The 144,179-nt window shown below is 33.4% G+C and overlaps 1 protein-coding gene across 7 annotated transcripts; it reads left to right on the top strand.

The window, feature by feature from the left end:
* The first annotated feature begins 35,320 nt into the window (after positions 1-35,320).
* LOC143232826 (zinc finger protein ZIC 1-like) lies at positions 35,321-136,343 on the top strand. 7 transcript variants are annotated; one of them, XR_013017801.1, is made up of 4 exons: positions 35,321-35,578; positions 67,511-68,468; positions 88,127-91,855; positions 94,072-94,473. XR_013017801.1 is itself a non-coding variant. In XM_076468742.1 (2 exons), exons 1-2 carry the CDS (start codon positions 67,580-67,582, stop codon positions 88,633-88,635), a joined length of 1,398 nt encoding a protein of 465 aa, XP_076324857.1. In that variant the 5' UTR covers positions 67,279-67,579; the 3' UTR covers positions 88,636-94,473. The 7 variants fall into 7 exon arrangements, 1 of the variants encoding a protein (XP_076324857.1); XR_013017802.1 differs by lacking the exons at positions 35,321-35,578; positions 94,072-94,473 and adding an exon at positions 135,972-136,343 and having other exon boundaries at positions 67,279-68,468; positions 88,127-91,451; positions 91,761-91,855; XR_013017800.1 differs by lacking the exon at positions 35,321-35,578 and having other exon boundaries at positions 67,279-68,468; positions 88,127-88,746; positions 90,957-91,855.
* The last annotated feature ends 7,836 nt before the right edge of the window (positions 136,344-144,179 follow it).

Genomic DNA, 144,179 nt, shown 5'->3' with positions numbered 1-144,179 from the left:
GTTAACCACCTTGGGTGGGGCAACAAGTTTACCCCCATCCAAATCATTTCCAAACAATAATGATACTCCCCGAATTGCTAAAGCAACGAGATCTGATGTTAAACAAACGTTTATCAAGAAGAATAAAAATAAAACCATTCTCAATATCTTGAGCTATAATGGACTCGTATTTAAATGCAATACACCTTCCAACAACTATAATTGAACCACCTCAGTATGTCGTGAAATACGTATTGATTGGGAGTTTTATTCTCGAAAACACAGAACCAACGTTCTTAAAAATCTAAATTCTTCCCTCATTACACCAGTCTTTCCATCAGTGGCCAAGTAAACATTTTACGAGCTGTTGAAACTAATTCACATGGGTGTTGCCTCTTTTACTTTTTCAAACTCAAACAATCGGACATAACATGACCAGGTTTCTTACAAAAATAACAAACAGTTTTTTTAATGGTTTTAATAGAAGTTTTATTATGATTGTCTGAATATTTCGAAACATAGGAAATGGAATATTTAGAAAAATCCTCATTTTCAATAGATTGGACAGATACTGGTTTTTATTGAAATGGAAAGAATTTCTTTTTAAAAAAATTAATTTTATGTGTTACAGTGTAATCATCGGAAAGATCGGCTTCTTTCTTTTCGTCCAAATAAGTTTTGAGGTTATCACATGTGCAGTGTTTAAATACTTCTGTTACACATAACTGTCTTAATTTTTCGAAACTGTTGCCAATATGCATAGAATTACATCATGTCTTAGAATAAACCTCTTTTTTTCTCGAATTCCATATAGGTTTGGCTATATATTTTAGTATAAAAACATAAAACAATACAATTTATAATAATGGTTATTGCTAATAGTAAGTAGCAATTATGGTTTATATATAAGAATTTACACACTTTCAAACAATACGTAGTTTTATATCCGTTATAGAACTGAATATTTTATCGACGACCCAAGTCTACGACGAGTGAATTAATTTTGAGTTTTTATTGTCACGCACCACGCCTATACTAACTAAATGTTGTTTCTTGATCGGCGTCATACTGCTTATAACATTACTTCCTATCGAAGGACCTATTTACTGCCCTCGTAGAAACAATAATGTCCGAAGTAATTCATTGAAGTTGAATGGTTTGTAATATTTGAATGGTCAAATTCTGTGGTTTTCCGATTAACAGATGTTAGTCAGAATTATAGCTTCCTACTATAACTATCGAATAATACTTTCCTCCGTCTCTCTTCGCTAGCCTCTTTTTATAGGAATCACGCGATTTTCGCGACTCTTCAACAATATTCTAGCTCGCTTTCATAAAGAAATGTTGTTGATTCTCACTTTGAAGAATGTCTATTATAGTTGGGGGACAAGTGTTACTTGCCCACTACACAGTCAAGAATAAATAAACGTCACCTCCAAGAAAGAAAACTATATATAAAAAAGCTGATGTACCAAAACAAATAAACGACAATAAATTCGTTACATTTTATATGTCTACAAGAGGTGTAGGAAAATTAAAATTATGTGTGTCTTTGTGAAACTAATTCATAGCACACATTAACATTGCATTAAAAGTGTATGTTGTTTTTTGTTTGCCTTTGGCTAATAATAAAATCAGTAATTAATGTTTATTAATAAATGTTATATATTATATATTGAATACATATATATGTTTACGAGAGGTATTTTTCATAACAAATATTATTTATTGAGAATATATGTGCTGCATACGCGGACAATTTCAGTTTGTATGTTTCTGTTCTCGACAAAATAGAAATTAATAATTACGATATTACAAATTTCTTTTCCTTTTCAAACATAAAATTAAAAATATAATATGTGGTGTAGAGTGAACTTTAAAATATATATCATCGTATAAAATGTTTTCGTTGATGTAAAAGTTTTAGACCTGAAATAGGAAAGTGCTTTTACAGTTTCGGAAAATATAAGTACAGTTTAAGTAAAGATAGATATTGTAACATATTTATGAAAAGCCACATTTATCCTAAGGCTATTGTGACTGGAAATAAAATAAAGGTGTTTCTTACTGTTTTTATATCACTTAATTTGCAGAAGATATATGACACAGAAAAATGTAAAGTTAAATTTTCCGAGGCAAAGTAAGTTTTGATGTCTATTCGCTAGAGCTCGGCACATTTCACAAATACTTACTTTTGTTGTGGTTGCTTAATACTGGGAAATAAAAGCCAGAAATACTGTTCCATAGCCTCTTGTGAAAACAGACTGCTCATCATGCCGATAGGTTTTCATGGGAATTATGACGAAGATGGTGTCGCTGTCATTTAGTTTGTCTCAATATCGCTGATCATCGATTTATTGGTTTTGAAGTTTGTGTGATCAAGGGGACTTCTGTGGCCCATTATGATCTATGGTTTTAATTTTTCGTTCATTTCATTGCTAACTGCTAACTTGAAACCCTTCACTACCACCCGACTTTCAACTTTCAAGGCGAATAACGTTCAAAATTGTCCATAAAGTCTCATATCGTAACGCATGGTAAGATAAAGCGAAAGTTATAATTTGCGCAATACAGGATGTAGAATAACTGATGCTGCATCGAGTGTATGACAAAAAAGAAATAAACAAAAACAGCAAAAAAGAAATAGAAATAAACGAGTACATGAAAGCAAAGGAAAATTATAAATAACAAAAAATTGTAAAATTTAACGAGGGCTGTCTGACTAGCTCTTCCTAATTTAGCAGTGTAAAACTAAAGGGAAATGCAGCTAGTCATCAACACCCACTGCCACCACTTGGGCTACTCTCTTACCAACGAATAGTGGGATTGATCATAACATTTTAATTCCTCCACGACTGAAAGGGCGAGCGTGTTTGGTGCGACGGGTATTCGAACCCGCGACCCTCAGATTACGAGTCGAGCGCCATAACCATCTGGTCATGCCAGGCTAATGTCTCAGATAAGTCTTCAAACTTTCCAAGTACTGTTCTGTGCAATGTGAGCTAATTGGGACATCCTTGGATATTTTAAATGCCTAAGATAAATTGTATGTAATACGGAGAAGTGCAATATAGTGATACAAAATGATGATTATATAACGATGATGGCTCACGAAAAACATGCTAAGAAACTCCGCTGTATGTTTAGACTGTAATACGGAGAAGTGCAATACAGTGATTCAGTAAGGTATAGATACAGAAATATAGAAAAAAAAGGATGTTATATAACGACAATGACTCAAGAGAAACATGTTAAGAAACTCCACTGTATGTTTAAATTGTAACGAGCTGACGCTATAAAGGGTTATGCAAGCTATGGACGCTGCTTTAATGAAGCTGAACCAGAAAGAATCTTTGACAGCATGAAGATCCCGCAAGTAAGGCCTGAAGCTACAAATGGTTAATGATTTTTAAACTTAAAGCTACCTGAAAAGGAAGCAAGCTGGCACTTTGATCAAATATCGATTACAAGAATGTGAGTATTGATACCAAAGAAGAGGCTAGCGATTCACTGTCTCTAGTTGTGACCAGTGGATAATCAGAGTTGTTTTATTGTTAGTTGTTTCCCACGATCAGAACTCCTTGTGGTTAGTTGTGTACAGCTAGAAAGATAGCTGGAAGGCTTCCAGATTCTACTGAAGAAAAGTTGCCTCCGACTCCATGCAAGCTCTCTAAACTGCTTCAACATGTCCAATGAGACAACCATCTGTTTCTCGCCTAAATTATTTGTAAGTATTCTAATGCCATTATTTGGTTATCACATCAAGTAATGTAGAGTTAAATGAATATTTAGTAAAAGTGATAATTAAAGTAAAAAAGTTAATATATTTGTAAATATTTATGTTGGATATAACCATTAAATATATGAAAAAGTTAGTAAAGAAGTATTCTTGAAATCTTAATCTCAGACTTCATTGCTTTAATTGTAAAGCCTCGAGTTTGTGCCTGTGTGCCCCATTCGATCACTGCATCATCACTTAAAATGAATACATTGTATAACAAGTGATGTTATTCGAAGCTTCAACGGCTAAGCCGAACCAACCGCTCGGCCTGCCTAACGTTACCTGATATCGTGATAATTACTCTTCGCGTTGGTACAAGAAAGTTGAACTCCTTCACTATCGTGAAAACATTGCTACAAACTCATTAATAATAGCTACGCTAATTTGCACGTGCTTGCACATAGCTCATACTGCACAATCTCCTGCGCAACTTTAGAAAACCATTTCAGAAGTTCTCGATTAACATGGTTCGGAGTGTACAAACTTCATCAACCCAAGCGTGTAATTAGTAAGATTTTCAGCCTAATAACTCGTGCACTATTACAGGCACAAAAAACAAATAGACAGCAAAAGTAATCATATATATGTAAAGCACTGTAAATAAACATTTTTCTAAAATTTTCATGTGTTAGTGTTAACAGCAATTTTGAAGAGGTTAATAAGATTGACTTGCGTATAACTCTCTAACTAATGAGGAAATTGAAGCTGCATGGCCATGTGGTTAGGGCCATCGAATTGTAATCTGACGATCGTGGGTTCAACTCCCTGTTATCCCAAACATGCTCGCCCTTTCAGCCGTGGGGGCGTTATAATGTTTTAGTCAATCCTACTATTAGTTTTTAAAAGAGTAGTCCAAGAGTTGGCAGTGGGTGGTGATGACTAGTTGCCTTCCCTCTAGTCTTACACTGCTAAATTAGGGACGGCTAGCGCAGATAGCCCTCGTGTAGCTTTGCGCGAAATTCTAAAAACAAACAAACGAATTGAAGCTGGATTTTGAAACATCGACAACTTTGTGCTTAACTACAAACAGTCTCAGTTCGTAACTAGATAACTAGCAAATAAAAATAATCAAAGAAGTGTTAAAAATTATGAGCAATGCATTTTTTTTGGACGGTTTACGTTACACTTAAAATTTATCGATATATCACAAGACCTTATTTCGTACAAAAATTTGCCCAACATGTATTTAGCGCATTTTTGCAGCTACGCGTTATTTTACAAAATAATCATTCCATAAAAATTCGATAAGAATTATGACATAACTATTGATATGTAATGATGGAGAAGTAAACATTACTTCGCGAAGCAGTGTGTCTAATATTCGTGACACATGACATAACTATTGATATGTAATGATGGAGAAGTAAACATTACTTCGCGAAGCAGTGTGTCTAATATTCGTGACACATGACATAACTATTGATATGTAATGATGGAGAAGTAAACATTACTTCGCGAAGCAGTGTGTCTAATATTCGTGACACATGACATAAACTGCTCTATGTTGCCGGTGTTTCATTCCACATATTTCTAAATTTAGTCCATCTCAAATTCAAAATCAAAGACGCGTGTGAATAGCAATTCAAGTTTGCTGTCTTCAACAAGGAATGTTATTTTTACAGTTTTCTAAATTCTGTAGGCAGTTACAAATAAATTAAGTGACAAGATTATGGCAGTTGAACTCATAACATGGATGGTAACTCCTGTATTACCTTGAGTTCTAAATAGTCTGTGATTTTCTACCTTTTAACACAAGTGTAAGAAGATATTTTCTATATGCCTCATTTAATAAAGGTGTAATTTCCACAAAATTAATGGTAATATTTAGTATGAAAACTTTATAGGCGAGTATTTGCAATAACAGTTTCAGTATAGGTTAGGTTTTTTCATTACAATTTTGAGGATAGCTGCAAAAAAATGTAGGTTATATTATACAGTTCTGTATGCAGTACTAACTGGCATATGATAGTCACTCTTGTTATAACTTTCTAATAAACGTGTACACTAGATGGCGCTAAAATTAAACATTTGTTAGTTCCTTGTTGTTAAGTGCAATATAGTATTCATTGCGTGAATTGAACACAATATAATATTTAAAATTTTCAGTACGCAGGCTTAACGCTGAACCAGAAATGTTTGAATCTTGGTCTTCAACTTTATTATCATGCATCATTACTCCAACATATAAATTGTCACGAATTTGGAAGCATGGTTTAGATTTTATTTCTTGGTATTTCAAACTTTATACTTAATATAAACAAACATGCTTAATTATACTGTTAACATTTAAATTTGAATAGTACTTCTTTCAAAATTATCAATCTTTTATTACAAGTTCTCTATTACGTATTATAAAGACATCTCATTTCCATTACTCTCTGCTATTTGCATCTATATTCTATGTAAAGTCACAGGAGTATTTTCTCTCTTAGATATCCAATAGTTTTGCTCATTCCTATCTATCATCTTACGATAGGTGGTGCTTTCTTTGTTAAACTCATACTCCTCCACGTCACACCAAACCTTTAAGCCGTGGGGGTGTTATAATATTACGGTCAATTCCACTATTCGTTGGTAAAAGAGTAGCCCAAGAGTTGGCGGTGGGTGGTGATGACTAGCTGTCCTCCCTCTAGTTTTACATTAGGGACAAACCAAACTTGATACTTCAGTTTAATGTTGATGGACATCATACATTTTGTTCATTCTTACAATGTGTAACTCACCTTAATATTTCTTCATGAACATACAATGTGTAACTCACCTTAATATTTCTTCATGAACACTTCCTTACTATTCCCTTGTTGACAATGTATAATTTATTTTTGTCGTTAAAAATGTTTTTCATTCTCGCTTAAGAACAACAAACGTTCTGTTTTACCGTTTTTGACATGTTGCTGGTTCTGTGGCACAGCGGTATGTCTGAGGACTTACAGCGCTAGAGTCGCGCTTCAATACCCATGGTAGGCAGAACACAGAAAACTCATTGTGTAATTTTGTGCTTAACTTCAAAACAAACAGTAACATAAATTGTCCGTGACAGCACAACAAGGATTGTCTGCTCGCATGGTCATTTGAGGTAAATTGTATTTCCTTTATATTTTTCAATAAACTTGTCCATTTTTATCTGAAGAAACTAAATTTTGTTGTTCTTTTCTGAAGATTCTAGATTTGAATTATTCTCCCGCTAATAAAACCGTTAAAGAGACCTTTTTACTATGTCCCATGTTTTACCAAGGAAACACCTTTAATTTCCTGAGAAAAGCATTATTTCGTGTGTTATTCATTTATTCTTCACATCTCTCTCACATAATATGTTTTTATTTGTTTTAAGTTTTGTTTTTGCTTTTTATTTTTATACAGTGCAGCTAATTTTTGTTACACTTCATCAGAATTTGACATTTCTGGTATGCTGCTCCATCCTTGGTGTTTAACCTTCGTATAGTGAAGAGGCTATTGTAGACATGAGGCGGTCTTTGGAGGAACCATTTGTTTTGTTCGATAGTTTCAATTTCACTGTTCTAAGGTAGAACAAGATGTGTGTCTCCCTGTCTTTGAAGATGAGATAAGCTTAAGAAAGTAACCTTACGGCCACAAACCCACACTGAGCAATGGAATAAACGACGAGGTTGTAGCAGCAGGCGGCCTCGGTCCGGATCGGGCACGGCTTAGATCATGAATCTCGGCCTGACATTGTTCGTTCCGCGGTAGGGTGTAAGCTCAAGTCCGACAAGTGGTCTTCTAAACCCCGGGCGATAACATCGCTGCTATTGAATAGAGATTTTCAGACGTAGCTTGTAAATGTAAGCTTCAGCTCTTCAGTTGAAAGTTACAGAAAGAGCTGAAATATGTGACTCGACTTACGTGACTAGTCCTTTGTTAAAAGCAATATAGTCAAGTTCTTTATACCCCCAGTACATATCAGCATATTGATCTCTGATGGCTTACATAATCTCCTGAACTAAAATCACTCAATGTCGGATTGAATCCAAAAATCGCAAACTATCGCATTGTTTTTCTATATTCTTCTCTCTCTGCGAGATACACATACGTGTGTTTGTGTAATACACTGGTTTCAAAACTAGGGTTTCGAATCTTTCGTATAAGTTTAACTGTTCTAAATTAACTTATTACCAGCAACTAGATACACTCCAGGATAGACTTAAAACTGACATATCATGACGTTACTTTAAAACCTGATAATATACATCAGCACATATAAGCTGCATGCACAATATTAAACTCATTCAGATGAATGTGCTTATAAGAACAAGCCTTTGTAGCTAAATCATACTGTTATTATCACACCCATAAATGTAAGATAACAATGAAACTTTCAAAACCTAAACCAATACAGGTTTTCTATTGTCAACCTGAGGGAAGATATAAGAAGCTCTAGAAAATAACCGTTCATTGCTATAAAGTATTCGTCATGGCAATGGTTAAAAAATATGAAGTCGAAGATTCACATGTACACGTGAGTTTAAATATGAACGAAAAAAAGAAAAACCGTTAAATGGTAACAAATAAAACGGATTTTAGTTTACGTCATATAACATTAATATAAGTAATGCAAAATAATTAGTTTTCGCAACGGTTTCTCTGACCATTAACATCGACGCTTAGCATAACATATAAGCTGAATTCTTATATATTCAACATTGGAAAAACAGGACTGATATGGACTAGAGCAATTCAACAAAAATGGATTCAAAGTTAACATGTGATAAAAATAAATATGTCGAAAATTTTGTAAAATGAGTTGTTTTAAGCATAGAAATGCATCTTTGCCAATAACGATGTGAAGAATGAAGTATTTAGCAAGAAACGGTATTTGCTAAGAGAAGCTTAACAGTCACTAAAATACGTGCTGTTCCGTACCCTGCATTTCCGCTAGAACAATACTTTTTACAGGTAAAAGTACGAAAACATAAGAAAATTGCATTAATTTGTTTATGCATCTGTACGTTTAAGTTGAGACGGTTTGAAGTCTACGTCGTTAAAATGTATCCAAGGTTCATGTAAGTGTATATTTTTAATTTATTGGTGATGACACATTTGTATCACTTTATTGAAAATGAAATGTTTCTTCCAGTTTATCAGAGATAACGTATTTATACCTGTTCACCAATAATGAAACGTTTCTTCTAGTTTATCTGTGATTAAACACTTTTATCAGTTTACTGGTAATGAAGCATTTTTACCAGTTAATTGGTGATGAAAATTTTCTCTCAGTTTATTGATGATGAAATGTTTTTACCAATTCATAAATGTTGAAGAATTTCTATCAGTTTATCAATGATGAAGCATTTCTACTAATTTCTCAGTGATAAAACATTTCAACCGGTTTGATAGTGATGAAAAATTCTTACCAGTTTATCGGTAATGAAGAATCACAAATAAATTATCAGTCATGAAGCATTTCTACGAGCTTATTGGACACACAAAATTTCTACAAGCTTATCAGCGATGAACGATTTTTATAATTTTATAGAAGATGAATTTCTAACAATTTATTAATGATGGAGCATTTCTAGTCATTTATTAGTGGTGTAATATTTCTAACAGTTTATGAATGATGAAGAATTTTTACCAGTTTATCAGTCTAATATTCATTTCTCTCACTGTTTTTCCAATGTCAAACTGCTTACAATAATAACATTTAATTTTGTCGATGACTACGTTGTTCTCATTATTGATAGAATAATTGTTAATAATATGTTTGTCGATTTTAATTCTTGGCTTTTGTACTGTAAATAAAGAAGGCATTGTAATATTTGATTCTCACAAAGTCAGTGTCTTAAAATATTAAGATTATGACTAAGTAAACCTACGAGTATGTCATACAATCAAAAGCAGTATCTTCACAGGGGATGGAGAAAGAAAAGTTCCCCCTGTTGATATTGTTGTTTATTTGTTATATATTTTAATAGATAACAGCAAAATGCGCAAAACTATATGTTTTTAGAACGCACTCAACAAGATCTGTTCAAAATGATCTCAAATCCTAATTTTAACACTGGATTTCACAAATACCTGAACTTTTCATGATTTTAGTTACGTTCTTCTCATAAAAACTGTTGTGCATCTGCTTTAGTTTCTTAGATCTTCTTATTCCAATTAGCCTACAAAATTATTCCATTTTAGTACATTGACTCCACTTCTTCTCTGGCTTCATCTAATATAGATAGATATTGTGAAGTTTGTATCATTTTATACTCAGTAATTTTATCTCTTACAGTTACGACAGAAAGTGTTCGTACCCCCGCGTCGTGATGCGTTTTTTCCTCATAACTTAAAAGTATCACGATTAGGATAATGAAAGTACAGTATATTATAAATATTATACTAACACACATCTACATAAATTTTTATGTAAATTAAACGACAAACAAATTGTTTATAAACAAATAACCAAACATAGGATGAGCAGAAAGTGTTCGTGCGTCTACTTTAATGGTCAGTTGTGTAGCCTTTCAGGTGAATTACTTGCTACAATCTCTCCTCATATCCCTCCATAGTCGTTTGACAGTACTCGACTGGTATTTTCTTGCATTCTTCTTTACAAGGCCTCTAAATCTTGCAAGTTTTTCGGATGACGCTGATGAACCCTGGTCTTCAACTCATGCTAAACGTTTTCTTTTGGGTTGAGATCGGATGACTGCGATGGCCAATCCAGAACGCAACCAGGATTGCACATATTTCGATGTGTGCTTAGGGTCATTGTCGTGCTGCAAGATCCAACGACGCCCAAGCCGCAAGTTCCGAGCATCATTCTTGATATAAGTGCCTAATATATCAACGTACTCTTCTTTTTTTCATGATTCCGTTGACGCGGTGAAGGCTGCCTACACCAGAAGAGCTGAGGGAACCCTATAGCATGATCGAGCCACCTCCGTGTTTAGCTGTAGGGACGGTGGTCTTTGGAAGATTTCGTTCCCCCTTCTTACGGAAAATATTGCGAACATCATTGTGGCCGAAAAGCTCGATTTTAGGCTCGTCTGACCAAAGAATACTCTTTCAATAGGTAAAGGGTTTATCTACATACTTTCTTGCATACCTAAATCGTGCTTCTAAATGAACAGGCTTTAAATATGGAGTTATACGAGAACGGCATGCTTTGAACTCAGAAGAGCGTAACATGTGCGTAACTGTAGAAGTGCTTACTTCAACTCCAGTTCCCTTACCAGTTTATGAATCTCATCTTGTTAAACGAGGGTTTCTACTAACTTCTCTGAAAACCTTCCTCTTGGTTCTCTCTGGAATTTTGGTGGGGCGTCCGGAACGAGGGAGGTTAGCAGTTGATCCTGTAAGCTTAAACTTGGCAATTATGCTTTAAACAGTAGATTTCGACACATTAAGTTGTGTAGCAATACCTGAAAGAGACACACGAAACTTGTATTTTACAATAATTCAGTTTTTTAAATCACTGGACAGTTGTTTCCTGTTCGCCATGATGACCAAGCAGATAATGACGGAGACGGCGCTAAATTGCCGGAAGTAAGTGTTTTGCTGGCTAAATTCAAATAATTATAAACCCAGTGTCTAGTTCTGAAATGATATAATGTAGTTTATTTGCCAAACTAAACAAAATTTTTACGGGAATATCAGTTTTTTCACACGTTCTGAACTGTACGAACACTTTCTGCTCCTCCTATTTTTGGTTATTTGTTTATAAACAGTTTATTTGTCGTTTAATTTACATAAAAATTTATGTACATGTGTGTTAGTTTAATATTTATAATATAATATACTTCTATTAGCCTAATCATGATACTCGGGACGCAGGAGTACATACACTTTCTGTCGTAACTGTATATCTTTTTTGTTTCTTCAACGTATTGAGCCTGGGAATGACCCAGTGATCAGGGACACTCGACTTACAGTACATATATTGTGAGTTCGAAACCCTTCACCGAACATACTTGTACTTCCAGCCGTGTGTCGTTATAACGTAATGATTAGTCTCACTATTCTTTAGTAAATAATACTTCAAGCGTTAGTAGTATGGGGCATTGACTTGTTTTCTGTCTTATAGCCTATCACTACTAAATTACGAAAGGCTAACGCAGAGAGCCCTTGAGTCCACAATCATAAGGAATGTTATAAATGTTATTTACTGTATGTACAGGTGTTTTGATATATTAATTGTAATCGTATTGTGTTGTGGCTTTTGAATACTGTTTTAACTTTATGCTATTAACGTATCCTTTGCATGTTTCCAAAGAGATGTATCCAACTTATTAACATACCACCCTTAAAACAGTACAAATGCTCCCCTAACAGCTTCAAAATAAAAGATCTCTCAAGGAAAGAATTTAACTGAGTATCACTATTCGGCATTAATACAATATGAAGATGAATACTACTATATACCGCAAGACGTAATTACGGACTCGCACCTATCACCAGAAGCCTCTATTTGGGTAATTTCGAAGATAAGGCTGTCATAACTGCTACTCTAAGTCACAGATACGTTGTCAATGCATCCATAATAAGGTCACACATTAAAGCCAATACTCAGGAATTCGTGAAACAAACATCAAGTTTCGGACGTGACGATTGCCAAGACACATGAGGTATATATTAAAGACATTTTCAGCAAACACAGATATGGGTAAATATCTCCATTATCAATCAAACCAACTCAAATTATAAAGACATGCTTCCTTAACTGCTTATAGTCTCCAGAATTAACAAAATGTGTAATGTTGAAAATACGATAATAAAGAAAGCAAAGCATATCACAACAGCTGCTCTCAAATGAAGACTTATATATAAGAGTTTTACAAATTTAGAAACAGTACTAAATATTATATTCGATATATAACAATATTTTATCGACGATCCAAGTTCACGACGAGCAAATTAATTCTGAGTTGATACTGTCACACATCTCAGTGATGACGAGAAACCCACTTGTTGAGAAATTTATATGCAAAAAACGGCTCGTTTGGGCTGAGAAAACACTTTTACATAGAAGAGCGAACAACGTTTCGACCTTCTTCGGTTTCTTTGTGAACCTGACGATGACCGAAGAAGGTCGAAACGTTGTTCGCTCTTCTATGTAAAAGTGTTTTCTCAGCCCAAACGAGCCGTTTTTGCATATAAATGTCACACATCTCACTTAAGCTAGCTAGTTCTGTTGGCCTCACACCGGTTAAAAGTTCACTTTACCGAAGAAGATATTTAATGTCCTCGTAGAAATAATAATGTCCGAAGTAATTCACTATAGTTGAACAGTTTGTGATGTTCGAAATCTATAAATGTTCTTGGTCAACTTCTGTAGTATTCCGATTAAAAAAGGCGTTAATCAGAATTATAGCTTCCTAAGGCATATAGCACACTGACTGTAGCTGACCAATACCATCAATAATTTCTTGTCTTGGCACGTTGCTTTTAAAGAAATCACGCGAGTTTTTCAGAATTCCACTTGGCAACATTGATCTAGTGCGTTTATATATTGTTGCTTCTCACTTTCAAAAATTCTCTACAAGTTCAGAATACACATCATATACAAAAAAACAAACTATACAGAAACAAGCGTAGACACTAAAATAAATGTACAACAGTAAATCTGTTACACATTTATATTCTTATAATTTAATATTTTCTTTACCTTGTTTTTTTCTTTCAGCTAGTAAAAATAAACTGGTTACAGCAATAAATTAAAGATCCAACGTGTTTTTTAGAGGTTGAATATGGATTTAGTAAAAACGTTTTGCGTAAGGTCGTTTCTATTTTATAAAGTAAATTAAAAAATACATTGCAGTCCCTTTTAGTGTCGAGAGGTTTAAATAAATTTTAACTTCACATGTCTCTGCTTGATTTTCAGTTTTCTGAATAAACCAACGAAATGCCGTGCTGGTTTAGGTTGTGTATTTATAACTAGCGAAGGAATTTTATTGAGCAAGAAGGTATATAAAATAGCATGTATGTAAAACATTTTGCTCTTTGTTTAAGTACGTTATTATTGTTTGTTATAAACCAACGTTTTGAATATGAAATGATATAAACGCAAATAGTTTCGCACAATATTTTAATTTTCTTTGATTAATTATTTGTTAAAGTATTTATTTTATCCTAGCATATAGATAATCTACAAAAAGGGGTTATCGTTGGTTATTCAAAAATTGTAAAATTGAATAGAAAAAATAACATAATTTCTGAAAAATAGTTAAAAGTGTATCATATTTGCAAAATATAAAGTTGCAAAAATTCCTTTTTCAATGCATTTCAAATGTTTGATATTATACGAGAATATTAACATATTGCAACTGAAACCTAATAAACATAAAGGTTATGTATGTAATAGTAAGATCTTAATTTCTCCTTTTGTTGAATCCTTTGTTGAAACATGCCATTCAGTACAATGACATGAAATAATAATTTCAAGTGAACCTAATACTCAAAGTGAATTGAATATTAAAGAATCGATAGAAATTTTATACTGTAAAATAAATAATTTTTCGTTAAGTAGAGATGAAAGGTTAGCTGGTGATACTCATACAACTCTCATAGATTACAGTCTTTTTGTTATAAAACAACTCGCTTATCATGTGGGTTTACACTCCTGATAATAGTAGTGTAATACTACCGAAAAACTTAAGAGTTTTTTAAATGTTGGTCGTCGACAAAATAAAATATTTAATTGTGCATTTTTTACGTCGATCTTGTTTTTAATTTTAAGACATCGTTTTCAGATTTGATTTCTGCCTGTATAACAGACTACAAATTAAGACACTTGTTTTGGTAAAATACAAGACCTATAAGATTACAGCATCATTTTAAAACAAACCTAAATAAAATCTGTATTAAACGTTTTGGCACAGGAAATTTGTACGCAAAATCATATTTTACAGTTCGATAATTTCATTATGAAAGCAAATAATTCTTCTACTATCAAAAGTAAAGATGACGCCATATGATGTACGTTCAATTCAAATATTTTGTGAATTCATAAACTTTCCTTAGATCTCCGTCACACCAAACATGTTCGCCCTTTCAGCCGTGGGGAAGTTATAATATGACGATCAATCCATTATTCGTTAGTAATATATTTTATATTTTGCACATCTGTAGGAAATCCAAAAAAGAACAACTAGTTATATTATAAGCTTGATGTATTTATTAAATGTATTTTTAAATTCAAAAGATAAAACTTATAAGGATAAAAATATTTGCTAGTAAATTTTGATTTTCGATAACAATTTGTCTATGGTTTTCTATGGTTATGTTGTGTTTATACCTGCATTAATATATTGATAAATACATCCAACATCTAAGCACGCCCTTTACATTCCTACACTCAATTACACAACCGCCTTCGAACATGTGGTCAGCTACCGGTCAGTAACCTTTTCTTTCTTTGTGAACCTGACGATGACTGAAGAAGCTTGAAACGTTGTTCGCTCCTCTATTAATGCTTTCTCTATCCATACCACCCGTTTTTAAATATATAGTTTTCTCTATAAGTGGGTTTTCTCGTCATCACGGATTATGAATCAATTTTATTATAAGCAGTTTCATATATTAACATTAAGAGATAATTTTATAAAATATTTCTTTTGTTAACTGTGGATCAACTTGCAATTTCTTAAAGTTAATATTATTCTTTAAAATAATTAAAACTTTTTCTTAACAATTTTTTGTATTCAAAATTATTATATCATCACTTTATTTATATGCAACAACCTCAAATATGCCAGTAAACCAGAAGGTAGTCGACCAAGAGCAGAGATAAGTCCTTAAAACTACAAGTTAGTTAACCTAAACAGATTTCAGATGTTTATTATTGGTTTCTTATCAGTTTCTATAGTTGTTTTATTTTACACTGTCCTCAAATACAACAATATAACATACATATTTCTTTAAATACATAATTTGGTCAAATGCGTGCAAAGATGTAGGCAGTAAGATTAGAATCATTTTTGGGATTCAAAGTAGAGCATAGTTATTAAAATTGTTTAAACTAAACTAAGCTCTCATATGAAATTCGGAAAAAAAATGAGAGACAGCCGCATTTGTATTCATTTTGTTTCCATCACTGTTATTTTAGAAAACGTTACCTGTATCCATAACAATATGTTCTGTTAATAAATACCTGCATAGATACGAAAATTGTCGTGTCTTGTTAAAAATACATTTGAATTCAAATACGTACTGAAAATTTGCGTAATGGACTGAAAGATGAAATAAAATTAAAAGACAACCTGAATAATATTTTCAAACGTGAAATTTGGTTTGTTTAGCTTAAAACAAACATGACAAACATAATACAATAAATGGTTGTCTATCTTCTGTCTTTCTGGCATTCTGGTACTAAGGTTGTTGCATATGAATAATAACATTTGATTAAATTAACCGTCATTTGTTTGTAAGTAAGCATAAAGCTAGATTAAACAATGAGTAAACATTTAAATACATAAATGTTCATAGGAATATCTTTACAAACACAAATTCATATAACCTGTATAGCTTTATCAGAAAATTTTGATATATAGAAAAGAAGACCTGTGAATAAGCAGCGAAAAAAATACTAAACATATCTTAATTTTGGAGTAAAATTACTTTTATTGGTTTATTTCACCACAAATTGATAATGTTATGATAGACTGATAGATCTGATCGTAATCCTTTATTTGATACCTTATAATAGCCATGTACGTACTAAGAAATAACTCGTATGAGGATTAAATCATTTTTATTTTTTACTCTTAGTTGTGAAGCCCATCATCCAATAGTTCATTGGTCACAATGCTCTAGTCCATCACTGAACCTTAAGAGTGACCTTAATAGTTTATCACACACTTTGTGTGATATTTCAAGCATAATTACTTCTAGCTCCACTTATAATGCAACATATATCCTATATCGACTTGTTTTTATATAACCAATTTCTCAACTTTTTTCAGTTCAAATAACAGTTTGATAAGTCAATCTTTTTCAAAGTACATTTGATATACATATCACTGTTAGTGATTTTTTCACTCAATTTCTTTGTCTGTGGACCAATAATAGCACGTATTTTAATATCTTTTGTCACCGTATACACAGTATTCTGATAATTTTTTTGTTTTGTTTTGACGTTATTAAGCAAAAAATATAAAATGGGCAAACTATGTTGCGTCGCCTGCGGGTATCGAAACCTTATTTTTAGTGTTATAAGCCTTCACATTTACGTCTGAGCCATTAGAGAGCAATTTTAGCTTAGAAAACTAATTTTGTACAGATATGGTAAAAAACAAATACACACACACACACTTAACCCAGAGTTCCTTGGCTGTGGTTTCGCTAGATAGTAGATAGGGACAGTGGGAATTCTCGTTAATCCTTTCATGCGCGTCACTAATTAGATGACGAGGCATTTGGCTATCGATATTTGAAATTACCCAATTTTACGTCAGAGTCGACGATATCGGCAGTTAAACCTGAATGAGCATGTGGTACGGATAGACTTCTGACGGAGTCGACAATTCCTACCAAGCAAGATGTTCTTTATTATTCGCTTTCCATAGGATGTCCAGCGTGTAGAGGATTGTTCGCGTACATAAAAATACCTCGACAAATTTGGACTTGACGTCCAGGTCTGCTAGGACTTCCGTGTTCTCAGACAGCCAGACACCACAGGCACCAATTGGGAGACCGTGAAATACAACCAAAAATGCACCTGTTAGATCTTTTATTTTAGGTACTAGATTTTCATATTTAGGGACCTTTAACTCGTATGCTTTTTTCAACGAGTCATATGTAAGTTCGTAGCGAACCGTCACGTCAACGACCACCGCTTTATTATCACGGTGGTAGATCAGATCAGGACGCCGACGTTCATCGTTTTCTGTCTCAAATTTGGACTCTTGAAGAACCTTCCACGCTTTATAGGAGGTATCTTTTACCAACTGTTCACAAATCTTATTGTGATGACGTATTATCATCGACTTCAGTTTAGGACATTGACCGCTAAGATGACATAGGGTCTATCACGTGGCTGTACAGCCCCAACATTTGGCAGATTCCTTGTTCTTAGTGAGGTTGCTTCTGTTGGTAGGCTTTCATACCAATTGGTTTAGGTAACCTGTGGTTGACAGATCTTGAGGCATTGAAAAGCTCTGCACCATGTCTTTGCAGGGCTAGTCTTTCCCACGTTTTCCTTTCTATATCTCTCCAATTAGAATGATATGTTCCGGATTTCTGTTCAGGCTTAGGGATCGAAAATCTGGCTTTCATGGCAATACTCTTGATGGCTCCCAACAAACCATCTTGTTCTGAAAAGTGAGATATTACTTTGTCGAATGAGGAAATGAGTCTCAAATATGTCTTGATCTTTAAGGTTGGAACAAGAGACTCCAGCTTGATAATTGCTAGGCCTCCATCACTATCTAGTTCTTTTAGTATTTTCGGATTTATTTTGCCCAATTCAAGCTAGTATAAAAGCCTGGACATGGCAAATTTACATAATATTTCGACCCTCTTATGTGGTTTGAGGGAAATGTTGAGAATATTGTTTATCCACTTCTCAAGGGTTGGTTTTACAGGTTCACTGGAAACCCCTGTCCATGGACAAACATTTGCTCCAAGATATTTGTATGACTGTTCGGGTCCAATCATTGGGAGTGTTTCACCGTTGACTGACTATGAAAGGCAGTCATTAATAGTGAAGGTCTTATTAGACCCTGCATCCCGGCCACCCAGTATCTCATCGACTAGGCCTTTACGTTCGAAATCGAACATTTTCTAAAACTTTTTAAAACGTTCCATTCGGTGGGGACGTCTCTGCCAGGTTTTGGGGTTTTAACCGCCTACTTCGAAGTTCTTTCATTGTTCCAAGAAGCTTGTGAATTGGAAAGCTCGTCAACCCATTGTTTAGTAACAATTTCAACCTCCTGCCATGTTGCTTTATCGAGCCCCTTCTGATCTCTCATTCGATTGAAGTACGAACAGAATCTAGAACTTGGTTCAGGAAAAAATATCTCTTCCCAGTTTAGTTTCTCAAACTGTACGATATCAACAGGATCTCCACGATTCATGGTATTATTTGAATCAACCTGGACAGGTGGTTGTACCTTATTGAGGTCGCGGCGCTTATCCGAGACTTGCTTAGGAGTCTTTCGAGGTAGATGTGCTGCACAGAGAACATTGATGTTCTTGCGTCCCGAGAATAGTACTTCCACATCCCGGAGGGTTCGTATTTCTTCCTCGGACCATACTACCTGGCGGGGGCGTTCCAGCGGCGCCCTGACTCCTTGAGATAATATTCGTACAGCATTTCTAATGGTAGGATGCCGATGTCTCTTATGTTGAGATAAGCCCGACCTAGTCTTAAATTTCATTTCGCAGATATCGCACCCAAAGCTGTTAGAATCTGCTATGAACGTGAAAGTTCGCCAATAGGGACATTTTGGAACATGACAAGCGATAGCGTGATGGTTGCTATCATCTTTTCCACAGAATTTACATCGTGCTTGTGCCAACAAATTGTGTTTGTTTGCAAGGTGGGCTGCAAACTTGGGAAAAGCCGTAAACTCGTGTGGACACAAGTCACATGCCATTTTTCTCACGGGTAGGTCAACAAACACTGTTGTGCCTACACTATCTGTAGTAATGTCTGTTCCTTCTCTCGATTTATAATTGCCACCCACCATAGTGATATGGCTGTCATATTTCTCGCTAGGCGGGATTATATAACTTGAGCCGTCCACCTGTGTGGTTCGGCTGGTATCTCCAGTGGTAGCAAGGTCAGTTGCACCGATTTCACTTTGGGTATGTGAATCGGTGTCGGAATATGTATATATCAATGCCTCTCTTCCTGATGTTAGGCTATCCTTTCCATCCTTCGTCTGTGGGTGACTTTCCCTGCCTTTGGACACGTTGTGGGCAGCGAATTCACCACGTGAGTTGTTAGTGTTCTCCTTCACGTGAGGAGGTTTAGTTATTAAGAGAGTCAGAGTTACCCCCACCGTTTAGCCGCGCTTGGTTGAAATTCTTCACTTTGACATTCAGATTTATAACGCTAAAATCAGGGTTTCGATTCCCCTCTGTAAACTCAGGAGATAGCCCGATATGACTTTGCTATAAGAAAACGCACACGCACAATGCTTTAAAACATCATTAATAATACAGATTTAAATAAAGATAAGTTAAAAGAATAGTAGGATTATTTAGCAACTACACCATCCGTAACCAGAACACACTTTGGACATTGAAGTTAGATCTTTCTTTAACTACTAGAAATTAAGAAGTTTGTGAGAAATTTTATATGCAGCTAAAAAGCCAAGTGTTAGCGTTGCTTTTTAAAAGTCCCTTGGTGCGTCAGCGGTAAGTTTCAGGACTTACAATAATAAACACCATGGTTTACTTCCCCAAGAGTGTAGATAACCAATTGTGTAGCTTAGTGATAAAAACCAGCAATAACTTTAAAAACTGATATTAAACATCCTTTACTGTACATAGCTATCACATTCATTCGTTTACAAGAGGATGAGTCCGTATATTCTATTCAAATGACATTTTGGATTATTCTTGAGTTCTAAATACTTCTGTGGCTTAATGTCGTTTTATAGAATTTTTATATTAAACTCAACCCAAATTCGTTTGTTTTTCAAAAGGTTAGTTTTAGAATACGAGAAGCATCAGTAAAGTACAAGATCACATCCATGAACACAGTTAACTTTTGAAAAGTTACCAACTACATTAACTTAATCTTGTTGATAAGTCTAACACATTGGTCTTTCTTCCCTCTGCATTATTTATTTTCCACACAATGAACCATTCATATTTAATCTTTACATGTAAATATTTCTGCTTACTCTTTTTTAATAACAGTGCACTATTACACATTGTAATATAAATATCTTACTTACTCTGTAATTAATGCACGAACCTATATATGTTGTTTTTAAAATACAAGCATTTTCATAGATTGACTTCTCAAAAATTGTTTGTTTGGTTGGTTTATTTTGAATTTCGCGAAAAGCTATTCGAGGGCCATCTGCGCTAGCAGTCCCTAATTTAGCAGACTAGAGGGAAGGCAGCTAGTCACGACCACCCACCGCCAGCTCTTGGGCTACTCTTTTACCAGCGAATAGTGAGATTGTCCGTCACATTATAACACTCCACGGCTGAAAGGAGAGAACAAGTTTGGTGTGACAGGGATCCGTACCTGCGACCCTCGGATTAGGAGTCGAGTGCTTTAACTACCTGTCCATGCTAAGCCCTCAAAAATTATAAAAAGATATAAGTAAAGTCTCTTTCACAATGACAACAAATGTAGTATAACAAAAGAATTATTACTAATATTTTAGTCGAAGGCGGTAAAGACGTTCAATGTCATATATTATTTTGTTTGTTATACTACCAAACCTTTGATTTGTGACGCAATGAAAGCACTTGCTATATACAATTTGATCGACTGGTCAAATTTGTCCTATAATTCTGTAATCAAACTATTGGAAAATACCAACGTCTACTCTAAAGCTCTTTGAGACATTAAAGTTTTTTTTGGTGGGGTGGATCTTGTTCGAACAGTTTAAAATACAAACATGAAGTTAGTCTGTCAGTTTTCTTTGCTATTTCATGAAAATTTCATTTTGTAATGAAAAAGTAACTACAAGAACTGTAATTTTTGTGATTATTGTTTCTCGGGTGTTAAAAAGTATTCACTGATTTGAAAAGCTTTCTTTTATTTGTGAATTGTTTTTAACCAGTTGACTTCTTCTCCAGAAATGAGTTCAAAGCTTGTGATAAATCTACAACAGTCAATTAAATGCAACTCTTATTATTGTAAGAAAATAGCATTTGTTCCATGTTCTGTAATGCAGAGTTGACTCCATACAATATTCGACACAGAGTTGTACAAATTCCTAAGAAATAAACGTAGACTTAACTTTCGAAGGTCAGCTAGTGGTGGCGTCCACAAAGACACACAATGGAGTCCATATACTCTTAACGTTTAAAGCTTGGTTACAAAGAGCGTCAAAAAATCAGAGATACCTAGTCCAATAACTTTTATCTTCAAAGGCATTTAAGAAAGAACATGATTTCATCTTGCATTTACTTCTCATTCTGGAACAATAAGTTATAACGGTTAAAATATCGGTATTGTCATGCCTTATCAGAAACTATATAACTTAAAGCTGTTGAAACGTAAAACGATATCAATAGCAGATTTGCTCCCCTCCCCTTCCTGTCTATATTTCAACAAATAATGTATTTTCAAAACTAATGCATTTAGTAACTGGATGGATCACTTATTGTACCTTTTTCATATAATGTTTAAATCAGATATTTTAACATGATGATGAACTGACAACCGTGATTGTTCAAACATTTTAACTTACAATTTTCACTATCCAAGAAGAAGCCAAGCCTTGCTTTACGTCGCAAAAGTTGGGACTGATATTATATTTTTATGTCATTTTGCTTTAAGGCAGTTTCAAGGCTTACAAACAGAAGTAAGATGAACCTGAAGGACGATTTATAAAAAAAATAAAAAAGTGGTTGAAATAAAAACACAGAAGCATAACCAAATCTATCATTAAAATAGAAGCTCTTTGAAATTCTATTCCTTAATGATCAATATAAGGGCAAATCAACTATTAATTTTTGTTATACCTCAGTCAAGAATTATTCTCACAAATTTTGTGTATTTCATTAATTCTCAGTTTATCGAACTCAGTATATTTCATTTTATTTGTAAGAATGAAAAGGTTAAGAATTTTTGATAAACTTTACGTATTTCGTATTTAAGATACATTTTTACTGATTATTAGAAATTACTTTTACCAAAAATCTACTTACTAAGTAAAATAGCTGAAAGCTGAAAAGTGAAATTATCAGTGTACAATACTGTATAACTAAGAAAGCACTTGTGATGCTTCTGAATACCCTACGTACTTTTTTGCTATAGATATGTTATTAGAGTGACATCAGATTCTGTTAATTCATTTTAAGGAGATCTTGTGATTGCGGGTATTGCTTGTTGACTGACTTCCATTGGTCAGTAGTTCGAAATTAGGAACTATTATAGTGGACTCCTAAAGTTTTTTGCTCTAATTGTTTAACCATTACACTTGGACATAAGGTGTCCTTCATGTTGAAGATATTAATTCTACAATTAAAAAATAAAACCCATCAAGAAAATTCCAGTTTATTTGATTTAGAATGTTTAAAAAGGATTTGGTCAAAATAATGCTTAAGACTATTTTCGTTTTCAATATCATCAGTTTCAACAGCAGTTGGGTTTCCTCTGAATTCGCCGGTATTGTAAAATGAAGTTCAGTCAGTGAACAATGCTGTTACAGTTTCGTATTAAATATGGCCTTATTCAAAAAGTTGGTTTAGTTGTGACAATTTCATGTTGATGGTTATGTACAGATAACGTGGATGTTAGTAAAATAATCCTTGTTTCATAAGTCATTAACATTGTATTTTTGAATGAGAAATGCATAACAAAAAGAATGTACATCTCAAGTCGAAGCATTAGTTTTATCTTTCGGAAACGTGAAAGGGAATATCTGGGCAGTGCTAATTCCTACCTAGGACCTGCTACAACACGAACCGTTTTCCTAACGTTCGACTCCGGCTTATGTTATGACTGTGAATGTTTCTGTTATTTGGTTTGAATTTCATACGTTTATACAACTATCACGAATAACAAATAAGTAAGAAATACAATTTGCACTCCTCTGCCACGTTGTTAATTTATGGAATCATCCATTTCTATAAATTAAAATGTTTACCGGGAAGTCCTGGATCAAACCTTCGAGAACAAGAATCACTTAACGGTTTATTGATCCATAGTTTTACAAGATAAGTAAAAAATTTGGAATTCACAAACCTGCAATTAGGGATCGTAAAAGAAGAAAGTACTTAAGGCTGGTGACATTGTACACAATATTTACTACAAACATCTATTTTAGCTCTATGCTATTACTTAGAATTATATTTAGTGGAGTGAAGAGTGGAATTTATAGTTTGTATAAACGTCTAAAGTGTCTCCAGCTTTGTTTCTTACTTTTAATAATTCCAAATTTTTTATTTATGTCGTTTGCTGGCTTTTTGTATGCTTAACAATGGATAAAAGATTACTTGATATGGTAGTTAACTTTAAACATTGTAGTTTTGTTTATTTTTGAATTTCGCGCATAGCTACTCGAGGGCTATCTGCGTGAGTCGTCCCTAATTTAGGAGTGTAAGACTAGAGGAAAGGTAGGTAGTCATCACCACCTACCGCCAACTCTTTGGCTACTCTTTTGCCAACGAATAGTGGGATTAACTAATTATTATAAAGCCCCCACGACTGAAAAGGGGAGCATGTTTGATAGAAGGGGATGCGAACTCGCGACCCTCAGATTACGAGTCGCACGCCCTAACCCATCTAGCCATTCCGGGCCAAAACATTGTAATAATAAAAAACATATATAGTAGCCAGCTGATATGGTTCATGATAATTTAGTGTAACTGCTGACTATCTGATTATATTAGTTCAATATGTATAATGTTAAGCTACACCCGGAGGTTGTCATGGTGATTTATTTGATAATATAGTGAACATTCATATTTTCTGTGTATCTAAATTCTCTATATATAATGCATAGCAATTGACAAATATATGCCTAGATTGAGACGCATCCCTCATTAAGCACATATAAACTTTTATTAGTAGAAAGGTAATTTGTTTATTTGAAGTTAAATACATAGCTACATAATGAGCTATCTTAATATCGTTTAGCAACAGCTTACACGACAGGTTGACATCGTAAATGCGTCTGCAATGCAGAAATTAACAGGCTTAAACAATTGTTGAACTTTTTTTTCGTATTATTGTCTGTTTCTAGCAATATATTTTATAAGGAGAAAATCACATATTGGTTGTTAAGATAAACAATTGAAGGCCGCCCTTGTCTGCCATATGATGATTTTCATCTTCTAGTGTTCTTTACGTACAATGGGTGACTTATTAGCGTTAAAAGTACGACGGCGTTTTCTTAATCTCTAGTGAAAATTAGGCCTAGCGAATTACTGAAAAAATGTGGTGGAATCATGAAATGATGCTGATAGCTACATGGTTACCCGGAACGACTTGCGTATCTTCCATCGGGGAGGCCAACTGAACAGTCAACGCGTGATCGAGCTATTTGCCACTGGCAGCAGGGGAATGAGTGATGACTGTAAAAACCAGAGAAAATGTATCCCCACCTTTGTCTCCGATGTATTAGCTCGAGAGAATAAACGTCCCTTCTTCTTATTCCTTGCATCCTTTTCTTCAACTATTCATTTCCCTTCTACAAGCATCGACTAGTATCAAAAATGTCGCAGAATGAAGGTTTATGTCATTAGAACATACAATGAAGGGAAATGATGTTCGAAACGACTTTCTGTAAGTAATAAATACACATTAACGTCAAGGCTATACTTAAAATATACAGTGCCTTAAACAGTTTTCAGCTATATAATGAACACCTACATGTTCCAAGACTGAATATTTTTAGTCCTCACAAGGGGTATTATAAGATAGGAGAATCTCGAAAGTTTGTAATTTGTCCTTGCTAGTAATCGTCTCAAAGAAAACGTGAAATTTCTGATTTTTTAAAATGCGAATTACAATTGCAGAAGGAAAATAATTCCTAAGATCTAACTATAATGATTGGAAATAGAATAGAAGATCTATGATAATATTATTGACGGATATTCCGAACACTAATTAAACTTTCTTTCAATAAACTTGGGAAATTTCACTGCTCATTAATCTAACACTCACATACTTGTTAGAAGAAGACGTAATTAATAGAAATCACAAAGTAGGAATGTAGGATAATTCTTCAGAGGATTTACTAACTTCACGTATCATTCAGGATCTCAGTATCGCCTCTACTTATTGCCAGTTTTTCATCTGACTTCGTGACTAATGAGGTCTCCTTTACAATTTATTTACAGCCAGTTGTATAAGTTTGAAGATATTAAGGATTACTATGTTATGGTGCTAATAATATGAGCCATTAAGGTACTAAGGAATAAAACATTACATTACACAGAAGGAAGCACTACAAACCTACAGGACAGGACCGTTAGATTGGAAGAAAGCACTACAAACCTACAAGACCGGACCGTTAGATTGGAAGAAAGCACTAGAGTATTAAATATAATAGAACCACACTATAAGGAAATACAAATATTTGTAGATAACATAACCATAGTAATAAAAGAATTATAGTACCATAAATTAAAACACACACTAAATAAAATACATTATGGCAGTTCTAGAGAACGCAATTCGTTAATACAGTGTTAGAGGAAACAATAAACTTCACCACTACAGTACTAGAGAATACAATAAACGTCGTTACTACATCGCTAGAGGGCACGTTAACACACATCATTACAGTATCAGAGAAATTGTAGAAAACACCATTAGAGTGATAGAGGATGTAATAAAATAAACACTTACAGTGCTAATGGTCGAAACAGCATTCTAACTAAAAGGTTTGTTTGAAGCTAAGCACAAAGCTACACAATGGGCTATCCGTGCTCTGCCTACCACGGGTATTGAAACCTGATTTCTACTGTTGTAAGTCCAAAGACAAAGCTCTGTGTCACTGTGGAACTAACTGAAAGGAAATATTGGAATGCGTGTTGTGGCAAATTTCTCGCATGCAGTTTCCGGGGTAGCAGTTTCGTTATCTGTCTCCACAAATTTCATGGTATTAGTTTGTTAGACAGTAAATTTCCTACTTCTTATGCGAGATAGTATATCTCTCTACCGAATGTATATATGATGTATATATGTTAATCTTGAACCTTTTACACAATCTTTAGAGTATTGGTTCATTCCATAATAAATAATAAACTCCTTACATAATTTCTAATTTATAGTTTATTCCGTGGTGAATATTGAACTGCTTGCACAGTGTTGAGAATACCATTTTATTCATGGTGAATCTTGCACTGTTACACGTTTTCCCGAGCACCTTTTTATCCATAGTGGTTCTTGCACTACCTATATAATGCTGAGAGTGCCATTCATTCATAGATAATTTTGCACTATCTACGCACGCAGTCTCTAACGTATTATTTATTTCATTTTATTGATGATGCATCTTTTACTGTCTGCACGATATTGAAAGCGTTTTGGTAGTAACTATCGGTATCCTACAACTTCAATAATCCAGTTGAAGCTAAATTTGAACACCGTCATTGACTAATCTAACATCAATACACATCTACTGTCATATCATAATTAAAAAGTTCTTGAATTTATTATTTTATTAGAAGTTACAGTTTTTACAGTAAGGAAAACTAGTTTTTAGAATAGTTATAACGTTTCGATCATTGTTAAGTACATAAATTTTAATGATAAAGAATATTTATAGTATTTAAATCAACATTCAACAATCTTATAATTGATAATGGTTACTTATCGCTAAACAAAAAAAAAAAAAGACGAATAAAAATGAAAGTGTAGAAATGTTGAGCGAAATATTTGCATAAGAATGTATAGAGAAATAATGATCAGAAACATATAGATATATGTCTGGGTTATACATCGCAGGACAAAGAAGGATCACCGAATCTTTTCAACATTCCAAAATATAAGAACAACTTAAAGTGCAATTTTCTTTATGTACATTAGAAAACTTCTTAGATTAATTCAGTGAAGAAACATGGTAAACACTAAACAATAAGAAGTCTATAAAACAAAATGTCATACTCAGCACAAGTAAAAGGCGTAAAACTTCTTAGAAACGAACAAAGACGTTGTCATACAAAGAACTAATAAAGGATAATCGATTACGATTTTATCATAGTATGATTCCTTAATGGTTACTATATTGAATGATTCGGCTAAGTTTACTCAGTCAAACAAAAATTGAACAAACTATAAAATATTTTATTAAAAGAAAAATTATTACGCTTAACCCTTTTCAATTTTTTTGCAAATAACCAAATATGAACCCTAAAATCTACGGTCTAATATCTAAAGTCCACAAAAACCCAATAACCTAACGCCTAATTATGTCTTCTTATAACTCTTTAAACTACAACCTTGGTAAATTGTTTAGTTGATTGAAGTTAAGCACAAAATTACACAATGGATAATCTGTGCTCTGCCCACCACAGGTATCTAAACCCAGTTTCTAGCGTTGTAAGTCCGCAGAAATATCGCTGTGCCACTTATGGACCCTTGGCAAATACTTCGACTGGATTTTAAACCTTATCTTTCCAAAATAAGCACCCAATTCAAATACACTTCAAATCTCCTACAACACTTACATCGTTTAAACGGTAACGTCATTATGTTGTAAACTTATTCCCTCAAACCGCTTGTCATGAGGCCGTTATACAACTTACTGTAGGAATTACTCCATAAGGCCGAAAAAACAGGAGAATCAACATAAAACACGAACTATTACAACTAGCCATTAGCACATTTATTTGCTTTCAGAACAGAGATTCGTACTTCCTGTAGATATACAGACTTGCCATGGGAAATCCCTTATTGAGTACTTTGGCCACTGTTTTCATTTCTTACATCGTGTATAGCAACATGCCATAGTCACTTCTATATATAAGCCTACATTTTGACTTAGATATATAGATTGTTGTTTTTTTACAACATTTCTTGCCAGGATGTAAACATAATTCCTTCAACACATAATCATCCCACACAAAGACATACGATTTGGAATTGAAAGTGCGATAATTATCCAGCCTTTTTACATAGATGAAACAGAACGTGACTTAAACATCAGGTTGAAAAACAACAACAACAAAATTACTTTTCCGGAGTCCATAAACAAAAACAATTGCAGTGCGTCTGAACAGAATGTAACCGTACTAACACATAATCCTCATATTAACAGAAAAAAGTCAGAGAAGACTTATTAATAAAATATAACAAACGATACTATTAATTCTTGAATTCAAATTGTTGAAAGAAATCGAACCGACTATGCTACATAAATAACGTGTAAATCATCAGGCAAACAAAATAACAGAATACGTTACGTGTATAAAATACATCTTCATATTCATATCTATAAGTATTATGCCATACTATTATATCAATACATACAGAAAACAATGTCGAGAGTATATTTTAACCTTTATATACACAATCAGTGATGTCGAGAAAACCCACTTGTAGAGAAATTTATATGCAAAAACGGCTCGTTTGGGTCGAGAAAATATTTTACATAGAAGAGCGAACAACGTTTACACCTTCTTCGGTCATCGTCAGGTTCACAGGTTTTGTTTTTTTTCAGTCCGCAATGTCCACTTTTTCCAAGCACCTGCCTTAAAAAAATTAATTACTCTTCGCTGCTACAAGACAAGTTTCGTGATGGCGATCCTTTCAACCGTTTGAGATAATTAGTCACTTCGGCCTTTAGGTTCTGCCACTACAAGAGTAAGTTTTCCACACCTTTGTGACAACATACTTAAAACATGAGGTTACACAAAAACATTTCCTTGTAGGAAGACTGAAATTATTAAAGACAACTTGAGATGTGAAGATATACTGAAGGTACTGGATTCTAGGATTTAAAGTGATTAGAAATTATAATTTATTCCGTTATTACGACACACTTGACATTTTTAACGTTTAAATAAGATAACAGTCAAATTTCTTTGTATCCATACAATTTAGTTTTTATAATAAAATTACGTGGTTAATAAAATATCCATGTCAAAGCAATTTATGCAACACAGTTCTGTCACACTTTAATGTTTCGTACACTCAAGCCTTTTTTATTCATACTAAAATAATTTAGTATCTACTAAAATTTTATACTCTAATATTGCTAAAGTACGAATAGTATTTAAAAACAAATTACACGATTTGTGTAGCCTAGTTTTTTTTTGCACTATTTTATAAAACATACTTTTTAACTTTTATATGCAAAAACGGCTCGTTTGGGTTGAGAAAAACGGTTTGGGTTTTCTCAACCCAAACGAGCCGTTTTTGCATATAAATTTCTCAACAAGTGGGTTTCTCGACATCACTGATACTTTTTAACTGTAACGTACTTCTTTTTAGATAATATTTTCACTAATCTTGCATCTGATAAGAGATTTGTCAATATGTTTTCAATTTACATAGAGACCCTGACAGAGCCTGTTGGTTAGAGTTCTCGATTGCTGTGCTCGCCCTTTCAACAGTGGAGACATTGTTATGTGACAATCAGTCCCACTATTCAATGATAAAAGAGTAACCCAAGAATTGGCTGTAGGTGCTATTTACTTGCTGCCTTCCCTTTTGTCTGTAACTTCTAAATTATGGACAGCTATCGCAAATAATCCTCGATTAGCATTGCGCAAGTTTCAACAAAGCAAAACCATTGATATAAGTGCATGGGCTAACTGATGGCAAACATAACACGGTATTGCAGTTGTCATTTGATTATGGTAATGGTTTTCTTTCAGTTCCAGGCGAATAATCTACTGCTAATTTGTAAAATATTTGAAAATTTCTGAAGTTGGAAACACGTAAATGTTTCAGTCCTAAGAGACACTCTAGTACACTCGAAGCCTAGATTTCAGTACGATAAAGTAAGTACTAAACTGAGTATAGGTTTCATTATGAGATATTAAGTGCCAGCTGACTGCTTATAAGTTTTTGCATGAGGTAAGATAAGTTTAGCTAATAGTTTCCTGGTTTCAGTAGAATATCGTAAGTCTGTGGTAGCTGACAGTTTTTTGATTCCCGTTTGGTGGTATAAATGCTATAATCGACAACTTGTTGGTTTTTGTATGAGACAGTAAATTAATCTTAGTTGGTGTATTTGATATGAGTTTTAATATGTGACAATAGGTACGCATACGCTAGAAAAAATCTTTTAATTAGATAAATATTATGATATGAATATATAGACAATAATAAAAAAACATACTATTTATTTATCTGTCTTCGTTTACATCAGAATTTGGGTACTTGATGATTATTAGCGTAGATTGAAACCTCAAGCATAATCTAAAAATATTATGATGATGCTGAATATCACAAAATTGGACTATTTTTTTAAAAAATTCTTAAATATAAAAAATGCCTTAATTTCGTTTTTGATAGGTTTTAAAATTTTAATTTATTTTTTAAAATATTTAAGTTTGTACCATTTGATTCCTTGTACTAAATGAGAACATAACTCAAGTCAATTAAACATTGTTTTCAAACAAGAAGAATAATAACTTTTCACTTTAAAGCTCCGAAATGAAACGTAAATAACACTCATATGTATTTTTTTTTAATGAAAACATTCTCAAAAATTCCATTTAGTCACATTCTGTCCCAAGTTATCAATCGTTTGGCAATTAGAAAATTGATAAGAAAAGCCGTAAATAAATGAATCTATTTGAAATTATATGTCTATTTCGATCGTTAATAATGCGGCACAAATATTGCGTATATATGTATTATCATTTCTTGTTCTGTAAAACATATTAAACAGTTGAGAACTCCATTTGATTAAGAGATGACACAACTTATAATCCTTAGTCTCGGCTCTTGTAATTTACTTATTGTACTTTTTTGTATTCTTGAAAACATTCCTGCTACTGTTATGAAGATAAGTTTGAAAAAAAATAATGTGCAGAGTATATAATTCAACAAACCAATATCTAAAAACACTAACTTACAGCCTGAAATCGAATCTGTGTAAAGAAGTTTATTTTAAAAAACACGCTAAATGGTTAGCTAGGCTCTTAACGTTCATAAGGTTAAGTTTTGGTCTATCTTCAAACGTCAATATAAAGGAGTAAATATGGCATAAGTCATGAGCATAAAGGCTAATACTGTTATCTTCGTAACCTACGCAGTGTTTTGTGGCTAAATTTGCAATCTGCGACACTTCATACGTGTCCTATATGTGGATTAAATTAAACTTTCCATCCTGTTTCATGCAAAAATAAAATATACTCTCCCTCACATATGTACATATCTCCTCCCATTTTAGTTACTCGAAAAAATCCAAAACAGACAAAACATATTGACTAATAAACCAATATATTGCAATTTTTAAGTAATACGTAAGATTACTAATTGTAAATCTTTACTTATAATAATTTTAATTCCTAATACTCCTGACAAAGTACAATGATAGCCATTCACGGATTAAAAGCCCTTTGGCGGACCCGTTCGAATCCTCGTCACACCAAACCTTTCAGCCATGAGGACATTATAATGTGACAGTCAATCCCATTATTTGTTGGTGAAAGAGTAGCTCAAGAGTTGGCAGTGGGTGGTGATGACTAGCTGTCTTCTCTCTAGTCTTACACTGCTAAATTGGGGACGGCTAGTGTAGATAGCCCTCGTGTAGCTTCGCGTGAAATTAAAAAACAAACAAACAAAAAAAACCCTTTAAGCTCTTTCAAAAGTCCAATTTTGTGAGTCTTGTTAGACTTCACACATTTTATTTAGTTTGAGACCCTCTGTCATTATTACATTAGTTCAACTAAGCTATGCCATTTTTTATATTCTTAGTTCTTATCATTAAGCATTTACATGTTTGTCAGAAGAAACTTGTGTATTCCGTGTTGTATTTTATTGTCATTCATCTCTTCTATGTGATATCTACATGCATCTCTAAGTTTAAATACGAAATAGTCTCCTGCTGGAACAACTTTAAGTCTTCGGATTTACAGATAGCCTGATGTGGCTTCAATGTGAAAAAAACACTCATACATACAATACGAAGTATGAAGTAAATACAAAAAAATGACTGAAATCTGTGTAAGGAAAAACTAACTTAAAGTTCAACACTTCAGGAACAAACTTCATCGTTCCATCAAAGCATTTTCTTTGACATCGATATTAACCAGTTCACTGTATTTTAAAATGTTATAACGTTGCAGCGGGTTTTTCTTCGTTGTTGTTATTATCCTAAGTAAATAGTAAATTAGCCTTTGCTGAAGACAAACAATTTCTGCTACAGATAAGACCACAAAACCTGGTCATGGCAGTTTTGAGTTCAGCCAGAGACTTTTTAAAATCCGACTTCCAATACTCTAGTTTTCAGAAGTCATACATCAAGGCTTTTTGTCTGAGGTATTACAACTATACCTACAAACTCAATGAAAAAGAGGAATGCGTTAGCTTTTTGTTGCTTGGGTAATGTAAGTAACTTTGTCTTAACCACGTAAACCGGTCACATTCAAATTATCTCTTTCTTAACCTGAAGATGACTTAGGAAAGTTGAAACATTGTTCTCTCCTTGTCAATAAAAGTGTTAATACTCATACCAGCCGTTCTGAGATATATTTTTATTTCAAGTGGGTTTCTCGTCATCAAGAATTAACTGGTTTGTTTCATCTTTGTACCATTCTATTTTGTAGAGGCTGGAAACTAATTAGAAAACACAGCTCTTTCTTGATTGGTTTGACAATTTCTTACTTATTCCCCATTTTAAAGTTCTTTTGAGTTTTTAGATATCTTTTAATATTTTATATTAAATGTTTAGTTTTTTAGCGAATAATGACTAAATTACTTCATTTTATGTTATTTCATAACATTTGTATCCCGTTGTAATGAGTAAATACTGAATTAGTACTAAGAGCGTGCACTTAAATAACAGAATATTACAGATTGAATAGTTAACCGATCTCTATTATAGACTCAAAGTTTATTACTGCTTTTGAAACACAGTATATACTGGAAAAACGTCAGCAAAGTGAATCTCATTTGCGACATAATTATGCCGAAAATGTCATTGTTTGAATTTAGCTCAAGCATCGCCGAGCTCTTGGTTACTACCCTCGTAGAGAAAGGCCAATGTACACCTCTTCTACTATTAGATAATGTAGCTTTAATGTTATTGATATTTCACTTGTTCTTACTATGGATTTTATTTCGGCGACAATATTCACGCAAGTTCAAATTGGTTTTATTAGCTATTAATTATTGATTTATTAAGGCTTGACATGTCAGTATCTAATGATGTATACTTTGTAGATGTAATCTTCATAATGATATCTTGTAAAAGAAAACCATATTTTTGATGATGTGGTGAGAATGCTCGTCCTCCAATTATTTTGTTATCATGCGGGATTTAGAATAATACTGTGGAGTTGTTTGCCAACATATATTTTGTTTGTGTAATGCAATTTTAACAACGATGGGATGCAATTATTTATCTTCCAAGTATTTATTGTCATTCTATGTTTAAAATGACGTAATGTAACTATTTATACTCCGAGATTGTTTTGATATTCAGTGTTTAGAAGGATGTAATGAAGCTGTATTCCTCCAAATATTTTATTATCATTCACTGTTAAAATGATATTATGAAACTGCTTGTCAAGAAGATATTTTAAAATGAAATTGTTCATAAATTATTCAGAAATGCATCATTAATTATCTGTAATGATAGAAACCCATGTACGTTTAGGATCGTTTCTTTAAACATGAATAATTGCTTTATGGTGACCAATGATACCAGATAATATAGAATATAGCTTAAGAAAATAATTAAAAACAAAACAAAGGTTTTAATAAATTTTTATGTAATATATTTGTTTGTTTCTATAGGATACATATGTTTGTATTTGGAGAATTTTTTACCTTTTCAACATCAATTGTTATATATTCTCTCAATAGCTTCCCGTTGAAATTTCCAAGTTTTATTCCACTCCATCTATAGCAATCACTTTAATTATTATAACTTTATCTCATTCATTATTGTTTCGAGAAGAACACGACAACAAATTTAAACCCAGTAGAAATGAATGTTCATGTTAAATAAAACACTAGCATTTTATTATAAATATATATATGTGTGTGTGTGTGTGTGTATGTATTAAATATCGTGTTTATTAGTTACTTATGAGTATGTACTACTGTCTGTATGTAGTAGAGAAAGATGCTGTGATAATAAATCTATCAATTTAAAATAACAAGTAATTATATCGTGGGTAAAAAAAAATCTCTTCACACTTACAATATAACGTGATAAAACGTTTCTAACCAACTCTCCTAAATCATGTAATATTCATACATGACAATAAATATATATATAAAATTATTAATAAGGCTCACACTTGGCAAAATATCTAAACACAAACAATAAATGCATGTTTTACTATGTGGAACCTTTACAGATTTTGAATAACGAAATTAGAAATATTCATAAAAATTATCTACCACTATCCATCCAGATATTTTTCATTGCGCATGACACAAAGTTTTAGCGTCTTACATTCAAATTTTATTTATTATGTGGAATATTGTAGGTAGGAGCATCAATTGATGATGACCGCCGTTTAACGATTAAACTACTTTTTGTTCATGTTATTCCAATTATAATAGCATGAACTCTTACCTAGTAATCTATATGTTAATAGTATATAAGTTTTAAGTTCTGAAATCTAAAAACAATATTTGAAGAAATCTAGAATTTTCCCTGTTTTAACACGTTACACATTTTCTTTCAGCATGTCATCATCCCTATTTTGTCGACCACCCCTTGAGAAAGTACGAACTTAAACGCAAATTACTCTATAAAATCGTCATTGGTCAGGTAAACCATATTTATTGTTGTATTCAACTTCGCTTGGTTACAGAGTTATCGAATAGAAAATAAGACTTCTCCTGCTTCACCCACCTGTCACATGCCCTCTTTCGTAATTCGTTAATAGTTCAGACTTACGTTTAATTATATATTATCTATAACCAATAGAAACGCAAATCACGTGCTGTATAACATTGTGTTCTGAACAGTTAAATGCCAATTTCACTCAAAGTACGAACAATTTTACCGTGAGAAAGTTAACAGCTATCTTTGACCAATTTGTAAAGACTATTGTCGGACAGTTAGAAAGCCAGAGTATTATTGAGAGGTAAGTGAATTTGTCAATTTTTTGGATATTGTTAATATATATTGTTTAGAGCATTATTTAATTAAATAAAAATTATTAATTGCGATAGTTTTACGTTGTATAAAAGTATTAGGGGTTAACTCTATTTGACAAGTCCCGGCATGGCCAGGAGGGTTGCGGGTTCGAATCCCCATCACACCATATATGCTCGCCCTTTCAACCGTTGAGGCGTTACAAAGTAATGGTTAATCCCACTATTCGTTGGTAAAAGAGAAGCTCAAGAGTGGACGGTGGGTGGTGATGATTAGCTACCTTCCTTTTAGTCTTACGCTGCTAAATTACAGATAGCTAGCGCAGATAGTCATCGAGTAACTTTGCACGAAATTCAAAACAAACCAAACTCTTCAACAACCGAGAGCGAGAAAAAATATTTTTGAAAAGAATTATATTTCTTGTTTTTCATGTTTATTCTATGTGTGTAAATATAAAAGCAAGTAAAGTGTAAAAATAAGAATATTTTAGGTTAGTTAAGATTAAATTAAGTAAAATAGATAACAATAAAATAAAAATGTTTCACGAGGCACATACGCGAGCTGCTTGTACTAGTTGTAGTGGATAATGTAATTCGATTGCGTAATGTGAGTTGCACACAACCCGAGTGATTTACAACTTATAAGCACGCGGACAGTAGTCGCGGTTCAAAGGGCAATATATTTTAAATATAAATAGATGCATACTGTTACGAACTTCTAGGCTAAACGAATGTGGTTTTATATTATAATATGAAGTAATTATAGAAAAAAAATAGGGTAATTTGGATTTATTTCATTTTTTTTCTGTGTGAAATATTAAATGAAATATAGTAAGACGGGACCAGAAGAGAGGTCAGGTGAGGCCTTTTCTGCTGACAATCTACGATTGCATTTATTTTCTGGCTGTAATTTTATATATTAAGTATAGTTTTTACATACTTATTTTCTGATTATGCTTTTTACGATATCGGTTACATTATACTACACATTTTACAGATACATTTCAATATTCTAGTTATTTATTAAGTTAAAGTTTTGCTCTATCAAATAATTCTTATTTACAAATTGTACATTTAGGTCTAACAAACTGATTTGTTTCAGGTTCTATAGCAAGTTTTATTCAAATTTAATTTAAGTTACAGACTTTTTTTTCCTCAGTGTGGATTCCTGTACGTGGTGAGGGCACCTGCCAGGGAAGGTTCTGTTCTTTCAGTTTACCTCCTCTGGGATCTAAACATCCACCCACGTGTTTGCCGTGTGTGGCGACGCTTAAAGTGGAGGAGAGGATCCTGGTGGTTGATGGGTACAACCCTAATACACCACTTTGGCCTTGAATTCCTGCACACGGGCGGCCTTAGGGTGCCACCCCTTGGATCAATAGGCTAGTCAACCAAGTACCAGTGTTGGATGTTTTCAACAGGTGGACATTGTATCTAATGCTGGTGTTTGGGTATAGTGCTCACGAAACCCTGGCTTTGCTGCGGTGTCCTTGTTTGACATGGTAGTGCGTCCCTTCGTAGGGCTCCATGGTGTGTGGGGTTAATGGGCACTGAAATTTCCCTTTCTTTATTATGGATAATCCAATTAAAACTTAATAAAATAGTGAAAACCAGTCTATAGGAAAACGACCACGTCTTAGAGATTCTGAGCAGCAATCCTCACCATCTGTACCACCTGTTGTACCTCACTTTCTTATATTGCATTCATTTTCAGACAACCCTTTAGGGCAAATGTCTCTCTTTTTCATTCAGAATGGACTAGAGGGACTTGCTGGCTCTCCAAAGTCAGTAAAGAAGCTTCAATCTGGTGACATATTGGTGAAAACATACACATCTCAACACAGTGAATTCCTCTTGCATTCAAAGGCAATTGGGGATATACCTATTGAGGTTACACCTCATGCTACTTTCAATTCGTCACGAGGAGTTATTGTTCACAGGGATTTGAAAAACATCCCAGAGTCAGAGATTCTCGCTGATTTCTCCACCCAAGGTGTTTTTACAGTGAGGCGTATCTCCACTCGCAAAAACGGAATTATGATGCCGACCAATATCCTCTTTCCGACATTCACATCACCACGTCCACCTGCCACCATCAAGATAAGTTATCTTAATTGCAGAGTACAGCCGTACATTCCAAACTCTCTCCGATGTTTCCCGTGTCAGTGGTTTGGTCACTCAGAGACGTGATGTCATGGTTTCTTGACGTGTGCTCTTTGCGGTCGCAAGGACCGTGATACCTACGAGTGTGAAACAATGGCTCTCACCTGTCCTACTTTCGTTCTTGCCCTAAATGGTTGGAAGAAAAAGAGGTGCAATGTTTAGAAAGGACTCGCAACATTACTTATCCTGAGGCTCGCAACTTGCTGTCCACCACTTCTTCTCGGACACATGCTGCTGCACTTCGTTCCATTACTACAATGGGAGTGCAGACAGATCTCTCTATGCCTTCAAAAGAATCGTTTTCAAAACAGTCTTTTGACCTCCATGGTTAAAAAGGTTGAATCAACTACAACACCCACATCTGTCCCATCCATACATTCCAACAAATACCAAGATACCCTTCCTTTGGTTTTTGATACAGGCATTTCCTTGGATACATCTTCTTCTTCTCCCACCCCATGATGCAAAACGATCATTCGTTCACGTCCTCAGTCGCTGGAATCCTCTTCTAACAGCAAAGACCTGCCCAATTTACCTAGGGCATTTATATCGTGCTTTTATTCGATCGAAACTCTACTATGGATCATTGGTCTATGGCTCTGCCATGACTTTGGCCTTAAAGATGCTGGACCCCATTCTTCATCATCGGGGATTTTGGCTCTGCACTGGGGATTTCTGCACTTCCCCAGTTCAGAGCTTATACGTAGTCTCACGAACCCTCTTTGTACCTCCGCCGTTTGCAACCATCTTTACTATATGCTTCGAAACATCATTCATTACCAAAGCACTCTACCTGGGGTTGTGTGTTCCTTCCTTGGTGGGTCATACTTTTTCAGAACAGATTGTCTGCTATTGCGCATTTTGGCCTTCGTATCCAGACCCAGTTGGATGAATTGGGTCTGTCGTTGGATAACATTGCTGTATCCACTGGTCAGCCCATCCCACCGTGGCTTTTTACAGTCTCCAAATGTGACCTATCTTTCAAGCCATCTGAGAAAAGCAGACCCTCCTGATTGAAAATGCTATCTGTTATTTGCTGAACATCCTGAAATAGGAATGGAAGGATCTTTCAAACCATCCTTCCATTCCTATTTATACACATGGTTCAAAATCAGGTGACTGCGTGAGCTCTGCCATGGTTTGTTGTGGTTTGATAGTTGTGCACAGAATCCCTTTTACAGCTGTTGTGTTCACTGCTGAACTGTATGCCATTTCTCTTGCCTTGGATCACGCAGTACTCAAATTGCACTATTTATACTGACTCGCTTAGTTCTCTACTGGTCCTGGAATCGCTTCCCGTTAGTTCACACCCTGTTCTCGCCGATATTCAAAACCGACTGGCCCAATTATCTTTAACATCTACCTCTATCCAGTTTTTTGGGATACCGAACCACGTTGGTATTCGTGGGAACGAGCTCGTCAACATCGCGTCTAAATCTATCTGCTCTGGCACTATCACCACTGTGCCTGTTCCATACATGGACTATGGTCTTGTATTCAAGGCTTACCTCTGTGCCAGTTGGCAGTCGACTTGGAATGAGCAACGTGACAACAAGCTTTCCAAATAAAACCTTATATTGGAGTTTGACCGTCTTGCTTCCGTAAGGATTGGAAAGAGGAAGTTGTTCTCGCAATTTTTTAACTCATCGTTTTCTTTTATCTGGAACTGATGCACCAATATGCTTTCTGTATAACACTGAGGTCACAATAAGCCACATATTATTTTCTTGCCGTTGTTATGACTCAAAACGACGGCACCATTTTAACCATCTTCTGTCCCAAGGTTTGTCCATAACGTTAGACAGTGCTATTGGTGATGGTGATACTGTCCACCTTGGAAGTATTTTAGTTTTTTAAAGGCTATTAGATTTTTTAATGCCATTTAAGTTTTCTAATTTATACATTAAACCTTTTTTAATGTGATCCCCTTTTAAGAATCAAAGTACATCTAGTTCGATTTGAAATAAGAAAATGGCCGTAACATCAAAATACTCGAAACCAGGACTTGGAAAGGGAACCTTCATGTGACTAACCTGCTCTTCAAAACTACCTGTTAGTCATCCTGGCGAGTTATTATTAAAATGTTGCTACAAGCCTTTTATAAGTTGCATTACTTTACTTTATTAAAATGGCCATGATGCCAAATAACTTGAAACCAGGACTGGAAAGGCCAACTTCAGGTGACTAACTCTGCTGTTTGAACTACCAGTTAGTCATTCTCGCAAGTTATAATTAAAATTTTGCTGTAAGTCTTTTAAAACTTTTATTAATTTCTGAAAATGGCCATAACGTAAAATAATTCGGAACCAGGACTGGAAAGGCCAACTTCAGGTGACTATCGGTGGTTTTTGTACTTACCTGTTAGTCTTTCTGGCGAGTTATGATAGTTACAGTTATGCTACAGAAAGTCCTTTACAACTTGTATTACTGTAGTTTTTCTCTTAACGCTGTAGACTAGATTTAAACGTTGGTTTTATCCTTTTTAACTTTGTTTTATTTTACTTTAATTTCCTTTTATAACTTTCCTAATTTTACTTTAACCTTTTACTGGATGTTTGGCACAGACAGCTTAACTGCTTTGTGCCATAAAACTTCAAATCAACCAACTACAGACTTTTTCATATTTGATAAAATATGACTATTGATTGATAAAGCTACCCAACTTTCTAAAAGAAAGTTAGGAGATTGAGCCTTTTAAAATATTAACAATTTTATAAAAATAATTAAATGCATACCTTAAGAAGTGGTATTATGAAATTTTAACAGTTCTATGTCATTAGTAACATCATATCTTTTTGTAGATCGGTACAGCGACAAAAACAAAATGGCAACGCTTTGTTTTATAAGTAGAAAACGACGTTATATTTGAACATCATCATGCATTAGAGATGGTTTAAGTCTAAGGCTATTCAAGATCACATTGATGAGAACTTTATAAGTAAAACATTTGTTGTAGACAGTTCGTACAGATTCAATGATGCAAACTTTTCTCTCAAAATTCATTTTGAGAAGATGCACACATTGAATTTCCAGTAGATCATATAATGCTGACTAAACATAGTCTTGTTTAGATATCATTCTGATGTATCCCATGGTAATTGTATTAACACCCGATAGCGCACTCAGTACTTGTTTTTTATTCAATTGAACCGAACCTATTAAGCTTTGTTCAACTCATCCTGACAAAAACAGTTCACATTCTTTATAAAAGTGAACAAAATTTTTACATACTTTCTGTAAAATTGTTCAATATAACCTGGGTGTCTTTATTGCTGGAAAGCCAGTTACTGGCGACGCCTGCTAAGCCCATGTTCAGTATTTCGAAAGCCCACAGCATGCCTGCTGTTATACAAACAATGTTCGAGATTCCAATGTGCTGGTTCTTCTATTGTGCTTACACACAGGAAAAAGGCATGAGAGAGTTTATATTTATGAAATTTTATGCCGTCCAGAGTCATAATCAAGAGGATAATTTCTGTTCGTTTAGCCTTGTTTCTACAAATAATTTTAGCACACGTGTAACAAAGAATAATGGAGGGTAAAATATTACAAGCAGCATCACTTAAGTTAGAAGAAAAGAAAAGAGACTGAGTTTCTTTTGAGCAAAATGTTGAACGAAATCAAATGGAAGTTGTGATTCCGAAACACTATTTTTGCAAAAGTGAACCTAATGAGCATACATGGAAAACATATAATGTTAATTAATCATGCGTTCGAAAACTTTTATAGAGAAGCAAATATGTAATTGTAGTTTTTGATTATATAATATTTAATGTCTGCAACATGAGGAACATCGTTAAAACTTTACTAAGCATTTGTATACATTTTATTTGCCTTTTAGTGACACGTAATAGGCGATATTCTTTTATAGAAATATTTGAAAAACATTTGAAAAAAAATTATATATTAAAGATCCAAAATGCAGAATATATCTCCATATATGCATAATGACGTCTTATATGTGAACAACAAATAATGTTTTGTACGTTTGGACAAAAATTGCAAAAGAAATAACGCGCCCAATAATCAGAATAAACGGAAAATTGTGACGCTTTAATTATATTAGTTCAAAATCACTGAAATTGAACAAGGTTCAGTAACATCTTCCTTAGTTTCTTGTTATGCAATATTTATATATACTAAGCTTTTGAAATGAGTTTGTGTTTTGCAGAAGGAATAACTGTGGTGGAAAACAAACAAGCCAATTTCATATTAGTGTATGTTTGTTATAATTGTAATAGTATGTAATGTAGTACTTAGTGTTCAATGCAGGAGTCGATACAATAACAAATAGTGTTTTTAATTATTATCCACTTTAAGAGTGATCCAACTGGATGCACTAAAAGACGAAAATTTAACATAATGAAAAAGTCACTCCACTTGCGATAGCATTTACTAAAAGTGTTAATATGTAATATCGGTGTTTAAAATCTGTGAATCATCATGTATCTGCTTTACTTACGTTACTACTGATGAAATATAAGTTAAAGAATTCCATGAATAAAATATTCGCACTTTTTAAACTACAAAAAACTTTTTAGAAGTCTATAAGAAGCATTTAAAAAAATTAAATCTGAATTATATTTAAACATTATCAGTATACGTTTGGTAACCCGGAACAAAATCTAAGATATATTTAGCAGTGATAACAGGTAAACCTCTCGCATATGAAAGGGTGAATAAAGAAGCTGGAATGGTATTAGTCAAGCTCTGGTAACTGTATACATGATTTTATATAATCATATGTTACTAAAACCGAATAGCATATGTTTTTAAATCCGAAAACTGCATTCAACTGTTAAAAATGGCCTATCAAATTAAAATTATTGAAAGCATCAGAAAGTATGACAATATTTCCTTCTTTGGTTAATTTTTGTAATTATAATACAATTAACCTACTTTTATGCTATTAAACTTGTGCCACTCAAATTGTAGCTTTATCGTTTATCTAAAAATGATTATTTTGTTGATTTTTATGTGCAATATTAGTCAGTAACTCTAAAATGACCTGATGTAGAATCTCAGTTGATGCAAGTTTACCTGGTATTAGTTAATAAATCTGAAGTGGCTTAATGAAGAATCTCAGTTGAATTTGAGTTTACCAGAAAGAATATAGAGTTTTGTTAAAATGACTTAATGAAGACCCTCAGGTGATGCAAGCCTCTCGGATATTCGTCATCAGTTCTGTTGGAATGGCTAATGGGGAGTCTCAGTTGATATAAGATTATTAGCGATTAGGTAATAGCCCTGTTGAAATGGCTTAATGAAGTATCCGTTAGCGCATTTCTGTCAGAAATCATTCAATAACTCTGTTCAAGTGGTTCAATGAATCTGAGTTTACAAAACATTAATCAATACGTCTGTTAAAATGGATTAATGAAAAGTCTCAGTTAATGCAAGTTTATCAGTGATTAGTCAACAGATATGTTGAAATAGCTAGATAGGGATTCTCAGCTGACGTAAGTTTATTAAGGATTAGTAAAAGCTCTCTATTCTCAAGACAGCTGGTATGAGTGATAAAACTTTTATTAAAATTAGGTACAAAACAACGTTTCGACCTTCTTAGGTCATCTTCAGCTTAACAAAAAGAGTTGGCAACATGTCGTAGGGACGAGGTTTAAAGGGGTACGAGATTATAGGGGGCGTTGAAGTATATTTTAGGTTATTAATTAGCATAGGTATAAAGGTGTTCCTTTATATTAGTTTGATTTTGGTTTGAGTTGTTGTTTGAGTAGGGCTTATTTGATTTTGTGTTTTGTTATATTTGTTTCTCTGCTTAGTATCTATTTTCTATGGTTATGTTGTGTTTAGTTCATTTGCAGTGTTCAAAAACGTGTGAAGGTTTTGTTATTTGAATCTTGTTCCATTTTTCTGTTTGTTTCTTCAATATAGAAATCGTGGCAGTTGTTGCGTTGTATTTTATAAATAACGTCGGTGTTGCATTTGTCAGTGTAGTTTTTACACAGTATGAATTTTAGTTTTGTACCTGGATTTTGAATGAATTTGATGTTTTACTGGAATGTTGTGGTTTGTTAAGTTTTTTCCAGATGTTGGTTATTTTTTGCTAATATCGAGAATATATGGTATGCAGCGGTGTACAGTTTTGTAATTTGTTTCGTGGAATTTATTATTGTTTGTTTGTTGAACTAGATGTATGCATATACTTTTTTCAACAGTTTTTGGAGTAAATTTGTTAATGAAATATTGTTTTATTTTGTTGATTTCTTCTTTAATTTTATTGGTTGAGCGTAGTTTTATGGCTGTGTTTATTTCATTTCTTAATATGTTGAGTTTTTATTTTGTGTCATGTGGTAACTTCCAGCGAATGTATAGTCCAGTATGAGTGAATTTTCTATGAATTTTTATTTTAAATCGTATATGGGTTCTTGTGATCTTGAGTTTGAGAAATGCTATTTGGTTAGTTCATAGGTGAACTTAATGTTGGGATGTATGGAGTTAACGTGGTTGAAAAACCAAAGTGTGTATTCTGCAGATATGAATCCAGCAATTTTTATCGTCAACATATCTGTACCAGTATAGTGATCGCTTGAGAATTTTGTCATGAAAAATTGGCTAAAACTGGTGAGCTGGGACTGCCAATAATTAAATCATTTATTTGTAGGTAGATTTGATCATTTAACATAAAGTTATTTTTGGTGGTAGAAAATTTTGTAAGAATTGCTAATTTGTTGTTGGGGATGTGTATTAGTGAGTTGGGGTATTTTGATATAAAGTTTTAAAGCTATCTTGCAGGCTTCAGTGGTTGGGACTTCGGTGAAGAGGGAAACTTCATTTAAACTGGCCAGTAAGGCTTTATGATTTAGTTGATTTAAGGATATATTTAAAGTTGAAAGAGTCTTTGAGAAAGGAGCTGGCTGATGTTACATATTTAGAAAATGTCCACGCTATATATTTACTGAAGTTGTAATTAAATGATTCGTATGTGGGTCGACATTATGGGTCTTAGTGTACAATCGGGCTTATAGGGTTTGGGGATGCCGTATAGTTGTGCATGCGTCGGTCTTGCGTAGGTAAGAATAAAAGTTTTCTGGGATTTTTTTTTTCATTTATAGAAGTATTTTGTTTAATTGGTTTTAATGTGTTTTTATTAGACTTTTGTGTATAGGTTTCAATTTCTTTATATCTGATAAGATGCTATTCATTTTTTTGGATCTACTAATTTGTGTTCATTATAACTATAGCATTGCCTTTATCTACCTTTTAGAATTTTAATGTTGTTGTTTTGTGTTTTAGATTGTTTGTTTGTTTATGGAATTAATATCTTTCCGCGAGAGGTTATATTTTAGTTTTCTTTTCTGAAATTATATTAATGGTTTGCATGAAAATTCTTTGAAAAAGTTGTTTTAAGAACTGTTTTGGTTAGTTAGTTAGTTTTGGAATTTCGCACAAAGCTACTCGAGGGCTATCTGTGCTAGCCGTCCCTAATTTAGCAGTGTAAGACTAGAGGGAAGGCAGCTAGTCATCACCACCCACCGCCAACTCTTGGGCTACTCTTTTACCAACGAATAGTGGGATTGACTGTCACATTATAACGCCCCCACGGCTGGGAGGGCGAGCATGTTTGGCGCGACGCGGGCGCGAACCCGCGACCCTCGGAAGGAACTGTTTTGGAAAAAGATGTTTTCAGCTCTAGTTAAATAGTTTAATGATGTGGCACAGTTGGCACATTTATACCAGATATTATTCAATAGTTCTATTGAAATGGGAATGATAAAGTGCCATGGTTTAAAAAACTTTGTGTTAGACTCTATAGTAAGCATAGTAGTGTAATTTTACCAGAGATTCTATGTTCACGATACAAATCTTTAGTGTGAATTAACATAACTACAACTTGCCTCTACGATTATGCTTCTGAAACCTTATCCCATATTCTATAGCTGATTTTAAGTTTATCAGAAACTCTAAACGTGTCGTTGCATTTCTGCAAAATCAACCAGTCTTGCTCGTTGAATTTATACTTATGGTTCTAAATGTTTATCTTGAGTAAAACTTTTGACTCTTGCGATAGTCTGAAAGTTTGTTTTCATGCAATACTGAAATAAGGATTTACTTAAACTAAGTTTCTGTTGTAGTTTTTAATCAACTAAATGCTGATATTACGAGGGTTTGGCGGGTTTAGGTAAGATTAAGGGATCTATGAGCTGAACAACTTGTTTGATAGACGGAATATATTCTTCCCAGTTGCTAAATAATCAATCAACCAACCAGTCGAGAGGTATGTGGACAAAAGACTCTAAGTTAATTCCACAAAAGTAGGGTTTGCTTACTTGTTTGTAGTTAAGCACAAACTACACAATGAGTCATCTGTACTCTGTCCACCACCGGTATCGAAACCCGATTTTTAGCATTGAAAGACTACAGACGTACCGCTGTGCCAGTGGAGAGCCTAAAAATAGGGACCTTTTTAAGTAGCACCGTGTTTTACCAGTCTCGTGTCGCACACATCTTGTAGCGCCTCTTAACCAAATTTGCTACGCGATGAGGTCATTGTTGATAATTGTCCTGGACTAGCAGTTGTAAACAATCTTAAACAGTAAATTATAACTTTCTTGGACAAACCATATCTCCTCTCCACTGCCGTGATCTAATGAAATCTGCTACAGTTATGATGGCTTTTGTTGATTACGCACTCATCTTATCCTTATTCCATTGTTCACGGTAGCGGATTTACATAGTTCCTCACGTGTTTCATAACCTATGTACTTACGACTAACGTAATAGGCTGGTTTTAAACAAACGTCTTCGAGAGGTTTCAACAGTAGGAAGCTTTCGAATCTTTTAAATATTTTAAGAAGACGAACGTTAAATATGACCTATCTTACGACCATTCACTTGTTGAGGAAAGTAAGACCCCGAGTGAAATATGAATGAGCCAAGAGCCACTTAAAGTCAGTGATGATTATCAAAAATTATTCGTTGCTTAACCTATAGATAATTCGGTTTGTCAGAGTCGAAAGGTTTCAAGCAAATTGGGGATCAATTTTCATATTGTTATGTTTACCTGCTCATAAAGTTAGAACACGTTCTTACAAAATAATGCTTTGCTACTTTAAAGAAAGGTCTTTGGTATGCGAGAAAATTTCTCGGTTTATTTCCTATACATTTGTCATTTTCATTGTATAACACATTTTTGAAAGTAGTTCATTCGTGTTAATAAATACTTTTGTTAGTCATTTAACATATAAATTACCCTGCCCTGTTAACTTCCAGAACCTATGACAAGTATATGGAATGCAGAAAGGAAACGATTAGTCAACAGTATTTTACACACATTTCTCAGTTTCTATCATTTTTAGGTAATTTCCTTCTGTATACTTCTAGTCAATATTTCACGTTAGTAAGTTTGTGTAAGTCAATAGAAAAGATGTAGTGAAAATATGAGGAGAGCCACACGACTCGTAGTGGGCGACTCGGGATAATCTCCTTCTCTGATTTCAACTCTCATCAGGCGTGGAAGTGAATACTGCTATGGGTCCCTATTCTCTCACTCGTCCAGTACCAATTTCTGTTCATTTCTATCTCCGTTATGTAATTAGTCCTTCATGTAGATGGGAGATAGGCCATGCAGTAGATAATCTTGGTGTGTGGAGGCTAACATTTTGTAGCATCACCAACATTCAAAACCCGATTTCCGTCTACCACTCAGCTAGTTTTTGCTAAATCTAGTTTTAAAGGAACAGCAGAAGTGTGCAAAATAACACTGGCTGTAACTGCAAATATGTTAAAGGAAAAAGGGTAATAAATTAACTATTACAGAATTGACAAGTTACATTGAACTGTTTATCGTTTGGTGAAATATAGATAATCAAGTACTATAACAATTAATTAAATTGTTTAGGAAACAAAAATATAAACCAGCATCAAAACGGGTGTGCTTTTCTTCTTATAGCAAAACCACGTCGGGCTATCTGCTGAGCTTACTAAGGTGAATCGAACCCCTGATTTTAGCGTTGTAAATCCGTAGATATACCGTTGTACTAGCGGGGGTCAACCTCAAAATAGTACTGGACAATAATGTACTCCTGAAGACAATATGTCAAGCTAAGAAAAGGAATGAAGAGTGGAGGAACTATGTTCGTTTTATATAAAAAGATGAATCTTCAAATCAGTATATTTTAAAAAAATTAAATTATAGTGTAAGTAAACCTCAATAGAGGTTATAATGAACAAAATATACCTTTTTTTAATTACCATTCTGATCGCTAGATGGAAAGTCCAGCAATATTTTACATGAATCATAAGTTGAAAACCATTTAAAAACACAAAAGATTAGTATAACATATTTGTTACTCCTTACACAAAGGAATTAAAGAATCTCTCCTAGGGTTAACTCCCCTCCCTCTCCTTTTGGATTGATATCCCTCCCTTCAGCTGTCATACAAGAGACAAAGTGATTACAGGACGCCAAAGAAAAATTGAATTATTTAGGCCTTTTATTCTTCCAAGACGGGTGGATGAAGTTTCCCTATTGTCAAACTGTCAAAGAAAGAATCTGAAGCCACTAACGGTCTTTGCTACTAATGTTTCTTAAAAGAGTGTCTGTTTAATACTGCTTCGCTGTTGATGAATAAACAATATCTTTATGTTCCCAAAAGTTACTCATTGTCGTTATCTGGTGAACATAAAAGATATACTTAATCCTGAACAATATCTTGATTTACAAATATATTAAAATAATCCAAAATGCAACCCATATACTTTATTTCGGGTCGGGAATTTACATTCTTAAGATGTATGTTATTAATACAATTGCAAGTATTTTCATCAAATAAGTTTATCATATATTTTGAATGTCAGCATGAATAAAAAGAAACTCGAACAAATAGGTTTCGTTTCATGTCACCTTGAACATATCCTATCTTATGAAGTTACATAATATCTGTTTTAAGAAAACTATTTTCAAACTTTGTTTAGTTTATTAAATGTCAAGTGAAAGAAATCTATTCAGAAACTTCTCTAATATAGACGTAAGAAACATCGCTCACAAGTTTCTTCCATGTCTGTTGCGTTCACTAGTTTGTATACTTCCGATTTTATGATACTACTTTCAGCAGTTGTACAGTTTTTATACATGTAAAATTATATGCTTCAGACTATCAGATATCACCAGTAAGAGACGCTTAACCAATGTTGTCAGTTGTAAAGATTGAAGAGGCTGTACATAGTTATCAGTTGTAGAAGACTAATCATTATTTTATCCGGCCAGGGGGTTAAGGCGCCCGATTCGCAATTCGAGGGTCGCGGGTTCGAATCCTCATCACACCTAACATGCTCACCCTTTCAGCCATGGGGACGTTATAATATCACGGTCAATCCCACTATGCGTTGGTAAGAGTTGGCGGTGATGAATAGCTGCCTTCCCTCTAGTCTTACACTGCTAAATTATGGACAGCTAGCGCAGATAGCCCTCGTGTAGCTTTGCGCGAAATTAAGAAATAAAGGAATTATTTTATCCAATATAATAAAATAATTATTTTCAACAGTGTAAATAATTTCATTCATAAGAAGCTCTGCTGTCCAATTTATCCATTTGAATGTAGATAAGATTTCATTCACAAAATATACAATTTAAAGAGTTTGTACAGTGTCAGTTGAGAAGTTTCTCTTTCTAAACATTGTCCATTCATATCTGTGAGAACCTTTTTTCAACATTTCATCCTATGTCTGTAAAAGTAGGCTGAACTCTCAGTGTGTTCATGTAACAGAATTCGTTTACTGTATTTTTATTTAGTGTCAGTTTTAGGTCTCTTTTTGTCAGATTATCCTATTTTAGGTTTGATAACTTTTTTTTCATCTGTTTTACCAATTTATTCACTACTCTTTGCAAAAGATTATTTTTCACTGCTTTTTCATATATATGTTACAAAAAAATCTATTCTCTTGTTTATTCAGTGTAAATTTTAAGAAACGTAACACGTCAGTTTATTCGGTGTGTTGTCGGAGACTTTTAACCAGCTTGTACAAGTAAATCTATAACGCACTCATTAGTTTATTCAGTATTATATGTTAGGTTATGCGCTGCAGTTTATCAAATATCATCTGGAATAATTTCACCATGTTGTTGGAAGTCAATTGTAAGATCGTCTGCTCATTAGCTTGTCCAGTAAAAGACACTTTTCACTATTTTCTCCCTAGTAGCTAAGAAAGGATAACTATGTAGTTTATTTAGTTCACAAATTTATCAAGTTTTCGTGCATACTGGTTATGTAGCCGAACGCAAAGCCTATAGATTTCTGTGCGATAGAATAATTGAAGAGAGCGCTTGAAATCTGCTCTCTCTGTACACTAAATCGATTATAGAAAGATGGCAGAGCAAAATGGTTTGCTTTGGAGATGACAACTTTACGATTGAGTTTCTGCAATGAAACGTACGTTGCAGGGGACATTGCTACGATACACGATAGTCAGACCGAGCGTAACCTTAAGTGACGACATCTTGAAGCATCAAAATCGTTTCAATATAAGGCGAGATTTCCTTATAAGACTGATGTTTGATGTACAATTAAACTATGATGGTATTTTTAATATACATCTATTTATCCAATATTTACTCGCTTGCTGTTATAAGAGATTCTACACAAATTTATCGAAAATCACTTGTGAAACATTCTATCTGCCGATTTATTTGGTGTACATTGTAAAGGGCTTTATCAATCAGTGTATTCAATATCCGTTGTAAGAAACTCTACTCACAATTTATCTAATGTGTATTATAAAATACTTCTATGATCAGTTTTTCTAGTTGCTCTTACATTATATTCCATTCCTCAATGTATTCAGGTTTATATATTCTGGCTTATCAGTTGCCATCTGTCATTTGGGATGAGGGAGTTGTCTATTTTAAGGACAACACAACTGAAACTGTTCAAAGATAGTAGGCTTGGAATTCAAAAGGACTACAATTTTTAGAGGCTTAAGTTAACTAGTTTATCAATTGTCTTTTGTTTGTGACAATTTTATTCAGATCATATACAGGTTATACTCACCAGTACCTGCAGTTTTGCATGCTTGATATTCTATTCGTCAGTTCATACTATTTCGCTTATATGAGGAGTTAGTATAGCTTATCTCACTCATCAACTACATCCTCCTGTTGATTACAATTAAAGTTTTTATCTTTGTATAGTTTTGTTGAGTTGTTTTGTTTGTTTGTTAAAATTCATGCAAAGCTACTTGAGGACAATCTGCGTTAGATGTCCATAATTTAGAAGTGATAAAGTATAGAAAAGTTAGACAACACCGCCCACCGCCAACTGTTGGGTAAATTTTTTGTCAAAGAAAAACGAGATTGACCGTAATATTATAACGCCCTCGTGAACAAAGTGGGTGAGTGTATTTGATGAGTGAAGTTTTGTTAGAAACTAGAAAATAAATTCTATAGTTGATTGAAATTTATGCCATGTTAACGTCAGAGTTTGGTGACCCATAAATAACCATGCGAGAATACCTACCCAGCTGTAACACAGATGGGTAGAACGGTCTATACCAGGAGAACACTATAGTAATTTGTCAAACATGAAGATGTCGTTGTTTAGGGGGAAAAGTTTGAAAGTACTTAGTTGTTGCATATTTTCTTTATAAAACTATAAATGCTAAATCTATAAATATTAGTTTGATAAAATAGATAAGTGTTTATCGTATTACATGAGATTACATCCAATATGATTGTATGAATTAAAATATAAAATGTATTAAATAAGGATACCCTAATTTTATTACCACCTTTAGAAAAATATGAATATATAATTTTAATGTAAAATGATCTAATGTTGTTGTAGTCATTTTATTTACTTTTAGAAGAAGGCAAACATTAAAATTCGTTGTTTTTTTTGTTTGTTAATAATTTGGGTGAAGAGCAAAAATCAAGAGATAGTATCAAGAAATAATTGTTTGTATACCTCAGTTTTAGTTGGACCAAGACCCTAGTGCGATATCTATCAGTCTTTAGGTTGCATACTTGGACATCTCAGGCTAGTTTGTACAGATTTTTGTATCATTTGTTTGAGTAATATGAAATTTCTAGAAGTCTGTAGAGAAACACGTACACACTAAATTGAAAATTAAGAGCAAAAGTATCAGCATGGAAGCTTGACCTGTGTAAAATGATTTATTTACAATTTGCTCACATTCTGCTGTTTTCAGCATTTGGTTTCAAACATTTAATTGTACTATTTTTTTAGTTCTTTATTCAAGTTTTACAGTTTTGTTTCAAAACTTGCTGGTTTAATTTGTTGTGTTTTTATATACATTTCTAATGAGCATTTTTATTACTTTTGGCTGGCCAGTGTATGAATTTACATGTGTAAATTTGTGTATTGTTCTTAACAGTAAAAGTATATATAAGTTTGTCGTTGTGCTTCACCTTTGGTAAGTAAGCTGAGAAATATACTTGTTCTGTGGTTCTTGATTAGTGAAATATATCTTTATACAAGTATATTCTTCTGTTTTCTTTAGGGAAGCAGAAAATAAATATGAATCTCAATCTATAATTTGATTCATGATTTGTCATTAAGTTGTAACTTAGAACAATAATTTCATTTTATCAGTGTTACGTATTCCACAGATTCTCTGAATATTAAGAAATGTTTACTGCGATGAATGAAAGGCAACTAAAACTTTCAGACACGCACTATATTTCTTGGCAAGCTAAATGCACCTTTAGCTACTATTTTGTTTCCGTAGAACAGGCTTGGAAGCTGTTTGTGTTACAATACTTGGCATGTAGATAATATTTTTTTACAATTCTACTGTTTTTACTCATTTTGGGCTAGTTAGTTTAAGAATATAGGACTATTCTGTGATTTTCGGAAAACTAAAGATATCTTTACACAAATCTACTGCTTTATTCATTTTAAGTTTGTATCTTAAAATTATTGTTGTGCTATTATATATGATTTAAATTATCCAACACAGATAATAGAAAATTCAATTCTGGTTTTAAAACATCATTTGAATAATCACCCAACCACTACATGTAAACCTCTTTCCAGGTAGGAGTTCAGTTTGTAAAAAGTATCAACTGAGAACTTTGTTTCTTCTTTATAAATGCATGTTTTAAAATCAAATTATGAATAATTTGTTGTTTTTTTTTTTGTAGTTAAGCACAAAGCTACATAATCTGTGCCTGACTATCAAGTATCGAATTCTAGGGTTATAAGTCTGAAATTTTTACCTTTGTGCTAGTGGGGGACATTAAGAATAAAGCGAGAATATTAAAGAGACGAAAATAAGTTTATTTGGTTGAAATAGTCAAATATATATATAGATCACATTCCACATACACAAAGGGTAATTCGTAGATTGATGCGTTAACCATTAAAGTTGAAATAAAAGTTTAAATATGAGATTTTACCATGAATACATAACTTTAATAATAGACATTTTAAAATAGTTATAAAATCAATATACATATTGTATGCTTAGTCATATAGTAAAGTAGAACTTGCTAAACCGTGTCGTAAGTATAGTACACATTGAATTATATAGTCTACCCTTGCAAAAAACAAAAAGCAATTTGAAAAACCTCTATTTCTCTTTCTTCAATGGATAAGTTATTTACATAACAAAATCGTTTTATCACATTAAAATTAGTTAGAGGAGTTCCACTTATTTTGTCTGAAACTGAACATTTCAAGCTGACAGCCGGAATGTAACTACACTATTTCTTACTGTGTTCTTTTTTGCTATTTTTATGGAATAGTGGGATCCAACAGCGAAGAACTCACCTATTAAAAATGCCGTCCAGTTTCAGACCAATCGCAGCCTTTTGTGGCTAACTCCACAACTAGGGAGGGATTCGTTTTATGTAAAATTAGATTAATAGTAATGTGTTAGATTCATGCCAATTTACGTGACAAATGTGTCCTTGTAATTTTAGTATAAATATTAATATATCGCAGGCATGTGACAGACGTAACGTTACAGAGTATCTGGTTCAATGTATAAACAAAAGCTACTGTGAAAATAGTTTTGTTGTTCCCTATTTAACAAATATTCGACTTCTAAACAAGCTTTCCTTTCTATCAGGAATTTACAATACATTATTTTACATCTTAGGATACTTTACTTTATATGCTTAATGAATTTTCTCATCTAACAACACACAAGGGCCCGGCATGGCCAAGCGTGTTAAGGCGTGCGACTCGTAATCTGAGGGTCGCGGGTTCGCATCCCCGTTGCGCCAAACATTCTCGCCCTTTTAGCCGTGGAGGCGTTATAATGTGACGATCAATCCCACTATTCGTTGGTAAAAGAGTAGCCTAAGAGTTGGCGGTGGGTGGTGATGACTAGCTGCCTTCCCTCTATTCTTACACTACTAAATTACGGAGGGGTAGCGCAGATAGCCCTCGAATAGCTTTGTGCGAAATTCAAAAAGCAAACAAACAACAACCCACAAATCAGTTGACATGCGAATGAAATGGAATTACTTTCTTGTAATTAGTCTTTTATGATAAGAATTTTCATTGATGTTGAGGCTGATAATTTAGTATTAAACTCAATTGAAACGTTCTTGCAGACGCACGTGAGTTTTAGAACATTGAAAGAATACCATTCACAATGGTTTAAAAAAATCTACTTATATTTCAGAAAGTTAATTTGTACTATAGACATTAATGTTATAAAAATATAAATCTTGGACTGTGCGAAGTATTTACCTTCTAAGTGATTCTCAGCGTAATGCTTAATGTGTTTTATATAAATGTGTTGTGGTCTATATAAATATAGGAACCCTCACATTTACTATTGTTTTATAATTGTGAAATTCAAAATAGTTTTAGTTCTTTTCAGCAGCAATAGGATGTGCAAGCCATTGATTGCAGTATTTCATCAAAAACAGTTAGTAAAGATTCGAAAATTAACTTGGAATATTTTATGTATGTTTATTTCTTTCTGACCTCCTGGTACAGCGGTATGTCTCTGGATTACAACGCTAAAATCGGGGGTTCGATTCCCCTCGATGGGCTGAGCAGATAGCCTGATGTGGCTTTGCTATAAGAATAACACTAACACTTTCTGACATCCATACGATCATACATTTATCATAAACTGTAAACCTCAAGCTTTTTCTGTGAAAGGTAGGATTTTAGGCAAAGGAACATTCTCGTGATCAGTAAACCCAATGACTGAAAAATATCCAGCTAGTTATGTTTTCCAGTTATTAGCTAAGAAAACGATATCTTGGTTAATAATTAAAATGCATTTCCTTCAGTAGATTTGCTGTTTTGTATTTGTATCTTTTATTTATGGGAAGGCTTCTAAGGTTTTATTCGTTGCTGTCACTAATTTTGGTCTACTGGCAATAGGGAAGACAGCCAATAAGCAGCACAGTACCACCGACCATCCATGCTAGGAAACATACTATCACTCTTATAATGTGCCCACAGATTAAAGTGTCTTCCTAAGTGACTACTCTCTAATTTGTGTAGAAACATATGGCACCGAGGAAGACACTAGTTCTGTGAAGGTTGTTTTTCAATTCAATCGTGATTAGTGTATTTTATATATCATTGTTTAACGTTATTATACATATAATAATAAAAAAAAACTTATCTCAATGCGAAACCCCGCAGTAGCTCAGCGATAAGTTTGAAGAGTTGTCATACTGAAAACTCGGGTTCGATACCGTGCTCAGCTTGACGTATACAACCCATTGTGTAGCTTTGCGCTTAATAAATCAAATGCTCGAAGTTGGTACTTTTAGTTTCGAAACTGAAGTGGACTAATTAAGTAGAATGCAAAAATCTGGAGTTTACATGTTTTTAATCCCACATGTTTGGCGTGTTTATTTCAAAGGCTGCTACTTTAATATTAACTTTCAGAACTATTTATACAACATGACTAACAGCTTTATTAGCTTTTGCCACTTTCGAGGATTACTGTTCCCATCCTAAAGCAGTAGATCTATTTAACTTGCCCAAAGGAACACTTTGTATCTAATAATCGTAAATACGATATTCAGAAGAAATATCAGTTTTTTGTGTGCGAGTTGTTGTTTTTTTTTGTCTACACTTCTTCAGCACAACGTCATGCACATTTTATAGAGTTCATTCAAACAATTATAGAACTATTCATTTTCCATAAAACGGTTACGCAACAACTTCTCTTTTAGTATAGATTTTCAATATATAACATTCGCTGAGAACATGAAGATATCTGTTGATATAAAGAGCGTTATGATTTTTGTGAAGTAATGTGCATACAAAAGATAGTGCTTGAAGTTTACAAAAGTTATACGAGCTTTACACACACTCCATTTTTCACATTTTAAGCTTGAGTAACTAACTTTATTATTGAATAATGTAATTATAGTGAGGCTTATATCGTTTTCAATTCCACTTAGAGGGTATCATTAATGCCAAATGATAATGTTATCGTTTGTTACAAATTATAATATAATAATTAATACCTAATGATATTAGTATGATCAATACCAAATGATAAAAGTATTATTAGCAGCCCATTTATTAGTGGTGCAGCGGTATGTCTACAGAATTACAATGCTAATAACGAGTTTCGATACCCGTCGTGATGAGCAGAGCACAGACAGCCCATTGTGTAGTTTTGTGCTTAGGATAATACAAATAATATTATTAAATATCTTGTAGCTGTGTTATCAGTAGAAGCTTATTGCAATATGAACAATACCAGAGATAGTAGTATGTGTATATGTAATTAATACCTGCTGTCAATGGGTACCACAAGTTCCTGCTCATTCTAGTATCACCGTTACTCATTCATAAACGTATTATGACAACAATCCAATAGTTCTCATTAGTAGCAGCTGATTATAGTAGCAAGAATACGATGTGATACTAATATATATGGTTAATACCCACTGGCATTAGTGCCATTACTACTGGCTAGGAAAAGTGTCATCAATACCAAACTGATAGTCGTATAATTGATATTATCCAGTAAATATCATCACTATACCTGCTAGCAGTTGTACTGTTAATAGTTCTTAATAGTAGTATAATTAGTTCTTCTTGAAAATAGATGTATTTTTAGCAATACCAATTTTCAAAAATCAAATCTAAGATTTTTTTCTTAAATTTACAAAATAATTTTTACCTGTAGAAATATGGAAGGAGAAAATTGAGATAGTAGGTTCGTTTTTGTTTTTTGAAAACCTAGACAATGCTGCTAGTATATTACTAATTGCTAGTACACTTTTGTTTTTGTGCACATTATGATAAAATAACACAACTAATCGCAGTGTCTGCGTACGTAAGTTGTAAAATAACGTCCATATATTATAAGAAGGAGTCCATATACTACATAAAAGAATATAATACGTGCCTTTAATCTTGCTGTAAGGCACTGCAATGGGATAATATTGCTATTTGATAATATAAGCATCCGAGAATTGAATTTTTTAAAAGGTAAAGTCTAAAACTTTTTTTCTTTTTTTCTAGTGTTTATTAAACTATAATACTCTGAAACTTGTGTTCTTTTCATTATTATAGATTACATACAGACTATATTTTAATTAAACAATAAGAGGACTACAACTTTTTTCTGGAATGTCGATGTAAGAGAATTGTCTATCTTGTTATGTATTCTGAAAGAATGTAATGTCTCTTGAATATCAGCATAAGAGGATTTTATCCTTGCTTTTGCATAAGCCAAAAGTTGAAAAAATGTAAACAACTGTGAATGTAACTGTTTTATAATTTTAAAAAATATATATTCTGTTAATTGGTCATAATTATAGTCCAATTTGTTTATGTTGATTTGGAGATTTAAAACAAACAGAATATGCTTAGCTGTGGCCCGAGCAAAGCTTCTCCCCTTGGATTATCGTCTTTGACCAAGAATTGTGCAAGTATATTGTTTGTCTGCATAAGTGAGTAAGTACAACAGTCATTAATTGTATAATTAACAACGTCTGGCGTGCTAAGGATATACAAAAATAAAGGTTCTGGAAACTCTGGTTTCCACTTTTGAATAGTGAGAGTGATCTTCTAACGTCAGTGACATGTCATACTGGAAAATCCTGATAGATTTGTTAGTTTGATTGGTTAGTTCTACGCTGGTGATCAAATAGTGTAGTCTTACATTTTCCAGTTATCATATACCCAGAGTAGTTTGTCATTCTTAAAGATTGCTTCATATATTCCTCACTGTTCTTTATTTGCAAATAAAGCACTTTTTTCGTGTTTCAAAGTGAAATAACTGTACCAGCATGTTCTTTGTTTTTATGTTTTTGGTCGTGTGAAACGTATTCATACTCTATAAACAAATTACAAAGACTATTTGTTTTAGAGACTTCTTACCTTTCAGTTTTAGTTAAAAATACCTGGCAACTTGAAATTATAAGAATCTAACTTTGCCTAAACCTAAATAATATCCATATTTTTATTTTTTGCCTAAAACGAACTATGGTTAGTCTTGTACGAAAGCATAACATTCCCGTGTTGAGATAAGGCTAAGAGAGCTACTATTTAGTTCGTAATGTATTATTGAAGTATTTAGAATCATATATATCATTGTATCTAGTATCCTTCCCCTGATGGTTGGGATAAAGGGGGACTTCAGTTATATATAATGAAAGTGATTTTGACTTCAGCACATGCTATAACAATTGATTTTAGAATTCTTGTAATGTTGTTTAGGAATCAAATACCATTATTCAAAGTTGGATAATATACGGGGTTACATACATCAAAGCTTAGACGTAAAATATAAACATATATAATGTGAACATTACACTGATGTTGATTTCAATGGTAACCTAAACTACAAACAGACAACAATCCTGTCTTCAGCATCAGTTTAAGTTCGTTGTAGTAACATGTGTTATTTGGTTTTATAAATTATGATGAAGCAACATACATCTACTGAAATTGATCCTACATTATCTTTATAACATCCTTTTTCTAAACTTTTATGACTTTACAGAATAACACTGCCATCTTACATAAAAATCTGTTTGTAATATAACATTTTACTTCTACATATAGATTTATCAACCCCTAAAGGAATGATACACTGTATTTTTTAAACATGTGTGTACTCTTTATATCATCCTAATTTAGATTAATCCTGAACTATCAAAATAGAACAGTACCCGTTGTCCATGACATATATATCATTAATATTCTTTCGATGCATACCTAAAATCCTATGAAAGAACACCCGTTCAAACCTATACATGTTCAATCTATCATCACCTCTAACTTTGATATAGAAAAAAGAATAACAATATAATCATATATTTGTCTTCTACTCACTTATTTGCCGATTCATCACTGTATTAAGATTCTTACATACACAAAATTAGAATAATCCATTTATTCGCATGAGCAAAATAGGCTGGCCATGTTATAACTCAGATTAATGATTCATAAAATTAGAGATGTAGTAATATCATAGGCAGACAATTGATGATAGTAAGGATCTCTCCAACTTTCAGAGATGCTAATTGAAGCATTTGTCTCTACGAATAATTATGGTTGTCAACTTCTATTGACTGACTAGAAAAAATATCAGAAACTGGAAAAATTCTTAAAATGCTAATTATCTCAAAGTTTGTCTCAAAGGACCAATTCCTTTAAAAACATTATTAGGATTCAACTTTTTTCAATCGCACTGAACAAAAGGCATTAGAAACAAAAAGAACTGCCATGTAGGTGTACATGAAATATTTGATAAATGCAGCATTTATTTAAAATCTCAGTTGTTATATTGTGTCCGTGCTCCTCCTTCTTAGAGTCATTTTTAATTAACCTTATAAGTAAAACGGTTCTCAGCCACAAGAAGTGCATTTCTTCAATACTTGTAAAATTTCACTGCTCAATTTACCATTTCATCTCAAATGAAATTTACAAATAAAACAGTCTATTTTAAAACCTTTTGTTTTTCATTGCATTCATTATAACTGATGAAAACTTCATTAAAAGTTAAGATAGCCGTTGTGCCTACTTTCCATGAGAGAATTACACGAAACTATTATTCTCGCAACCCTATACATGAATAAACTGACGGACAGACGCATGTGAGAATAGCTAAAGTGCGACATTAATTTTTTTGTTTTTAATAGTTGTGGTTTAAGACAAATACATTGAAGTATTTGGGGTTACAAAGTAGGTATTTTGAGGTATTTCACTCTATTGAGTTTCTGTTGATATTTCACATACATAAAATTAGGATTTGTCACTTATGTAACAGAGGCCTAATTAGAAAGTCTCCGTCTTCTTATTGGTCTGTTGGTTTTTTAAAAATATCAGCTCCACAACCGTTAGAAAATAAAAGTGTTGATTCGAAAAGACAATTATTTTTTTAGAAATAAATATTCAAAGATAAAATAGTTTTTATGTTCAATGTCTTTTTCTGGTCTAAGTAACTGAAGTCATTCTTTGTTTCATCATTGAAGTCAGTAAACAATTCCTGCTAATTTGTACTTTATGTTCTTGTTAGGATCAGTAAAAGATCAATCTTATTCGTCCTTCTAACTTTTCAACGTGTGATATTGTTTTACAGAATTTTCCAATAGGTACGATTACGGCTGTACTGAACAGTAGGAATACTTGATCAAAGGTTTAGTGGCAACACGTTAGAAGAATGAATGTCTGAGCTTTTAATGGAAAACAAATTAATGAAGAAATAGCGAAAACAATTGTAGTTATCAACTGAGAAATGCAAATAAGCAATATTAATTTATTTAGCAAACTTCATTTTATCAGTGAGTTAAATAAACAACGTAGGTTCAAGAAGTCTTGATAAAATGAATAAAAACCCTATAACCAGAGCGCTTTCAAAAGCTTATTGGGTTAGAGGTTTTTATTTATTTTAAATAAACAACGTTATTTCATTAAGAGCCTTACTTGCAAGACTAGAACTCGAAAAATTAGTTGTAATAGAACTTAACTGAACAAAGACAAACGCAAAATAAGCAAAAACAATAATCTAGCTTTGTTCTATCATATACATTGTTACTAAATATTTTATTCCCACTGAGAATACGAGTTGATGATAGGTAAAATTTTATTCCAAGAAATTATAATTAAACAATGCAATTTGAAAGAACTATTAGGTAAATTATGGAAACGACAGTATCTCAAGATATGCTTGTTTATAAACGTCACTATCTCAAGCTGTAAATGTTTAAAATATTCATTGTTGAACCATTACAAAATATTAAATCTCGAAAAAAAACGCGTTATGGATATTCTTGAAATTAGTTATTAAACGACAGATATGATAATTACGTTTATCATACACGGGAAAAAAAAAAACAGATTTTAGTTTTAAACTTTCTCTACATGTCATTTTTCTTTCAACCATCTTCAAATAGTTCCATCAGTGTCTCTGATATAATCTGTACTTCTACATTTACTTCTTGGGATGTTGGGAAGCGATTTAATGTTCAAGTTTTTCCACTGACATTTATCTTCTTGTCGGAATTTTAAACTCTTAGTTGAGAGAAACATTTTAATATTCTGAGTCTCACACTTTGAAAGACCTACTTTTTGAGCACTTTATTTGTACCTTTGAATTTTGTTCTGTTTCGTGTATTGTAAAAGGGAAACCTTTGTAGTTGTTTTTCGCTGTGTAATTCTAAATATCTTTTATTACATTTTCTATCTTAACTATATTGAAATTTGCAGTATTTAATTCGATTGAAACAAGAGTGTCAGTAGTTTTTATTTATTTTAAACATAAAATAGTGCGTCCGAAACACAAAGAAATAGGATATACACACGTTTTGTGGTGTGCCAACAGTGGTTCCCATTCTTTCGAATTTTTTAACAAAAATAATATTTTCTTCTTGGACTGATTTTTTTTTTTTTTTTTTGTTATTACTACATATACTTTGAATAAAATATAGCTGTTATTTCTGTCCTAAATGTACACATATGCTTTGGATGTGTCTGGCGGAAGCAATATCATAACTTTCACTGATGTTGGTATATAGGCGGATGTTTTTCACGGAGACGGTATCACATGTTTCACTGATGTTGGTAGGTTGGATTTTTTGACGGCAGCACAGAGTCAGAGTTGTTGAAATGAGACCATAAACATGTGAAAGGTAACTAATTTAATTGTATCTTGGATCCCAGTGGCATGATACGAAGCTACATGCAAGACTACGTGGATAAGATCATGAAAAGCAACTTACGCCTCATAATAATCACTTCGCACATAAATAGCTGTCAGTAATTGTCATTGCGCTGTACCTGAGGTTCGAAAAGCAGGAAGTGAGACGATTATCTGATACAAATGATATGGAATACTTTAAGTCTGGATTAAGGATTACTACAGCTCCATAGCCTGTTTGATGTATTCGTCAAGAATACCAGCAACGGCAAGCAAAGTCATTGAACAACTGTAATCCTTAGACATAAGACAAGGATTAATGTCTATGGTGTGAGGATGTGGGTGTGAAGATGTGTACTCTGGAAGTGTAGTTTTTGTGTTTTATGCAAAACTGACGTGATATTACACACAACTGTCCAGTCTTCCGTGGGTAAAATCGTGGTATATTTCGTCAATATACATAATAAGCTCACTAAGAGGAATCGAACCCCTGATTTTAGCGCTATAAATCCATAGACGTACCGCTGTACTATCGGGGAGCGTGTTGTAAAGTATTAATTTGTTTTGATATGGCAAAGTACTGTTACCGGGTCTACAAATTACAGCTAGAAGATTTTCACCCTTTATACATTCTTGTGAACTACCTTTTATTCCAAGTTACTTGATCAATAGCAAACTACAAATCGGTAGCTAAAACATAATTTCTATCTGCAGAAACGTATTATTGGTATTATAAATCATGTTTCGTGATTTATCGTTGTTTAAGTGCCCTAATTTCTGTCAATAAAAGAGTTCAAGGCAAACAGTTCATTTGCAAATATGATATGGTGTTGAGATGTTCAACCTTCATGGTATATTGTATGGCCACTTGACATACATCTGTTTCCACTTCTTACTGATGTTCTAGTGCTACTTAGTAATTGTTATACTAGTACTGATGCTTACACTCGCCAACTTTTTTATGAGTAGTAAAACATAATCACAAGTATATGTTTGGAAAAATGTGTATTAATTTGTCTGTGAATATTTATGGACATTATAGGTATTTAATAAAACAAACAACAAAAAACTCGTAATAAAACATCTTTTTTCGCTAATACTTTTCTACTTTTATGTGAAGTACTAGACACTTCTAGTACTGAATAGTGGCTGATTTCGCTAATATTTTATTAAAATTACCTTGCTTCGCCAAAACAGTACTGAATTTTTCGGTACCTTTTTAGTAGCTGTTTCTTTTCTGCTCAAAAGTAGGACTGTTTCATGTTTTCTTTAGTCTCGAATGTTGTTTCCAATATGATATTTTCCCCACGAATTTTTACCGCATATTTTACTATTTTTCGTTTGGTGTGCATAGTGGTATTACTGTCAGAAAAGGTACAATACTCACATAGAACTTCCTCAGAGGGATTTTAGAATTAAAAAGTAAACAAAAATTACAAGATGAACATTTTGAAAAATTGTGAAATAACGCGACGCTATAATATTGTTTATCAAAATCTGAAAATGCTTAAACGATTCCTTGAATATTTTTACCGTATGAATAATAGGTAATTAGAGCAGAAGTTGGCGATTCAAAAAAATCTTTGCTTTTACTAAATGTACTCATGATCTTCTTGTTAATGTGTGTATATTACTACTGTGATTCTAATGGCCTTATAGAATAATAATTCTTAAGATGAATATAACAGAAGAGAAAAATAAAACCCAGCATATAAATTTTGCATTACAAATTTTGTCCTATGTCTAAATTATTCTATACAGTAACATTTTTGCTCTACAACATGTGACCAATTAACACCATTAGTTGTCTCGAATACAGAGTTATAGTTTATAATACGTTAATATCCTTGTCCGGAATGCATAAGTATCATATATAATAACTTGTGATACATTAACACTGTTGTCTCAGATTTAGAATCATAATATGTAAATTTTTAACACTTGTTCTGAATGCCCCCTTACTATATAACTTGTCATATATTAGCACTATTATGTCATGTAGCCTACACCTTGTAGATTAATCCCCTTACCCTGGACGTAAAAATAAAATTATAAAATATAAAATGGTGTTAATATAACGAATAACAGATTAACATTAATATATTAGATGTAGGCTCATAACTGGTGATAACTTAGCAGTCTTACTCTCATGTAGTCCTATAATAGGTAATAGACTTGCCATGGAAGTAAATGTATAGCCTGAGAAAGATTAAAACCTACTTACACTTCCAAAATATATACTCAAATACAGCTAAATTTCTATAATTTATGGAGTTTGTACTAAGTAATGTATTTTAAATTTTATATTTTATTATAATATAATCACACATTTTACTGTCTGCAGATATGTAATGTAACAGCAGGTTCTATTATTTAATAAGTAACGTATTTTAACGCAGAATAACTACTAGTACTTAGCAAAAGAGAAAAGTCATGCGCTTTTATATTTCCTTTCTAGTTAGATGTAAAAGACGTTTATATATTTACAACGTCTGAATAGCTATTTATAACTGACTTCGTGTTGTTCTAACATCTAAAATGAGCGTCAGTATAAAAAATATATTGTGTTTATTTCATAACCTCGAATGTGCTGACTCTAAGAAAATACGCATGGAAAAATTTAATTTTTAATATATGCTTTTCTAAATTGTTTCTAAAAGCAATAGTGATGGCCCCTTAGCCTAACTTTTACACAGTAACTGAATCAGTCTTAGAGTGGCTATCTCTTGAGCTTAGTGAAATACGGATATAATAGTAAGTGGCATATATGCAAGCGTCCTAAGCATATTACTAGAAAGCTTCTGTAAGTACGATCCACGTTCAAAACGCTTGTTTTTGTTTTGTTTTTAATACATACAAACGAATATAGCAATCCCTCATTTTGAACTGGTAAATTACACGAAAGGCAGCTAGTCAATAATACCTACTGTCTATTCTTTGGGCTACCCTTAGTGCATCCACAGCCTTAAAGAATGGAGTCCTTCTAGTGGTAATAACACCAAACCACAAACCTTGGGATTCATAATCCAGAAATATGGTATATTTAGCCACACCCAGCTCTTTCAATAACCAACGTATACACAAATTTAGAAATATATGCTATATACGAAAACAGAAAAGTAAATAATTACAAACATCTAAAACATACCCATGTACCACCGTAATTACGTCTAAAGATTGACTAATAGGATCAAACGGTGTGTATACGAATTTTTAAGTCCATTTATCAATAGAATTACACTTTAACAACTTTTTATTTTGACGTTTTTCCTTGACTTAACACGTTACGTTTTGTTATTTTAATCTCATCACTATAATGGTTATATAATCCCACCATAACCCCCTCCTCCTTTTTCCGTCTTCCCCAGGTTCGGAACGCACCTATAGCGACAGAGAGGGAAGTGAAGAACACTCAATATGACGAGAGGGGAGGTAGTTACCACTGTGACAAAGATGTTTACCCTCATAAAGAGCTGTCTCTCAGGGAACTCGATGTAGTTTATATGATATAACGCGTGGAAACCTAGAACTCCTGTTAGTGTTACCCAGACCGTAAAGACAACTAATGCTGAGAAGTACGCAACGAATGGGACATTATATTCTCACCACCTTGTTACTATAGTAAATGCTTATATGAGCGTTATAAAACGAGAAGGGGTGGTCTAATTTCTGCTCAGTTGTATGGGGAATTCTATTGACATTTTGCCATGGGAATTCATGAAAATGTTAAAGATAATAACACATCAACAGTTAATCTATACCTTTTTAAGTGTAACACTCAGGGAATTAACTCTTACACAAGTAGCCTTACACTCATTGTACGTAGTTCCACATACTAACACGCAACCCATTCTCGACTCTTTACAAAACACCTATACATTTGTTCAGTAAAATTTTGTTTTATTATTTGTTTAGTTTTGAATTTTGCGCAAAGCTGCACGAGGGCTATCTGAACTAGCCGTCTCTAATTTAGCAGTGGCTACTCCTTTACCAACGAATAGTGGTATCGACTGTCACATCATAACGCCCACACGGCTGAAAGGGCGAGCGTGTTTGGTGGGACGGGGATTCGAACCCGCGACCCTAAGATTTTCAGCGGAGGGCTATAAAATATGATCTCGAACAACAAGGATTAGAAATGTCAATTGTTTTGTTTTTGTGACATCGTCTCAGTTTCTTATTTATTTTACGTAACGGGGATTTTTTTTTTTATTTAAGGAAACTTTAAACCAGTTGGTCTACTAATGATCTACCCTTACTTCAAGCCGAAATTGAGGACTTTTCTTCTATTTTTTATTTCAAAGCAATGTTTTATTTTTTTATTGCCAACAGGTTGAGCAAAAAAAAAACCAACAAAAAACAAGTGGAAAAATGATAGATATTTTCCCTTTGTCATTTTTGGGAGAACTTGCATGTGTCGTTTAGAATAAAATAAAATGTTTATTTGTGTTTATGAGAAGCTCTATACCTTGTAAGATTTTTTTTTTTTTCGTAGTTCTTACACAGTTTTTGCAGACAAAAATTTTCAGCTGTGAACGCCACTGTGAACGAAATATTTAAAGCACATGTTGAAAGTGCTAGCAGGTAACGAATTTCGTCAAAACCTCATGTTGACAATATTGTATGTTTTTACACAGACGAAACACATTTAACGAAGCTTTCATTAGAAATATGATTTCGAATGTGACGAATTTTTGTATTAAATATCAACAACATTTATTACTGAACATGTTTCTGAGACATAAAAAATCTACCATATCGTATTTAGAATGAGCATATTCATTCAGAACGATATTTGATACGCAACAAAAGCGTGAATAAAATACAGGTTGTTTCCGGAGTCACTTGAACAAGTTTAACTTCAGGGGTTTTAAGGATTAAACCTTAATAGTATGAATAACTTCGGAAATGTGTTTTATTAACACAGTAAAATCTGTCAAATAAGATAAGCTCTTTGTTTTCTTTTCTTGCAAGAAATTTCAGTCTCGGGATGCAAATACATATGAGGAAATAAAACGCATCCTATATAAGTTGACATAACGTTTCAGATGCATATATATTTTTGTTGAAAGTAACAATGTCAAAAAAATGAAACTCTTACTTTCTTTGAAATTCTTAAAATCAGAATTAAAAGCGAAAATGTTTAGTTGTATGAAGAGATTGTACGTATATAGACAAGTTACTTAGATATTTTTATTCAATAGTAGAATAAATCAGTGTAGAAAACCTTTAGAATAACAAGAACGTTTACGAAAGATATACGAATTAAGTGTTATCCAGATACATTAAATGGATTGATTTTCACATTCCTTCACTCACAGCCATGATCTTTTATAGCAATTGACAATCAGTTATTTTAAACCACACCTACTTAGACATCCAAGGATAATTTAAAGCTAGACTATTGATTTGTTACGTCGTTTTGATCCCGCCCTAAACTCTGAATTTATCCAATGAACGTTTTGGATATTAATCTCCCTGTTGTCGCTCTCCGTACAGATCCTACTCACAGTTTGAGTGTAAGCGAATCACTAGGGCTTGTAGCGCTTCTCATTTTTTGTGAACGCTGGTAAACTACGCACATGGTGACTAGACTTTAAGTAGTACAATTATGAAACGTAGATCTGCAATGCGAAATCAAGCGTTTCGTACAGTAAAGCGTAAATCTAGTTAGCCCACACGTTCTTTCTCACACACAGTGATTCAATGATGTGGCTACCGTTTTTGCCTTGAACCCGAAAGTAGTAGAACGCCTCTGCAGATCGGACATGTTGAACCCTTTCATGGACACGGCCCACATTGGCACCCTCAAACTAAGCCCACCACATGCCATGGCTGTTGAGTCGGCAGGAGTCCACGTACAAGGAAACCACCAATTTGCAGCTCAGGCCAACGGTTATCCTGGTCCTCACTCCAATATTCACCACCATTATGGACATGTTAGCGGTTACGCTGCACGAGACTTTTTGCTCCGCAGAGAGCATATGCCAACTTTAGCTAGCAGCTTAGCAACCCACGATAACTTAAGTAGTAACAGCCCTGCGCACCATGGGATGTTTGTGCCCTCTTCTGCGACGCTGCACGGGGCTCATCACCAAACGGTTGACCCTTCCTCCACGCACGTGCTTTTTCCTGGTTTGGAGTATTCTGCGGCTCACCACACTGGACATATAAATGGTCAAGTTAGGTTTTCCTTGCCTGGAAGTGACATGTACGGGCGTCCGGATACTTTTAACCAAATGACCGGCTCAAGAACTGACCGCTTGGCTGGAACCTATGGTGCTATGAACATGGGTCCTCACGGTCCGGGAGCCTTCTTCAGATACATGCGACAGCCAGTTAAACAAGAAATGACGTGTGTCTGGGTGAACCAGGAACAACCATGTCCGAAAAAACCGTGTAACAAAATCTTTACTTGTATGCACGAGATAGTGACTCACATCACCGTAGAACATGTCGGTGGCCCTGAATGCTCGAATCACGCATGTTACTGGCAAAACTGTTCCCGTAGCGGACGGCCGTTCAAGGCCAAGTACAAGCTGGTTAATCACATACGGGTCCACACTGGAGAGAAGCCGTTCCCCTGCCCCTTCCCTGGATGTGGAAAAGTTTTTGCTAGAAGTGAAAATCTTAAGATCCATAAACGAACACACACAGGTAAGCAAAAAATCTGCTAGTAAGTAATAACAGAAACTTCATCAACCATATTGAGCCATAAGGTACTAAGTCTTAGTTAATCTATATGCTACACGGGTTTTCTTTAACTTTTACTGTTCTTTCGTTTTCTGTTTATACACTTTTGTTTTATAATCTGAATAAAATAGATATAACTGGTTCAGGTTCCCTTCAGTACACTTCTTATGCCAATAAATGAATTGGTCTTTACCTATTGACCTTTTACGACAGAGTAAATTACTGAAACAGTGTTTATATGTACCCACACACCAAATGGAAATATTAAAGGGTTTTCCAACTGTAACGTTTAAAGAAGTGTGCGAATTCTGTTTTTTTTTTTTTTTTGTACACAGCAGAGATATCATATTGCTTTTTTTGTATTCCACATTATTATGGACGTTACTTATTACCTTTATATCAATGACACAATGTAAGTGTAAAGCAGAACGTATGGGTAGCTTAAAGCTCGCAAGGGTACCGATTTTTCGTTAAAATAGGTAAACGCTATATCTAACTTCACGTGCATTTAAAAATTAGCGCTCACTCCGGAAGATTCTGAGGCCTTAGTTGTGAAAAATGATCAGTTCAGTTACTATCAAGATCCTTGTAGTTGTTATCTCACTGTCAAACAATCATCTTCACTAGGTACTGTAACTTGGGGGTTAGGTGCAGCTTGGCGGGTTACGACCGTTAATGCTACTGTTGCTAGAGTTAACCTGAAGATAACCTAAGAAGGTATTAAAATTTTTATTAAACTAAAGTAAAGAATAATGTTTCGACCTTTTTAAGTCATCTTCAGGTTAACAAAGAGTTAACCTGAAGATGACCTAACAGGGTCGAAACATTGTTCTCTATTTTAATAAAAGTTTTAATACCCATACGAGCCGTCTTGAGATACATTTTTACTTCAAGTGGGCATCTAGTCATCACGAATGATTTAAACACGATTACAGGTAGCACTCGAAGACGACTACTTTTAAGGTTTAGTTCTCTATTGAACAAATGCGTTTAGGCACATCAATGTTTTTGAGGCAATGATACTAAAGAAACGTTCAATAATGCCATGGTTTCTGGTTATCATATTACGTAGAACATACACTGTGTGTATACAAACTTAGTTACGACAAATCTCAGATCGCCTACACACACACACACACACACACACACACACACACACACACACACACACACACACACACACACACACACTACACTACACTACACTACACTCTTCACTTCGGTAAAACGATGAAATAAATCCATAGACTTGGTAAACAGATAAACGTATATTATATTATGACGGACCTAAAGTAGGCCTAATGACGCATTTTATGTATAGTTTAATGTTGACATTAAAGTTTACACTCACAAATTGTTAAATTCAATATATTTTCACATTATAAAAACATTTTTGTTATGTTGTTTTCTCCTGTGGTGGTAATTTACTAAGGCATGACACTGTGATAACATTTACGAAGTTCACTTACGTGAGTTATTTCAGTTTTCTGCAGCTCTACATTTATGAATATATCTATTTAAGGATCTTATACGCAACTATGTCCAGAATAATCTTGTTAATATAACGATTGAGTTCAGTATTCAACGTCCTTACTGAACTAGAGTAGGTATGTTTGATTTTTAGCAGTCATGTTGTAATTGACATAAAAATTACCACAGAAACACATAAAAGCCAATGCTAATCTGAGAAACATTACTGTGAATGTTGTAGGTGAGGTTTATTTTTACGTCATTGTCCATCTCAAAAGCATTGCTGAGAACATTGTATTTATGAAATATTTTACTTAAGTCTCGAGATTAACCTGTGCATGAGTCAGTCTAACAGAACTTTGAAATAATTTTACTTTTGCAGTAATCACTCAGAAAATAAAATACTCCTCTATAAACAGTAAATATTTTGATAAACGTTATACGATTCTCAAGTATCAATGATTGAAACTGAAATTATTGTTACCTAATTGTTTGTTTAGTCTCATGTGATGGTCATGATCTAGAAACATTTACTAACATCTTCCTTTGTTTCAGGATAACATCAGGAATAAACTATATTTTCTGTACGGTTACGGTGCTGATATGCAAACTAACAAAGATCGATTTGAAATCAAATTATGGTCAAAAACATTTTGAGGTATTGGTCTGCAGTGTTATGTTGTAATTAAAGTTGGCGTATGGAATTTCAGTCATCGAAACTCTTTACTTTTTGTACACAGGATTCCATACGTAATGCTAATTTCATGGACAACAAGGAACCATGCAATCCTTCACGACTGCCCTTTTACACCCATCCTTGAGAAAAAAATGAAATTCACGTTTAATTTATCAGAAACAATTATAGATTCCTCCTTGTAAGTTCCTGTAGAGTGCCAGTTTCCAGTACTGTTGATGGCAACTCCTTCTAAAAGATAATCACTTTGTTAGAAAAATAACATCCTCAGTGGAGCATAGTTCTTTGTTGTAGCTTTTTTTCAGATTTCAAACTAGTGTTCTCATGCCCTATTATGTTCTGATTTAGCACAAAGAAATCTGAGGTCTCCATTCTGTCAGTCTCCTGGATATCTTGCAAACTTCAATAAGATTATTCTTTTCTCAACAGAAACTAGATTAAAAGCTCTTATAACTCTTCCATCTCTCGAATTATCTTATCAGCACTTCTTTGAATCCTTTCCAATTAATCAAAACCATTTCTTAGATAAGGAGATCAAAACTATACACAGTATTCCATGTGAAGCCTAACCAATAATTTGTGTTGGAAGGTAATTCTCTTTTTTAACGTTTAGTCAATATATATATATATATATATAGAGAGAGTTGTACCCAAAACTTGTAATAGCTTTATTACTAAAAAAAGAGTATGTTTTCGATTGCTGACGTGACTTAGCCACTACTGTACTAAAATGTTTTCCTCTTGCTAATGAAGGGGTTTGTGCATATAGCCCTCCTGTATCTTTGCGCGAAATTAAAAACAAACAAACAAATTTATATATATTTAATGCGTATTTACGCTTGCTACTTATTGAAGGTCATTTGCCAAATATTTGTTCAATTTACCAATTGATCTGAATCATTTAGTAATAATTTAACATCTTAAAACAACTAGAAATATTAAAAAATACTTTAGTAATTTACTAATTATTCTGTTATCAATATCATTAACATAAACAAGAAAACAAAAGCCAAAGAATTAATCTCTAAGACACTTCGTCAGTAACAAGGGTTCCGTTTTACTAGACTCTATTAATAACACATTTTATTTCTTCCATCCAACTACTCTACAATAAAATTAACTATATTTTTTTCTCAGTTTCCATTGATGTGATTTTAGCTAAACTCTTATGTAGCACCTTATCAAAAGCATTTTGCAAATTTAAATACAAAAAATCCACGTATAAATAACAAATAACATTCTCGGAAAAATTCGTAAGGCAAATTTTCTTTTCTTGAATCTATGTTGGGTTCAACTTGTAATATATTTCACTAAATTATTTTGCATAAGTATTTCATTTTTTCAGGCTCAATGGAATTTTTCTCTCTACCAAACTAAGCCTAACTTGCCTATAATACTCAGGACAACTCTCAAGATCCCCTTTAAAAATTAGAGTAACATTGTTAAGTAGAAATAAATGGAAAGTTTTAAATTACAAACGTTATTTTAAGACTGGAGTAATTACTGAATGAATTTCTCTGAGAGGGTAGCGTCAGCGCTCTTCGTCATTCTCTTCAAATGAAACATAGAAAAACATAACACTTAGCTATTGGTTAACCTGTTCTTTAATTTTGATATATTTGTTGTCTATGCGGTTAACTATATATTTTTTGAATGAATTGTTCTAGACAATAGTGTGATTTAACTTTGTAACTAAAGAATTGTTAATAGGTAACTGAATTGTCCTAATTGTTTAATTCAGAAAATGTTCACTTTAGAAAAACATGTTTTATATTGTTTTTCTCCTATGGTGGTGTTTTACTAAGACATCATACTGTGATAAGATTACAAAGTTCACTTACATGGGTTATTTCAGCTTTCTGTAGCTCTACATTTATAAAATATATCTATTTTACATCTCATAATAGTTTTATTACTAACAAAAGAGCATTTTTTCGATGGCTTAAGTGACTTAGCCACCACTATGCCAAAATATTTTTATCTTGCTCTGTAACTTGAGATTAAAACGTGCTTTGTTATACGTTGTGTAATTTAATTCCAAAACGTATTTTGTTGCATTGAAATATGATCATTATGGCAATTTTTCAAAAGTAGTGTGCACTAGGTTACGGGAAGTAATTTGGAGTACTAAACATTCTTAGTGAGTTCTTAATTGATATTGACAAAATACGTTAAAAGCTATGCAACGGCTAAAACCTTTCATTACAACGTGATCAGTAAATGTTATAAATTTCTTTCAATTCGTGTTTATTCATACATACTTATTTTAGATATTTATGTATTGTAACGTTGTTTTATTCTCGGAGGCTTTTCAATGTAATATTTGAGGTTATAAGAAAAAAAATGTAATTGACCTTCAAATGCATGACATAAAACATTTACGTGCCAGGTGAACAGTTTTTAATTTAGAAGTACCCATCTTACTTTACACACGATTTTGAAATAATGTTTATTGCATCTTCAAATTTATTATTTGCGTTCCTAAACTGAATACCACTAACATTATTTAATGGTTTAATAATACAGAGAAGCCTGAGCGTTACGTGACAGTGAGTACAAACAAATTCAACAAAACACATTGTAGACTTTTGTGCACAACACACTTATATTTTATAATGTTACTTGTTCTTTTTTTGAAACTATTTTGGTGTAAGTCATATTGGCTAATGTTCTAAAACATTGTATTTATAAGATTTAGTATCTTTCGTCACTACTACAAATTGATATATTAGTTTTAACTTTGATTTAAACATTACCCGGTTTTAGTTTGTGGCAGTTACACCTCAACTGTATAAGTACTTTTATTTTAAAAAAAGTCCTGTCTTTTGGCGATTTTAAGTTCTTCCTGGATATACGATATCCCTTAACATAAACGTGTCTTCTATGAAATCACGATGGTTGTAGATGTCCCTGTTTATGGTTTCTTGCTTTCGTTATGATCTTAACCTGTGGGATAATCTGGCTTATTTCATAAAGGTAACTTCAAATACAGATAAACATCCTGTAGGTTGTACGTAATTTCGTGAGCTTCTTGCACAAACGCTCCTAATATCAATAAAATCTTACGAGCTTCATTAAGTCTTTTCGCAATTCTCACAACAGTTAACACGGGTGATTTAACATATGCCTTTTTAAGATTGCCATTTTAGCAAAAATTATATTTATCGTACACTTTGCAGAAATTAGTGATGCACTTCTAAACTACAATGTGATCGCACTACTAACTTTTTGGTTCAGTGAATACTAAATAAACTTCCAAATTTGAAAGCCTCAGTAACTTTACGATATGTTATGCACCAAAAGAACCACTTGCTGTCTTTTTAACTTGCCTGTAAGCAAAGTGATTGTATAATTATACGTTATATACTAAACCTTTCATGGTCTAAATATTCCCTCAGATAATACCTAAAAATAGTCACTGTCTTAAAATGAAAGTTTTAACTGGTGAACTTTATTCATATACAAGCATTATTATTATTTATTTTTTCAAGCTTTGAAAGTAAACAGCTGTTTGATATCTAAATTTTCATATCACCTTCTTTTAGGCATACAATTCAATATCACTGGTTAACAATTATTTTGTCTCCCTGGAAAAGAAAAATTCAAAAATTAATGAGTTAAAATAGCACTTTAATAAAATGTATTTGGTTTCTTTGTATCACGCCCCCCACGCCCCCAGTGGCACAGCGGCATGTCTGCTGACTTGTACTGCTAGAAACCATGTTTCGATACCCATGGTGGGCAGAGCACAGCTAGCCCGTTGTGTAACTTTATGATAAATGACAAACAAATCTTTGTATCGCACATAATTTTTAAGATGTATAGACATAATGTTAGTGTTTTATAAGACAAAATGCTTATTTAGTATGCTTAATGCACGCATAATATTGACACTATAGTAATAAAAATTAATAACATTATATGTCTTTGCCACATACTTAAATATAGTATATGAATATACAGAGCGTTCAGAAAAAGACACACTGGTAGTAATATTTACTGAACTCGCTCACACCATACGTACTTATAATAATAATAATAATAATAATAATAATAATAATAATAATAATAATAATAAAGGTAATCACCAAGTTGGTTTGTTTATACTTTGTGTCAAAAACTGTTTCATTTGTAATGTTCTTTCATTATAATCGTGCCAGCCCAACCGTATGGTTTTCTACATAAACAAAATTAAATATTTGGTTTTAGAAAACTTAGACGTGATTGAAACTTTCAATTAGATTTTTTGTAAGGGATATAACAGAAGTACTTTATTTCATAATTTTGTTTATTTAGTATGAAGTCATAAAAACTGAATGAAAGATTAAAAATTTACTTGAAATTTACTTTTTTTCACATGACACGAAAGTAACAATTTATAGGAAGAAGACAAAAATTTCGTTATTTTTCAATTAATAAAATTGTTATTAACAATGGATTAATTTAATGAAGTTTAAAGATGAAACTATATTTTATCGAGCCCTGTTTACAATTTGGTACTACGTATATTTCTAACACCGTTTTATTTCTCTCAAACAGATTTTTAAACTATTTTTCTGCTTCTATAGTCCTTTTAATATTCAGCTGTCATCAGTATTTAAAAAATGTAGAGTTCTACTACTTTTTCCAGTAAAATTAATACCGATCAAAACAACTCTTACTTTGCATGTACATTTACAGATTACTTTTACATAAATAAAATAAAATTTAAACGTGCCCAAGAGTTTCTAAGAATTCTTAGTCGATAAAGTATTAAACTGAATATTAAAAAACTACTTTTGCTATCTTAATAGAATCAAATAGAGCAAAAGTTCAGGAAAAGCTTGAACTTTTGTTTCAATTTCAGCATTTCAAATTTGTTGCTCTATTTCTAATCTATTAAAATGATCGCATAGTTCTTGTTTACCGTAATTATCCTTGTGACATGAAAGCGTACACAAGACAGGACAATAGTGTGTATTATCACATATCTAACTAAGCTGTATTTATGATCACATTCAGTTAAAAGACGTAAAAATTAGCGGCTGTAAATCTGTAGCATATTTTCAAAGCAACCTGAAATAAATGTATTTCTGAAAAAAAAAAAAAGTGGAGGGAAAGAAATATATAAATTCACCTTGACTAACTTGTAAGTGAGCATCTTTTATTCAACATTAAAACCAGTCACATGAAAAATGTCATTTTGTTTATTTTGTAGTAAAAAATACAACAATGTCGAAATATACCGGTATTTGTATTGAGCTTTCATCAGCTCGATTGTTATAAGTAATGCCAAAACAACGTATTTAAGTTTTTTACATTTTGTATACGTGAAAGGATACTGGCTTAAACCCAGGCCAAGCGTCATCTCTTTTTAAAACTAAATGAAAAGATATTTTGTTAAGTTATTTCTTTTAATAAGTTAAGTGCCTGCTAATATATTGCGTTCACCTTCTAGAAGCATTTCGATCAAAACTTTCTATTTTACACTTTAGTAGAATTTTGGTTTTTAGACAGTTTCTGAGCCTGCATTTCTGAATATCAAAACGTTTGTTTTTTGTTTTAATTTCAGTCAGTATAGTGAAATATTTCTATGATAAAGTGAAACACTATTTAGTCTGATAATAATAACATATGCATGTTACAACAATTATTTCCCGCGCGATATAATACAAACGAGATAGCTAACTACTAGCTGCGTTTCTTCGTTATTTAATACATAATTTAATTTTGTGAAGAGGCTTAGTGTGATAAGTAAAATGCTAAATCCTACATAACACTGAAGATATTTTAAACTCTCTATTCTCTACAGGATGATTTTTTTTTTAATTTTGCGCAAAACGACATGAATGCTATCTGCGCTAGCCGTCTCTAATTGTGCAGTGTAAAGCTAGAGGGAAGACAAGCTAGTCATCACCACCCACCGCCAACTCTTGGGCTACTCTTTTACCAACGAATAGTGGGATTGACCTTAACAATATAATGCCCCACTGCTGAAAGGGTGAGCATGTTTTTTGTAACAGGGATTCGAACCCGCGACCCTCGGATCACGAGTCGAGCGCCCTAACCACTCGATTGTTATGTCATGTGTATGTAGCATGATATTACCGACACAAAGAATAACATTTATAACCACATGATTAAGAGAAGGTTTAAAAAAAACGTATTTATTATACAAGATGGGCATACTTGATGTTCTTTTAGGAACACTGGAAATGAAATCGATTTAGACTTGTAATTTTTTTTACTTCTTTTCTGATGCTGCAACGCATTAAAAGAAATGAAACATTAACAGAAATATATGATGCATGAAAGATAGACTACATTGCCAGATTGTATAACTATATGTTAACCACGCTATATCTACTATATCCAGTGTCGACTAAACCTTCCGTCCAGTAGCAGAATTATTCGTTAGGTAACTTATAAGCAACAGCTGATTACAATTTTTGCTCTTCTCCACGTTTAAGTTTCTATATAAAATGAAGATTTTGCTATTGAAATCTACCCAATAAATCGAACTAGAATAAAATTTATATAATATCTCAATCTTTTTTTAATTAATTCATTTACATAAAATACTGGATGTTGTTTGCTAAAGTAACAAGTCAGGAATAAAATTGGATTTTCACCAAGGGTACGCAATTTGCCGCTCAAAAAATTAATCAACATACACATCTATGTAATTATTATTTTGATGCAACTTATAGGATGAATGGTTAGGTCTGTAGTTAGTTTTGGATAATTTGTAGAAAGTTTTCTCAATAAATACTGCTCTTGTTTCTGCTGTTTGATGTATAGTGTTTATAGTGTTTATAATGTATTTGACATCAGATGTTAAAAAAGATTAAGACTTGTTATTACTTCTATGATCAGTCACTTATTGAAGATCTTGTATCATATTTTATATGTAATTAATATTTCTGAAAAACTCTGGAGTTATGTTGTCAACATTCATTGACAGTCAATCCCATAAGTCTGAAAAATCGAATTGTCTGTGTCATTAATACTAAAAACTTGTTTACTTAGTGTGTTCTATAGGAATAAATTATAGTATTTCTGTATTTGCAGTGTTGGAAATACTTGTAGGGTGAAGGGTTGTAGTAAGAGTTGTTGTTTGTAATTAAGCACAAAGCTACACAAAGGGCTATCTGTGCTCTGCCCACCAAGGGCATCGAAACCCGGTTTGGGGCATGTAAGTCCGCAGACATGCCGCTGTGCGACCGTAGCAAGAGACAAGACGTGGAATGTTATAAATATTTTCCATTCCCACTCTAAAGTGGACACAAACTTTTGTAATTTAGACGGTAATATGACATCTAATGTTCTGGAGTAATCATCTGATGAAATAAACACTTGTCTCAACAAGTCTTGCTCTTTCAATAGCCGAGTACAGCTCAGTCACTTACGTTTCTAAAAAAAACAGAAAAGTATTTAGAAGGAAAAATTACTAATTTATAACTAATAAAGAAAAATCTAGTTTAAATGATATAGAACGATAGAAGTTTTAAAACAGCTGGATACAAAAATTTGTATATATCGTATTTTAAAGTGTCCGTAATTTAGTAGTCATAGGATACTTACTTCCTGCTTTAAAATGAAATCTTGTTTTTACTTGTTGTTTACTCATGTTACTGATGCTCTTTTTTAAACGTTCACTAATTTGTTGAGTAGTTTTAAGGTAAATCATGCAAGGGTTATTCAAGTTCTCATGGTGATCTTAAACGTCTTATTTCATTGCTTCTCAATTGGAAGACAGCTACGTCGTAATTGTCTTATGATCATGTCATCATAGATAGAATTAATTTTTCTGTGGTATTTAGACAAAAATGTCACGAACCTAGAATTATGTGACAAAATGATACCACTCACTTAAACAAGAGTACGTTAACAAGTGTCTCAGTTTTTATGATGACCAAAGTCCTGGTGTCCAATCACATTACACATACAATGATACCTATATCCCGCTCATTAGTTTCTCCTGTGTAAATCATTGTTTTCTGTTGTCTCACTAAATGCACATCTATGTTATCTGATGTATGTGAGGAGGTTTATGACTTACATAAACGGGAAACACCTTTATGTAGATGATAACAGTAGTCAGAGAACAGTTTTAATGTTTTGATTGTAAAACGTATTAGGCACGTATCATGTTTAAACACCAGTAGCTTTGCATAATATCAAACCAAAACGTGAAATACAAAATAAAACGTTAAAGAGAGAGACTGATAACTGCAGAAAGGGAGAGATGATAATAGGAAATCTATGTTAGAAACGTGTGTTCCAGGTTCAGTAGTATACAATGATCCATGACGGGAAAATTTCTATTGATTTAATCTCATTAGACGCCTGTTTGTAATCCTCATGCGAGGAATGATCCAAATGTGAGTCATTAAACCTACTGCCGCTTAGTAGTCTGAGAATTAACCAGACACTGCATTTGTTCAAGTTATGAGCATATGCTCGTGCTGGAATCTCGAGTTAAAAAGAAATGGGGGTGATATAAAATTCATCATAAGCGTTGGTGAATACAACCACCGTTCATAAACCCTGCTTTGAATTACCAAGTGCCATCACAATGATTCTTTGTACCACCTACTTATGTATAACCTAGACGCTCTAGTTGCTGATACATAGTTTACAATTATTATGCATTATTGTTCTCGTCCAAACCAATATATAACAAAAGAACGGCGTTGCCCGTAAATAACACAAAAGTTTTCGTTCAGACAGGTTATACAGCTTTACTATATAGCTTTAATTCTACACAGATGTAAAATGTCACAATACAAGTTTTTTCGTAATTCCTTTACCCCACTGCTAGATATATTTGTGTGTACTAAGACCTTAAGATTTTGTTAAATGTAGATAGTTTTAAACTATATAAAAGTTCAGTGCTATTACCTTCATGGATAACCTTTTGTTTCTCAAAATAAACATTTTTTTGGTGGGTGATAGATATAAGGATAATTATATCACATCACTATTTCAGGTGCTGAAGCTGAAACTGAGCTGTCTCAAACTGGTACAGTTTCTATTAGATGCAGACAGCAAAAGAATTACTGTGGGCAATATGAAATACACGACTTTATTATTAGTATAAGACAACACTGCAGTTACTGTTAGCAATACGGAATATACAATTTTTATGTAACCGGACAGCATAAAAGTCATTGGTAGCAGTAGGTAATATACATTTTTACTGAAAAACCAAATAGCAGAGTAGTTATTGTTAGCAGAAGATTATAAAGGTTTACTGAAATAGCAGAGAGTAGTAAGGAATATAAATGCTTATGGTAACAACAGACAGCAGAGTAATTACTGTTAGTAGTTAGTTTACTAAGCTTTAAATGGCAGAGTAGTAAATGTATACTTATGTGTGGATATATAATTGTTGGCATTTCACAGTTTCTGTTCAAGTCTTTACACAGGTAAGAGCAGCTACCTTATCTTAGCTAGTAGATTATTCCAGGTGTGAACAGTGAAGGGCAGGAGTCACCAAACTTTTTTCACAGGGGGCCAGATTACTTGGGGAATGAGAAGCGCGGGCCGCATGATCATTATGTTCAACACTCATAAGCTAGAACGAAAGTTCTCTGTAAAAGACTTAACACTAAATTTAAGATGCCACATTAGCCATGTGGGAGTAGCATGCAGTACACACATATAATAAAAAAACAAAGAGAAATACAACCAACATTTTTATTTACCGAAAGGTTATCAAAGGTGACATTAGCGAAAACAATTGTCACATCGCACATAGTGAGTACATATTTGAATTTCACTAAGCCGCAAAAAAGTTAGTGAGATTTATGAAATTGGCGTTTGGCTTTCAAAACATCTTCAATGCTCAGTTTTGAATTACTGCATTCAATCATTAGAATTGCTTTCAAATGTTCATCAGTCAACCTTGATCGATGTACCGACTTCACATACTTCATTTTTGAAAATGCTTGTTCACAGACATAAGTTGTTCCGAACACTGATGCCATACCAGATGCAAACTGCTTCAGCTTTGGAAAATCATCTTCAGGTATGCAGCTGTAAAATTCAATAAGTTGTCCCTCTCTGTGTTTTGCTTTCAACAAGTCATTTCCTTGCAAATCGATGACCTCCAGCTGAAGTTCCACTGGCACGTCATCAATGACACAATCAAAAGGATTCTGAAAAAGGAGAATGTCACTTTCGATTCTGTCGAGATCCGAAAATATCTCTAAAAATGCTTATTTAAATCAACAATAATCTTTTACTGAAACTCCAGGTTGACATCTTCTGTGATTCCAACATGAAACTTATTGAAACACTGAAAATGAGAGAGGTTTCCTCCTTCCAAATGTGCTTCAAACAATGACAGCTTTCTCCGAAATCCTTTAATGATTCTATAGAGATCACAGACAAGGTTATTATTCCCCTGAAGTTTCAATTTCAATTCATTCATGTGGGATGTGATGTCAACCAAAAATGACAACTTTGACAACCAGGTTGGATCCGTGTATTTGTGTATTTTTCTTATAGCAAACCCACATTGGGCTATCTGCTCAGCCCACCGAGGGGAATCGAATCCCTGATTTTAGCGTTGTAAATCCGGAGACATACCGCTGTACTAGCGGGGGGATCCGACAGAAGTGGATCGGCTCTATATTTCTCGATAAGAAATATATCTATTTCTCTTCTCAACTTATAAAAATGAGACAAGACTTTACCGCAGCTGAGCCAAAACACCGCTGTGTGATAAGGCAAGTCACAGAAATCCGAATCAGTTTCTTTAAGAAACGCCTTGAACTGGCGATGATTAAGTGCATGACCCCGAATAAAGTTCACTGCAGAAATGACTGGTTTCAGAACGCAAGAAATATCTAAGTCTTTTCCACAGAACGCTTGGGAGTTGAAGATCTTCCAACTGTTTCCTGATCAGCCCCACCAGACCCTTCTTTACTCCAGCCATGTTTTTTCCTTCATCAACTGTTACACCTCTAGGCTGATTCCACTGAAGGTTATAGTCTTGCAAAGTTTTATGCACTTCCATGAAAATGTCTTCTCCAGTTGTTCTTCCGTGCATGCTGTTAACTGATGCCAACTCTTCCTTGATCTGAAAGTCCAAATTAACTCCACGAGTAGTTGTGACGTACTCGAGAGATCAGTAGACTCATCCAGTGCCAGAGAATACCATAGGAAGTTCCTAGCTTTTTGGCATATCTGTAATGCGATGTTCTCTCCAAGTTCTTCTGCTCTCCTGTACTGAAGTTGCTGAAAGTCTGATACTTTCAAAGAAACTGGTTTTTTCAGGACACAGCTCATTTGCTGCTTCCATCATACACTCTTTGATGAAGTTGCCGTTAGTAAAAGGATTTCCTCGTTCTGCCATCCTATGCACTATTTTGTAACTTGTAGGAGTGACAGATTCATTTTCAGCAAACTTTCTCGTGAACTTTTGAGATTCAAAAACACGTTTCATAGATTCAAATTTCTCAGAACGGAACTTTCCTGAAAATTTCAAATATGTTGATAGATGTTTTGTTTCATAGTGACGCCGAAGGTTGTACTCTTTCAAAACAGCAACACTTTCGGCGCATATCACACAAGTAGCTTTCTGGTTTTTTTGTTTCCACAAAGTACTTTTCTCCCCATTCTTCATTGAAAGCACAACACTCACTTTACTTCTTTTAAAAGCAGCCATAACGATGGGTAAAAAAAAAACAGGATCTTAAAATGAAAAACACAGAACGCTGTGAGAACGTATTGTACAGGTCCAAGAACGCACAAACAAAATATATTGAAACGTACGTTTGCCACGACACTTACTTAAGAACGAGTTACGAAAAGCGCATAACTCGAGTACTAAGGGAAATGAGCTTGCTGAAGCGGTAACCCTAAGCCGCTGAATTTACAAGACGAGTCAATAGGACGAGGCTTAAGTCTGTACTTGTTTTCGAAATTCTTATGCTCTTTTTAGATACGTGCCTCGATATGAATAAACGGGCAACAAGGACGAAAGAAGAATTTTCCTATTGGTTAAAAATGCGCGTGACAGCCTTGTTTCTTTTTATCATAACGTCTTGTGTTTGCCAGCTAAAAGCGACCATCGGTGTAATTTATTTTGTTATGACAGTCGGACATTTGATGAAATGTCACTTTTTATTTCCAAGCGGCTAGCTGCTAGCGGGCCGGACAAAATGACCTCGAGGGCCGTAGTTTGGTGACCCCTGGTGAAGGGGATTGAACAATGCTAAAATCTGGAATATGCGAAACGAGAATCGGGGATAGAACGAATGAACAACTAAACCAGTGGTTCTCATTTTTTTCAGTGTTTGCACCCCTTTCAAATCAGTAATCATTTCTCGCATCCCCTGGAAACTTAGGAAACTTCTTCTTAGGAGAAATATAAAGCATACTCTTATGTAAAAATATAGATTTGCTTTAATTATTCATGGGCATCCTCGCACCCCTTGGGAATCATCTTTGCACCCCCTAGGGGTGCGGGCACCCCTGGTTAAGAACCCCTGAACTAAACAATGCGACAGAAGCAGCAACTTGCGGTTCGTGACTACCACGTTGGTAAAATGAGTGTTATTGAAGTACGAGTGGGAGATAGTACCTTTGATCGTCCTTAGCCAACCGTGACTTTAGCTATAGTCTGCTCAGGTCATTTGTACCAGCATCCACGCTTCTAGTTACATAGCTAGTAACCATGTATTAATTCCAAACTTTTGTGTTTAATAAAATTACAGTTTTAAATTAATAATCTGTTTTTAAATGAATCCAATTTTGCCTTGATATACATGTTTGAGATTAATATCTTCCTTTCAGTCTTTCGTTGTGACTTTGATGTCTGAACACATTTTAGTTGTGTGTTTATTATACACAACTATATTCTATCATAAGCAGCTAATAAGCTACAATTAAATACAGGAGTGACTACAAATAAGGTCCGAGGACAAAAATATTCATTAATGTTAACAAACAATAGTCGAGAAATAATGAATTAAATCAAATGATTATTTTGAAACATGAGAAAGTTGTGTTTATTCGAAAGGCAGTTTTCCTTTAAAAGTACTAAACCTGAAAAAATTATAGTTAGAACTTTAAAGTTACATGAAGAAATCGCATTACGAGTACTTTGTTTCTGTTGTTGCATTATAATTTAACGTTGTTGAGCTAGTAGAATATAGTGTTTATTTTAAAATTTATTTTTGTGAATTAGTTGAAATTTTAACTGTGTTAAAGTAGTAAAAGATTTTTTCTAAGAAATAATAGTCACTCACAGTGGCTAACTGAGTCACCTAATCTAAAAGTTGCAATTGTTATTCCATTACTAACAACCATTCAGAATTTTTATCAAACACATTTATGACCGTATTGAGAAATGTGTGAGCTAGTCTGTACAATGAGATATTAGTAAGCAAAAAACAACCAGCAAATTGTTCTTTAATACCAATAAATTAATATCCATATCGTTGAATATATCAATGATATTTCAGTCAAATTTGGAAATGTTAAAATTTGATAAGCTACAGTAATTAAGAATACTTCCAAGTTTTCAACTGTTTGTTTTAGCGCAACATTACACAATAAGCTATCAGTCAGTGCCTTGTCCACCAAAGGAATCAAACCCCGAATTTTAGCATTTAAGTAAGAAAATTTACCTCTGATCTGCTGAGGGACGATTTTTCAATACGTCATATGTGTTAGTGAGTCTATGTGCTTTACGTAAGAAAGAAAACTGAATTTAACCTATGGGTATACATTAGGAAATTTAGATGCTGTTCGTTGCTTTGAATAATTTACTTAATACAGCCATAAATCGAATGCAATGACCTCAAATAGTGTTGTTTTTACAAGCAATAATATAAATCGTAGATTATAAACAGTATTCACTTTAAAAACTATGTTGAGGTCATGCAGGAAGGAAAAAAAAACAACTGAGAAATTATCGCTACGTTAAACCAATTTCACAGCACATGAGCAGACAGTGGCATTCTGCCTGACATATTATTGTGTAGATAACTTTAAAAATTGCCTTGGCCGGTGAATGACACATGTGCTAGATACTATTCCAGTTTTACCCAGTCTTCTTCATTTAGTCGATATTTCCATGGATATTCAATGTGTTTGATATTTAATGATACAAGTTTTTTCTCGTTTTTTTCCTGGAACGAGAGATCTACTAGAGTGTAATTAAGAAAACTACTAGAGAGTAATAAAAACTTAAGTTTTAATCACTTGTCGCTCTTGGACGGTAGAGGACAGGGGACGTATATAGACAATAAATAGTCCTTTAGTAGAGCTAAAGGCGTGCCTGCCTTTTCGTGATAATACTTCGGGTGTCATTTTTTCAATATCTTCTAGCAAGTGTTTTAGCACGCGGCTGTTTTAAACTGAGCTAGGACTTTTATGTTTTCAATAATGGGTAACGCTTGTCTGGAGGAGCCACTCCCATAATGTAGTTGCATTATAACTCCTGTCCCTCTCCAGTGGCACAGCGGTATATCTGCGAACTTATAACACTAAAAACTGGGTTTCGATACCGATGATGGATATAGCACAGATAACCCATTTTGTACCTTTGTGCTTAAAGTACAAAAAACAAATTATAGCACATGAATTTTCCTGAAATACTTTTTCATTTTTAAAGTTTGAAAGAAAATTCGTGATTTTCATTTACAGATCTCATGTTATGGTTTATAAGAATGTGTAAAACTAAGAAAATATTTACTTAATTCGAGATGTTCGAAATATTAATTTGCAAAATAGTATAATTCTCAAAAACTGTTTGTATTTGACATATTATTACTTTGCAAATTATTTGTTTATTTGGAATTAAGTACAGGGCCACACAATGGGCTATCTATGCTCTGCCCACCACAAGTATCAAAACTCGGTTTTAAGCGTTGTATGTCTGCAGATATAGATATACCGCTGTGCAATTTTAGGGGGGGGGGATTTTGCAAGTTAACAGGATAAACCTGTACGTAGCGTTTATATTTTTGGGTACAGAAAACACGGCCGAACTTCTCGATTTTAAATACAAAATTAGATACAACATGTAATATATATTAGTTTAATAGTTCATTTATTAGTTTTCTTTCCTAAGTAGAATTAATATTATAAAACAAAATTTGTGAAACGTACTAACTCAATTGGTGTGACATTTGTTTCGTTTTCTTATACCATTGAGTATACTTTTCCTTAATTGCTAGGTATCACAATACCCATTCATTCATTATATCGCGACAATACTCTCTTTACCTGTCATTATATAGGTAAAGTACATTTTTTTACCCTGTATGGTATTTTTTAAAAGTAAATATTAGAAATTAAAATAACAATATTCCAAGACCCTCTTGCTATATTGGAAACGCGGCCCACCGTTTTTGACTATATTTTGTCTAATGACCATCATTAAAAAAACAATTGCTTTACATAACAATTTCTTTTATAAGTATCTTCTGCGAAAGACGATCAGTATTAGATTCTAAATATTGACGTATTTTCCACAGATCCTCTACTGTATGCGAACGTTAACTATAAAGACTACATTTAAACAAAGGTGAACAATCAGGTATGTCACAGAAAAAAGATGGTATTGACACCATCTGATGGAGATTTGATGAAGATTTAAATGTGTTACATGACGCTTTATCCTTCCTGGCCATAGAATACAAGAATTTCATATCGTGTACTCAGTATTCAATACTTTCCCTTCATTAAACTTTGATAACTTAAATCCACCTTTGCTTTATTGTACGCTTAAGTTTAAATTTACTATAAAACAAAAAGAATTGTGGCAAGGAAAAAGTTGATTTTTCTTACATTTTCAGTATTTTGTTCAAAAGTCATTCTATTGTCATAGTCATTCACGTCCATAGCCTTCCAATGTTGCAGTAAACTTTCACTTCTCTCTTATAAAGTATTCGTTATACAAACTTTTGTTCGTCTCACCGATATGTTTGGAGAGCAACAGGTATTCTTTTGGTTTGTGCTTATTTATTAGAGAAAAAAAACCCATTAGGAATTACTTTTTACACAAATGTTAATTTCTTTGTTAGTTTTGTTGAATTTAGCTTTAAACTATTCTAAAATTATCTGTTCTAGACGTCTTTAATTTTGAGATGATAAAGTAAAGGGATGGCAACTAGTTAATACCTCCTACCATCAACTCTTGGTCTATTCTTTACCAAGAATATTGAAATTGACCGTCGCTTTATAACGTCCCAACAGTTAAAAGGACGAGCATGTTGGGTGACAGAATTCGATACCCTCGAGTCGCAAAATTGCCTTTGAAATTGGTGTGTCTTTTTAACTATTTAGTTTTTATTTGTACGATTATCTTTAATCGGAAATAGCCGTGACATTATTTCATCTGTTAACATGCCCTCTGGATACGGTGTAAAATAAAGAAGAGCGAAATATCTCATCCATGACTCCTCATGTTGCATCTGTAGTGAATGCCACTGGATTAGCCTATGCAAATCTATCTTATAAATAACAATTAACTTTCCATTTTATCAGTATCACCGATTAAAATTTTAAACGTTCAGTAAGAGTAGTCCAAGAGCTGACGTTAGGTGGTACTGATTATCTTCATTCCCTCTATTCTATTACTTCTAAAGCAGTAAATATAACCGTGAAGTAGCTTTGTGTAAAGTTCAACAATAGAAAGAAACAAATCACTGAAACTATATGTAATGTACTTTGTCTTATATACCGTTTATACTTGTGTATTTCACATGAAATATTTTGAAAGTTCTTTATTCTGAGGGAAAAATACAAAATTATTCATTATGCATCATATAACAGAATGTTTCTGGAGCTAGTTACTTAAATGTTTGAGGGGAATACATCATTTAGCTGCAAAATATGTATATATATTTATGTTTTAGTGGAATTAAATAATTACATTCAAATGAAGCCAAATAACTAAACAAAATCATGAGGAAGGACTGCGTTAAAAACAGCAAATCCTAATATTTGAATAATTATATTATAACCATAAATTTTAAGCTATAAACAAAACACATTAAAATTAAACACATGTGCTGCATATTAAAAAAAAATCCTAGGATGCAAGCTACAAAGTGGGAGTATAAAATGTATCCTCTACATAATATCCCTCACCTTCAAAACCTAGGATACATTTTATAATTCCACTTTGTAGCTTTCACCCTAGGATAAAAAAAATATGCAGCGTATTTTCTTTAATTGTAATGATTTATTTATGGCTTAAACGTTTATGGTTATACTATATTTTCATACCAAATATAATAGGATGGTCTGGGACTATTGTTATTTTATGTTTCAATATTCACTTTTAAAAGATACCATCCAGGGTAAAGAATGGATTTTTATACTCCCACTTTCCCAGATGCTTATGTGATACTATGTAAAACATATAAAAATGTTTTGTATGACCCTTGTGTTTTGAATTTATACCTGGGCGAGTTTTATTAACAACCATTTTTAACTATTTCTTTTTCTCCAGGAGAAAAACCGTTTAAGTGCGAGTTCGAGGGGTGTGACCGGAGGTTTGCTAACAGTTCTGATCGGAAGAAACATTCTCATGTGCATACTAGTGACAAACCATACAACTGTAAGATACGAGGCTGCGACAAAAGTTACACTCACCCGAGCTCTTTACGGAAACACATGAAAGTACACGGAAAGTCTCCGCCGCTTTCTGGTCCAGCATCAGGTTCTACAGGCAGCAACAGCCCTGTGTCTGACTATGACAGCGACACGCCACCTTGTACCACTACTAATGGTAACAACGGTAACAGCAACACGCTGATCGGGACACGGTCTACCTGCCAGACAGACCACACTGCGTTACCCTTAACTAGCCCTGAACTTGGAGGAGGTGGTGGCCATCCAACTAATTTTAGTGAATGGTACATTTGTCAGTCTGCAGCTGGTATGCCCACTCCTCCTAGTAACGAACACTCACCAGTGGTAGGAATGATCCACCATCTACATGGGTCTTCACCCTATTGACTCAGGGTTTATCCATATAAGACTTAATAATTATACAAAAACGAAGTGAACAAATATTCACAATGGATGGATTTTTACTAACCACTGGGTAATTAAACAGAGTTAAGCATGGTATGTGTAAACAATTGGACATTTTATGACTAAAATTATCTGTCTACTTCTTTCACTTACTGTCATTTTAACTATTAAGGTTACCATGTACATATCTTTATTTCGAGTCTCAGTTTAAACGTGACCGGTGGTCATCAGAAGCGTAAAAAACTGAATTTTGTACAGAGATGTGTCGAAATAATTGAGTATAGGTAGTTTTTAATGTATCCGTGTTAGTTTCTTGTAAGATAATTAATGAAGTAGTTTACAGTACACTACCTTAGAAAAATATGGGCACACGCATACGATTATCTATACATTATTAGAAAAGTGTTAATACCCATACTAGCCGTTCTGAGATACAAGTCAACAATTGTTAAAACTGGGTAAATTGTCAGGATGTATCAAGAATGTAATGTTAATTAAACTAGGACTTGTTTAACGGATCTTTAAAATCATATTTGTAATTTAACAAAGCTATGATAGTGTGTACATTGTCAAAGAACCCGATATTGGTATTAAAGAATTGTGTCTCTCTATATATATATATATATAATACTGTTCAATTTATTTCTAAAGCTTACATTATAAAGAATTGCTTAACGGAAAAGGTAACACTACATAGCAATAACGCCTTCAAATGTTCTTATATGTGTGAAAATTGGACGTTGTTGATAAATGTATAATGACGTGTCAAAACTGAGTAATAAGGAGTTCATTTTTTGAGGCATTATATATTTTTTTTATTTATGAGTAATAAGTTTGATTTATTATTTATCCATTACTTTTGTCTTTAGAAAAACATTGTTGTGAAGAAAATTACTTGGAATTTTTTTACATGTTTCGTGCCAAAACAAAATTCCTAGTGTAAAAATGTATGTTTTCAGGTTATGTTTCACACACAAAACAGATTTATTCAATACAAAATGCAACGATTGGTAGAAATGGTTACGTGTAATACCTTAAAAGAAGGGGATTGGGTAAAAGAGACAGAGCAAACATGAATAACATTAAAAAGAAAAAAGAAGTAATTTGAAAACTGTGGAGAGGGAATTAGGAGAAGGGAATTGGAAGGTATCCTCTTCCGAGTGGAAATTTATTAGTTTTGTTTGAGTAATAACATACAATCTAATCGATCCAGATTTTACTAAAGACGAGGCATTGCTTAAGAATCATCTTCACCAATAGGTTTATAGTAGACTCTGAAAGGCAGAAAGTTTTTTGATATAGGGTTGGTGACGACTGCCCAACGAGTGTGGGTCACTACCCTTGCTATTGCCAGAAGTCAGCCATGAAACTTTATAACACAGACGAACAAGAATATAAAATATTATAGTTTTGAATCTTAACGCACGTTATTTAAGCCGTCTACAACCCTGCGAAAGAAATTGTTTCGTATTTAAAATCAAACGATAACAAATGTTTAAATAATGAAAAATTAGTAAAAATTTTTGTTCCTCAGGAAGCAAAACACTGAGCAATATGCATTCAAGAGGTAAAATATTTTTTGGAGGCTGATTTAAATCACTAACTTTTGAGTTACAATTACTTACAAAATCGTTTTACTATGTATTAATAGGCACATGCAGAAATATATGGCTTATAACAACTCAGTCGTGATTAATAAATTATGCGTTAATTATTTCGCATAGATGTCAGCTATTAATCCTCAGCACATACGAAAAAAGATAAATATATGATATTAGCTAACTAATGTAAAACATATAAAGAAGAGAAATATGTGGTATCAATGTGTAACAATATAATGCTATACGTAGAAAGAACAGAAATGTATGGTATTAGGGTACAATATCTTAGTGTAAAACGTATAAAGGAACACAAATCAGTTTTTGTATCATGCCTCACTACTACAAGATTAGGTTACACTTATCTGACTAAACATTTTTTAAATATTAATATTATTTAAATATCATTTAAGCATAATGAACGATTCACTCATAGTGCTAGGTAAATTGTGTTAATTATTTCGCATAGATGCCAGTTTACTAATCCTCAGCATTATATATGTTATTTGTAATTTGTTTAAATTCAGAACACGATTTAATACATATATATAGAAAAACCTAATCTTATTATTTGGACATAACATAAAAGTTTAAAAACTGAAGATTTTGTTAACATTTTTCAGTAAACTAAAAATAAACGTCTAGGGAAGTGATTAAATGTTTTGCACGTGTACTTTGTAGATCTTCGATGTTCTATTTTTGTAGTTTTCTTCACCTGGTTAGAAGATCTTAGGTTTTCTCGGATTTCGGCGTGTGTTTTGACACAGCAAGGATAAGATCGTTTGTTTATACCTGTATCTTGTACTGAGAGAGCTCTATTATCAGATAACATTTCCTTCACAACACACTTATACATTGACGGCAGATATCTTGTAGTAGCAATTCGTTTTCCATACACAACCAGTTTCTTGACTGAGTGTTGTGACGGTTGGATTGAGGCCAAGTTAAAGATAGTTTCACCTCGTCCTACACTGCTTCATTTGCCCACCAGATGGTAGGCTTTAAGAAGGATGGAGGTGCGAATCTCCCTATGTGTGTGTTTATTGTGTGTAAACAGAGAAATCATTGGGCTTTCATCAACAACGAACCCTGGAGTCATCAATCAGAGAAAGTGGTAAACCATCACAAAGACCTGAAACTGTCACGTTTTGTTTATTGACTCGCCGCCTGCTTGCCTTTTCAGGTTTCTGAACTTGAGAGGTACCTATCTCACTTCATAAGAAGTTCGTTATTATTAACTTAAATCCAAAAGAAATAAAATATAACATCGTGGAAGCATACAATATCAAATTTCTTTTCATGTCAAATATAATTTCCTAATACGTTCAAAGAAATAAGTATGTTTTCTTTGAAAAATAAGAGAGTTTTATTTATTTATTTAATTTTTGCATACGTTCGATAACTTTCACACATTTTCTACTATAGAACCTGAGTTTATAGCTTGTTTTATAAATGATGTTCTTTTCACTGGCCTGCTATAAATCGCTCTGAATGGTTACAACCGTGCAGTCAGTGTGTTTCCTCGTTTCACCGAAGAATTCAGGGCTGTATTTTATGACGCGCAGAAACAGGGGTTCGTCTGCTTTAGAAATTCGTCTAATTAGGTAAGTTGTATTTCAAAAATAATTAATCCAATTCATTATGTCAGTTGAAATGGTTGATCATCTTTGTTCTTTAGTGTAAGGAAAGTTAACTTATTGGGTGACATTCTTTACTTCCACATCAAACTAGTAATGGCGCTAACACTGTCGTCTCTAATTGTGTACCCATTTGAAGACTAACGTCAAAGTCGTCTGACTAGATTCATCTATCATGGAATGAGCTACGTGTAAAATTTTAAACTCTGTATCATATGCTAAGTGAAGTTAAATACAATGAACTTGGTCAATAGTATAAAGCCTATGATTGTGTGTTTAATTCCCAACGTTAATGAAGCCATTTACTAGTTACAATAACTTTGTGTTGACTTAACGACCAAGCGTTGACCGTATACATTTCAGACTTTATGGTAAGTCTGCTGTGAAAGTATGAAGAACGAAATGCAAAGTGAAAAGTAAATAAATGAACAGTAGTTAACGTTTTTGAAATGTAAACACGAAGGGAACCCAAGGTGTGATACAAAATTACCAATCTGTACTAGTTTCAAATTGGTGCAACCATAGGTTTCTGTTTCCCTTGTTTATCTTATAAGCTATTGTTTAATTTATTACGAGATTGTATTGTTCTTATATCTAATATATAAAGCTTAGTTTGTGTTTTGTTTTTCGCACCTGTCACTCCTCTATTCGTTATACGTTTCCATATGTCTTGATCAATCAGCATCAAACCTGACAATAATATAGGATGGCAAGATAAAGGTCATGAAAGAAGGTAGGGTTTGGACCCCCATCTTCTACATAAATAAACATCAATATGTGTGTTTATCTGTTCTTTATACTTTTCCACCCAAACCAATCAGCACCCAACTTAACACAGTTATAGAGGATTACATGAGAGAGAGGGTTGGACCTCCATCTAATTTCATTTTGATGAAATTCTTGAAACCTGTATGACTTTCTTTTCGCTGTAGTTACTTTTATGTATTTTTATTGTACTTTTAATATTTATAATGTTAAAAACAAAAATAGAAGCACAATTTCCTTTCCTTTGTTACAAATGAGTTTTTATTTCATCCATCTAACGGACGGTTACTTCAACTAGTAAATAATGGGTACAAATATGATGCACATAATTGATCCAAAAGGTTACATCCTTTCCTCTCGTACAAGTTTTTGCTGTCTTTCTCTCTTTGACTTCTGAACTAATATAATTCAACAATACAACATTGTTGTCGTTTGTAACAAGAAATAACTGTAGTTTCTACCGTTAATTGTTTTATACAATATCAATATTTGTAATTCTGCGAAATTATTTGGTAATTTTTTAGTCAGAAAAGTGTTAATTCACTTATTACTTTCGATAGCGTCTGATTGTGAAATAGCTAAAAAATATAGCCTTTTTTCTACTTTCAGGTACGAATGTTGACTATAACCAAAATAATGGCTCTTTAAAATATAACCTAGAAACCTACGTTTCGATACCCGTGGTGGGCACTACAGAGATAGCCCATTTTGTAGCTTTGTACATAAACAAACTTAAAGTATACATCTGATGTGCCACCATTTTTTTACCAAAACGTCATAATATAATTGGAGTAATTCAAGTGAGTTTTTAGCAGTTGTACATAATACTTTTATTGTATTCACAACGTTTCCGTGTTTACCTGCCATCGTCACGTGGGATACAAGAACTGAGACTAATACAATTTAGTTTCAAAAAAGAACCACGCGAGAATTTATAACAGTAGTAATCTACAAGCATACGACTAGCCAATTGTAAATGAGAAAATAATTTATCAATGAACTGTCAAGTTTAGGCGTAATAAATAAATCCTTTAGGCTTGAATCTAAGTTTTAAAGTGTGTTCTATATGCGAGAGATAAGGGAACAATTAAAACAAGTATAAATATATAAATGAATACATTTGTATTTGTTTAGAATTAGGTTATGTTTTTAATTAGCATGATCTCCTATAATTCCCATCTATTAATGTTGTCCTCTCTGCTGAAGCTTTTTACGTCAGAAGAATTAAAAGAATGATTGTTCCTAAACATGGGTTAAAAACATAAGATGAAGATGTAAAATATTTCCGTAAACGAGTGGAATTCTGTTTGTTTCTCTCATTAGTATAATAGATTTTGCAGTCTGTACGTTTAATTGCATATACGTTTCATGAAGTATCGTTTAATTTGGAGTAATATTTCTTCCATGCATTTTTTCAGCTTTCTTCATTTCCTGCAGCCAACTCGGTGTCAACTGATTAGAACTTGAGCTTAATGTCCATCGAATTATTTATTTAATATAAAAGAAATAAATACCTAATTTGTCAAGTTAAAAGGCTTCGCTTAAATAATGAAAACCATTTTTAAGCTACTGAAACATTATACTTTTACTTTTTGTTTTAGTTTGAAATGAAAACACTGTTGCCCTATAGTTGATCGGGTAATGGTATGTCTTAATCACTCTTTGTATATGGGAAGTAATTTTGTAAATAAATTACCGCTCGAAGAAACTGTTTTTACGAAGAGAACTGAAATTCCTGGTGTATCATTGAATTGTGTATTGTACTTAATGGTACTATGTAGAGTCAATATAAATTGTAATAAAATAAAAGTTGCAATGAATATTTGTACTAATCGTATATTGTTAAATAGAAAAAAGAACTAAAGTGTTATAAATAGGAAATCTAAAGATAGTAATATTCTCAAAAATAATTAATATCGGTTATATTCTCATCAAATATCTTCTACACACGTGTTTGAAAGTTTACATTATAAAACATACTGTATCGTAAGCCTTCACAACATCTTTGCACCTTCTATATAGTCTCTTTTCTTTCAACAAATGTAAAAAATAGAACATATAACTTATATATGCTGGCCCTTCCAGCCGTGGGGGCGTTACACTGTTACGATCAATCCAATTATTCTTTGGTAAAAGAATAGACCAAGAGTTGGCGGTGGGTGGTGATGACTAGTTGTCTTCCCTCTAGTCTTACACTGCTAAATTAGGGACGGCTAGCGCAGATAGCCCTCGAGTAGCTTTGCGCGAAATTAAAAAAACAAACAAACAAAACAAAAACAAACTTTAAGTGGGTTTCTTGTCATCATGATTACCATTATAAAAGGTAATTATAAAATTATGTACCACTTACATTTATTAAAATTAAAAGAAAATTAAGAAATTCTGTCCAAGTGAGGCATACATATTATACTGTGAAATCCCGATGTTGAAGTTGTTAAGAAACGTTTTAGCGTGTTTGTAAGTCCATTCTGACAAAGGTATCATTATAATAGCCATTGTCACTCGATTACACGAGCCAAACGAAAACAACAACAACAAAAAAAAAAAGAAACTAGCAAGCACGTGAAGTTCAAGGTTATGCGAATGTAGACTTTTTTTCTTTTGTACAACCAAAACAAACGCTTTGTTTGTTTTTGGAATTTCGCGCAAAGCTACACGAGGGCTATATGCGCTAGCCGTCCCTATTTTAGCAGTGTAAGACTAGAGGGAATGCAGCTAGTAATCACCACCCACTGCCAACTCTTGGGCTACTCTTTTAACAACAAATAGTGGGATTGACCGTCACATTATATCGCTCCCACGGGTGAAAGGGCGAGCATGTTTGGCGCGACGGGAATTTGAACACGCGACCCTCAGATTATCCTTGCTTGAATGGAAACTAACAAAAGATTGTCTGCTAAACTGTTCTGATTTGTTGCTTTGTGCCCGGCATGATTTAATGGTTTGGGCACTCGACTAACAATTTATAGGTCGCGGATTCAAATTTCCATCTCATCAAACATGATCGCACTTTCAGCTGTGCGTGGGAGAGGGTATATATGACGATCAATCAGTAGCGGATTTAAGGTTGGGGTGTAGCTCTTTCTAGCCTCTACCTAATTGTGCCCTGGGGTGTAGCTCTTTCTAGCCTCTACCTAATTGTGCCCTGGGGTGTAGCTCTTTCTAGCCTCTACCTAATTGTGCCCTGGGGTGTAGCTCTTTCTAGCCTCTACCTAATTGTGCCCTGGGGTGTAGCTCTTTCTAGCCTCTACCTAATTGTGCCCTGGGGTGAAGCTCTTTCTAGCCTCTACCTAATTGTGCCCTGGGGTGAAGCTCTTTCTAGCCTCTACCTAATTGTGCCCTGGGGTGAAGCTCTTTCTAGCCTCTACCTAATTGTGCCCTGGGGTGAAGCTCTTTCTAGCCTCTACCTAATTGTGCCCTGGGGTGAAGCTCTTTCTAGCCTCTACCCAGTGTGCCCTGGGGTGTAGCTCTTTCTAGCCTCTACCTAATTGTGCCCTGGGGTGTAGCTCTTTCTAGCCTCTACCTAATTGTGCCCTGGGGTGTAGCTCTTTCTAGCCTCTACCTAATTGTGCCCTGGGGTGTAGCTCTTTCTAGCCTCTACCTAATTGTGCCCTGGGGTGTAGCTCTTTCTAGCCTCTACCTAATTGTGCCCTGGGGTGTAGCTCTTTCTAGCCTCTACCTAATTGTGCCCTGGGGTGTAGCTCTTTCTAGCCTCTACCTAATTGTGCCCTGGGGTGTAGCTCTTTCTAACCTCTACCTAAATACGCCACTTCTGTCAATCCCATTATTCGCTGGTAAAAGATTAGTCCAAGAGTTGGCAATGGATGGTGATGACTAGTTGTCTCCCCTCTTGTCTTTCAATGCTAAATTAGAGACGGCTAGCGCAGATAGCCTTCGTATAGCTTTGCACGAAATTTATAGCAAACCAGATTGTTACTTTATTTTACTTGCAAAGTAACTCATCACACTGTAATACACTCTCTTGAAGTAATCATCTTCACAAAAAACAAAACAAGACAACCAAACAACAAAAAACTATTTTAATGTAATATCTAGTGGCCAACTGTAAAGTAGGGTTGAAATCTAATTTTTATGATTTCATATTCTTTAGAACGTGTTGTATCAAGGTAGTATAATTAGTTAACACTGTATTCATCTTGCCATTCTGTGCTAGTTCAGAAGGATATTTTGGTGATTTTTAAAAAAATCTTTTTATAGAAACGTTAGAGGTGAATTGTGACATTCAGAGTTATACAAATCGTTAGAGGTGAATTCTGACATTCAGAGTTATACAAATCGTTAGAGGTGAATTCTGACATTCAGAGTTATACAAATCGTTAGAGGTGAATTCTGACATTCAGAGTTATACAAATCGTTAGAGGTGAATTCTGACATTCAGAATTATACAAATCGTTAGAGGTGAATTCTGACATTCAGAGTTATACAAATCGTTAGAGGTGAATTCTGACATTCAGAGTTATACAAATTGTTAGACGTGAATTCTGACATTCAGAGTTATACAAATCGTTAGAGGTGAATTCTGACATTCAGAGTTATACAAATTGTTAGACGTGAATTCTGACATTCAGAGTTATACAAATCGTTAGAGGTGAATTCTGACATTCAGAGTTATACAAATTGTTTTTATATCGATATAAACATTTTCTATTTCTCTTCCTCTTACATTTCAATATTTACGTTACAAATGCTGTGGCTGATAATACTTTTGAAATTTAACTTTTTATTCTGCTATATCAGAAGTATTAATGTAGGCAGTCCATAAATAAATAAAAAAAATGAATTTTTTCCATTTTCCAAATGTTTTTAATTGTTTTAAAAATAGTAACGATACTGTTTTAATTTCAGTTAGGTGTATTTAAAATGTATTGATCTTATTAAGAAAATGAAAGTTCAATTCCGTCAAAACAATATAATACTCTAAATATATTACACTAAAACAAATGTTTTATAATGGGTAACTAAATTTATAGCCTTCGATGCAAGTTTGTTCATACCTATACGTAGGACACAATTTAAAATTTTTTTCATCGTAACTTCTTCTCGCATAAAGTTTACACCTGTCCCAAGAAAGGATATGCAACTAAATGTAAGGAAACAAAAGAGTCAGGTTGGTCTGAGCCTACGGTTCAACTATGAAGCTGATGAGTTGGATCATTGATCACAAAAGTTAAAGTGCCAATGGGCGAAGACGCCCAGCCTTCTAATGGTGATTTACCTCCACCTGTTACCATAGTGAAATTTATTCGGCTAGTTCCTATAAATTTCTGAGGAGGTTTGTAGCTGAAGTCAGAAACTGTTTCACCAGAGAACCATTAAATAGGTAATTTGTTGAAAATGAACCACCCAAAGAACAAACGATTTTTGGTTCAAAAACAATTCTTCCACTTTCACAACATACAGTTTTGAATTCTTCAACAAGTCTTAAGATTGTCAGCTGCCAACAAATACAGTTTCTTAAAACTACACAGTATTAAGATGAAAACTGGTTTAATTGAAACTATAAAATCCGCATACTAATGAAAATAATCTTGAAATGCATTTAAAATGTTTCAACGAATCATCATTAACCAATTTGCAGACTTGGTTTGTTTTATGTACATCAAATAATTATTATAATATTGTTTATTAATTATATGAGCTAAATCCTAAATAGTGTGATAACTGGAAACGCAAAATATTTCATGTTTATAGTAATTTGTTTAAGATTAAATTTATATTTTTACTTTCTACATTTCAAAGTTCGAAATAAAATTATAGTACTTTATCAAACATCATCAAAGATCCCTTGGTTGAGCTGATAAATAAATTCTGCATTCAAATATCAATCCAAATTGCGTTATTTTATATTATAACAAGTTTATCGCTTTTAAATTCTACTATTTTATCAGTCTTAGCCTGAAGGGAATGATCTAATACTCAAAACTATAAGATTCGTATGTAATATCAATGTTTTTAGATTAGCAAAAAATTAAAGTTTACAATTACGTGATGAAATGTCATTCATAAATATTGTGAAAAACGAAGACTCATATTAATACTCTGTTTAAACTAAAGTGTAACGGAGAACCTTATAACGTTCTGCGAGTTTTGCTAGTTATTCTCCCTACATACTGCATGCATGTATTTCACTCGGCATTAATGCTTGAACACCCCAAGAAAATGGTTTTTATTATTGCTTAATTGTAATTACATATTTCAACTCTGACTTACATTTTAAATGAATAACAGTTGATTTAGATGTATATTTTAATTAGAAACTATGTTACTTTATAATTATTTTATATAGAAAAAATCTGCCCGCTCAGATGTAAATTTTGTTTATTGTCTTTAAAATTTTATTCATTGTTAGTTTTATTAAACGATAATTATTGATTTGAAATTACTTAGTTCTGTCATTTTAAGAGTTGTTCACCCTGTGAAGCGCGTGTGTTTGTGTTTCTTATAACAAAGCCACATCGGGATATCTGGTGAGTCCACCTAAGGGGATCGAAGCGCTGATTTTAACGTTATAATTCTGTAGACTTACCGTTGTACGAGGGGAACAGCGGTAATTCTTCGGATTTGCAACGGTAAAATCAGAGGTTCGGTAGATAGCTCGATGTGACTTTATTATAAGAAAACACACACACACACTTGTTCGTGCACTTGAATTCAGAGTCACCGAATGTTTTATCTTTTTTCATCCTGTAAACATGTATTCTGTGAAAAACCGTTCATACAAGAATAAATATATTTTGGCAAATATTTTAATAAAAAAGATGAATAAATATTATTTAAACCGAAAAAGAAATGGACAACAAAACAATTCGAGTTGTAAATTAAAAGACGTGGCATATTCATTTAATATTCATAATATTCGTTTATGACGTTTCATAATTCATTCGAGAACTCAAAGAAAACAGTTATGACTACAATACATTTTATCTATAGTTATGCTGATTTTTTGTTTTAAAGTTTCACATAAAGCTGTTCAAGAGTTACCTGCGCATAGCCGCTGATAATCTTGAGAAGATGGACTAGGGAAAAGGAATTTTTTCAACAGCACCCGCCGCCAATTCTTGAGCTACTCTTGTCTGACCCAGTAGTGCTATTTGACAATTGCTCTTATAGAATATCCATACTAATTGCTAGGCTACGCCAGACCCAAAACGTGGTGGATATCCACAACTATTAGATAAATAGGATGTAATGCACATGTTAACTTGTTAAAATGCTTTATAAGCTAATAGTTTCAACTCGTTATTGTGCCTTCCGTAAGAGGTAGGTCTTTGTAATCCTTAGAAATATTTTTATAGTGTTATACATAGTATATGGTATTAAGAATTTGTAAGCATGATACCTTGAGATAAGTTTTGAGCGCTAATCCTACAATTATGTAATTGATATAGTTTTATAAGGTTTCCATAAAACCTTTAATTTGATAATCACTAAACATTTATTTTCAACAACTAGAGACCGTAAAACCTAGAACAAAGGTTGCATGTTTAAATAAAATATAAATTTCAACCAAAGGAAATTAGCTTAGATAGTAGTTTTAAACAAACTATCGTCTCAGAAAACAAATCACAATGGCAGAAAGCTTAAACTAATGAAGCATTATTTCAATCGTTATTTCTTTAATATGTGTGATATATATTATCATTTTACAGAAATCATAAAGAATGAAACATTTAGAAATATATGACATTATTCAGACAACTGACTGAAATTCTTTTCTCTAACGTTATTAACACGCGAAATATGCTAGTTAGTCCAAACCACGCCTGTGTACGCTCTACCTGTTAGCGACCGGCGCCATTACCACACGCACCGTGCATCATAATTAGGTGACTAATGAATTTTCTATTACATAAATTTTTGAACAGTTACTGTGAAACACTAAACTGAAAATGAGTTCCACAACATTGTCACATTGTTTTCCGACTCCGTCTGTTTTAATCTTTCCTAACGTTTGTAGTCAATTTCAAATATACAAGTATAACTTTCGTATAATGTTTTCTTTTACATTTGAAATATATTTGAACTTATTTATATTTTATAATGTACTAGTGAGTATTTGGAGTTGTTCATGACTATCTGTGAAATAAGTTAGAGTTGAAAGTTTTATAGATTTGTCAGTCTTAAAACGCTTTAACTTGTACCAGTAACCACAGAGGTAAGAAACTTTTGTGTACATTGAAATCAGAGAATTAAAGTCGACCATGTTGTGGAAATTTTGTTCTCTTTTTACTCTTTTCTGTTATTGTTTGAACCGATAATTGTCAAATTTCTTCTACTGTATAAACTTGCCAAAAAATGTGTTGAACTCGTACTGTTTTTTCCTTCTTAGTGTCTTTGCTTTAAAACATTTTCTTTTTTTTTGTAATGTAAGTAATGGTTCAGTGATAGGGTTTTAAAAGGTTTCCAACACAAACTGTTCTTAAACTATTACTAGAGCAGTCTTCCACTTTACATGTTCGTAAACGATATAGAAAATTAAAATAACTGAAACTGACAATGATTTTACAATATTCTTTTATAGCTACATCACGTTATTTAAACTACAATGATGTTTTTATTGCATTTTATGTGTTTAATTACGTTAGAAGTTGCTAAGATGAAAATATGTGAAATGCTTTATTTCAAAACGCTCTTCATCTATTTAACTTATTTACTTTAGACAATGTAAGGAGCTTCGAGCTGCTGTTGGTCATCAGACGCTGATCTCTAGCAGCAGTTCGACTTTGTCTTCAAATCATCGCAGAAATATCAAGCTCGTTATATTATATTATATATATAGTAAACCGCTACTAACAACGTAAAAATCTCTTATAATCAAGATGACTTGTCCTTTTCAAGGTCTCGCTGTTTACTATTAAATAAAAATTTCGACTTTATGAAATGAAACTGCTGGTTGCGGAATAATCTATTTAGAGCAATTAGAAATTGCTGGTCGTGAAATATTTGGTTTTGGGCATCCATCAACTACTAGTTGTGAAATATTCTTTACTGAATAACTTGAAGCTGCTGGTTTTGGAATACTCTCTGCTAGGCGCCATGCACTTTTAGTTGAAGTTGTCATAACTTCCCTGCAGTAGCAACAATAGAACTGTACGATAACCTATAATATAACTAGTTCGTTTATTTTTAGATTTGAAGCAGCATATTATAACACACTGATGGAAAGCCTGTAGAATATACATTTGTTTGATGTTGCAAAGTATATGTATATATAAGCACAATGGCACCAATCTTCTTGCAAAAGTTGCATTACTCCTCTGGTATACAATAACAATATTCGTAATGGCCAGTCAGGTGTACAACACTGTAAATATAGTTATTCTTCAGTTCTTTGTTATCGAGTCGATTGAGTTCCTTTATTATACACCCTAATGTAAATACCATATTTTCACGATGACAAGACTTAATTAAATCTGTTAATGGTTTAAAAATAAACAGACAAACAAGTGGAAATACGTCAAAGAAAAAAGGCAAGAAAAAAAGTATTTAGCATAAAAATGATAACTCATAAAATACAAGTATGTATTATGATTACTTTCCTCTATACATTTTAGAAAATTATGTTATTGTATGAATCTGGTTCTATGAACTACTTTGGCCTGATTGTGTTTTAGTGTTTTAGGAATGAGATATGTTCAAGTTAAAGCCTGGGTCTCAGTAGTATAAGCACAACACGTTCTTTTAAGACTATTTCGTTTTCGGGATTTTGAAAATTATGCTTCTATTTTTCTTTTACAAAACTTCAAAATTAGGTTAATTCTTTAAGTTTTTGTTTATTTTCACTTTATTTAAATTCTAAAACAGCATTGTCACGAACGTTTTAATTCTCCTTAAATGTTTTCACCTAAACAATTTTTTTCACTATCAAGGATACCTAATAAACGGCATTATCATTTTTGTTTTGCTTTTGTAGTTTCAGCATTATTACGAACGTTTTAATTCTTCTTAAATGCTTTTACTTAAAGAATTTTGTTCTTTATCAAGGATACTTAATAAACAGCATTATCGTTTGTTTGTTTTTGTAGTTTATCGACTTAATTCTCCAATATTTGGTTATAGAAATGAAGCATTTACTTCTGATAAATCATCAAGTCTTGAGAATGAAGTTAATTTTGTTTTCCAAATGTTTAATATTCTGACCATTAACTAACAATTTGATCTCCCTGTGTTCAAGCTAATTCAAAGTACAAAGAAAAAATACTTTAGGTATTTCACATGAAAAATTATGGTGCAAAATTTCAACAAATACTGAGAACCAGCAGAATAAAATCTGGTGTTGATTTCAACGGATATTAAAAACTGACACAGTATAGCTTATTAGCAATGACACCACAATTTGATGTTGATTTCAACAGATATTAAAAACTGACACAGTAAAAGTTGTTAACAATGACACCACAATTTGATGTTGGTTCCAACAGACATTGAGAATTAATACAGTACAGCTTGTTAACAATGACACCACAATTTGATGTTGATTTCAACAGATATTGAGAACTAACACAGTAGAACTTGTTAACAGTGACACCACAATCTGACGTTCATTTCAATAGATACTGAGAACCAGCACCTGCTAACAGGAGCATCATAATTTCAGGTTAATATATATTCCATACAAGATGTAAAAAGCTTCAACGGTGTTTTCTGCTATATAATAAATAAAATTTTTATATAACTTTTATTAGAGTACCACACTTTGTCTCACTAATTTTGTATTAACTTAATATTTATTTAGCCTTCTTAATTTTTCTTTTCCATTCTCAGTATCCATTCAAAAAGCTTCAAAATCGAATTGGCCTTAAGTCTTACGCCATTTATGAATCCCTTAAACGTAAACTTACACTTAATTGTAAGAAAATAGCAAATGACTATTTCAGGTATATACATATGTAAGAAATACGCAAGATGATAACAATCTAAGGGTTTATTTTTGCGACTCCCAATATAGCTTACGTGCCTCAGCCCAGGAAGATTGGATGTAATAATTTCTATTTCTCTCTGTTTTGATATGGCGGCAGCCATATACCTAAAGAAAAGTTAATAATTATGTGTATTGTCACGGACGAAACAGTTACACCTTTTGTATTCAAAACACGATAGTGAAGCATTATGTTTTTGACGCGTAGCTTTTCATTATTATTCTTCCAGATCTCTTTCCGCAATTAATTATTTTTCGTGTTATTTTAATTTCTGAAGTTATTAATTTTGTTACCTTTCCTTCGTATGGATTATGAGGTATGTGATGGTATTTATTTAGACGTTAGCTTCCGCCATCTGCATGTTAATCAAAATGTGGAGGAATGTATCCTTGTCATGGGTTTTCAATTTGCTGTTGTGCAGTGAATGCAAAGAAAAGTTGGAAAAAGTTACATTTCAATACTACTGATATTTTGAAAGAAGTATTATCATGGAAATAATTCGTAGCTTGTATAGTTATAGTTTATCTATGTCTACGTTGTTCTATGCGTATGAAAAAATGTAACGCGAAATGTGTCTCCAGGTAACAAGTACCAATGTCTCCAGGTAACAAGTACCAATGTCTCGCTGTTTTTACTGTTAAACTTATTATTTCTAAACCCCTGTTTGCCAGTAGCATTCCGTTCTACCAAGGAATGTGTTAAGGAATGACGTAGTGAATGGTCTCTTGACCTTCGGCGAGACAACTTGAAGGTCTGGCTGTTTTATCGCATGCGCAATAATCGCCTACCTTCCTGAGCTGAAGGAGTGGCAGAAAGCGAGTCACTCGTTTAGCCCCTTAAGTTGCTGTTCCTTCCTACCCTCCCAACAGGGATAGCATTTGTTACGGGCTGAAGTGACACTCAATAACACTTGGGGATGAAGGGTCTGGGGGACCGTCTGAATAGTAAGCGATTTCGGTAAGTGGACCTAATTTTTATGAGTCAAGAAATTGAATGATTCTGGTAAAAGTAGACGTTCCCTTGACAAGCAGCCAAAGTTGGTTACTGAAGTACTAGGCATAGAAAACAATCGCATAATGTATCTCTACCAGTGTTTTCTGTTTTAAGCCAATGTTCATTGCTATATGTTTCCTTCATCAGTGCTGCCATCTATACCTGGTCTTCAGGCGACATCTGAACATTAAAGGTGTCAAGTGTTTCAAAACTGTGATAACCTGTCACGCTTTTGTTTTATATCTTTCAAAAGTGAGATATTATTTATCATTTGATTAATCCACTGCTCCACTAGCTGGTGTAAATCATCACCCATCTATACGTGCCTAGAATTGGGCTACGAATAGAGAGCAGATATATTTACATAGTTTAAATTGATATATTCATAGTTGAAGTTGTTCGTTTTCTTGTTTACGCTAAGGGCTAGTTAATTCCATAAGTGAAAGAGTTGTTAGGAAAAGAACGAATCGCACCATACAATACAGCGATAAATTCTTAGCTTTTAAATTACTATATTAAGCAAATGCGTTTTCAGTTGTGTATCATTTTTCTAGTGCACACCGTATAAAACCAGTAATACTTTGCAACATTTCACAATTGATATAAATATGAGACATTTTTATTTGACAAATTTTCGTTCTCTTATCTCTTCGGTATAACATAAGGAGACGTTAATTAAGGAAATGAAAATTAGTATTAGTTAATTATTTTTTAAACAAGAAACCATCGATCTCTGTCTCATGTCGATGTCTTTGTTTATTTCAGAGGCAAAGCCACACAGTTAGCTATTTACGCTCTGGTACAGAAAATCAAACCCTGAATTTTATCATGTAAATCTATGAATTTATCACAGACCAATTGGATAACCTTCATGATGTCAAAATTATGACTTTGTTTCAGCTTCAATAATCTTAATTTTGTATTTAAGAATATACAAACTTTGAATATGTTATGTATGTTTGTTGTCGACACAGAAAGTTAACGAGGAAATTTCTACGAAACATTTTATTAGATATTTCAGTTGGTATATAAGCCAATAATATTCTTGGTAGCCCAGCACAACTTCATACACATGTTTTCAATACCATTTACATTTATCACTGGCATAACTAAGTAATGAAACAAAAATAATAACTTTATGATACCTACCACAAGTCAAGAAAATCTCATCAGGAAAGATTAATCTCATATTTTAAGATTAAAAACTCACCAGACAGATTTGACTAAACATTTTCACATTCTGAATTACAAAATTCAACAAGCAAAATTAACTTAAATTTTTAGAAACAAATCTTAATACATATGTTCATTTAAGATTAATTAGATTTTGAAACATAGAATTCTGCAAGAAAATATGATTGAACTTTCCTCACATTTTTAAATACAAAAACTCTTAGGTAAAATTAATGTAAATTCCTTATACGTTGCGATACTTAACTTAATAGGTAAATTGGATTAGAATTCGATCATTTCAAGTAGATGCAAAATGGAAAAACTGGTGTGATGGTTAAAGCGCTCGAATCGCAATTTGAGGGTTGCAGGTTAGAGTCCCTTTCACCGAACATGCACACCCTTTCAGCTGTGAGATGGTTATAAGGTAACGGTTAATCAACTCATTGGTAGAAAAGTAACCTTTCTTCTAGTCTGTCACTTCTAAGCTAGGAAAGGTGAATAAACCTCGTATAGCTTTACACGAAATTCAAAATAAAGCAAGTGGCCAAGCAGTTTTAACTGAAACTCACTACATTCCGGACGTATATGCTACATTCAATAAATCGTTTTAGCAAGTTATAACAAAACTGTATGTGGTTTAGCTTTCATTAAATATACCAAATAATAGTTTTAAGGTTTTCGCCACACTTCTATGAATAGTTATTACTGTGACTATATTCAATATGCGATCAAGATTTGAAGAAGACAAGAGATAACAAGTTAGTACTCTTATACACAGCAAGATCCAATTTCCTTCTATCGCAATGTTATTCAAAAACCAAACAGACACTGAAAATAAAGTCGTCAGGATATAGCCATGAGCTTTAAATTCTATAGTACTCTGTATTGTTGATGGGATTGTAAAAAGAGTAATTCAAATACTACAAAACATTTTGATAAATTGTTCTTGGTTTAAAATATTCTAACAAAGCTACACAAGAGATAACTGGAGACATCTGTTCTTACCTTTCAACTGTTGCAAGGTTGGATAGAAGGTAGCAGCATCCACCGCTAATTCTTCGATTGTTCTTGCTGATCCAAAGTACAGACAGTGTTTTAGGGGAACATGACGCGAAGCCTGAAACCTCTAATTCACAGTGTGGGTATGCTAACCACTAGGCTACACTCAACTAATTTGAAAGAGTAACTAACATTTATTTCGCTAATACTAATTTAGCCATAATGCTATCTAGGTTTTTTATATATATGTGAAAAGTAAGGGAACATGACATATCAACAACATAATACTTTAAACATGATAACTCTGGCAGTTGGGCAGACATTTTTTAGCATGGTATATCAACAACATAATACTTTAAACATGATAACTCTGGCAGTTGGGCAGACATTTTTTAGCATGGTCATACTGTAATGGATTGAGACGGGCTGTGCTATTGTCCTGTGAACATCCAGCTGGAACTTGCCACATACTAAACAAGATGTAAGACTGTATGCGATTTTTGTTATTTGTAATAATTTAGGATATTAAATTTAAACAACTGTAGTTATTTATAGTATTTTATAGATTAACAAATAACATTAAGTATCTTAGCAAATCGCTCAGCAAATCCAACTTCGCTCTGGTGTTCATGTGTTAAGGGCCGAAAAGCCCTCTTACAGCACGGGTATCAACTGATAATCCAAGGCAAAGTGATAATATAATCTTTTTGTTACTCGTAATTAAAACTATCGTTGATTGTATATTTTACTGGAGAAGTTTAGCAGCTCTTCTAATAGAAGTTATGACACAAATGCATTTTCTATAGCTTCAGTCGCCTAGAAAACAATCGTTGATCAATGACGCTACCAACTAGAAGTAAGTGATGAGAGAACAAGCTTGTCGAAACGTTGTACATTCGCTAATAAAGTTTCTTTCATAACTCATTCAAATCGTCTGTCTCTAAACGCTACTTTCTAAAAGTGGGTTTCGCGTCATCAGTAAAAGAAATATACTGTAATTGTTATAGTAGTGAGTTTAAATACTGAAGGGGAATTTATTAAAGCTTTGCACCAAGATGGTATATAATATCAGTATATAATATCAGTGTATAATATCAGTATATAATATCAGTGTATAATATCAGTATACAATATCAGTATATACTATCAGTGTATAATATCAGTATACAATATCAGTGTATAATATCAGTATATAATATCAGTGTATAATATCAGTATATAATATCAGTGCATAATATCAGTGTATAATATCAGTATATAATATCAGTGTATAATATCAGTATACAATATCAGTATACAATATCAGTATATAATATCAGTGTATAATATCAGTATATAATATCAGTATATAATATCAGTGTATAATATCAGTATATAATATCAGTATATAATATCAGCGTATAATATCAGAGTATAATATCAGTATATAATATCAGTATATAATATCAGTATATGATATCAGTATATAATATCAGTGTATAATATCAGTATATAATATCAGTGTATAATATCAGTATATAATATCAGTATATAATATCAGTGTATAATATCAGTATATAATATCAGTGTATAATATCAGTATATAATATCAGTGTATAATATCAGTATATAATATCAGTGTCTTAAAAACACACATTTTAATTCGAAAGTAAAATTCACTGCTTGAAAATGGACCCTCACTGAAATTACGGAGTATTAATAGCAGCAGATCAGTTTGGAAGATGCAGAAATTCTAAGTTTTGAGTTTTCCCACAATGTCAAGGCCATTTTAAATAAAAACATTAAGGTTATATACATACTTATATACCTAAAAATTTTGTGAGCCAATCAAAAGATATCTTCACTTTTCAAGTAATTAAATACACTTACCACTAACTCGTCTAATTAATTTTACGTGGAGCTTGGATCCTTTTCAAAACCCAGAGTAAAAAAAAAAAGAAAAAAGGATAGAAACGCCAAACAAATGGTGAGGGAAAGTATCTCTTTTTACGGTGTCAAATGGCTTAAATAATAAAGGGTGTAATAAATCTAACATAATTCTGCAACTGTTTAAACGTAATCGTCTAGTGTTACAGCATTTTAATACTTAAAAAAAGCAAAATAATCTTACGATAAGTTACGTTTTTTATGTTTTGTCAACCGTCTTCACTTTTATTGTTATAATTCATAATAACTTGATCAGCAGTATACCTATCGTTACGTGATGCCTGTATTAACATGAAACTTTTTGTTGTAACTTAATGATAAGGATGAAGACGGTTGACAAAACATTTTATGTACAAACTTCGAATGTTTCGTAACATACACTTATTCCATTTTCAGCGAAATCTAAAAATAGTTTTACAAATATATTTATTAACTAATGCGATAAAATGTTTTGCTTTGTCAACCGTCTTCATCTTTATTATTAGACTTAATGTAACATGATTAGCAATGTATCTATTGTTGCATGATGTCTGTGTTAATATCATAACTTTTTTGTAACTTGGATATAATTATTACGTAAGCTTTTTTGATTTCTTGACCATATCCTGTTATAAGCTACGATTAGTTATACGCTCATAACTTTTTACTATTTAACCATTTTATTCTTTAACTTGTGCAGGAATACTTACATTATTACGGTAAATCTGCTTGATGTGAGGTTTTGGTGTATATATTAAATACTTTGATATACATCTGTAAAACGTACAGTTATTAAGAACAATGATACTCGTCTGTTGCCCAGCACTATATTTATCCAACAAATACGATGATCTAACAGCAGGATAGCCTCCTGCCACCTTAGACCCAAAACGGTATCCCACCGCGCGGTGGCCAGCTGTTTCCGAGTCTTACCCCATATTCGTGGTTTAGTGTTAATCCAGCTATTTTTTTATTTTCACTGTACTCCACCAAAATGTATTAACATAGTACATAAGTCCATGATAGCGATAAACTCATTTGAAGTAAAATGTATTCTAAAGACGGCTAGCATGGATATTAAAACTTTAAAAACCTACATATGTTGTAGGTATAATAACTATACTAACGGCACTGTAGCAGCATATCTTGATAAGGGTTATGTTGTTGTTTGCTACAAAGTCACAGTATATCTGAATAATTTTCAGAACCAAAATGTTTAGTATTTCAAACTAGCAAAGAAATCCAGCAAAGCCGGGCTTAAAAGGTAATGCCACAAATGCGAATGTGGTCCACCTTTTACACAGTTTTGAGTCCTAACGCACGAACGGTTGATCGAACACAGTGCTTTAAACGCATATCTTGATAAGGGTTGTGCTGTTGTTTGCTACAAAGTCACATTTTAAGTGTATTAATTTAAATTCGGACTCTGCCGGTAACCCTTCATTTAGTGTAATAGGTTGACACTTTATTTGTAAAGCAGCTACAAGAAAGGTGATATTTCAAAGTCAATATTTTATTTTTAGTGCCTCATGTAGCTTCATAAAATCCCTCAAAGTGGTTTAATTAATTTAGTTTGGTTCGTTTTTTTTTAATTTCGCGCAAAGCTACACGAGGGCCATCTGCGCTAGCTGTCCTTAATTTAGCAGTGTAAGACTAGAGGGAAGGCAGCTACTCATCACCACTCACCGCCAACTCTTGGGCTACTCTTCTATCAACGAATAGTGAGAATCACCGTAACTTATAACACCCCTACGGCTGAAAGGGCGAGTATGTTTGGTGTGACTAGGATACGAACACTCAGATTACGAGTCAAGTGCCTTAACCACCTGGCCATGTCGGGCCTTAATTAGCTTCGATTGAGACAATGTCAAGATAGATTCTGAAAATATATCTTTCTCAAATAACTACTGCACATAGTGCATAGTTCATCACAATACCTGAAAACGTTATTTTTCTATAACATTCTATCAGCGCAGGGCTGTAACAGAATTTTACAAGAATATCATAAAGCTCTTTAAGCATTTTAACAATACAGAAAGTTTAAACTAGCTCAAAGAAAAGACTAACATCTTGATACTACCAAACGAATACTCATAGTTGCAGTAATAAAGTCTTATCCAAAGCATTCTCTAAGCCCAGACCTGTTATCTATAACAAACGATAAGTACTGGATCTCGTAACACCAGTGATGTTTTGCCGCCGATTTCTTTTCATCTTTGACAATCTAAGTACCACTAAGATTAATATTTTGGTTATAGGTTGATTTCCATACAATACCGAGGAGATATCTGCATATGGTAGCATACAGTTCGAAATGATTTGAGGTTTAGTTTCAGAACTTTAATCATATCGTGGGCTAAAGACTTTAAGTATAGTCGGTACAAACCCAATACCTCATCAAAATGCAGTATATTGTCAAATGTATCTATATATACAGAAGGACAAGGCTGAAAATTCTACTCAAATCAATGTAATGCTGGTAGTTATGGAACACTTCATACTGTGCAAATGAATAAGAATACCTATGTTATGTCTAGAGAACAGTGTATCCAGTATTACAACACATTATTTGGATAAGACATTATGCAATGTCACACGAAAATGGGGTAATGTCCTGCCCTGTGAAAAGAAGCACGTGCCAATAACACCATCACTTTCTAACTATGAGAAGAAAGCTCCTTCAACATGTGGGTTCAGTAACTATATTTGCTTGAAAGAGAAATGTATCGTAGATTTTTCTTACAAAACAACCCACCAGATAGCAGGTTCGCATATATGCATTGTAGTTGTGTGGGCTTTCATTTACACAGATCCAAAACTATATCTATCAAATGCCGTTCGCAGATACAAGTCGCCTCATCGAAAATAATAATACATCTAAGGAACTCACTGTTATAATTCAACTAGTCGAGAAGCATGGTAGTCATAGGGTTAGCCTCATGTCCGCCTTGAGTAGCAAGTGCAAAATTTTGTATGCAAGAAATTTCAGATATATTTTTAAAGTCTTAAACACTGCGGCCTTGCTCACAAAGTTTCCCGAACTTCCTTCAAAATACTTTGTTACTAAAGAAACGGGTTTTGTTTTATTTTTTTACATACACTTAGTCATTTAGTGTTCTTTCGGAACACACAAAACTTATCGTCGTTTTCTGTTCTTTTATTTATTATAATACCATTTAACTGTATTATTTAATGATGTTCATATGTAATAAGATTATCAGAAGTGTCGTTTCACGAAAATAACAGACTAGAGTACAGCAATACGAAACAATCCTTTTTTTTTCTTGATGTTGAAAAATCACTATATTGGCACTACTGTTGAGAAAAATCTTCAATTTTGATTTAGACCAAAATAATTCAAATTAGAACTAGTGCATGAGGTTATTTTAAATTCCAAAACATAGTTGTATAGAGTAGTCTTAACTCAGACTGTTTTTTGTTGTTGTTTGGTATTAAGCAGAAAGCTACACAATGGGCTATCTGTGCTCTGCTCACCACGAGTATCAAAATCGGGTTTATCGGTAGGATTCCGCAGACATGCTGCTGTGTCAGTGAGGTCAACTCAGACTTAAAAATCATATTAGGTTGTTTCTATTTTATGTACGAAATAACCACTCATATCAGAAAGGTAGTTCTTCTTACATTTTAATAAAATTCATGTCATTTTCCTTCAAATGTGAAGGGATACCAAACCCAAGATCTTATTCAACTGTTCATAACATCTGTATCACTACAGATTCAAGGGACTTGAGAAGTAAAATGAATTAAGTTATTGTTCTTGTTGAGCTAACCGAGAGTTGTCTGCGTTAGTAATCCCTAATTTGGAACTGATAACTGATACGTTAGAGGAAAGACAGATACTCTCACCAACCACCATCAAATCGTGGGCTACTCCAATCGATTAGTGGGATTTCACCGTTTTTGTTATAACATATCCTCGTCCCCAAGATGCGAATCGCCTATTTTAATTCATCCACTTTTTTAAAGACCTTTTTGAAGTAACGAGGCCAGAACCTCACATCCACAGTTCGGCACACTAATCACTGAGCTAAATAAAATAAGTATCGTTGTAATTTTACACTAAATACGAACGTAGGTTAAATTAATGGTCATGATACGTTCTGTAAACAGTACTTGACTATCAGTTGCTAACTTTTTAAATACAACTGATTATTTTTGTTTTCATATCTACGTTCTTGCATATCAATATTATCTAAGGACCAATATATCTTAGCTTATTGCATTAAAACTGCAATCTTTAGTACTGAGTGAGTATAGCTGATCAGCACATATCAGCCTGTAACTGTAGCTAATATATTTTGTAGTTGATGTGAACTAAATATCTTTCAAAAGTTTTTTTTATTTGCTAAATAGATGGCTATTTTTACATAAAACCAAAGTTGTACGTGCCAAAACGATTGGAGTGCCACTTAAGTCATTATAAAAAACAAACAAAACGCCTTCACCGAATATTCGCTTAAAATTAGTTTCAATTTTCAACGGTTTGAACCAGCCAAAAAATGCTCATTTCTGTCTGTCAGAACGTTCCTTATGTCTCTGCTTGGAGATTGTTTCTGTACAAAACAACAACAAGACTATAAATCCCCCTGCTTATGAAACGTATACCAACTAACGGCAACCCTTGACCTCTATTTCCATTTTTGTCTTCTTTTGTTGCTTAACAATTCAGTGCACGTAAGAAACGAAGCAGTGGCTTTGACCAAGACGAGGCAAAGCTTTTGCTTCGCAAGTAACCTCGGGACAGCTAACCTAAACCGTGATGAGGCAAAGCGTTTGTTTCAGAAGTAACTTTAGGACAGATAACTCAAATCTTTATCCGTACTACAAACTCAGCACGTTAAAAAGGGTTTAATAGGCATGTTTACATTAGATTATTTATTGCTTGCTAACCATTTCAGTAAGTATGAAGATATTATTAAAGAATTTAATTAGTTCACTCCATAGTGAAGTTCAGTTTAACAGAGTTGACTTTCTCCATAAAGTAGTTCAGGTTAATAGTTTGAAAGCTTCACTCAACAGAAAAGTTCGTGTTTAAAATAACAACTTAGTTCACTCCACAGTGATGTTCATGTTAATAGAGTTGATTAACTTACTCCACAAAGAAGTTCGTGTTAACAGTTTTGATTAATTCATCATCACAGCGAAATTCACGTTATAACGCCCCCACGGCTGAAAGGGCGAGCATGTTTGCTGCGACGGGGATGCGAACCCGTGACCCTCAGATTACCACTCGCACACCTTAACCCACCTGGCCATGCCGGGCCTCAATGAAAACTGTTAGTAATAACACTAACTATTGATAATAATTCATGATTAAATAACAAGCTAGACATGTCATTTGTTTTAAGTAGACTATCACATTGCCTACGTCATATTATTTTGTTCCGCAGATACTTTAGTAAGTGTACTAAACTTACACTTATTGTACGGTTATTGTAAACAAGATTTGACTCAATAATACATAACATGAACATAAAAAGCAACAACGGACTCGGAAATTAATTGGATGTGCTAACCTTTGATATATCAGAATAATTCTCTACTGCATGATCTATGATGAATTCTGTTTTTCTGTTACAGACAAAACTGTTACTAAGGAAGATGTACAATTGTATCTGAAAACTAAAAGCGTGTTACACGACCAACAATTTAAAGTTACATGAAATCTTGACTCATTCCAACAAAGCAAAAGGAACATTGCTAAATGTCTAGATAATTAATAATAATTGTTTATGTAATAAATTGACATATCTATGTATTTTAGAAGTACATTTTCCTAATCTACTCAAGATGATTAATGTTATCGTAAGTTATCGTAAACGCCCAGGAAAATAATAACATAGCTGTAAAACTATTTCACTTGCCTAAACGATGCTCAAATGTGCAAAGGTATCGATATTTGTTCTAATGAAAAAAATATATATGTATACTCCGTCCTTGAAGTTTGTTTAGTCTTAGTAACAGTCAATTGAGTATAAATAGTTATGGTAAACTCGTCAGAACATGAATTTGCATCATAACTGTATTGAAATTCCTATTTCGAACAAAAGGAAACTCAACAGACTAAAAACTGTCTTTAACTTTGTTTCTTCAAAATTCACACAGCAATCCAACAAAAAAGGTAACTTTGAAAAGTTTTGTGACAGGAACGTGAGTTACAGTTTTTGGAACGTTTCATAAACTGAAAGTATGAAAGCAGTATGAGCGATGAATACAAATTCATATTTATAAGAAAGTTTGTTTTTTTTACATTTTCTTTGTAATTTTCTCACCAAGATAGATGTAATTAGTATTCGTAATATGTTTAACAGTTCTTTGATACATATATATTTTTACCAAATTTTTAAAACAGTTGACTTCTGTGAAGCAAAACACACTTCAAGAGCAATTTAAAATACATGCACACTTATATAAGTACTTTCACACCAAACATAATGTTTAAGTTATGGCACCTAGAGATTTAACTTCATAAGTCGTCTTCAAGTGTTAAATAGACGACATCGCCCTTTTGAAACTTTAGCCTGGCGGAAAGCTATCAATTAGCAGATCAGGTGACGTTTGACAGCTCAAGTAAAAGGCCTGAAAGTGTGGACCTGTGGACTCGGGGAGCCAAACAACCTCTTGGGTCTACACCCTTTAATACGACATGAAAATTCTTAACAATGCGCGTGCTCATGCCACTTTTAGTGTGCGAAGACGATATACATGACGTGAACGGCGCGAGCTATCAGCAAGCTTCAAATGTATAACGTTTTATTCTATACATACAATTACAGTACCTACTTTGAGCACCTTGGCGGCGACACAAGCGAAGGATGTTCCATTCACACGTTTAAATTTCAACACTCCATCCCAGAGTCCATATTTCTTAAGGCAGGACGATAGATACTCCACTTCAGTATGTCTTCTGCTTTGTACACAATTGTTTATTTCCTTTATTTCTATCTCTTAGGTTTAGTCCTATCTGTTTTTCTATACATGTATGGGAGAAGGAGAGAGAGGGGAGAATGTACTTCTTCTGCAGTCCTTACTATAAACAGTTTTCTTTGTTGTTGACCAAATCAAACAAAATGTAGTTTAAATTCTCCCTTTCCGACTCAAAGTAAGCAGAGTTTAAACGGCAGATCGTTCCAAGAAACTAAGTTATTTCACGTTGATCATCAAGATATGCCATTATTATACACTACCTTGAAATAATGCGAAAAAAACCGTCGCAGTTAAAACCAGCTCTTCCAACACTAACCAACAATTCTTGTCCAGTTAATAAGAATCCATCTGTTATATTCATTAAATACTAAAATAACCAACATTTCTAGTACAATTAAATAAGAATACTGTATTATTGTTACTAAACTCTAAAATATCTAGCAACACCAGTGCAGTTAAACAAGAATTCACCTATGTTGTTTTTACTAAGTAATAAAATAGCAAACAGTTCCCGTCCAGTTAGTAAACAAACCACTTGTGTTATTTCTAGTATATAATAAAATAACCATACCTGATAACTTCAGTTCCATTAAATAATAAACCCCTGTTTATTCCATTATTGTGTAGACTTCACCCATTTAACCAGCAGTGTATAATAATAACTAAATTTAGCATTTGTTTAACATTAAACTTTCTTCTAGCCACTGGACTTATCTACTTGAACATTTTAGAGCATCAGTCGTTATTGTGGACATCTTTGAAGGGTGTTAACGCACATAAAAGCAATGTACAGGCATTTAGAAATACGTACAAAACGCAACATATTCTCATGTAGACTGGTGTTACAACTCTAAACATTTCAGTCCTAAAGTTAAGTTGAGATTATTTTATTATAGTGTGTCCATATTTTTATCGCCTTGAAGAGATTTGAACATTGGAGTCAAGGAACAAAACACAACGAACTTAAGTTACTAAGATGTATCAATCATATAAGTTCTTGCTTTGTCTATGTATTTAATGCTTACTTACATAAATATATTTAAAGGCTAGAGTGTTTTATATAGTTTCCTCAAACAGCACTGAGTTACTTATTTCTTTATTTATTTTGTAATTTTCTGAAATTTGTAATTATACTTATTGTTCCCTGGTAGCCCAGCGGTAACTTCAGGATACAGCACAGATAACCTACTGTATAGTTTTGCGTTGAAAGAAACATTCGTTCAATTATCTATTTTTATTTTTATTTTTAGAAGAGTGCCTTGTTACGAAGTATTTTGATTTCAGTTAACATTATTATATCTAACAGTACCGTATTTAATAATATTTGTTTTCTTTTAATATGTGAAATGTATCAGGAAATTTGTATCGTTTATAAAACAAGGCTTTTCAGTTTGTGAACAAAAAGTTAACTGTCATAGGAAATGTATAAATGAACCAAATAAGACAGCTATTGTAAAAATAATCCATGAAGAAATATCAGTATTTTTAAAATAGCGTCAACAATCACTTCAGATTATTTTGGGCTAGAATGCTTTAGTGTATTAAAACTTTAATGTAGCATAGTAGGTATTCATTGATGAGTGAAAATATTATGCCTTAAGATTTCTTACAAGGTATGCTATTTTTCAGGTAACTGAAAGATATAGTTTTAAGTAACCTTTAAATAACAAAGTTTGTAGCTGACACATTTGAGACGAAGTTTTTTTTTCTTAACATTGAGTTCATATTGTTGGTATCAAGAAATGTTTCATATTGTTTGCAAAAATTAATTTAAAAGTAATGTTCCAGCAAAGCTAATATTCATTAATGGAAAAAAGCACATGCGAAAGTTTTTGTGTATGAGAGACAGAAATAGTTTTATTGAAGTATAAACGTCGAGGTTGATTTGTAAGAAACTAAACTTTAGGTAAGAGTGAATGATGATCTAAAAAAGAGGCACCATACTGTGTTTTTCACCGTTTTTGTTAACTATCAGAACGTTTCGCTACACAGCTAGAAAAAATATCTATGATAATTCTTGTTTTCATGAAAGATTATAATAATTCTCAACACTATACTAAAACAAAGCGTGTACCAGCTGTAGTAAATACGTGGAAAACTTAAACACTAACCGATGTTGAAGCATAGTGTTCCTGACTTAAAACTTCTTCCAGGTGATGAGCAACTGCTTATGAAACTGGGGGTTCAGATATTGACTTGGATTCTTACACAAATTTACTCAACATAGCTAACCCTAATTTTGAAATGATATACAAAAGAGAAGGCACCAACTCAAGTGAGCCTCATCCACCGTCCATTCTTGGGATATTCCAATTGAATAGTGGAACTTGGGTGTTAGAGTGTTATAAGAAGACTAAGCCTCTCCTCTACTAACAGAGATACTAAAAGATGATAGAGAAGGGGGCGGTGTGAGAATTCAGCAGTTGCTGTAACCACGAATGAATAAGGAACGTTTTTATACATATAGGCAATTATATTGCTGAACTGTCGTTAGGTTAAGTTTAGTTGCATGTGTGTCACGTTTGAAGGCTTAACTCTTAGATATAAAATATATTTTAGTACTCTATGAAAATGAAATGTTGTTTTATTTTCTCAAGCTCTAAATAAAGATTTATAAGATGTCTGACAATAATACGTTTCTACTTAGCATTGTATTTACAGAATTTTGTTACGAAAGATGGTATGATGGTATAAAAACCTATGACAATATATTCAAACAGGTAATGTCTTTCACTAAAAAAGCAGAGAACAATAGTTCGGCCTTCTTAGGTCATCTTTGTTAACATGAAGATGATGCCTATGTTTTGTGTCCCCATCATTTTTGGTTTTAAATGTTTGATATGCACATAGTGGGAAAGATGTATCGCTGCAAGATAGCTTTTTATATAAGGAACTCCTAATGAACCCTGTAACCACAGCCAATATTTTACTGACGTTGAACTTGGGTTTCAAGTTATAACTTTCAAGTATATATACAGGTGTGTGTATGTGTACGTGAGTGCGCGAAGTAAACCGAAAAACACGATCTAGGGCACAATATCGGTGTCTTCGTAGGTGGTTACAACCATGTTCCTAATACATTTTAAGTTAGTGTTTTAGAGTGGAAGACTGTTTCACTATTACATATTCTGCTATGGTAAGTTCATATTTTAGAGGCTTAGAATATTTACATCAATCTTATACAAGTTTTTGTTGAAGAGTATCATTTCAGAAATAATAATTGATGCTGCTCTGGAGATGAATAGAAAAGATTCAAGAATGTAGTATCGTATGAGACAATCTTACTCATTTATTTAAGTGTCACTATGCTTGCTAATATTATAGCTAAATAACAATAAAAACTTTATACTACAGAAGCACATTACGGTAACAATATTGCTAACAGATGTCTTTGTTGTTCTAGGTATTACTTCTTTTGTCACTCCAAAACTCGAGAGCGCGTGGATTTATTATAGCTAAGAGGAGAAATTCTTTGAGGTTTTTGTTTTTGTATCCCTTGATTTTTAAGTTATATTAGACCCTTTCTTGTCAAATATCAAACAAGAATAAGAAATGCGGTCAACAAGTCACCTCACGCACACACCTTGAACAAATATAAACAAACAGCGTTATATTGAAGAACGGAGGCGCTAGAATTTCTTTCAAAGTGGTTGGTAAATAATAATACAGAAACATTTCTCAAGTTTGTCCTTAGCAGAATGTTTTGTTTAGTTTTGTTTTCTAAAACTCAACACTTAATGACCTATAGTGACTGATTTAAGAACGGTAAATTTTTTCTGGAAAATTTACGGCTAATTTATATTCAAGTACGAAATATTATGTAACTTTTATATTTTTTTTAAGATAGCATGTTACAGAAAACTGAACATGACGAACATCGTTAGCAGCAAAATCAAATATATACAGCGTAATGAACATTATCAGATGAAAAAAATCACGTTTATATTGAACATAATGAAAATTGACGTAAAGTCAGTTTTATACCTTAACAAACGTTGTTAGCACCAAAGTAAAGTTTATTTTGAGCACAATCAACATTTTTCGAAACAATCCAAGTCTAAACCATGACGAACATAATTACGCTCGGCATGGTCAGGCGGTTAGGGCGCTTCAACTCGTAATCAGAGAGTCACGAATTCGAATCTTCGTCACACCAAACATACTCGTTTTTTCAGCCGTGGATGCGTTATAATGTGCGTTCAATCCCACTATTCGCTGGTTAAAGAGTAACCGAAGAATTAGCGGTGGGTGGTGATGACTAGGTTGTTGAATATATCCTGTGTGAGATGATGGTATACATTCCCCTTTTATTTTAGGTGGGGAGTATGGTGCATACAATCATCCCCCTCTACAGTTTGGTCTGTTGAATTGTTTTATTGCATCACAGGTCCAAAAATTGTGTGTTTGTTCTTGTGATTCTCGTGTTCTTACTAATCGAATTACATAATTAGGCCTAGATGTAGACTTTTTCAGTAGCCGAAATGTACATCTTTAACATAGACGTGCTTTTAAGCTTTTCGATCTAAGCCAGGAGTCACCAAACTTTTTTCACAGGGGGCCAGATTACAGGGGGCCAGAGAAGCGCAGGCCGCATGATCATTATGTTCAATACTCATAAGCTAAAACGAAAGCTCTCTGTAAAACACTTAACACTAAGTTTAGGATGCCACATTAGCCATGTGGAAATAGCATGCAATACACACATATAGTAAAAAAAACAAACAGAAATACAACCAACATTTGTATTTACCAAAAGGTTATCAAAAAAGGTGTCATTAACGAAAACAATTGTCACATCGTACATAGTGAATACATATTTGAATTTCACTAAGCCGCACAAACGTTAGTGAGATTTATGTTTTGTTTGTTTTGGAATTTCGCACAAAGCTACTCGAGGGCTATCTGTGCTAGCCGTCCCTAATTTAGCAGTGTAAGATCAGAGGGAAGGCAGCTAGTCATCACCACCCATCGCCAACTTTTGGGCTACTCTTTTACCAACGAATAATGGGATTGGCCGTCACATTATAACGCCTCCACGGCTGGGAGGGCGAGCATGTTTGGCGCGACGGGGATGCGAACCCGCGACCCTCAGATTACGAGTCGCACGCCTTAACGCGCTTGGCCATGCCGGGCCGTGAGATTTATGAAATTGGTGTTTCACTTTCAAAATATCTTCAATGTTCGGTTTTGAATTGCTGCATACAATCATTAGAATTGCATTAGAATTAGAACACTCAAGGTTCATCAGTCAACCTTGATCGATGTACCGACTTCACATACTTCATTTTTGAAAATGCTTGTTCATAAACATAAGTTTTTCTGAACACTGATGCCATACCAGATGCGAACTGCTTCAGCTTTGGAAAATCATCTTTAGGTATGCAGTTGTAAAATTCAATAAGTTGCCCCTCTCTGTGTTTTACTTTCAACAAGTCATTTCCTTGCTAATCGATGACCTCCAGCTGAAGTTTCACTGGCACGTCATCAATGACACAATCAAAAGGATTCTGAAAAAGGAGAATGTCACTTTCGATTCTGTCGAGATCCGAAAATCTCTCTAAAAATGCTTACTTAAATCACCAATAATCTTTTTCTGAAACTCCAGGTTGACATCTTCTGTGATCCCAGCATGAAACTTATTGAAACACTGAAAGTGAGAGAGGTTTCCTCCTTCCAAATGTGCTTCAAACAATGACAGCTTTCTCCGAAATCCTTTAATGATTCTATAGAGATCACAGACAAGGTTATTCTTCCCCTGAAGTTTCAATTTCAATTCATTCAAGTGGGATGTGATGTCAACCAAAAATGACAACTTTGACAACCAGGTTGGATCCAACAGAAGTGGATCGGCTCTATATTTCTCGATAAAAAATATATATCGAATTTTCTTCTCAGCTTAACAAGACAAGACTTTACCGCAGCTGAGCCACCACACCGCCGTGTGATAAGGCAAGTCACAGAAATCCGAATCAGTTTCTTTAAGAAACGCCTTGAACTGGCGATGATTAACTGCATGACCCCGAATAAAGTTCACTGCAGAAATGATTGGTTTCAGTACGCAAGAAATATTTAAGTCTTTTCCACAGAGTGCATGCTGATGTATGATGCAGTGTATGAACAAAACGCTTGGGAATTGAAGATCTTCCAACTGTTTCCTGATCAGCCCCACCAGACCCTTCTTTACTCCAGCCATGTTTTTTCCGCCATCAACTGTTACACCTTCAGGCTGATTCCACTGAAGGTTATAGTCTTGCAATGTTTTATGCACTTCCATGAAAATGTTTTCTCCAGTTGTTCTTCCGTGCATGCTGTTAACTGATGCCAACTCTTCCGTGATCTGAAAGTCCAAATTAACTCCACGAATGAACACGAGAAGTTGTGATGTACTCGAGAGATCAGTAGACTTATCCAGTGCCAGAGAATACAATAGGAAGTTTCTAGCTTTTTGGCGTATCTGTAATGCGATGTTCTCTCCAAGTTCTTCTGCTCTCCGTACAACTGAACTTGCTGAAAGGCTGATACTTTCAAAGAAACTGGCTTTTTCAGGACACAGCTCATTTGCTACTTCTATCATACACTCTTTGATGAAGTTGCCGTTAGTAAAAGGATTTCCTCGTTCTGCCATCCTATGCACTATTTTGTAACTTGTAGGAGTGACAGATTCATTTTCAGCAAACTTTCTCGTGAACTTTTGAGATTCAAAAACACGTTTCATAGATTCAAATTTCTCAGAACGGAACTTTCCTGAAAATTTCAAATATGTTGATAGATGTTTTGTTTCATAGTGACGCCGAAGATTGTACTCTTTCAAAACGGCAACACTTTCGGTTCATATCACACAAGTAGCTTTCTGGTTTTTGTTTCCACAAAGAAGTACTTTTCTCCCATTCTTCATTGAAAGCACGACACTCAGAGTCCACTTTTCTTCTTTTAAAAGCAGCCATAACGATGGGTAAAAAAAAAACAGGATCTGAAAATGAAAAACACAGAACGCTGTGAAAAAAGTATTGTATTGGTCCAAGAAAGCACATACAAAATATATTGAAACGTACGTTTGCCACGACTGCTACCAAAGAACGAGTTACGAAAAGCGCATAACTCGACTACTACGTGAAATGAGCTTGCTAAATCGGTAACTCCTGGTCGCTGAATTTACAAAACGAGTCGATAGGACGAGGGTTAAGTCTGTACTCGTTTTCGAAATCCCAATGCTTTCATAGATACGTGTCTCGATATGAATAAACGGGCAGCAAGGACAAAAGAAGAATTTTCCTATTGGTTAAAAATGCGCGTGACAGCCTTGTTTCTTTTTATCATAACGTCATGTGTTTACCAACTTAAAGCGACCATCGGTGTGATTTATTTTGTTATGACAGTTGGACATTTGATGAAATGTCACTTTTTATTTCCAAGCGGGTAGCTGCTGGCGAGCCGGACAAAATGACCTCGAGGGCCGTAGTTTAGTGACCCCTGATCTAAGCGATAGTTCGTAAGTATCAGTCAGTAGGCCTAAGTATAAATGCAAGGCTTGTAAGCACTATCACAGAATCTACCTACGTCTTGTACGTAGTGTAAGATTAAGTAAAATTTTCATCACAACAGATTGAACAGAGCATGAAATTCGAAAATATTACTCCCAAGCGTAAACTACTGTGATCTAGGTCTGGCAGGCCATTTGTAGCTTGTAGCTGCATCAATCTTATGTGTATATTGTGCGGTTTTCCTACGCTATTTGTCTAGCCGGTTTTATTGTCGAACGCCTTACCCTCCTTAGCTGCCGAATCCGCTGACCATAGTGTACGTTTAGTGTATAGTTAATGACAGGTTCGGGCCGCTCGGATCCAGACGCGCCCTACATCACCCCCCTCCGCTCCCTTTATTTTGAGCCTCGATTTTACAACAGGGCTCATTAGACCTGTGTTTGTGGCCCTCATTAATCCATGAAATTTCAGATTATCACCACCCTCTAATAAAGTTCTGGTGCTTTATGGTAAAAGAACAATATATTCTCTATCATAGATAGTAAAAATATTGTATTTTTTTGTATAATTACAACACAAAAGGAGCGATTTCAACGGCCTGAAGCCCTTACTCGAATTGTATTGCTAGTTTTTGTTTAGGTGTTTTTATTTAATAGACGTGCTTATAGACATTATATCACAACGTGTTTGCCTTTTGATGAGCTTTAACAGGAATATAATATATTTGTGATTGTTTAAGTATTTTTCGAGAAACTTGCAATTACTTGTGTTGTAACTAGCACCATTATTGTCCCAGCGATGCCCAGGCGGTCAGTCGGCTCGGTAGTCACTGTGAGGTTCGCGCGTTCGACTTAAATACATTGTACAGCTCAGTCCTACTTCCATTCTGTTCTATCTTCGTTCGTTGTACGTTAGAGTTTTTCAATAAAGACTGTATTTTAGCCTGTTGAGTCATCTGGGAAACAGATTCCAATTATGACAAGCAAGCGTCTGAAACTTTACGATATTAGACAGTTCTGCAAGCCAGTTACTGGTACTACAAGTGACAATGCAGATGCAGATAATCCAACAACCTTAAGCAAAGGAATAGAAACTTGCCATACAGAGAAAATACCATGTTCATCAGAGGACGAGTCTGAAAATGCTTGTGCAACTATTGCACATCATGAACCACCAGTTAGTTGTGAAACAAGTTTTTGCAGTAATGAAAAATCTGACACTCCACAGATACAGTGTGGAAAGTCATATCATTCAGTCGCACATCTAATACCACAACAGAAAGCAAAATCTCAAAATCTTCTAGGGCAAGTGGTTTGATGAGTTCCCATGGCTGCACTTCGACAATCAAACTCAAAAAGTCATATGTTTTCATTGTGCCAAGGCAGAAAATAGAGGCCTTTTTACAGGGAATTTGGAGAGGCCAGTGGAGTATACCTTCATATCCACCGGTTTTTGCAACTGAAAAAAGGCAAAACAGAAAGTCAACGAACGCCAATCCTCCTCTCAGCTATATTCGCTATATCTCCAGAAGGTTCACTTGATGCAACTCCAGTGACTGTCCAGCTACATGATGGAAAAAAGAAGCAGCAGGAAGAATGCAAAAGAAGTCTAGCCAAAATATTCAGAAGTTTACGTTTCTTACTGCGTCAAGGTTTAGCATTACGTGGACATACTGATATGGAGGGGAACTTCCTGCAGTTAATGAAGCTTCTGGGTTGACGGCCAACTTGTCAAAGAAAACCACATTCACATCACCCCAGGCTCAGAATGAAATAATGGAGATGTTCAGCCATCAAATACTGAGGAACATAGCACACAAAGTGCAGCAAAGTAAAATCTTTGCATTAATGGTTGATGGCACTCAAGATGTTACAGGTGCCGAACAGGAAGCAATATGTGTACGATACGTAGATGAGAACTTTGACGTCCATGAGACATTTCTTGGTTTGTACAGTGTTTCCAATACAACTGGTGAAACAATATCCTCGATTATACTTGATGTACTGACTAGACTCAATTTACCACTGTCAGGATTAAGAGCACAAACTTATGATGGAGCCGGTAACATGAGTAATGCGTACAGTGGATGCCAGGCAAAAATAAAAGAGAAGCAACCGTCAACTTTGTTTTTTTCACTGCGGAGCACACAAGGCTAATTTAATAATGCAACATGCAGTTGAAGCTTGTGAATGTGTTCGAGATTCTATCCAGTGGGTACATCAACTTGGTGTCTTGCTTCAGAGGTCAGGCAAATACAAGACAATCTTTGAAAATATTGTACCGTCAAACAGCCACAATGGTCCAGTTAAATACATCAGCCCACTGTGTCCAACACGCTGGTTGTGCCGCCTATCTGTAAGTACATGTGCTAATGATCACTACAGTGACATTGTTGATTCTTTGTCTGAATTAGCAAATGAAAAATCAGATGTAGCAGTGAAAGCACGAGGTCTGCTGGACAGATTTGACAAAGGAAAGACATTTTTAGGATTGCTGATGACTCAGCATCCATTAGCTGCATTAGAAGAACTAAACCGTGCATTACAAGCAAAATCAGCGACAGTATCTGGCATGATTGAAGCATCTGCAATGACAGTTGAGTAATTGCGGGTATTGCAAACAGAGGAAAGTTACAACAAGATATTTAATGAAGCTGAGAAAAAGGTAACTTCCCTAGATCTGGTGCCTATTGAACTATCACGAAGGATCACAGGTGATGGCTCAGCACACCATTCTGCAACAGCCAGAGATTACTACAGAAGCCAAAATTTTGAATTTGTGGACACAGTCACAGAACATCTGACCACTAGATTCAATGCAGACAACAATGACTTGAAGCAATATCTGGCACTTGAGAACATGATCACATCTGGCAAGATTGACAACTTGGTTATAAACTTCTATCTAGAAACCTCTGCAAACGGCTCGAGTTTCAGTTGCCCATGTTAAAAAAAACAACAAAAGCAGTATCTCTGTACTAATATTACTATATCAATTATGAGCTGTTTGAAAACTCAAACATCACCATTTTTCTGTTTGAATTAGGACATAAACGAATTCAAAATATGAAGAAAATCAGTCTATACTACAGATATCTTCCACATTCCTCTTTATTAGTTATTACATCTTTCGAATTATAAATGAGTAAAAACATAATTTAAGTCTTTTTTTTTTCTATTTTGCCACAACTCACTGCTAAGAAGCTCAGAATTAAACCTCAGCATCTAAGTTGGCTCTATGACAGCAAATTTTATATCTGGAGCGACTTTATATGCAAGTATACGAGAAATTTATTGCGGTGGTTTAAAAGTGCCTCTGCCGGCGAAGCATTGGGGCTTTTAAGATTTGAGTAACATGTTTAAAATCATGTTTGACTAGAGATATTTTTCCCAAAATAATGTTAGAGTTACAAATTATGCTATGGAGCCTTATGTTCACGCACTGGTCTATTAACAATTAAGTTTTAGGGCTTATGCTGGCAATACTGTTGTCTGGTTTATGACATTTTGACATCTTTGCCCTGACTCAAAACGAACTGGATCTTTATGTTAAACAGATCATACCTATACATATATGAGGCCTACACTCAAAGAGAATTATAACGCAGGAAAACTTGTATCAATACTGTCTACTTTTATTTTTTCAAAATGAACATAGGTCGAACTAATGACATTTTTTTAAAGACATTCTCAGTTTTCATTTATAAATATTTCAATATTGATAACATTTGATGGAATCAGTTAACTGGCACACGCACAGAGACTGTTGTTTGTCGCAACTAATAAACTCATTCTACTATTTTTTGTTATTAGTCACCAGCGGTATAATGTCCACAAGAAAAAATCGTTTCTAGTCGATTATAAACTGTGATGACCACGTGGATACAATAATTATACAGGAATTATAAATGAATCGATAATAAAGATATGTGGAACCAAAATAACTTATAAATTAATGAAGCTGAGTCTAAACAACTAACTGGCTAGAAGTACATACATCGTAATAAAACATGCTTTTGCCCACTGTAACTTACATGCATATATATAAAATGCCTACGTTTTTGCATTTATAACACCAAACTAATCTTGTGACAAACATATCTTTTACATAAGCAAACATTTGAAGTGGTTGTCACAGGAGGCTGGGATTAATAAATATCAAGAATCTAAAGCAGAAGTAAAATTCCAACTGGTTATACAGATAAAAGAAAGGCTAACAAAAATGCTTAAAACTGTTTACTCGAGCTAATGGTAACATATCAATTAAATACGTAATGCGTTTTTTTAATGTATATTTTAGCATAGGTGATAATATTTATAATTTATAACAAGACACATAAAGATGTAGTAAATTAATAAATAAAACTTCTGGTCCAACGTAAATAAACTATCCGGATTAAAACCATAAATAAACTTTTAAATAAATTCTATGGAATAAACTGGTTAGAAGTACAAAGTACAAAATAGTACAGTAGAAAACTGAAAATTTCATTAATTTCAATGCGTTAAATCACAAGTTGGATACCTTCACTATTAATGGTAGTTTTCTCCATAATAATTAAGTATAGCCATTGAATCCACAATAAAGTGAATAACCAGGAAATGACAATGTCGATTGCTAGACAGTAAAGAAATAGCCTAATAAATGTTATTTGTTGTTGTATACAAAAAACACTGATTAATCATTCAAAATGGAAATTACAAATGAGGTAGAATCGTAGTTTAATTACTAAGCGCACTCTAGGAAAATTGATCGGGTAAAAGTATTTGATAAATACATTTTTACAGAACCTTCGGTTTACTATTAGAAAATAAGTAAAATAAAAGTTGATCATAGGAATATAAAGGATTAGATAAAACTATGCTAGACGATTATTAGAAATTGAAAAATAACTAAATCAACTGACTGGTTTGTAAATATGAAATAATTATATAAAACTACTGGGTCATTATTTGAAACTAAAAACGAACTAAAGCAGCTGGATGGTTTCTAATAAATAAAAAATTAGGTAAAGCTATTGGTTGGCTTTTGAAAAGTTAAAAAATAAAATAAAATAGTGGTTTCCACAAAAACAAATATTTAGGTAAAATTACTAACCGATTAAAGAATAGTACGTGTCAATTGAGTCGTTAACACTTGGAAAATTAAAAATAAAGTTCAAAACACTATTAATTCATTACTGCAAAGTAAAGATCTAATTAGCACCTTTGGTTTCTTAATTGTTAGTAGGTGTGATGCTGTATCATAGTAAGACTGATTCTAAGTTACTGATACTGATGATAAGACATTGTATGTTTTTATAGCCCTTTACAGGCATTTCGTAGAATGTGTGATAATATTTCATATACACTTCCTCTGTTGTGTACCGCTGAGCTGAATAAAATATTTCATTCCAGATCAAGTGATCGACTGGTTTACATCGTTCAAAGTCTTAGTTCAAACTTTCTTTATATCAATCATTTATGAGGCATTGTGCTTTATAGTTTAGAAAGTTCAATTGTAGGACAAAGCAAGATCGTTTAAGGGGTAATAAATGCAATAGAGTTCCTCTTCGTCATACTTTTATTATGCTAAATAAATATTTGTAAAAAAAAATTTACTTACCTATTTGATAGACGAAAGGTTATACTATTGATACATGCACCTTCCTGACATCTACACGTAAGTGATGATAATACAATATCCAGTTAAATACATGACACTGAGATACTACTTTCTTCAACCATTTATAATTTATAGCGAGTTTATTGCATGACGTCATTTAACTTTTTATTCTGTAAATCCAACATTCAAAATAATATTTTAATGTTGTATTTGTAATAATCTAAAAACAGTACAAATATTCAGCATACTGAGTATTTGTTATTAAGTTATCAACTATTTTTTTTCCTATTTGTATAAATAAATATTATCCTAAGTCCTATGAGCGTGTATTTTTAAATCAATTACCATTTGCTTGTTACTACAACGTTTTTTCGTTTTAAGAGTAGAAAAATAGTATGTATTTCGTATTTACATTACATTCCGAAAGAGCCAATCGTTTATAAACATTGTTAGCAAAATCAGTGATATATAATTTTCTTGTCAGATTTTGAAGATTAGCTATGTAATGTATATGAATCAATCCGGGTTGAAGTTTTTGTAAAACATCAATGTATTTAGGTAAAAAAACCACATAATTCGCTAAAGCTAACAATAATTTCATTATCACCACCAACAACGAAATATGTACTATGTATAAGTCTAAATAAATAAACAGTCAGCCTAACGAAACTTAAGCTTGGATATTTTACAATCATTTTCATCGAGTCCCTGCTGCAGCCTTTCTTAACGAGGTGGAGGGAAATGAGACGTATAATAAGACCAAATCTAAAATTACATTAAAGGTCGGCGTTAGCTGAGGGGCAACAACATTTCAGGAGTCTGACTCCCTGCTTCCCTTCTGTTGTTGCCTGCCCTGGTGTTGTTACAATTATGATTATTGCGTATTAATTCTAAAACTATGATTTATTACTGGAAGAACTTGAACTGATCTTTCTGTACTTAACGTGATTGATATGATTCTTACCTCTTGTAAAGTTTTCAGCACAAATTTTTAGAAAAGTTTTGACTAACCTGGTAAATTTTATAATCACCGCTAACATATGCTTTTAGAATTCAGTATTACTTATACATATCATGACTGACTTAACGTGCTATAATTATCATTAGTTCCTTGTTTCGCAACTTTTGTAGCTGTTAATGATATAAACATATGCCATGGAATACAGAGAATAAGATGAATTTTCCGTGCCATGTTATCACGGGTAAGGATAAGGGAACGATGACTATTAATTGTTAAACATCGTAGTACTCCAAAATTCCAATGCTTTTCATCACCAAGAGTAGCTTGCTCTTCTTACATCTTGAAACTTCACAACCGTGAAGGCATATAATACTTATAGCTCTTAAGAACATGCATTTTTTTTTTTTTACCAAATTATTAACAAGAATTTCCGAGTGAAAGTGAAAACAATTGCATATTAACATGTCAACTACATTATAACTACTATTTCCAATGCCGACGAGGCCTTTCGTTCAATATAAAGACTTGCCTTAGCAAACTGCTTGACAACAACAGTTATTACGTGTGAATTGTATTAAGTTGGCGAACGTAATTTTCATCATTTCAATTTATGTCACTGCACATATTGTGACGGTCGATTCTACTATTCGTTGGCTAAAAAAAGTAGCCTAAACGTTGATAGTGGGTATTGATGACTAGCTACCTTCCCTTTAGTTTTATACTGCTAAATTAGGGATGGCTAGCGCAGATAGCCCTCGTGTAGCTTTCAGATAGAACATTATATTTTATTCTTTTTCCGAAAAAGAAAAAAGGCAATTGGCAGAAAGCCTATCTGTGGCACATGGGGTATATCAACTGTTTGGTGGTTTAAAGTGGGAGTTTATTTGGTTTGAAGTCTGTTTAAGATAAATAGTTTCAATAAATCACATTTTCCTGTCTAAGTATCTAACTGTTTATACGTTCTATTTAAGACTTCTGAGATGTAATGCCTTTAATACGAGCAAGTTATAAACTTATCCAAACTTTCGTTAGCATGATTCAGTCAGCACAGTGCAAGGCCTACAACCGTATATTTACCAAGTATATTGGAGGATTGAAATAGAGCATAGTTTAAATGTATATAGTAAGATATATATATATCCTGACTACAATTTCGGTATTCATTTTAGTCTTATAAAAATTTTAAATAAACAAAGATTAACAGAGCTAAATCTTCTTTCATGGGATTTTTGGATGCTATGATAATGACGTTTTGACGTCTTTCTTTTTTATTGCGTCTTTCAATCTCCTGTATTGCAGAAGAGAGAGGAGCATTTGCTTACACAAAAAACTACTTCATGCTAAAATCGATATGAAACAATAGGACATAAATTACAAACACATTTATATACATTACACGCATCCCCTCTGATGATGATCAACAGGACCTCCTGAAACATGTCACGATATTTTGCTTGATTTAAGAGCAAAGCTACAATCACTGCAAGGATTGAACTCTGAACTTTAATGTTAACAATGCAGAAGCGTACCGCTTAGCCACATAAAGCAACATGTGAAGTAAATTAAAATGATTTAATTCATTCTGTAAGATGCTGTCCTTTTATTGTTATATGTATATAAAGCATTTTTAAAGGAAAACACTTGTTAGCACTTTATATTGTAAGGCATTTTTTACTTGAGCGAAACAGAAAAATCTGTCATCTCTCTCTTTTTTGTTAAGATAATAAAATCTTTTAAATAACTTTGAGAAACTCTTTATAATCAACCATCCTTTCAACCCAAGAATAATAAACCTGGCTGCTATAACTCTATTCACCCTGAAAGCTAACACTGAGCATTACAGTAGTTTAAAAAAATAGAAGGTAAAAACTGTACTCCCAATCATACCTATTGCAAATAATTATTTTACTACTGGCTTTTTAAAGAATCACATTCTAGAAGCCAAATATTTTATTACTTAATACTTTTTTTCAAATATTTAAGCTATTATTGTTTGTCTGCCAGTGCATGAGAACTAGTAATTTTATATTTTTCTTGTATAAAACTACACTTCTATGAAAATATTACATGTTAAAAAATATACATGTAATGTAGTGATATTAACTCCAATTAACTATTTCAAGCATGTAAAGAGGACCTTTTTCTTCTGTTTCTCAGAATTGATATCATTAAGCTAGCGTTATCTACCCTTCTCTATTTAAAAGCACCAAACAAGGAAAGCTGGTCAAAACTAAGTTAAGCACGTTGACAAACCGTTTCTGTCTGCATGTACACAGTGAAGAGATGTAAGATATTTAAATCGTAAATTTTGTTAAACAATTTGAGATTTTTCATTTTACATGCATAAAACTTGTACTTCTATTCTTCACGAATCATGAGCTACTATTATTGCTCACGATTCCGTCATTTAACAACAAAAAATAGCATAACATAAAATAAAGTAGTGTAAAAGTGGAATAATCCATAATAAAAAGGAAGTTATCAGAATTCGCATTCAGAGTATGTAAAAGAAGCGTTAAAGATTATAAAAATAAGGAAAACAAATTATCATAAAAGAGTGAGTAAAGTGTTTTGATAACTACATAAAGCGATAATTTTAACAAAGAAAAAGTATGAGGATAGTTGTTAAATTACGTACGTTCAATTAAAAATATCAAAATTAAACTGTTCCATGCTGTCAAGTTCTAAAATGATCCTGTGATACACCATCACTAAAAACACTAAATTCTTGCACTACACGCCACCAACAATAATAAAAGAAATATTTCTATAGCTGTTGGTCTTTAATAGTTCGCCATTTTTCGGCGTTCAGACCATAACTTTTAATATTTTACTGCATACATAAATAGATGTTGGAAGAACTTTTCCAATCCAAGTGTTTGTTTGTTTGTTTTGAATTTCGCACAAAGATACTCGAGGGCTATCTATGCTAGCCGTCCCTAATTTAGCAGTGTAAGACTAGAGGGAAGGCAGCTAGTCATCACCACCCACCGCCAACTCGTGGGCTACTCTTTTACCAACGAATAGTGGGATTGACCGCCACATTATAACGCCCCCACGGCTGTGAGGGTGAGCATGTTTGGCGCGACGCGGGCGCGAACCCGCGACCCTCGGATTACGAGTCGCACGCCTTACGCGCTTGGCCATGCCAGGTCTACCAATCCAATTGACGAGTTCCGCTACTGAACGATAAGTCGCCTGTTGGGCAGTAACATGGAAGAAGCAAAAGGTAAATCTGAACTGATGTTTTTGCACACGTATTATTATGAATCTGGAACGGACAGATTCAGAGAAATGTGGAACAAAAACATCTGCAGCTTACGTGATTTTTATCAGGATTTTAGGCCGACAAGCATCTACTTTTTATACATAGAAAAACAAATTGGAAGCTTAATTTTGTTAGAAGGAAGTATGAAATGAATTTTTATTACATATATAACGAAAAGTAAATTTTGACAACTGAGTAAGTTAAAAGTAGATTTTAATCATTATCAGTATGGATCATTGATTTTGGTAATAATCAATGGTAACGAAGTTTATAGAGTATGTATAATAAAGCTTTGATTCTATGAGAAATAAAAATGTTTTTTTGCTGTTGTTTTTTCTAGACCTAAGGAGGTAATTAATACCATCGGTAATAAGAACGTTATCTTGGCTTTGAAGTTAACCAAAATATAACCTTGATTATAGGAGTCACCAAAAAGGAAGTATTACTTTTATAATATTAACAATTATCAGATGAATTTAGAAGGAAAAGATGTTAAGATCGTTAGTGATGGAAATGAACGTCTAACGTTTATTCGTCTGTAAAAGAAAATATGTGAATATAAGTGAAGAAGCGTAACATTGAACTTATGATGACCCAAGGTGTAACGCTATTTATTGAAAAACTTATAATTTCTGAAAATATTTTGTCATTAGAGAAAATGAGCAGAAAGTTTGTGAAGTAACATGCCAATGAAATACACATTCATAAAGAGAAGGTGTGGATACTTTCTGAAGATTCTCAGTTTTATTATCAAGACATCATGATAATTCGTCGTTAATAAACGAGTGTACTGCTTATAACTGCTTTTAACTGTGAACTAATTATCCAAGTAATCTTGAACAGAAAATTCACTATACAAAACATGAAAAACTCTAATTAAAAAGGCTAATATTTTCTTCTATTTGTCTTTCTGGAAAACGTGGTCTATAGATTTTAAGCATAAGTTAAATAAACATAACAGCTCTAATTTTTAATAAATACATTTTCTGATATTTCTTATTTATCAGTAAAAAGTATACCCTTGTAAGTTTCTTACAGTTGTAAGTGTTGGCTTCCAGATGAAATAACGACATGAGCACAGATAGCCCATTGTGTAGCTTTGTGCTTAATTCTAAACAAACAAACTAACGACATGACAACGTGACTTGTTGGTTAAGGAAATCGACGCACGACCTACGTGTCGAGGTATTCGAATCACATCACCAAACATGTTTGACCTTTCAAGCGTGTAAGCAGTATAATAGGATGGTCATTTCTATTTTTCCTTCGTAAAAAAAAGTAATCTAACAGCTGGCGAAATTCAACGATCGAATTTTTACTATAATTTAATTCATATTCATCCTTACCGATGTAAACACTTTTATTCAAAAGAAAAAATATTTCATTTCTTTTCCGGATTAAATAATAGTTAATTTTGTAACTTGTGCTGATATGAATAAGTCAAGTACTAAAAGAAAACAATCGTCAGAAAACAATATGGTCATGAGGTGAATCGGAACTAAGGATTCATTATGGCCTTATAATTTCGTTTGTTTTGAAATTCGCGGAAATTTACACGAGGGCTATATGCGCTATACGTCCATAATTTATCAGTCTCAGGTAAGAGAGAAGGCAGCTAGTCATCATCACCCACGGCCAACACTTGGGTTTCTCTTTTTCTGACGAAGATCAGAATTGACCGTCACATTATAATGACCCCACGGCTGAATGGGTGAGCATGTTTGATAGTACGTGGATTTGAGTCCGCTACTCTCAGATCGTGAGTTGAGTGCACAAAATCAAACTATAAAAAAATTATAATGCACCTACAAAATTGTCCAAAGTTTACCTCACACTCAACCAAAGTCATCAAAGATTAACGAAATAAAACTCTTGTACATGAACTGAAAACATCACTGCACTGAAACTTATATCAAATGAATAGCAAAAAGAAACCCCTAAAATTATATAAATTTCACAAAATTCAGTGACGAAAATCTAAATCTTCTGGACAACGAAAATCCACTTCTAACAAAATCCGCTGGCAATTTGGTTTATTGCTTTCCTTTACACATTTTGTGTATACATAAAGAAAAATACACAAGAATAGATTTCATTGTTCGTAGTCCTTTCTAAAAATACTCACCCACGCAGTTCTTCACCCGATCGATTTGGATCTAAAGAAAATGTTAAGACCGAAAAAAAAAACCTTGTGAAAATAAATACCACCAAGAAACTAATACTTTGATTCACGTGTCTTGAAGTGTTGACACGTTTCATGGCTACTAACTCTTAGGTCTGAAGTAAAGAATGCAGCTTCAGATCGTGTTAAATTGAAATGTTCTATGCCGAAAAACAAAACAAAAAACGATTAATGATAAAATAAAGCTGTGTGGTAAGATATAATATCTTTATCCTTTATTTTGATTAATGCTTTAGAGTTTAATAAAAAAATTAATAACACTGTCTTAAATTGAGGGCTGGACGTTGTTCATCGTGCCCGATTTGTGAATCCAATGGTTCTTCGTTTCCCGTGATCCGTTGCCATAAAAGTTCACTATATGCTTTGAATTTGTGGATGCTCTATGAAAGGAAATGTCAAATCTTGCTATTCGGTCAGACGAAAGAGGCTCAAAAGTTGCCGATGTGAACCATTGACTGGTTGTCTCACTTCTAGTCTATCAGTTAAAAATAAGGACGGCCATGTACAGATAGCTTTTGTATAGCTTTACTCGGAAACTCTGAATAAACAATTACAATATCCTTTGATACATTGTTTAGGCAGAGTATTCATGATGAAACTTTGTAGAATGGACGGCAACTGTCTGTTGTGGAGACTAAAAGCGAAAGACTTTCGAAACGTCGTCCTCTACACTTGTGTCTCCACAACAGGCAGTTGCCGTCCATTCTACAAACTTTCATAAATTACAACATCGTTTAAGTCAACTACAATGGAAGATAGGTCTTAACTATCAAGTATTTCCTGTATACTGCTACAATGTAGACTTTTAATTATTCTCTAAGTCTTAACCCCAGTTTATTTTTTACCTATTTTTTCTTCATTTAGCCACAATCTAACAGTCGGGTTCAGGAATGTAGGACACCCTCTAGTACAGCGGTAAGTCTACGGATTTACAACAATAAAATCACAGGTTCGATTCCCCTCGGTGGACTCAGCAGATAGCCCGATGTGACTTTGCTATAAGAAAACACCCACACACAGGAATGTAGGTTTCCAGTGGGTAACTGCATAGTTTCGTATTTCTAGTCTTCTCTCCGTATAAATTCTGTTTATCTATTTAAATACAATCTTAATTTTGTATCTTAGAATATAAATATTTAACGTAATTTTTTTCATATACGGTGAACGTAATAATTGAATGTTATTATGAATTGTAATATTTTAGCTATGACAAAGTAAAACTGCTGTTGATAATAATATCAGTTACTCCTTTCATTTTATTATTATATTAACAATCAGATGATTAGCCTCATGAACTGAAGTGCAATTGATTGGTTAATTAACTATATAATGTATAAGAAATGTTGTCTTAATTATCTCTTGAACCACGAACAGTGTACAAGGAAAACATATGAATGTTTACTCAGACAAATAGAAGCTGGTCAATCGAAGGCTATTGCAAGTTAATTCCAACTGTCAAATCTGCTTTATTACTGCCGCAGGATACTTACTTCAAGACTGAACTTGCAGCTAAACGCCATGTTAGCGTGCAGACAGATAACAACAAATTTCACCAGGCCGGTCTGTGTGTGTAAGATGTACTCCATTCGATGCAAGACAAGAAACAGTTCGACTGTAATGGTTCCAGCAGACCAATAACACGGCACCATTAAAGCCACACGTTGTAATAAACCACATTCTACATCCTTTATATTTACGTATGCTAGTCAAATTGTTTCTAATTTAAACATATCGTTAAAAACACCTAACGCCAACGTGATAAAATAGTTGACGTAATACTAGAAAAAGAAGGGATTACCATATTGAGAGCTCCGCACAATAACTGACAAAAAAAGAACAGGTTACAGTATTGAGAGGGCTGCACCATAACTAGACAATAAAACCCATCGATATTCTCAATAAACACTTTACACACCATCAATTGATTCCAGACTCTCTAGAAACAGGTTTTTCAGAATTGTTCATAATATCTCTAGACATTATCAGTATTCTGGTTTCAAACATGCAATATCGATGATAAGCTGACCTTGTTGTTCGTGGTTACCATACGCAATATTAAAATTAGAGACCAAAAATGTACAGATCCAAAATCACTTCAACAGCATGTTCAGTTATGAATCGTGAACTAAATGAACAATAGTTGCATTACGGATCATATGATGGCTGTCCGATTTGTTTGCAAATAAATCGAGAGGATGATTGTCTCTGTGATAGTGGTTTTACCTTGTACTGTTGTGAATTATTGTTTAATTGTTTTGTACGTCGTGTAGCTTTTATGTGTCACTACAATGTATACTTTGAGTTCTAGAATATAGGTCTTAACTACTGGTTTAATCCTAAATTTACTCGAACAGACAAAATATAAACTTGAGTCTTCATTCCTTCATAGTTTTTAACTTTTTTATCAAGTCTTAATCTCGACTTTGGCTCTAAGATATATGTTTTTACTCTTCTCTGCACATAACCAGAATATCAATTTTAGGTTTTAGACAAAATCATTTTATCTAAACTCTTGATGTAATTTTAACTCAGTTTTGGATTTTAGATTGCGTAATGGTGTTTATTCCGTTTTTATACCCTTGATCTTTAATTTAATTATTCTTTAATTTTTGGCATCAAATATAAGTTGTGAATTCTGGATTCCATACTGCAGGTGTAATGTCGCTATGTATTAGAGATATAGTTTTTTACATTCAGATCTATCAGATATATGGTTGAAATATATGGTCTTCATTTACAATAATCTGCTTAGGCTTATAATCTACGTAGTCCTAACCTTAGCATCGCGTATAGCGTATATATTTCAAATTTAGTAACTTTTTTTATCTAATCCTGATCACAACTTTGGGTTTAATGTATGTTTTCACTTGCTGCAAGCTCTTCAGTTTTTAGTTCCTGCTTGTTTGGAATGTAGTTTATTATATCTTGCCTATCTAGTCTCTCCATTTCCAATGACAACTATGAACAGAATGTAGGTCTTCTCCATCGTTTCAGGTTTCTTGCATTTCCTTTTCAATCCTAATGACAACATAAGGTTCAATGTAGGTTTTCATTCCCTGAAGTTGCTTAGTTTGCCTCCTGGTGGTACTAGCGCTTACTATACGGTCTTACTACACTAAAATCTGAGAAACAGGCCTTTTCTATTCAGTTCTAGTTTCTCAGCAATTCCTAACCACAAGTTTTGATAAAATATGGGTTTTTACTTACTAAAGAATCATAAACGTTTTCGTCCAGTGCTAATCGTGCATGCAGTGTAAAGCATAGCTTTTTTTAGGGTAAGTTCCTTACTTTTTCTGTTTATTTTCGGTCACAGTTTTTAGCTTTTATTTTATCTAGTCCCAGCCACAACTGTGGATGGAACATAGATTTCCACTCACTGTTTGTTACTCATTTTCTTGTTCCATTTTTTTATGCAATTTTGGGTATTTATATTTTCCATTCACAACAAATTTATAAACTTTTGTATCTATTCCCCCAAAAAAACGTGAGTGAAAGGCAGGACTTCACTCCATAATTCCTTAACTGTAACAGTAATGGATTAAATGTAGATTTTTATCCGTTACAAGTTTCTTAGGTTTTTCTTTCTTCTTTCTAGTCCCAAACAAAAGCAACTTTGGCTTGATTATTATTCGCTAAGACTAATTCTATTCAGACACCATTTAGAAATTATGAATATTTTAAGTGTGTGTTTTTTGTTTTTTGTTGTTGGCTATTCCATACAAATTGTAATATATTGTGAAGTATGATTCTTTACCTTCTTGGATTAATTTAACTTTTTTACCTTGTCATAATCTTTTGTTTTTCCTGTTCGAAATTTGGTACGAACTTTTACTGTATTGGTTACTTATTTGGCATTTGTGTACAGTTATACTACGTCAACTTCCTGTTTTTTGACACATTAATAATGTTAACTATCCATAACCTTGTAAAAACAGGTATTGTTTGTGCCTTTAATGTCCTGTATTTTACAAACAACAAAACTATTATGGTGGCCACTAAGTTTAAATTTTTCTTAAGATTTAAAATAAATTCATGTTTCTTAACATAAAGATTCGAGCCATCATGCATATGGTAACAAAACCCAAAAGATAAACACATTCTAAAATAAACGTTGAGCACAGCATTTTTATATTTCGAAGTAAATTCTTTTCGACGATATTGCAGAAAAAACCTACAGATATAGTTCCAGTTGTATTATTCTTACTGGCATCAGTACCACCAGAGTTCGTTTCTAATCAAAATTCTATGAAAAACTTTTGAGAAACAGAATATCTTTAAAAATTTATTCAAACTAAAGCCATAAGCCTAATTGGATTTCCGCATTTTATGATTGAGGTTTCTACAAAACTTGAACAAAACTGGCCGTCATGAGTTATTGTTGTCCTTTAATTTTCTCTGTTTATTTCATTTATTGAAAACTCACACATATTTCATCCCGGAATAAAAAAAAGCAGTCCTTCAAAAGACAACAAACGTCATTAATTGTTCATGTTGTGGATGCTTCTTTCTTGCAAAGAGCAACGGTAAGTTTCGTGATATATGGATCTTTGTGCATGATTAAACTATAGTGATTTTATACATTTGGATTAAAGTCCACACTTTTTCCAGACCAACCACTGAGATAAGAGGCTAGCCTGCGGCTAGAGAATCGCTGCTGGTGGCATTAACTATTCTAAAGTTTCTCCTTATTGGCTGCATTTGACCAGGAAGGACGGAATCTTCTATAACTCAGCTACGAACACAGCAGGTTACATACCAATATACTCAGGTTGTCGCTTTAGGAAAGTTTTCAGATTGATTTTGAGCCTATCATATATCCACTCTAGTTGATCATAATTTTGCTATCGCCACATATATGTTTTGTCTCGAGTATTCACTAATGATACCCAAGTTGGAGGTGGAGGAGAGTTAAATAAAAAGGGGAAAGAAAAAGACCAAATAAAAGTAGGAAGTTAGGCGTGAATCAACATTAGAGATCCAAATCTCGTGATAAGCATGCTCGGTAGGGTGCATGCCAAAACGTGGTTAGACAGTCTAAAAAATTTAAAAATGAATGAAAAAGAAACAACCTCCCACTGGCAGATATATGAAACTTTGAGTTGTTTCTGGAATCAATACAGTGAACATATAAACTTTGCACTGAGTACCTTTCTGTCCTCTTTCATGGTATATAAAGCAGTTCCCTCCTTGTCCTGACTGATGAATTCACAGAAAATTTGTACGGACATCTCCTGTCACGGCAAACACTGACACGTCTTCTATCATTGTAAGATCTGACCTTCTGTAAAACCCTGAAGGATAATAGCAAGGCCTAAGCTATTTATTTCAACGATTTGTCCCAGTAAGAATCTTTTGGAAACGAATTCATGTTTCTATCCTATGATCAAAAACGTTATCTTTAGAACACAAGGTATTGTAACAAAATAAAATAGTAGGAAGGTTTGCCAATATAATATCTAGTAATTTTATTAGAATAAAGTCGACTTAAAAGCTATACCATATCAAGCAACAGATTCATTCACCCATTATTTACCGAAAATTGTTAATTTCTGTTTTAAAACTGGAAGGGCAAAAAAAAAAAAAAAAGTTAGGTAGCTTAAATTGAAAGAATCGAACCTTTTACCTTACTTTCAGAAGTCAAAATTAAATTGGTTTATTTTCTGTGAATCAGTTTCAGATTAAATATGTCGAGTTAAAAACTCCCGAATAGTAGCTTTAGACTGTTTATTTTCTAATGTTATTCGTTTATTTCGAGTTAAAGTTGAAAAGTAATGTAACTGTAAACTATTCGTTTTTGTAAGTTCTTTCAGCTTATATTGATGCCTAATCTTTTTATACTAATGTATGATAAATTTTACATTACTTTTACATCCTAAGTCGTATTACAGATATCTCGATTTAAAAGTAGGTTCTTCAAAAAGCTGCTAAGGTAAATATTTCAATTTTATTTTAAAGTTGGAAAATTTACAAAATAATTTTGAACGAGGTAGTTGTTTACTTTACAAGAACTTTCGCCGAATTTTGTAATAAAAAGAAGAATCAAATTATAAACAAATTAAAGAAATGATGTAAAAGAAAGTGAAAAGCTAAAAAAATTTACTAAAATTTATTTTCAAACAATTCCAAAAACCATTTACATTAAAGGTCAGCTCGAAAAAAACAATGCAATAAATATTAATAAAGAAATCAGCTTACTATTTTCTTATAAGTTTGTAATTCTATAGAACAAATATAAACTGAAATTTTAACAAGATTCTATGATCAATATCTGGATGTTTCTTGGCTTAAAACCAATGAGTTTACAGACTTAAAAAGATAAAATCGGAAGTCAGATTCCAGTGGTATATAGCACTCAGAGATCCCTATTTTGTATCTTTGCAACACAAAACAAACTGTCGACCACTATACTAAGTTTATCTAGATTATATAAATTTCTAGAGCAATTTTGTAATCGTAAGTAAAATTGGTTCAGTTCCTTTTGAGAATAGCACTTCATCTGTTAATGATATTTTGTGAACGAAATTAAATGTAGTTTTATTTTTTCATGACCAATGAATAAACAGTTAGTACTTTATGTGTATATTATGTGTATATGAAATAATATACTGACTGTTAGTATACTATCCATGTAATGCACTTCAGACAGTAATAGAATATTATGTGTTGTTGTTTTTTTCATTTAATTACTGCAGAAATTTTCGTCTAACTTGATAGCAGGTTTTTGTTGTCTACTTCTTGACAACAATTACTATCACAAGAATTCTAAGATGGACAGATCCTCTCCTTCAGAGAAAAAAAAACAAAATACGACAACTTATTTTTTAATAGATCAGTCATGTGATTGATAATTAGTATACATTATTAGTAAATGCTTATTAAGTCTTTTTTTAAAGCATATTGATTTTTCTCACTGTAAATATTTCGTGATTACCTCATGTTTTCTGAAAACAGTAGAATTTGAGAGGCTTCGATTGTTAAATTGCTCAGTTTAAAGAAAGATTCGAGTTCTGTTCTTTTCTCTTTAGATAATCTTTGAAATTGTAGCTCATATTTTTAGAGTTACGACAGAAAGTGTTCGTACCCCTGCGTCGTGATAAGTTTTTTCCTCATAACTTAAAAGTATCACGATTAGGATAATGAAAGTATAGTATATTATAAATATTATATTAACACATACCTACATAAATTTTTATGTAAATTGAAACGACAAATAAACTGTTTATAAAGAAATAACCAAACATAGGAGGGGCAGAAAATGTTCGTGCGTCGTGCGTCTACTTTAATGGTCAGTTGTGTAGCCTTTCAGGTGAATTACTTGGCGCAATTTTTCCTCATAGCCCTCCATGATCGTTTGACAGTACTCGACTGTTATTTTCTTCCATTCTTCTTTACAGAAGGCCTCCAAATCTTGCAAGTTTTTCGAATGACGCTGATGAACCCTGGTCTTCAACTCATGCCAAACGTTTTCAATTGGGTGGAGATCGGGTGATTGCGATGACCACTTGAGAACGCTTATATGATTCCTCTGCAACCAGGATTGCACATATTTCGATGTGTGCTTAGGGTCATTGTCGTGCTGCAAGATCCAACGACGCCCAAGCCGCAAGTTCCGAGCATCATTCTTGATATAAGTGCCTAATATATCAACGTACTCTTCTTTTTTCATGATTCCGTTGACGCAGTAAAGGCTGCCTACACCAGAAGAGCTGAAGGAAACCCATAGCATGATCGAGCCACCTTCTTGTTTAACTGTAGAGACGGTGTTCTTTGGGAGATTTTGTTCCTGCTTCTTACGGAAAATATAGCGAACATCACTGTGGCCGAAAAGCTCGATTTTAGTCTCGTCTGACCAAAGAATACTCTTCCAATAGGTAAAGGGTTCATCTACATGCTTTCTTGCATACCTCAATCGTGCTTCTAAATGAATAGGCTTTAAATATGGAGTTCTATGCTTTGAACCCAGAAGAGTATAACAAGTGCGTAACTGTAGAGATACTTACTTCAACCCCAGTTTCCTTTACCAGTTTCTGTATATCATTTCGTGTTAAACGAGGGTTCCTACTAACTTCTCTGAAAACCTTCCTCTTGGTTCTCTCTGGAATTTTGGTAGGGCGTCAGGAACGAGGGAGATTAGCAGTTGATCCTGTAAGCTTAAACTTGGCAATTATGCTTTAAACAGTAGATTTCGGCACATTAAGTTGTGTAGCAATACCTAAAAGAGACACACGAAACTTGTATTTTACAATAATTCAGTTTTTTAAATCACTGGACAGTTGTTTCCTGTTCGCCATGATGACCAAGCAGATAATGACGAAGACAGCGCTAAATTGCCGGAAGTAAGTGTTTTGCTGGCTAAATTCAAATAATTATGAACCCAGTGTCTAGTTCTGGGACGGTATAATGTAGTTTATTCGCCAAACTAAACAAAATTTTTACGGGAATATCAGTTTTTTCACACGTTCTGAAATGTACGAACACTTTCTGCTCCTCCTATTTTTGGTTATTTGTTTATATACAGTTTATTTGTCGTTTAATTTACATAAAACTTAATGTAGATGTGTGTTAGTATAATAGTTATAATACACTATAAGCCTATTAGCCTAGTCATGATACTTTTTAAGTTATAAGCAAAACACTACTCGGGACGCAGGGGTACGAACACTTTCTGTCGTAACTGTGAATAACCTTTGATTTTTTTAATTTCCTTCGAATTTTTTAAGGTTTATTTTGAACTTTATAACTATTGTATATAATGTTACATTTTCTTTGTAAGTATTCTTTGAGTTGTGTTAGCTTTTTTCTTTGGATAACTTTTTAAGCTTTCATTTGTAACAAATTACAGTTTGTAGGTTTAATTTCCATATGACTTTATGTAGTATTTAGTTTTTTAAATACTTCTTACATTTATTTGGTTTTCTTTTGTATAAGAGCTTGGTACTGTTTCATTCTAAGTTTTCAGCATAGAAGTTTAAAAAAATCCGTGTTTTTATTTGGCCAAAAAAAGAAAGAAAGTTGAACGCAATTTGATGGGCGTGGGCTTAGTGTTTAGGGTTTTAACAAAAGTTTGAAAAG

Source organism: Tachypleus tridentatus, chromosome 11 (genome assembly GCF_004210375.1).
Source record: "Tachypleus tridentatus isolate NWPU-2018 chromosome 11, ASM421037v1, whole genome shotgun sequence".
Taxonomy (NCBI): domain Eukaryota; kingdom Metazoa; phylum Arthropoda; class Merostomata; order Xiphosura; family Limulidae; genus Tachypleus; species Tachypleus tridentatus.
Note: the sequence above shows the minus strand (reverse complement) of the source record. Positions and strands in the feature narration are given on the sequence as shown.

Excerpts from the sequence above, each read along its gene's own strand:
- LOC143232826 (XM_076468742.1), top strand. The coding sequence starts at position 67,580 with ATGTTGAACCCTTTCATGGACACGGCCCACATTGGCACCCTCAAACTA. Across the intron at positions 68,469-88,126 it reads CCATAAACGAACACACACAG|GAGAAAAACCGTTTAAGTGC; the intron begins GTAAGCAAAAAA and ends CTTTTTCTCCAG.